This window comes from Cyprinodon tularosa, unplaced genomic scaffold (genome assembly GCF_016077235.1).
Source record: "Cyprinodon tularosa strain WSP-4 unplaced genomic scaffold, ASM1607723v1 ctg1285, whole genome shotgun sequence".
NCBI lineage: Eukaryota > Metazoa > Chordata > Actinopteri > Cyprinodontiformes > Cyprinodontidae > Cyprinodon > Cyprinodon tularosa.
Window position 1 is genome coordinate 1 of NW_024038098.1, and position 116,183 is coordinate 116,183.

The 116,183-nt window shown below is 41.1% G+C and overlaps 1 protein-coding gene and 1 long non-coding RNA gene across 2 annotated transcripts; one reads left to right on the plus strand and one right to left on the minus strand.

Annotated features, from left to right (window-relative positions):
- Positions 1–39,290: 39,290 nt before the first annotated feature.
- nags (N-acetylglutamate synthase) lies at positions 39,291–70,647 on the plus strand. Its single transcript, XM_038276874.1, has 8 exons — positions 39,291–39,737; positions 53,976–54,256; positions 62,351–62,564; positions 62,649–62,829; positions 63,135–63,174; positions 64,057–64,188; positions 66,059–66,241; positions 70,399–70,647. Exons 1-8 carry the CDS (start codon positions 39,369–39,371, stop codon positions 70,583–70,585), a joined length of 1,587 nt encoding a protein of 528 aa, XP_038132802.1. The 5' UTR covers positions 39,291–39,368; the 3' UTR covers positions 70,586–70,647.
- LOC119777869 lies at positions 41,164–61,589 on the minus strand. Its single transcript, XR_005279985.1, has 4 exons — positions 61,199–61,589; positions 60,122–60,228; positions 41,342–41,598; positions 41,164–41,271 (listed from the first exon to the last, which is right to left on the minus strand). It is a non-coding gene; the product is annotated as an uncharacterized LOC119777869 (long non-coding RNA).
- Positions 70,648–116,183: the final 45,536 nt, after the last annotated feature.

Genomic DNA, 116,183 nt, shown 5'->3' on the forward strand with positions numbered 1-116,183 from the left:
GAACGCAGCATTATAGTCATGTCAACTTTATGTTATGCTCTCTGGTGAGCCTTTACAGAGATGTTACATTTCGTTTTGGCACCAGACAAAATCTGATATTTCCTCAATAAAATCAAAAGTGTTAAAAGTAAAGTTAAAAATGTGATACTGGTGTAAATCCTGCTTAATACGAAGCAGTGTTGTTGTTTCTTTTTTTGTATATATAGTATGAAACTATCCAGAAATTTCCTCTGTATAAACCTACTCACAAAATGCAAGCAAATTTTATTTTATTTTTTTTTTTGCTTCTTTTCAGATTTGTGGAGATTTTGATGTAACATGCAGTACCTGCTTTTTGTTGATTTTTTTGATACAGCAGCTCTATCTACAGCATATTTACATGCATGAAATGTCCCTTTCATGTTGCCTTAACTGCTGTATGTCAAGTTACTGAGGAACAAATGGGGTAAATGTGTGTTCAGAGTAAACAATACATGAATGTCTGGTACCTTGTTTGGTTGCCTTGACCCTTTTATTTCTACTGTGTAGTAATGCTCACTTAAGTACAGCTCAGTCCATAGATCTCTGATCAGTAACTTTTTCTTTCTATAGTTTCTTGTTGTGCAAATGCTGCAAAGCTGCCTCTCTGACAGTCAATCTTACACATCTGCGACTCAGCACCTGTGTCTTACCTTAATACCTTTCCTGTGATAATGCCCCTCTAGAAGTAGTGTTATCATTCTTCTATCTCCTATTAGGTGAGATCACATTGTACAATGTTTTACTAATATGAACTGTTTCACATGAAACACTTACTGTCCATACTATTCTCACCAAACTGTGATAACTGTGATTAAATTCAGTGTAAGCAAATGCCATATGCTGCCAAACCTCAAAAATTCCTGCCCCGCTCTTGCCACCCCATCAATATTTTTCTAGGTCCGCCCCTGCTTAAAGCAAACAGAAGTTGGAGGTGAGAAAGCTTGGACCTGATTGGCCGATTATCAAAATTAATCGACTGTTGAAAGACAGAGGGAAACGGTACACTCAGGCTTATTACAGGATGATAATGACCTGTTATCTTGTATTGCTTAGCTAATTTTATTAAATTTGACATTATTCTCACAGGTGTGTCAAAAAGACTTTGCTTCTGCTGTCCTATTCTTTTCATTTATGTATTCACATAAATTTATGATCACCACCAAATGGACCTAAACATAATTCATTAAATCATCACATGCTCCTTTCCTTAAAGTCAGAATGTTACAAAACGAGATTAACATCATACATTGTACGAGATGGACAGAGCATAATACCACATAGCTATAATAAAGTAATAAAGCTTACTTCGCTTTGACCTAACCTAATTAACACAGGTGAAATGAACGTGGAGCAACTTCCTGTAGAACAGTTGCTTTAATTTTCTATCCCTCTTCATCCTGAATCCTTACTGGGTCCTTGTATAAAAATGGGGATAGATGCTTAAATGATCTGTCATAACTTTTGTTTTACTCTACTTTTGTAACATATACTCCAACTTTGACGATTTTTTTGCACCTTGTTCATTACCTTCAAAACTTGGCAGAGTTGTATGAATCTTCCAATTCATGAAAAGTTCAGCAGGTGATAATCCACACTGCGATGGTGATGATCTGTAGCTTAATAAAGCTAAATACAGGGCTTCCAGTTTGAACGTCACCACGATGGGCATGCTGTGAGAGGGCTCCCAAGAGAAATCAAAGAAATTGAAAACACAACCCCACTAAAATGACGAAAACATATCCATAAAGTTAAAAAGAACCGGGGTGAGCGAAATACGTCAAAACCAATGCTTTGTGGTGCAAAAAGCAGATATTTTAAGCCGAGAAAATATTGCTAATATTTTGGCTAATACTAACCGCTATTTATCTCGAACCTCTACTGTCAAGAAGTATGGCTTCTCCATTTGATTTGAGCTAAGCAAGCAACAATTGTAACATGGCTGAATAGGAGACGGTGTTGAATGAATAAAGAAGCTTTCCACACGAAAATAGTGCGTATCTGGGGGAAATTAAAGAAGAAATACCAAAGATGTTTGATTTAAACGTGCTTATTTACTCCTACAACATAGAAAGGATGAGTCAAAACGATGTTTTTTGAAGCAACTTACCCCAGCTTGTTGCGCCATAGCGGGCAGACGTCCGAAGTGGCTTCGCTCACTCCACTCTTCACTCTGATTGGTTGACCTATGATGCCCCAGCAGGTTCACTGTGATTGGTTGGCCTATAGATCCCCACCCCCCCATTTGCTCTCACATCTTCAAACACAAGTTCGTTTTGGCACAAATATCTCGAAAGGAATGTGACAAAAGTCAGAGCGCGGTGTTAACGCGCTGTGTCTCGCGAGAGCGCGTTTGTGTTCTTGCAGCAGCAGATTCAAGAAGCTGTAATGGCTAAATTGAGGTTGTAATGCAAGATTAACTTATGCAAAAAAATAATAAGAATTACAAATAAACTATCAATAATCATTTGTCAGCTGTAATTTTATTTGTGTAAAACTATATGAACACACCAGTAAATAGTTTTTTGTGCATTCACATTTAAATCAGATTTAAGTTAAAATCCTCTTCAGGTGAAGATTGGACTTACAAGTGTAATTTTTTTCTACATGGTCTTGCCTGATATGTCTTTTAGTGCAACTTCAAATTCAGTTTTCCTTTACAGCAGAACATTTTGGCATACAATTTCAGATTTTTGTGGTACAAATTCTCACATTAAATTCACAAGTTCGTTCATTTTGGCACATATTTACCTTCATAGGATCCAGCCACCTTTGAGCACGCTGTGATCACTCTCTGAGTAAGGAACTCATCTTCACCACGACCTTTTCAAGTACCACAGGAAATCTGAGTTGCAACCAGCAGCTGCATCATTCCACTCCGTCCGAGTTCAAGGTAAACCCTGTTCCGCCCTCCACTAAATCAAACAAACTCTGGAAGACCAACACACAGACTGGAGTCTACGTGTCTCTTCTTCTCTGGAAACGTGAGTGGCAACAAATCCTCTCCTTCAAGATTAACAACTCCAATTCCCCACTGATCCTGAATCTAACAGTCTGTCTTCCCCTCGTCTTCCAGTTACCCGGCCGAGCAGAGTTCAGAGGAACTTTGCACCAAACTCAAAATACTCTTCAATAAAACCCGTTTAAACTTTTACTCTGTGTCTCTTTGTTTGGCTTCACTGCATGTGGGTCTGAGCATTAGATAAAACCATGACACATTACTTATAAGCCTTTCCCCCCCTGCCACCAACTGGGGTGGCAGGGGGGTGGCAAGCTGTCATTTAGGGTGGCATTTGCCACCCTATGCCACCCCAGTAGATCCGCCTATGCTTTAAGGGAGCTCATTTAATTAATGTTTTACCCGATTTCTCACTCTCGCTCTCTCTCTTTCTCTCTCTCTCTTGCACTGATGTTGCTTAGGTCCCTCTTTTTTTTTGCACCCCTGGGCAGAAATACGTCATCAATCCGACAATGGACCAAACAGCTTTACTCATCATTAAAGATTAAATATTTATCTTGCACATTTAAAAATATATGAATGTATTTAGAACATTTTTATTTGATATTTTAATTTTCATTTGTTTTTTTTATGTCTTAAACAAGGTCATTGGGTCGGTGGGGCACCCACTGAACAGAAGATCTCATAAAGCAGGACATCAACTGGGAATTATTTATTTAATTCAATTCAATTCAGTTTATTTATATAGCGCCAAATTCACAACACATGTCATCTCAAGGCACTTTACAGTTCAACCAGATCATACAGTCAAATTGATACAAAGTTTTCTATCTAAGGAAAACCAGTTGATTGCATTGACTCATTGACTCAAATACAATCCCTCACACTAAGCATGCTTGTAGCGACAGTGGAGAGGAAAAACTCCCTTTTAACAGGAAGAAACCTCCAACAGAACCAGGCTCAGTGTGAGCGGCCATCTGCCGAGGCCGACTGGGGTTCAAGGAGACAGAAACAGAGACACAAAAAGCAGCTGTAAAAGACGGCCCCGTCCAGGAAACACACAGCCAGGCAGACGAGCTCCGAGCCAGCTCCCATGTCAGAGGACGAAGAGAGCACATCCACTCAGTCACGGTCAGAGAAACAGGACCACACTGGAAAACAGGCCGATCTCCAACATCTATAAACAAGGGTGTTGATGGCAGCAGCACAGCTGATGTTTCTTTCCAGGATGACGTCACAGCCAAACAGGAGCAGACGAGGCAAAGCTACTCTGAGGAAAAGCAGAGAGAGCAGAACGTTAGAGATTGAACAGATTCTGCAGAATAGGAGAACAGAGAGAATGAAGCAGAATGATGAAATGGGGGTCCATATGTCCTCCAGAAGTCTTAGCCTATAGCAGCATAACTATAGAGATAGCTCAGGACAACCTGAGCCACCCTAACTATAAGCTTTATCAAAAAGGAAAGTTTTAAGCCTAGCCTTAAAAGTAGACAGGGTGTCTGCCTCACGGACTAAAACTGGTAGTTGGTTCCACAGGAGAGGAGCCTGATATCTAAAAGATCTGCCTCCCATTCTATTTTTAGAAATTCTAGGAACCACTAGTAAACCTGCAGATTGAGAGCGAAGTGCTCTGTTAGGAACATAATTTATTGTTTGTTCTTTAACACTAGAACTACTACGGAGGGGTCAATTGTCCTTTTTACCTAAAAGACTCTCACTTGATCAAGTAGCGGTATGCAAGCCTTATCTACTAAAGTAAGCAAAAAACTCTGTTTATTTCAGAATAACATTAAATTTACATAAAGTTAAAAGTTAGTTTTGTCATGTTGGTCTTAAGGGATCTAATCCACATGCAGAACACTCAGAGGCTGGGAAAAAGTTCACAATGTTAATTGAACAACACAAGTAAATAAATACTGATTCTGGGATTTATCGGGTCCGGGTGTGGTCACGACTGGTTTCACTGTAGAGAGGGACAGCTTGTTTAGCAGACTTCCAGGTAATCTTGCGGGTTGATAGAGTGCAGGTCTATACCTGATCAGAGGTTGGGTAGAGCGGCAGAAGGGGGGAACCAGGAGGGTCCAGAGGCTGTTGGCTGGCAGAGGGCTAGGCAGAGGCAGGGCTTGGTTTGTGATCTTGCTGATCTGGATCTGAGCTTCTCTCTCAGTTTCTTCTGAGAGCGGGCAGGCAGGTATCAGTAGGGATGGGAATCGAAAACCGGTTCCTGTTAAAAACCGGTTCCGTATTTTCCGATTCCATGGCATCGTTTGGTAGCTCGCTGAACGATTCTTTTTTTCGATTCCCGCAGCACCAGAGCCTAGAGCGCCGGCTCTGGGGAGCACGACTTACGTCACGTTTTTTACGTAAGTTACGCAAGTTGGAAGAACTATTCGAGGAGGAAGACAACGAGCTGCGGTCACTTTGTTAATCAAAGCCCCGTCTTTCCTTAGCCCAGAGGGTAGATCAGGAAATACAGCGCTGTAAAAGCTTGCCCTCCATCCCCTGCAGGGATAGCGCCACACTGTGGTGGTGGAACAAGCAAGATACGCTGCCCTTGCTATCTGGACTGGCTGAAAACTACCTCTGTGTGCAGGCTTCCTCCACTCCATCTGAGAGGGTATTTTCCACGGCTGGAGACACCATAAGCGCTGAAAGATCCCGTATCCTTCCAGAAAAAGCAGATATTCTCATCTTTCTGCAAAAGAACTGTTAATTTTCCCTACTACTGTTTTATAATTAGTATTTTTTGTTATTTAAAATAGGTTATTATCCCATCATTTGTTATTAGACATTGTTGGTTATTAAGTTTGTTCTTGTATTCATTTTTCATTTAAACACAGATGTTACTCCAGTTTCACATTTCCTGTGGACATCTTGATCTTGTTGAGTTTGTAAGATTGTGCGATAGTTAAGTAAACAAAGTTGATTCTGATAATCAAACTGTTTGTTCTCCTTTTTCCCACAAATTGGAATCGAAAAAAGAATCGATAAAGAATCGAATCGTTTCATAGAATCGAAAAGGGAATCGGAATCGTGAAAATCTTTTCAATTCCCAACCCTAGGTATCAGACAGGTTTGGTTTTCCAGGGTTCTTCAGAGAACAGACAGATTGGTTTCAGACTGAGAAACCCTTCCAGGTTTCAGGCTGGTTCTTCCTGAGAAGCAGAGAGGACAAAACAGATTAGTTTCAAGTCAGGTTTTCAGGGAGTCAGAGATTCAGACAGGCAGGTTGGCTCAGGCTTGCTAACCATAACTGGCAAAACACTCTGGCACTGGAGTGTTGCTCTGCCTCTCCTTAAATGCTGGTCTCCTGATGAGCGAACGAGCCACAGGTGTGGTAGTCAGCTTCAGCTCCAGGAGACCTAGAACGCCCTCTGCTGGAGAAAGGTGGACAGACCTCCAGATCCCAACAAGTTTACTGTCTTGCTGTCTCATACCAAAATTTGCACACTGTAGAAGACTTTATGTTTGGACTTATTATTGATCACCTTTTTCTAATGCTTCAATTTTTCAGAAATACATTTTGTATAGGAGTAATAAATAGTATTACTGACTTCTTTAAGAAGTCCAAATGTAAAATATATCAGGTCTATGAAGATGTTTGGAGCCAATCAGAAAATACATACATTTTTAATTTTAACCTAACCCAAAAACAATTCTACTTTTGTTTTGTGGGTTTACAGCGTCAAACCATGTTTGTAGTCACACACAATAATGCGCAGCTTCTGGTGACTACTGCCCTCTACTGTTCAAAACTGTTGCTAAATGAGATAAAAAGCAAAGCAGGTTGTGATTTTCAATGTTTTTAAATCATTTTACAAACAACTCATTTAGCTTTTTCATTTTAAGAATGTGGCTGCATTGTTTTTGCTCATAAATTAAATTAGTAATCAATCATCATATTTGCATTTTAATTTTCTTCTTCAAGACTGCACATCCTTTTACTTAATCAAAATGACAAAGAAAAAGACATTTGAGATTTATTTTTCAAAATGTACCCCAGCAAATACATACCAAAATTCATTTGCATTCACTGCATGAATCCATGTCTCTTAAACAGAACTGATATTTTATCTGCCACAAATTATGATTTTTTAATGTCTTTATTTAAAATCTAACAGCTTCTGTTAGATGTTTAAATAAAAACTTCCATAATGAAAGGAGAATAACAATTTTAAAGATCTTTCAAAAAGACTGCATGCCACAAACCAGTTTTGATGTGACTTCATTTGAATGTACTTTTTTAAGAGTGTAAACCTATAATGCTGGATTTTTTAGCTTGTTCTCATTGTTTTCTGATCTGCATATTTAGGAAACCTCTGTTGAAGCCAGGCAGGAATGCATCCTTAAAGGTCCGTGTGCGTACTTGAATGAAGATCCAGAGAACTGGTGAAAGTGTACACGGTACGTCAATTTATCTTTGTGTGTCCCCTAGAAGTGAATAGGGTTTTACTTATTTCCTGTGTATAACTAATAGATTTAAAATAAGAGAAGATTATCAAAATTCTTCTTCTTTCAGTTGGATACTTAAATTTCCATGTATCCAAACTGCCACCTACTTACTGTAGATGTCACTCCAGATTGAGTTATTTGCCATTGTTGAGTCACTTTAAGAAGGGGGAAGGTATAAACACTGACTTTTGGGATGTTGTTAGATTTCTCCAAGAGAAAAGGAGAATTGGTAAGAATGATAGAATAAAAGTTATGGTTAAGTGGGTTTAAAATAAGGATTTTTAGGTGAGTTTAACTCCACAAAAAGACCTTCCACCTTTTTTATTGAGCCTTTTTTTTTCTAATGGCACTGTTTCATACACAGACAAAAATATTAAGTAACTTTACCTCAGACGGTTAGAATGGAACTTTTCAGGCATAACTGCACAACACACTGTCTTGACTTTTGTACATGCCCATAAGTATAACTGGTTTTGAATGAAAGTCTATGTGGTGGATCCTCAGACTTTCAATTTCAATTGACGGGAACAGACCACGGAATATGGGGCCTGTCTGGGATTCATTCCTTCTCTTGCTTTTTCATATAGTTAGACAATATACCGTATTTTCGGCACCATAAAGTGCACAAGATTATCAGACCGACTTCTGTAAAAATGTAAGGCTTTTAGGTGTACCTTATGGGGAAGAAATTATGGTACTTTTCTAAATTTCAAAATCTTAACACTGGACTCACAATTAACACAGACAGGCCCTTGGTGGGCCTTAATTGTTGGATGCATTTTACCATGAGTCAGCAAAACTATTTTAAAGTCATTTTTTTATTTAATGAGATTTGAAATCTTAGACACAAATCTTCTTGTGCTGTGTAAAAATAAAATAAATAACAATTTTTTGAGTGTTATTTCGGCCCTTTCACCCAGTGCTTACTTAAAACAATTTAATAGCACCTAAAAATGTCTTTGAATTAATGTGAATCAATTACGGAAAGGATTTCCATAAGATGAAAGCTTTGTTTCAGCATGAAGCATGTTTGTTGAATGAACTAAATTTTCATGAGTTGGATAAATTTAATTAAGTAGTGTGAAGGTAACACTGTAAAATACGTTGGTTTCAACAAAATTTGCATTCATCTTTATCAAGTAAAGTCAATTATTAGGTCCAAAATATTGATAATTAGTTGGGCTGATTCGATTAAACTACACTGGGACCAATGTAATAGTAAATTAGTTGAATCAGCCCTTTAAATTGGAATAACCATAATAAATTAAGTTGAGCAACACATTTAAATTAAGTTGAACTAACGCATTTGCTTTAAATTGGAGTAACAGATTTACATGGTGCTGAAACAAAGCAAAGTAATCAGGTGGAAATCCTTTCCATTGTTATGTTTGTCTAAAGAGTTATTTCTTTGAGTGTATATTCATTGATCATTGATATTCTATGTGGAAAAGATGCAGGAAGGGGGGGGGGGGCGGAGAGAAGAAGGGTTCACTTTTAGAGTGGACAGCTTTAAACTGACAGAAAAAAAAACCTAAAATCTATTGCCAAAAATAACTTTTAACCCCCAAATGTTTTTTTCAAACAGCAAAAACACTCATAGATTGTCAGTACTGTGAAATTAGTATTTTATTTGCATATATATATATATATTTCTTCCCCCATGTCATTTCCTGGGCTCTGACGATGTTGTGACATTGTATCCTGGCAAAAGCAGCATTCTTGTCCACACAAGCTGGAGGCTTGTGTAGATTGCCTCGGTTATTTCGCAGTGAACAAAAGGCATGAGAACTGTATATTTTCTCCCCATGACAATGTTTCAATAGCTCCTGTACCTTGGAGCAACAACGAGATGATCATCAAAACAGGAATGGTGTTACAGGTGGAGGCCACTGACATTTTTCCCCCTCATCTTTTGTGACTCTTTTTCACCAGTTTTGCATTTGACTATGGTCACTGTCACTACTGTTAGCATGAGGTGCTACCTGGACCCTACAGAGGTTGCACAGGTTGTCCAACTCCTCCAGGATGGCACGTCAATACATGCCATTGCCAGAAGGTTTGCTGTCTCCCAGCACAATCTCAAGAGCATGGAGGAGATTCCAGGAGCCAGACAGGTACTCCAGGAGAGCTGGACAGGGCCGTAGAAGGTCTACAACCCATCAGCAGGACAGGTATCTGCTGCTTTGTGCAAGGAGGAGCAGGAGGAGCACTGCCAGAGCCCTACAAAATGACCTCCAGCAGGATGCTGGTGTGAATGTCTCTGACCAAACAATTAGAAACAGACTTCACGAGGGTGGCCTAAGGGCCCAATGTCCTCTAGTGGACCCTGTGGTCACTGCCCGGCACTGTGGAGCTCCGTTGGCATTTGCCACAGAACACTGGAATTGGCAGCTCTGCCACTGGCACCCTGTGCTTTTCACAGATGAGAGAAGGTTCACCCTGAGCACATGTGACAGACGTGAAAGGGTCTGGAGAAGCCGTGGAGAACGTTATACTGCCATTAACATCGTTCAGCATGACTGGTTTGGTGGTGGGTCAGTGATGGTCTGGTGAGGCATATCCATGGAGGGACGCACAGACCCTATACAGGCTAGACAATGGCACTCTGACTGCCATTAGGTATCTGGATAAAATCCTTGCACCCATTGTCAGATCCTATGCTGGTGCAGTGGGTCCTGGGTTCCTCCTGGTGCACGACAATGTCTGGCCTCATGTGGTGAGAGTATGCAGGCAGTTCCTGGAGTATGAAGGAATTGATACCATTGATTGGCCCCCACAACATATATATACATATATGTTACCATGGCGGCGCTCCAAGGCAGCGACCAAGAACAGCTCCTCTTGACAATTTCACAGAATATGCCGCTTAAAACAATGAAAAATAAACCCTGATCTCGCCAACGCCTGCTGGAGCTACAGTCACAAAATGTTTTAAAACCAGACATTTTTGAGTGTTTAAAAAGCTACAGAGGGCTATGGACGGATATCAAACCACAACAGCGGAATATAACTGCCGAAGAAAGAGATGCGCAAGACGGAGAAAGCGAGGCTGCAGAGGGGGGCTTACTTTGAAGTTAAAGAGAAATCCTTACAGATCGCCGCTTCCATAAATCCTGCTCTCCAACGTCCACTTGCTGTAAAACAAAATGGATCATCTTCGACTGGAACTCTCATCAAAGAAGGAGTTTAGTAACTGCTGCGCCATCATTCTGACGGAGTCATGGCTGCATCCAGCAATACCGGACATTGCTATTAACCTGGAGGGGCTAACGCTATACCGCGCCGATAGGAAAAAAGAACTAAGAGTAAGACTCGGGGTGGTGTAAATAACAGCTGGTGTAAAAATGCTAGACCGGTTGCCAGCTTCTGCTCTCCAGACATCGAGTTTCCGACTGTTAACTGCAGACCTTTCTATCTGCCCAGAGAGTTCAGTGGGGTTAGTATTACAGCTGTTTACGTGTCCCAGCGCTAATACAAAAGAAGCCATGAGGACTCTATACCAGGCTTTCTCTGAGCTCCAATCTGACATACAGAGGGTGTTTTTCATCATTGCTGGGCATTTTAACCAGGCTAACTTGAAGACTGTTCTCCCTTATTTTTACCAACATGTGGACTTGGGAAGAAAACACTTTAGACCTGGTTTACTCTAACATCAAAGATGCATTCAGAGCAGCCCCGCGCCCCCACCTCGGGTCATCAGATCATCTCTTGGTCATGCTTATCCTTGCATATAAGGCCCAGCTCATCAGGGCTTAACCGACAGTTAAAGAGGTCCAATCATGGCCTGAGGGTGCTATGGAGAGAACTGAGAACAAGGCGTGCCAACTTAAACAGTGCCATCAGATCAGCGAAGCAGAACCACAGCCAGAAAATCGAGGATCGTCGACAGCAACACCAGGAGGATGTGGAGAGGCATTCGGATGATCACGGGCTAAAACACACCCTCCGCCCAGTAGATGCAGCAAACACTGATTTCCTTAATTAACTTAACTTCTTTTGAAGGTTTGAGGCACTAAACAGCACTCCAGCAGTGAAGGCCGTTCAACACCAGGGGGGAGGAGACACTAAACCTGGATGTAGCTGAAGTGAGGAAAACTCTGAGGAGAGTAAATCCAGGGAAGGCCCCAGGACCTGATAACATACCTGGGTGGGTATATAAGGAGTGTGCAGATCAGCTGGCTGGTGTCCTCACAGAAATCTTTAACACATTGCTGGACCAATCCATAATAACAATATGCTTCAAGTCTGCCACCATTATTCCCGTCCCAAAGAAGCCTCAGGACACTTCACTAAATGATTACCGGCCTGTCGCACTGACTCCAACCATTATGAAGTGCTTTGAAAGGCTGGTTAAAGAACACAACACTAGAGAAGAACACCCACGTGGATGCTGTTTCTGGACTTAATTTCAGCTTTCAACACGATCATCCCACAGCATCTGATGGGAAACTGGAACAGCTGGGCTTCAATACAACCCTTCGAAATTTGCTGCTAGACTTCCTCACCAACAGACCTCAGTCAGTCTGGGTAGGACAGAACACCTCTGATGTTGTCCTAAGCACAGGCTCTCCTCTGGGCTGCGTCCTGAGCCCCCTGCTGTTCACCCTGTTGACATATGACCGCGTTCCCAGGTTTACCACTAATTACATTGTGAAGTTTGCAGACGACACCACGGTGGTGGGCCTCATCAGTGATGACAACGACCAGAACTACAGAAAGGAGGTGGAGCAGCTGGTGGACTTGTGCAAAGATAACAGCCTGATTTTTAACATGGAGAAGACAAAGGAGATCATTGTGGACTTCAAGAAGAACTATCCATGCTCCACTGGTCATCAACAATTCAGCTGTAGAGGTGGTCAACAGCACCAAATTCCCAGGGGTGCACATCACAGACACCCTCACCTGGAATGTAAACACCACCTCACTGATCAAAAGGGCACAAAAGCGCATGTACTTCTTGTGGAGGATGAGGAGAGCCCACCTGCCCCCACTCACCCTTACGAAACAAAAATATATTGCAATATACCGCTAAATATCATGCAATACATATATTCCCATATATGATATTTAGTATTTATATTTTCTAATATATTGCAATATAAGCATAGACCATATATGTGTATATATTGATAAATATAAGAATAATGTATTGCAATAAAGAGAAAAAAATGACAATATATTTTTACATTTAACAGTCTGCCCTTATAAGCTACAACATGTTTCAATATATATTGTTCCATTCAACATTCATACAGACACACAGTGTCAGATAGCTTTCCTAAAAAAAATTATCCCTAAAGAAAATACAGTGAAGACAAAAATCTGCATTGCAAAAATTTATTGATCATCTTCACCATTAAAATATTGCATTACATCTTCAGTCCTTCACACTCGATCTTGGAGGTATGCATGCATAGATGCTTGCATATTTTGGCAAATCAATTAGCATAGATTTTCTTTTGAACAGTGTCACATCAAATATCTGTTTCCTGCCCTGGAATTCCCTTTTCAAACCAACTACATTTTCAACATAAATCAGTATAGTATGTGATCTGTCATACTTTTTCCCAAAAGCAAAACATTTTATGATACCATGGCCACTCTTAAAGCCCTCGGTTGACAACTTCCCACACTCTGAAATGAAAGGCTTTAAAAAGTATTGACATTGGGCTTTTCAGAATTGCATGTGCCATCTGTTGACGAGAGAAACTTTTTAATATCTTCCCTTTTAAGTAGATGTTCCAACTGTGTTTGGATTGGTAAGTATATAAAGAAATTTCCATTCTTCAGAGAGTTGTTTTTAACCCATGCTGTGTTACATATATCATATCCTCTTTCACTATTGTGTTCACCGATATAGTAATCACAGTTTGGACAATATATGTGACATTGCAGGTCACTTTCTACTGGCTTAAGCTCTTTTAAGAACATGTGCTTTGAGGTTAACTGTGTGTTTTCTGGACAGTGAATATTGATCAAATGAAGGAGATCTAAAAAAGCAATGGCTGTGAATCCATGTCTCAAACCAAATGAAAGTATAAGTAAAAAAGTCTGAGCTTGAGTTAGTCGGGAACCTGTGTAAAGTTTCTCTACACTTTCCAATTCATGACCAACTTTTTCAAAGTGTGATTCATTATTCACCGACTTATTAGGACTATCTTCAAATAAAAGGGAAGATTGTTCTTAACTTCCAATAATGGATCCAAGACTGTTATCTGAGTCATTTTGAATATAATTACTGGTATTTGGTGACACAGGATTGCAATTAAGTTCATCATTGCAGGGAGGTACACTTTCTGTGGAACATTCATCCTCAAACAAGAGTGAGGAAGTAGGATATCTGGGAACAGAGTTGCAGCAGTCATCATGGAGGCCCTATTTATCGAAAAACAAGAAACACATTTAGGTTAAGAAATATTATTTGATCACTTACTGAATATCATTTCAGGTCTTCAATACTTCAGTGAATTAGTCAAAAATAAAACTACACACTATCCAGTAACACCAGTAACAGTAACCTGGAATGCAATTTTATTTTCCTGTCCTGGTTTGGTGTTCTACACTTTGCTAATCTGGAGAGAGCATAAACGCTAAAAAATGCTCTCTCTTACACTAACCACTACTAATTAAATTGACATGAGGTAGCTTCACCAGCTTGCTCGTCTTGACTAACAGAGCAGTGACTTGGACCAATAATTAATCCGAGCTTCCAACCCATCGACAGATACTTTGTGTTACACACAGTTAAAACTTACACAGGCTTTTGATTAACTTTGTTTGTCCACTAAGAGGAGACCACAGTTCAGAATCAGAAAAAAAACAGATTAGAAACTAAAAACCCATCTCTTACAAACCAACCTTCATGTTACAACATGCACAACACACACAGACTACACTATAGTTTACCTTTTGTTAAGTTTAAAATATAAACCTCAAAACAAACACGTTTTATTTCCATTGTTTGTAATGACTTTACATTGATTTCTAATAATGTGTATGGCCTAATCTAGACCTTAACCCTCACTTAAACTGAATTCCCAACTTAGACCTAAACCTAACCTGGGCAGCTGACAGGGATGTGCAGCTGAGATCTCGCGAGAGCTGTGTGCGTAAGTAAAATGGCGACATACAGGTAATAAAAAAAAAACAATTCAACTCAGGTAAGTAAGCCAATAAATGTAAATAAAACAAAGCAGGTTTAAACTTTGACAATTGTACCGTATTTCAGAGGGAACAAACTGGAAGACGAGACCTTGACGAGCCTGGAGAGCTACCTGGACGAGTGTTTTGACAACATCGTAATGGGGAAGCCGAGGAATCCCACATCCACAAACACACCCTCTACCAAACGATGTCGGTCTAGTTCAACCAGTGCTGCTTCTACCTCTACTTTGTCTCCAGACAAGAGCTACAGCGACGTCCTGGAATCCATCGACAAAAAGCTAACCAGCTTTGACGCCCGCCTCGCCCTGGTAGAAGTGCTGCATAAGGAGTTTCAAGCTCTGAGAGAGTCGCTGGAATTCAGTCAAGCTCAGCTGGCCTCCATCACAGCCGAGAACGAAGCGCTGAAAGGGGAAGTCACCAAACTCACCGAGGGGATGATCCAGCTGTCCGGTGAAAATAAAAAGATTAAGGAATCCATTCTGGACATTCAGTCGCGGAGCATGAGAGACAATCTTGTCTTCGCATGAATCACTGAACAGCAAGAAGAGGACCCTGAGGCGACAGTCCATGAGTTCCTCCAGAAGAAGCTGAAAATCCCAGCAGACCAGGTAAAAAACACCACCTTCCATCGCGTTCACCGGCTCGGAGGTAAGAAGCCTGATAAATCCCGTCGTGGACCAATTGTAGCTAAGTTTTGAGCATTACAAGCAAAAAGAGCAGGTCAGGAGTCAGGGCAGAGAGCTGAGAGGAACAGATTTCAGCGTTAATGACCAATATTCATAGGAAATATTAGATCGCAGGCGAGTTATTGCCAATCAGGAGGAAATATATTAGTGAAGGCATCAGAGCTACAGTAGCAGTTGACAAACTTTATATTAACGGTCATGTGACACCTGATTAAAGTGTATAGAACATTTCACTGTGATAAATGAAATATATGCACAGCTCTAGAGCATGTTGGCACGTTATGACTGTTAATTACAGCTGGGTACAGGAAGCATGGGCTGGGGTTCTTCTTTCACCTTTTCTTACTCATTGCACTCTCTTAATTTTCGGTCTTCCTTTTTCTTATTCGTCTGCTTCTTTCATGTGGTCCACACAATTACAAGCACACGGTTTGATGCTACCTGGGTCCAGGTACAACTATTTATTCAGAGGCATGTACTTTTCATCTTCTCACTCACACTTATGGTGAATGTAAGGTTTGTGATATTGGAATGTGCATGGAGCTGCCACCAGAGAGAAACAGTTTAAGATTTTTAACCAGCTTAAAAGATTAAATGCAGATGTTGTCTTATTTCAAAAAACCCATAAATCAGCGGCAACTGTAAGTGATCTGCCTGAGTTCCCTGATGTGTTTGCAGCCTGCTATAACTCTAGACAGAGGGGAGAAGCCAATTCAATCCACAAAAACCTCAGTTTTACTTTATTAGACAAAATATTGATTCTGAACGCAAATTCATCATAATTAAAATATTTATTCATAACCAAAAGTTATGTATTGTCAACATATATGGTCCAAATGTTGATGACCCCTCATTCTTCCAGAAAGTTTTTCATGCACTTTCAAAGCACTGGGACTGTTCTCTAATTATTGGGGGTGACCTCAACTTTGGTCTAAATGGAGAAATAGACAGGTTGAATACAACAGGGACTCAGCGCAGTTGGCAATCATTAAATGTAGTCAAACAATACATGTGTGATTTTCGTCTTTGCGATGCATGGAAATCTCTTCATCCTAAACAGTAAGGAATACACTTTCTTTTCTAATGTCCATCATTGCTACTCTCGTTTGGACTATTTCCTAAACAGCAGCTCACTGCTGTCTGATGTCTCAGATGCTGTAATCCATCCTATTGCTGTCAGTGATCATGCTCCTGTTACTTTAACCCTAATAAGTTAAAAAAAAAATAGCCCCACAAAACAAGAGCTGGAGATTAAATACATCACTGCTTAAAGATGAGGAGTTTCTCAAAATTTTCAAGGAAGAGTGGGCATCATACTTGGTGTGCAACATGGGCGTAGGTTTGCATAGGGACCATAGGGACATGTCCCTACCAAAATTTTGAACCGACCTAATTGTCCCGACCAATAATTGGATGTGAGCAACAATAATTTACAGCAGTTGTTGCAGCAGTGGCTTCTTTTCCTCTCGCAGCTCCTCTGCCTGGTCTCTCCTGTCCCTTTCATGTAGCAGCGCATGGAACTGTGCTGCGCTGTTTAACTCAACTCTCATTGGTTGTTATGCCTTAAGTTCCGCCTTCTCTCTCTCTGATTGGCTGTTTTCTAGTCCGTCCGTGCTTTGAGCACAACATTGAAAATTTATTCACACTAGAATGCAGCGGTTACTACAATTAATATTAGGCTACAAAACTAGTCCCAATAAAAAAAAATTAATATCATGTGCACTAAAAAACAAAAACATTTTTTTTTCTTTTATAAAACGAAATATTCTGAGTCAGACAGGAGTTCTGAAGACTGCTGGAAAAATGGGCAAATAAAGGCTGTAAGCCATCAACATTTCTGATTCTTAGCCACAGCCAACTAAAAAAGAAAATGTGAGGGTTTGCTTTTTACCGATATTAAGTTGATATTACTGTTTTCATTTTTTTGTTTTTATTTTTACAATTTTGATATAATAACTGATCTAAGTGGGTTGCTCTGTGGGGAAAGGCATATTTTACATTTATATTACTGTGTGTTTTAAAGTCTCTATACTCCAGTTAATGATGAATCACTTACTAAATTAGTTGACGATTATTGAAATAATCAATTAATATGATTCATTTTTTTCAGCCCCAGATGAAATACATGAAATGGGCGACACAGAGTAACTACAGCCCAGATGTTCAACTTTTATAGTGAAGTTAATATTTTAATGAATGTATTATTTTGCTTGATACAGAGAGAGAATAGTAGGTACAAATATTAGAGTGGGGTTTAACTCTGCACAATTCTATATCTTCAAAAGAAAATACTGTATTTACCTTCTCTCTTAGTCGTTCAAAGGAAACCGTTTTCAAAGTGGAAAACAGTCCTAATTCCACATTCATCAGAGCCGGTGATACTTCAAACATTGATAAACAGCATCTAATGAGTGTAGAGCTTATAACATTTTTATTAATGGAGCAAAATGTTGCTTTTCTCTTTTAACAATGAATTCCTCTTATCAGTACGGATGCTCACATCGAGCATAAAAAAGGGCATATTGCAGCACCAATGACACCAGACCAATAGTGTCCCTACCAAAGTTCAAATCAAAGCTACGCCCTTGGTGTGCAATGATTTACCAGGAACATCAGCATCTTTACTGTGGGAAGCAGGGAAAGCAGTGATGAGAGGTAAAATTATTTCATTCTCATCTCATAAAAAAAAAAAGTTAGAACAAAAAAAGATCCAGGAATTAGAGGAAAAAATTTATTTACGAGAAAGCTCGTTAGATGAGGAAAAATTAGGTGAAATCCATAAAATAAAACTAGAACTGAACAAATATATTGAAAAACAAAATTAATTTTTAATTCAAAGACTCTGAATTGATAACTTTGAAAATAGCAATAAGTCAGGAAGTTTCTTAGCTAATCAGCTAAAAATAAACAAAGAAAAAACTACTATATTTGAGGTTACCGACTCAATTGGTAATATCTTACAGGATCCGGAGGATATTAACAATGCCTTTCTATAAATCTTTATACACATCACAGTTAAATCCATCAGATAATGATATCAAGCGATGTCTGGATAAAATAACTTCCTAAATAATCAGAGAGTCAAAGAGTGACCCTGGACTCACCGCTGTCTACAGCTGAAATTCAGGAAGCATTAAAAAGCATGTCAAATAATAAAGCTCCAGGTCCAGATGGGTTCCCTACTGAATTCTATAAAGAGTTCTGGACATTCTGGCCCCAACACTCCACAGAATGCTGCAAGAAACTCAAGATAATGGCAAATTTCCAGTTCATATGAATTCTGCCACCATCAGTCTCCTGCTTAAGCCAGGCAAAGATCCTATGTTTCCAACCAGCTATCGTCCCATATCCTTAAATAATGTCGATATTAAAATAATCAGTAAACCTTTAGCAAAGGGAGTAGATAAAGGTACTCCTCTCATAATCCACCAGATCAAACTGGTTTCATCAAAGGAAGGCAGTCAGCTGCTAACACACGAAGACTGCTGAATTTAATAGATTTTTCCTACAGTAAAAAAATTAAATCCTATATAGTGGCTTTAGATGCAGAAAAAGCATTTGATAGAGTAAACTGGAAATTTTTATTTGCTGCTCTACATAAATTTGGTTTAGTCAATTCCTTTATAAATTGGTTAAAAATATTATACAGCTTCCGTACAGCCTGTGTCAGGACAAATAATGAAACATCTTCCAGCTTTTGTCTCCGGAGGGGCACCAGACAGGGATGCCCGCTCTCCCCCTCACTTTTTGCTATTTTCATTGAGCCTCTAGCTGCTACAATCAGACAAACTAATGTGGTTAAAGGTATAAAAGGCATGAAAATAGAGCATAAAATTTGTCTTTACGAAGATGATGTATTACTTTATCTCCAGCACTCAAACACTTGCCTCCCTCAAGTGATTAGTTTACTAGAATCTTTCTCAAAAGTCTCAGAATACCCGGTCTAAATCTATAGTACTACCAATTAATTACTCTCTACAGAATCCCTCAGGTCTACAATTGCAATCAGGAAATATCAAATATTTGGGAATTATTGTGTCATATAAATTAGCTGAGTTGCTAAAACTCTACCACATCCCTCTTTGTTTTTTTTTTTTTATAATTTTTATTTTTAAACGTTTTCAAAGTATCAAACATACATAAACACAAACGTAAACATATATGGGAAGCATGCCATTATTCACAAGACAAGGTTTTGTAGTAGCAGTTTTATTGTCTTATATCAGAAATCAGAATCAGAATATATCCTACTACGTGGCCCTATACTTACTTAGCAACAAAACAGTACATCTTGAAGTTCAAGTATGAGTCTTAGCAATAATAAAGTCTCTAATGCTGGCTGGCTTGCCAAACAAGGAAGCAGTTGTACTGCATTATGTAGTCCTGTTTCTGACCTTATGCCCACTTAGCAACACAGAGCAAGCAGGTTGGAAGTCATGCACCAAACATGTTTACGAACTAGAAGTCACAAGTCTTTGCAAAACAGGGTCTTTAAGGCCCACGCGCATGCAATCGGGTCACAGGACAAGAACTTCCAGAAGGTTCTTCAGAGCGTCCAGTCGTGCGCGTGCATCCACACAGTGCGTTATGGAGCCTATAAAAGGCCGCCCTCAACGGATTGAAGGTGGGGGAAAACTACAGATGTGAGGACATAGCGCTGAATGTATGAAGTGTTTAAGACAGCTGTATGAATTCGGTTTTGTAAATAAATGTTTCCCCCCTCCGGAGACAATCGAGTGAATCGTCAGCCTTCTTTCTGTCATAAGAGAATTCTACCAATGAGCTTCCACAGTTTTAAGAACAGAAACATATCGCTCATACAAAATCTGACCGTAAGGGTTTTATGTACTCAGTCCATTTAGTCCAGATTTTATAAAACATGTCCTTTTGCATCCTGAGGGAAAAAGACAACTTTTCCATGACATATATTTCGTGTATTATAGTGATCCAATCCTCAATAGTTGGAGGTTCCACTCTCAGCCACCTTCTTGTGATGGCCTTTTTACTTGCAATAAGTAAAATACCAAATAATCTTTTATCAGTGTTATTCCAATTTGTCACAGGAACATTACCCAAATACAGTGTTTCACATTTAAGGGGAATTTTAGTACCAAATACATTATTAACATGTTCTCCTATCTGTGTCCAATAATTAGTTATAACGTGACATACCCAAAAGATATGGAAGTGGTTGGCACCAGTGACCCCACATAGTCTCCAGCATGCATCCCCACCACCTTGATGACGTTTCTGAATAGGCGTAAGAAAGTACCTGATCATGTTCTTGCGCACTTTCATCTGGTTTGGACTGCCGCAGTTTCCGTAGGCTCGGGAACTCGCAGGCGCGCGCTTTTAGGAAATCCTATACACTACTGCTTATGCTCTAAAAACATTCTAAATGACTTTGTTTCGAGTAAATTATGGACGCTACCAACTCAGGACACTTGGAATACATTGGACGAGCAGTATGGAGGAATATTGACACGTTTTTTGTGGACTTTTATGGACCTTTCTGCCTCTGGCACCATAGACCTCCATTATTTGAATGTCAGCAGACAGCAAGAAGCCTCCCAGATCTCCAGATGCATTTGAGATATCAAAAAAGTACTACAGAGTGTTGTTCAGCATGGGGGTGAGTAGAAAATGAAGGCTAATCCTGTTTTGGGTGTACTATTCCTTTAAATGCACAGTAAATGTGTTGTTTTGTTGACAACTGTTGTTTGCTACCGCCAGTGAATGCATCATTTTTGCTTGTCGCTACCTTACTGGTCAGTCAAGGGCAGAATCAAGCTTGAGCAATTTGATGGGTGTAATGGACTTGGAGGAGGACGGGACTGGGAGTGCACGCGCCCACAGCTCCGTACAGTCAGTTTCGTCGGCCGTTCAGTAACGAAGTTGGATCTCATGAAGGGCGCCTTCTAAAAGTGCTCGATCGTCTGAGAGAACAAGGTTTACAACTGTCCATTGACACGTGCCAATTTTGCCAGCCCCAAGTCAAATATCTTGGTCATATAGTGTCTGCTGCTGGTGTCGCAACAGACCCTGACAAGATAAAAGCAGTGGCAAGGTGGGAACCCCCAGTGAACCTAAAATCACTGCAGTCCTTTTTAGGGTTCTGTGGTTATTACCGCAAGTTCATCGCCAACTGTTCTGCTATAGTATGGCCCCTCACGGATCTTACAAAAGGGTACCCACCAACACAAAAGAAACAAAAGAAAAATGCGAGCTTCGTCAGACCATACTATCCCCCCTTCCAGCAATTTGGTGAGAGATGGACACCTGAATGCACTGAGGCGTTTCAAAAATTATCCAGTGCCTTACTCACGCCCCCATCTTGGCTTTTGCTGAGACTACAAAGCCATACATCATTTATGTTGATGCCAGCCTTGACGGGCTTGGAGCAGTCCTTAACCAGGAACACTCTGATGGCGTGCGCCCTGTTGCATTTGCTAGTCGCAAGTTGAGCCAGTCAGAGAGAAACTACCCTGTTCACCAACTAGAATTCTTGGCGTTGAAGTGGGCAGTCATGGATAAGTTCCATGACTATCTTTATGGGGCCTGCTTTACTTTGATGACAGACAATAACCCCCTCACTTACATACTTACAAACACCAAGTTGAAAGCAACGGGTCATAGGTGGTTAGCCGCTCTTACCACTTACGACTTCGATATCCTATACAAACCTGGCCGAGATGATGTAGATGCTCATTGGTTGTCCAGAAATGCAATTGATGATGAAAGCGGTTGGAGAATCATACCCCCATCTGGAGTTAAAGCTCTTTTTCACCCCGTGGACAGACTGCAGTCCTCAGAGCACCCACACAGGTTTATTGACCAATTGGGTGCCAACCTGAGTGCTGTTCCTGAGGCATATGCTTGCTTTACTCACCTGCAGTTAAGTGCTCTTGAGAGACTAAGCAAGGTAGACCTGGCCAAAGCACAAGACTTAGATCCTACAATAGGTCTTGCCAAGAAAGCAGTTCAGGTTGGGGTCTGGCCCTCCAACAAACATCCTGACTTATTGCTTTTACAAAGGGAAAGTTCAAAACTCCTGATGAAAGAAGGACTGTTGCACCGAAAAGTTTCCAGACCTGCAGGCCTTCAGAACTTACAACTTGTCCTTCCAACTCAGTTTAGTACTCAGGGCTCTTCATGATGAGTCAGGCCACCTTGGAGTTGATCACACGGTTGAGTTACTAAGACACAGATTTTTCTGGCCCAAGATGGTCTACAGATTACATCAAGAATTGTGGCAGGTGTGTTGCTCACAAGACCTTACCTCGGCGGGCTGCACCACTAAACCAAATCACAAGCAGTGGCCCTCTCGACTTGTTCTGCATAGATTTTCTATCTATCGAGCCCGATTTGAAGGGAGTGGCCAATGTTCTTGTGGTTACAGACCATTTCACCTGATACGCCCAGGCCTACATCAGTAAAGATCAAAAAGCCTCAACCGTTGCCAAGATTTTGGTTGAAAAGTTCTTTGTTCATTATGGGCTTCCTGCGAGTGTTCACTCTGATCAGGGGCGTGATTTTGAGAGTTGATTAATCAAAGAACTTCTACAAATGTTGGGCATAAAGAGGTCTAGGACAACTCCTTATCACCCTCAGGGTGACCCCCAACCGGAGCGTTTAACCGCACACTCCTATCTATGCTGGGCATGCTCAATCCCTCTCAAAAGCAAAAGTGGAGTCAACATATCAGTTTACTGGTTCACGCCTACAATTGTACGCAAAATGACGCTACCAGTTACTCACCATACTATCTCATGTTTGGTCGTGAGGCTCGTCTGCCCATTGACCTATGCTTTGGAACATCTCCAGATGGCAAAGACAACCAAATTTACTTTCAGTATGTTGAAGAGCTAAAAGCAGAGTTGTAAAAGGCTTACAAACTGGCACAAGACGTTGCAGATAAGAACCACCAGCAAAACAAAAGGTACTATGACAAAAGGGTGATAAATCACATTATAGAACCCGGAGACAGAGTACTTATTCGAGTTACAGGTGTACCTGGCAAGAATAAACTTGGAGACAAGTAGAACTCAAGCCCCTATATAGTGGCTGAAAAACTGTCAAGCCTTCCGGTTTATAAGGTAAAGCCAGAAAAGGGCAGAGTCATCGTCAAAACCTTGCATCGTGACCATCTCTTACCTATTGGACACCTGGTTCCGTTTCCTGTTGATCAAGAAGGGAAACCAGAGTACCACCGACCAGAAACAAGGTCCTCAGACAAAGACAAAAAGGCATGACGACAGTGCAATGCAAAGAACTGACAAAGAGATTATGTCTGAGGCACAGGAAGATGATCTGTGGTACCTATCCGCTGCTCAAAGAGAGTCTGTTTCCGAAACATTAGATCTCCTTGCCAATCACGTCAACCGACGGGGGGCTGCCGTCACTACAGACCCCATACTACCTTCAAACAGTGCTGGTTCACCAGGGCCTATGAGTGTTATTACCATTACAGAGCCTGAAGAAGATCCAGAGGTTAGGCAGCTGTCGGACGACCCTGCGGAGGACACAGGTCTAGCTGGGGAAAAGCTGCCTTTGGCTAGTCAATCTGAAAGCAGTGCAGAGCCCTTCGGTGATCATCAGTCACGTCGAGTGATTAAACCAGTCATTCGGCTCAGTTATGACAAGCCTGGTCATGCTGTCGACAAGCCAATACTGATAGTACACCGAGGAGTGAGGATCACCATTGGAAGGAACATCCATGTCCCTGTTTTCCAGTATGTGCCTCCTTGAGAATATTGGGGTTTTGTTAAAAATAATTTAGCCCCTAAGGGTGAATTGATTTGTTCTGCAGGGATAGTCCAATGAGGGCATCTGGACTTTTAGAAGGAGGAGGATGTAACCCCTCAGGTTACATGTAAAACCTTTTTCTCCTACACCCCTTGAACATTTTTTGGGAACATTGCATTGTAGACATTTTCACTTTAGATAGTGTTCATCACCTTTTGCTTAATTTGGTAGGCGTTTTGCACTCACAAATTGGAGGTCTTATACATTGCAAAAGTCAACACTAAGTGTATACACGTATTTTCTGTTGGTCTTAAATGCACAGTTAATGTGTTGTTTTGTTGACAACTGTTGTTTGCTACCGCCAGTGAATGCATCATTTTTGCTTGTCGCTACCTTACTGGTCAGTCAAGGGCAGAATCAAGCTTGAGCAATTTGATTGGGTGTGATGGACTTGGAGGAGGACGGGACTGGGAGTGCGCGTGCCCACAGCTCTGTAAAGTCAATTGGCTAGCGGCGAGGTTGGATCTGTGCCGATGTGGAATATTATTTTTTTCCAGCTAACCAGTTGGAGCTACAAACGTTTTTCTGCACGTTTTCCTCGGTTTTGAAGCTGCAGAAACGGACCATCACTGCATGAAAAGTGAGATTTTCGTCCCCGTAAACCCCCGTAAACTCCCGCAGATCTGCCTGATTTTCGTCAGTTTCCGACAATTTGCAACCCGTGCTTGTCCGCGTTTGTCGTGCCACAAATTGTCGAAAACGTACCATGACGTATGTGGAGAGCGATCAGCTGTACTAATGGCCCTAATTAGCATATGAATACAGCAAACCCGCGCGGCTGGCCAAGTCTGGCTTGAATAACCTACTCAGTATTGGCTGAAACGACTATTCTCAAACAAGCAAAATCGCTCGTGATTGGCAGCAAAACCACACGTGGCCACGCCAGTCCATATAAATTTACATATATATATTTATTCATATATATATATATATATATATATATATATTTATTCATTCATATATTTATTCATTCATATATTTATTTATTCATATATTTATTCATTCATATGGTGTGTATTTATGTTATCCTACTCTACTACACAATTATTATGCTACCATCAAGGACATGAATGAATTTATACAGGAAATGAAGATTTGCCGGGAAGCTGTTTATGCAAAGAAAGAGCTTTATTAAAACACACACAACTATATACAACGCATATCCAAACACATGCGTTTCTAAAAATTAAAAGTCCGTGAACGGTCCGTTTGCTTCCTCGGGGTTGGAGGTAACTGGCAGCATTCCCTCCGAGGCAGGTCCGATGTGCAGACGCCTAGTGTGCGTGGCCCTGTACTTCGGCATCGCTTCTAACCGGGACTGCAGCTTAACACAGAGTTCAGAGGGATCCGGCCTACGAAATGGCGGCGACCGTACAATCCATCCAGAGACACCGCCGAGGAAGGCGGACTTCCAGAGTTCCACTTCCTCATCTTCTAGCACACTCTGCCTCGCTTTCAGCAGCTGAAAAAAAAAAACAATGAATCAGCGCACTGCGTATGGACACAACCCATCTATTAATGCACCTGAAAAATAGTCACCAAATAAAGTCTTACCCTCTTTCTTCTGGCCCGACTCCGAGCAGATTGCCTCCGCACGCAGCGTGTTGGCTGGCAGCGTATATCTGAAGCTCCTGCGTACCGTCTGAAAATACGTCTTACAGGCAGCTGGAAAACAATTAAATGAGAGTGGTATGAATAAAAAATCAAACGCAAGTCACAGTAACAAGGAAGGAGAAAACATTAAAACAAGTCACTTACACACAATGTCGTCTTTATCAACATCGTGCAAATCTGGACTTGCCGAGATGGGAGGTCTGTGAAAACAAAATGTAAAGCTATGATCGGTATCTATCCGTATCCATTGCCTTTTACCGCAGAATGAAAGCATATTCTTTAAATCTTACCCTTGCTCCGGTTCATAGCGCCTGCAATTAATCTCCGAGTTGTGAAGACGGCATACTGCTTCCTGTGAATCACAAAAAATACACTTTAATAAAGCTTGTTCTTGCAAGGCTACTATTAGCCGCTATTAGCCGTAGCTCAGGCTAGGCCGCTTTTAGCTTAGCAGGCAGTAATCGAACATATATTTACCGCTAGCATCTCTTCTTTGAGTTCGTCTTGTTCGATGCAGAGTCGCCATCGCGTCCAAGAGGAGTTTTACCCCGAAATCCCCCATTCTCCGCTCCAGACCGCCTGCACAAAGCAAAGCATACATCCTCCACTGTGGATCCAGCCGCGCCGCTCTGAGTTTCTTGGAGATCGTACAGAGCATGCGCGAGATGAACAAGGGTGTCCGCGGATCAATAACAATAATTAAAAAATCATTCTTTTTTTTTTTTTAATCAAGGCCTTAATTGGCACTCAAATTATTTAAATATGTTTATCGAAGTATTTATAATTCTTTAATAAAAAATGCTTATAAAAACAATTTCGTCAGATATATTATATCGCTCCAGGCAGAGAAAAAGCTAGAGGATATATATATACGTATATATGTGTGTGTGTGTGTATGTGTGTGTGTTTACATACATACAGGAGTCATGGAACTCTGCTTGCAGCTCCTTCATATTTCATGTACACTAATAACTTGTGTACATGGTTCTTGTTGATGGCATTAAAATCATTTCAAATAGCATTAAAATAGCATTAAATTAGAGTCACTCATTCCTGTATGAACCCTGTGAGCGCTTAATTTAATATGACATACTGTATTAAGAAAATCCCACCATCATCCAGCACATGTTCAGTTTCTGCCCAAATATATATATATATATTTGTAGATTTTTGTAACGGGGATAAGGATAATTCAAAACTGCTTTTTTTTGAATGAACTTGTTCACTACTTCCAAACTCAGCATCTCTTTTCATTCCTGTAATAAGAAGTTTCTTTTGAATGGATTTGATTAAAGTTTAAGTCCCTCGGTATAAAATAAATATTTTGATGGAGATGAGCAATCTGCTTCCTCGTTGGTGAATAACCAATAGTTTGGATCCAATCATTTAAATCTATCTCTGTTACAGGGATATGTACCTAAAGCTTTTAAGGTTGCTGTAATTAAACCTCTGCTTAAGAAACCGTCTCTTGACCCAGATGACTTGGTCAATTATAGACCTATATCCAATCTTCCTTTCTTATCCAAAATTCTTGAGAAAGTAGTTGCCAAACAAGTTTGCGATCACTTCCACCATAATGAACTTTTTGAAGAGTTTCAGTCTGGCTTTAGAGCTCATCATAGCACTGAAACAGCTCTGGTGAAAGTCACTAATGATATTCTCATGGCCTCAGATAATGGACTTGTATCTGTGCTCGTCCTGTTGGATCTAAGTGCTGCATTTGATACAGTTGACCATAATATTCTTTTAGAAAGACTTGAATATTTTGTTGGAATTAAAGGAACAGCACTAGACTGGTTTAAATCTTATCTATCTGATCGACTTCAGTTTGTTCATGTTAATGATAGATCTTCAACACGCTCAAAGGTTACCTGTGGAGTACCACAGGGATCAGTGCTAGGACCAATTCTCTTTACTTTATACATGCTCCCAATTGGTAGAATTATTAGACAGCATGGGATTAATTTCCACTGTTATGCTGATGATACCCAGCTATATCTGTCTATAAATCCAGATGAAGCTAACCCATTACATAGATTACAGGCATGTCTTGCAGACATAAAAACCTGGATGACTCTTAACTTTCTGCTTCTGAATGCAGACAAAACAGAAGTTATAGTCTTTGGACCAGAGTCTCTGAAAAAGAAACTGATTAGCCAGTCACTTCATTTGGATGGGATTAAACTGATTTCAGATAATAAAGTAAAAAATCTTGGTGTTATTTTTGATCAGGACCTGTCATTTAAATCCCATATCAAAGAGGTTTCTAGAATTTCCTTCTTTCATCTGAGGAACATTGCAAAAATTAGAAATATCCTGTCCAGGGGTGATGCTGAGAAACTAGTCCATGCATTTGTTACTTCAAGGCTGGACTATTGTAATTCTTTACTATCAGGAAGTCCACAAACTGTAGTTTAAAGCCTTCAGCTGATCCAAAATGCTGCAGCCAGAGTTCTAATGAAAATTAAAAAGAGAGATCATATCTCGCCTATCCTGGCTTCTCTTCATTGGCTTCCTGTTAAATCAAGAATAGAATTTAAAATCCTCCTTCTCACATATAAAACCTTAAATGGCCAAGCTCCATCTTATATCAGAGATCTGATTGTTCCTTATGTTCCTAACAGAGCACTTCGCTCTCAATCTGCAGGTTTACTAGTGGTTCCTAGAATTTCTAAAAGTAGAATGGAAGGCAGATCTTTTAGTTATCAGGCTCCTCTCCTGTGGAACCAACTACCAGTTTTAGTCCATGACGCAGACACCCTGTCTACTTTTAAGGCTAGGCTTAAAACTTTCCTTTTTGATAAAGCTTATAGTTAGGGTGGCTCAGGTTATCCTGAGCTATCTCTATAGTTATGCTGCTATAGGCTTAGACTTTTGGAGGACATAGGGACCCCCATTTCATCATTCTGCTTCATTCTCTCTCTGTTCTCCTATTCTGCAGAATCTGTTAGTTCAATCTCTAACCTTCTGCTCTCTCTGCTTTTCCTCAGAGTAGCTTTGCCTCGTCTGTTCCTGTTTGGCTGTGACGTCATCCTGGAAAGAAACATCAGCTGTGCTGCTTCTATCAACACCCTTGTTTATAGATGTTGGAGATCGGCCTGTTTTCCAGTGTGGTCCTGTTTCTCTGACCGTGACTGAGTGGATGTGCTCTCTTCGTCCTCTGGCATGGGAGCTGCCTTGGAGCTCGTCTGCCTGGCTGTGTGTTTCCTGGACGGGGCTGCCTTTTACAGTTGCTTTTTGTATCTCTGCTTCTGTCTCCTTGAACCCCAGTCGGCCTTGGCAGATGGCCGCTCACACTGAGCCTGGTTCTGCTGGAGGTTTCTTCCTGTTAAAAGGGAGTTTTTCCTCTCCACTGTCGCTACAAGCATGCTTAGTGTGAGGGATTGTATTTGAGTCAATGAGTCAATGCAATCAACTGGTTTTCCTTAGATAGAAAACTTTGTATCAATTTGACTGTATGATCTGGTTGAACTGTAAAGTGCCTTGAGATGACATGTGTTGTGAATTTGGCGCTATATAAATAAACTGAATTGAAATTGAATTGAATTAAATAAACGGTGTTAGTTTTTTTTTTTTAATATATATATATAAGAATTGTGCTATAATTTCTAGTCACCGATCTGTTGCTGCTATATTTTAATTTGACGAACCGGAATTTGTCGATGTTCTTTTTCCTGTTTGGTGCGATTGCAATTGCGGATCTTGACCTGGCCGGACCTTATGACCACAGTGTACCAATCTTCTCATGGCTACTTCCAACAGGATAATGCGCCATGTTATAAAGTAAATCATCTCAGACTCATTTCTTGAAACTTTTCCACTTAAGTAATTGAGAATTGAGCATATTGACAGACAACATTTTATTTTTTATCTTAAATGCAATTTTTTTTTTTTGTAATTACTGCTCTAAATGTATTGCTCTGTCAGCTAAAGATCTGTTTTGGTCTCTATACTTTAATTAAATAAATCAATTCAAGCTAAAATGTAAGAGGCTATACTAAGCCTGATCTCTTTGTATCAGAGATTTTCTTACCCAGAAAGATGTCACTTGGGGTAAAACCCCCCCTGCAACCCTGGTTTGCATTTGTATAGCTCACAGCATGTTCATTTACCTGTTAAAGCCTCCCCTAGAATTCCATGGGGGGGAGGCATGGGAAAAACACTGCCTAAGAGAGTCCACGTCAATTTCTGACAATTTACGGGAGTTTTCGGCGAAGCCTGCAAATTGTCGTCAACTGCCGCTAACCTGAAGTTCCACGACAATCTACAGTGCCGCATATTGACGAAAATCCCACTTTTCATGCAGTGCATGTTCAATGTTTTTCCCGGGGTTTTGGTGGGGCAGATCCTAACCACCCTTGTGAGCTGAGACGGACTGTTGCACCGCAGCTGGAGCAGTTTTGGGATTCTTGTACAATGGGTAATCCATGGTGGAGTGATTAACCCGTTCCCTGCGGGTATTTTGGGCGCCGCCATAAGTGGAACTGGTATTCAGCGGACAAATGCTCATTATTCCTTCAGGCCTGCAACGTGGGAAAAGTTAACAAACTGTTTTAGTAACTCAGCAGAAAAGACTGAATGTTCCGGGGGATACAACTTGTTTGATATATTAAGTTTTGTTTCGGGACTTTATGAGCACAACCTATTTAAAGGGTTGAGCTGAGTTATTCTACCCCAGCACCATTGCATAACATGTGCTTTAAATCTTACCACTAAACTGCTTAGTTTGCAATATTTATCGGTAACCATTTCAGGGTTCAATATCTAAGTTCTGTGTGCTGAGTTGAGTGCCATTGTTATATTAAACTGAAAGTTAACGTGTTCTGTTAACGTACACTGCCCTTGTTGTATTACTGACCAGTACGGTTTATTAAACTGGTATATTTCAAATTTACCAATTCTTCTTCCTTATTTTAGCACATTCCAAGTTACACCTCATTTGCATTTTAGTGGTAGTTCGTTGGCCTTGTGCTTGTGTTCGGTTACGCTCTCTATTTACCTCGTACACTGTTGCCGGTTAAGAAACTATTTTCTTGGTGTAGTTATTGATAGAGTGCAGGTCATAGAATCTGAGCACTGTTCTTAGGGGAAATCAGAGCAGTGTTACAACTGCTATATATATTACGAACTGTACTATTTAATATAGCTTAGATATTTAAATTATGTGTGCACTCAAGACCTATACTGGTCCTGTTTATGTAGGCCAGGTCAGATGGCAAGCTAAGGAACCTTACCTGTGCACGAAGGGCAAGAAAAGCCTAAAGTTGCTGAACACAAGCCCAGACTGAAACCTGGAGGACTACTCCCTCTTGCTCTGGTTGGGCCGGTAGGAGGCTCTGTAGGCATCCCTCTTCTATTCCCCTTTCAAACTCTTGCGTCCCTCCGCGGTCCGCTTTGGTCGGCCCCTTCCACCTGCCATCGTCCTCTGCGCCCTTTGGACATTTTGGCTTTCGGGCCGTGACTTATTGCTTTTTGCGTCACTCATGTGAGCGTTTGGGACTTGTCTTTTCTTTTGGATAATGTACTAGTACTGATAAGTTTTTCATGTTGGTGAGATAACACTGTATATATATCTTTGAATGGCCATTTCTTTATGTAAATATTATATGTTCTTTGACTTTTCCACTTTCTAATATATGGTACCAAGCAAAATCAATTTGTGTGTCGAGTCTCACTCCACTCCTAGAGCCAAACTGAGAAATCTTCTGATCTAGCCCAATACTTAACCTTTATACATAATTAGCTGTGTAATACATGCTACATAAATGGCGAGCAAGAAAGGAGCGGAGAACAGAGCTTATTAGTTTGGTATTCATATATTTGTTGTGTCAAAATGGAAATATTCGAGAAACGTCGCATTAAAATTCCTAATGAAGTTTTTATACAGGATGTGACTAAAAGTGAAACCAATGATGAGGTACTTGAATTCCTAAAGCAGTATGGATCTATTTTGAAATTTGAACTCGATGAACCCGATTCAGTTTTTCACCATTCGATTGTTGTTGAATATAATTCTGTCGCTGCGTTGCTTACTCTGCGACCACTTTTGCCTTATACTTACGTGTGTAATGATGTGTGTGCTACTTATGAGATTTTGGACCTTTCGTCAGTTTGTGCGGATGAGGTATGCAAACTGCAGACTGAAAATTATATTTCTGAACTCAAAAAGGTTGCGAAATCAATTGGACAAGATGTTACAGTTTTTCTCAATGTGGTGATGTCTCTGCTTGGTCAGTCACCAAGCTCCAGCCCACCGCCACTAAAGTCGAGTCTTCAGAGAACAAAGGAAACGAGCCGCCGACCGCTGCTAATGTTAGCCAGCCGAATCCCACAGCTCAACACGCCTCAAGCCAATCTCTGCCAGCCATGTCACATGCAAACCTGAACCCACTGGAAGTTCAACGAGATGTTGTTGAGCATATTGTCAAGAATTATGACAGCACTCTACACACCTGGAGGAATGCCCAGACCCCAGACAGAGTCTGACTACAATGCTTGGTGTTCCGGAGTAGAACTTGGACTAAAAGATCCAGCAGTGTCTGATCTACAGCGTTCACATAAGATCTTCGACAGCTTGCTACCACCTTCTGCTGACATGGTGAAACACCTGAGACCTAACACACCTCCCATCATGTACCTGCAGACTCTTGACTCAGCGTACGGCAAAGTCCAGGATGGCGATGAGCTTTTTGCCAAATTTATGGATACGTTCCAAAACGCCGGAGAGATGCCGTCCAGCTACTTACAACATCTGCAGGTGGCACTAAATCTGGCTGTGAAGCGAGGCGGAGCTACAAATAAAGACTTTGAACAACATCTGTTGGCCCAGTTTTGCCGGGGTTGTTGGGACATTCCCTCATAATCGAACTGTAATTGAAACTGCGGAAACATAACCCTCCATCCTTTGCTGAATTTCTTCTCCTTCTTCCACCAAAGCTGTCCGCATGAAGCAACATCTTGGCACAGCATGACCTAAAGCTGTGACCCACACTCACTATGCCTATATCGACAGTGCAGAGACAGAAGAGATTGCTGCCCTCACAAACATCATGCAGAAACTCGCGAAGCAGCTGGCTGATATTCAGAAACAGCTCACAACCCTCACTGCAGCCCAGTCAAGCTTCCGTAAGTCTGCTGTTTCCAAGCACACACTAGGCGGTAAGTTGGGGGAGGGGTGGGGGTTGGGCAAGCCACTAAAGAACCCAAACCTGGCTACTGCTATTGGTGTGGTGAAGATGGCCACATTAACACTCACTGTGAAACCCCCCGGAACTCTGCACTTGTTGCTGTTAAGAAGAAGCAGTTTAAAGAAACGCAACAAAGATGGCAGAAATCGAATGGATCATCCAGATCATCGTTAAACTAGATTCAGTTTCAGTTGAGGGACGAATCGGAACTGTTCTGGATCTTGCTGTACCGCCAATATCAAAATTGCTCGGGAAGATTTTAGCTGTCTGTTGGACACAGGATTGCAAGTTACTACGATCCCAGTTTCATTCTATTACCAGCATTTTGCAGACAAGCCTGTAAAGCCCTTATGTGAGTTACTGCAAGTTGAAGGAGCAGCAGGACAGGCTGTCCCCTATCTTTGATATGTGGAGATGGTGGTCACTTTCCCAAGTGAGTTGTTGGGAGCTAACTTTGATGTTGCAACACTAGCACTGGTCGTTCCTGACATTGGAGTCGATCAAATCCCAGTGTGGATTGGCATGAACACCCTCGCGCCGTTATACAGCCAGTACAGGGTGAGTGAATTGTCCAATAGCCAACCAACTGCCCACGACTATAAAGCAGTGCTCAAATTACTGCAGATTTGCCACCACCAGCGACATGCGGGCAGCGGTGAAGTTGTGAGGTTAGCCAGCAAAATTCCCGTCCTCATCTCTGCTGGGTACACCATCATCGTTGATGGCTCCCTCCGCAGCAGCATGTCATCTCCTGGCCAGTGGCTGCTTGTGGAGCATCCAGTCACACCACTGCCAGGTGGGCTGTGTATCAAAAAGCTTTTTGATAACGCTCCCAAGCCAATCCCACAAGAAGATTCCTGTCATCCTCAGTAATGAGGATGACGTGACCATCCCACCTCTCTCCACCATTGCACAGTTTGCAATTTCACCCCAGAGTGGAAGATCAGAATCACTGAGAGGCTCAATCAGATTTCAGAAGTCTTTTCGCTCAGTGACATGGATTTTGGACGCACTGACAAGGTGAAACATCACATAAAGCTGCACGACGAAACTCCATTTAAACATAGATCGAGACCTATCCACACTCACAACATCGAGGAAGTCCGACAATAGGTCTCTCTAAATAGGTCCACCCTAAATGACAGCCTTGCCACCCCAGCTGCCACCCCAGTTGGCGGTAGGGGTGGCGAGGCTTATAAATTATGGATCATTTGAGAATTACGACCGCTAATTTCCAATGTCGGACTGCAGTGAATGCAGCACGAGATGACGCGAGAGCGACTGAGACTGATTAGTTTTGAAAACCGAATGGGGCAAAGCGAGGGAGCCAGGGGTGATGGGGAGAGGAGAAACGGGATGAAACAGGTAAAAATTGATTAACTATCTATTGAGAAATGAAATCATAATGAAAGCGCAATGTTGCTAGCATAGCTGCAATGTTGATTTTGAGATGATAAAAATCAGGTTGCAGAACGTTATTTCTCTATCTATGATGTTAGTTAGGCCTGACGTTTCAGGCTCATAAAGACATATTTGCAGTCAACTATGACAGAAAAGAGACGATCAAGTTTGGTTGTACTCAAATCAAAATGCACAAAGGCATTGGATCTAAATACATTAGTGAAGCGTTTTGCTGAGCAACATGGAAATCACCACATTCAGCTGTTATAGTCATGTTAACTTTATGTTCTGCTCTCTGCTGAACCTTTACAGAGCTGCTATGTTTTGTTTTGGCACCTGAGAAAATATGATATTTCCTTTAATAAAACCAAAAGTGTTAAAAGTTAAAAATGTGATACTGGTGTGGATCCTGCTTAATATGAAGCAGTGTTGTTGTTTCTTTTTTGTATATATAATATGAAACTATCCAGAAATGACCCGTATGAACCTACTCACAAGCAAAATGTATTTTTATGTTGCTTCTTTTCAGATTTGTGGAGATTTTGATGTAACATACAGAACCCGCCTTTTTGTTGATTTGTTGATACAGCAGTTTGGAGGACCAACTCTGCCATATTTACAAATAAATACAGAAATAAATAAATGCTTAATAAATAGATAAGCATACAATTAGTTGCCACCAAAAATACAAACAACAAATAAATGTAAGTAGAAATTAAATTATACAGCTAGTCATAAAGGTTTATAACTCTTTTAATTGGCTTCTTTATTTCTTTGCCTTTTTAATATTTACCTTATTTATTTTTTTGTCATTTATTATCTTCAACTTCATTTTTTAATTACTTATATTTTTAAGTATTTATTTATGTGCATGTTATCATATTTTTGTCTGTTTTATTCTTCCTTTGTATTTTTTTACCCTAGTTATTTCTTCGCCGCTATTTCTTTCTGCCTGCCCTTTTAACATTTCTGCCTGCCATTATAATATAATTTCTAATTACATTTATTTGTTGATTGTATTTTTGGTGGCACTTAATTGTATGCTTATTTATTTATTGAGCATTTATTTATTTCTGTATTTATTTTTAAATATGGCGGAGTTGGTCCTCCATATGCAGCTCTATCTACAGCATATTTACATGCATGAAATGTCCCTTTCATGTTGCCTTAACTGCTGTATGTCAAGTTACTGAGGAACAAATGGGGTAAATGTGTGTTCAGAGTAAACATTACATAGATGTCCAGTACCTTGTTCGGGTGCCTTGACCCATTTATTTCTACTGTGTAGTTATGCTCACTTTAGTACAGATCTCTGATGGGTAACTTTTTCTTTTTTATAGTTTCTTCTCTGACAGTCAATCTCACACATCTGAGACTCAGCACCTGTGTCTTACCTTAATACCTTTACTGTCATAAGGCCCCTCTAGAAGTAGTGTTATCATTCTTCTATCTCCTATTAAGTGAGATCACATTGTACGATGTATTTCTAATATGAACTGTTTCACATGAAACACTTACTCTACATACTATTCTCACCAAACTGTGATAACTGGGATTAAATTCAGTGTAAACAAGTGCCATATGTTGCCACCCCTGAAAAATTCCTGCCCCCCTCTCGCCACCCCATAAATATTTTTCTAGATCCGCCCCTGCCTCCATATAAATTAGAATTTCTTGCGCTGAAGGGGAGTGTGTGCGAGAAGTTTAATGACTATCCATACGGGGCCCACTTTGTGGTGGTGACTGACAATAATCCGCTCACTTACCTGTTAGCATCTGCAAAGTTGGATGCCACCAGCCACAGATGGCTTGCTGCTCTGTCCACCTACACCTTCAAGCTGCAATATAGAGCTGGAAAGCAGAACTTCGACGCTGACGCTCTTTCTCGCCGCCCTCACAGCGGCTCTGAAGATCTGTCAGTTCAGAAAGATTGGGACTTGATCAACAAATTCACTGAAGACCATGTAATTGAACCTGGGGAAGTGGAGGAACTCGATCCTGATACAGTGTCTGCCATCCGCCAGCACTGTCTTGTCACCTGTCAGCCCAGCAGTTTGGCAGAGCATCCTATCATTTTTCTTGAGTCTCTAAGCCTGTCAGCCAACTCAATTCCTGAGTGCTATGCCAGCGAAGACCACCATGGATGGCTTCCATTCATTTTATATGGAGCCGTTCGCGTGAACTTTTCTGCCCAGTTTCTTTGAATATGATAAACGGAACAACATGTTGATATTATGAATAATTTTTTGCATTATGCATTTGAACTTTGGTACCTTTGAAGTATGCTTAATGGTATTTTAAAGCCTATGGTTAGTGGTAAAAAACTACTCCATCGAATGAATGCACTGTTATTTATTGAATATTTTGATATAGTGAGTAATTTAAACAAATCATTTATTATGATGTTTACATTTTAATATATATTGTACAATAAGGAAACATTGCTATATACACTCACCGGCCACTTTATTAGGTACACTTGTCAAACTGCTCTTTAACACTTAATTTCTAAGCAGCCAATCACATGGCGGCAACTCAGTGCATTTAGGCATGTAGACATGGTCAAGACAATCTCCTGCAGTTCAAACCGAGCATCAGTATGGGGAAGAAAGGTGATTTGAGTGACTTTGAACGTGGCTTGATTGTTGGTGCCAGAAGGGCTGGTCTGAGTATTTCAGGAACTGCTGATCTACTGGGATTTTCACGCACAACCATCTCTAGGTTTTACAGAGAATGGTTCGAAAAAGAAAAAACATCCAGTGAGCGGCAGTTCTGTGGGCAGAAATGCCTTGTTGATGCCAGAGGTCAGAGGAGAATGGCCAGACTGGTTCGAGCTGATAGAAGGGCAACAGTGACTCAAATAACCAAACGTTACAACCAAGGTGGGCAGAAGAGCATCTCTGAATGCACAGTACGTCGAACTTTGAGGCAGATGGGCTACAGCAGCAGAAGACCACATCGGGTGCCACTCCTCTCAGCTAAGAACAGGAAACTGAGGCTACAATTTGCACAAGCTCATCGAAATTGGACAATAGAAGATTGGAAAAACGTTGCCTGGTCTGATGAGTCTTAATTTCTGCCGTGACATTCGGATGGTAGGGTCAGAATTTGGCGTCTACAACATGAAAGCATGGATCCATCCTGCCTTGTATCAACGGGTCAGGCTGGTGGTGGTGGTGTCATGGTGTGGGGAATATTTTCTTGGCACTCTTTGGGCCCCTTGGTACCAATTGAGCATTGTTGCAACGCCACAGCCTACCCGAGTATTGTTGCTGACCATGTCCATCCCTTTATGACCACAATGTACCCAACTTCTGATGGCTACTTTCAGCAGGATAATGCACCATTTCATAAAGCTGGAATCATCTGAGACTGGTTTCTTGAACATGACAATGAGTTCACTGTACTCAAATGGCCTCCACAGTAACCAGACCTCAATCCAATAGAGCATCTTTGGGATGTGGTGGAACGGGAGATTCGCATCATGGATGAGCAGCCGACAAATCTGCGGCAACTGTGTGATGCCATCATGTCAATATGGACCAAACTCCCTGAGGAGAGCTTCCAGCACCTTGTTGAATCTATGCCATGAAGAATTGAGGCAGTTCTGAAGGCAAAAGGGGGTCCAACCCGTTACTAGCATGGGGTACCTAATAAAGTGGCCGGTGAGTGTATATTACGGACTGTACTATTTAATATAGCTTAGATATTTAAATTATGTGTGCACTCAAGACTTATACTGGTCCTGTTTATATAGGTCAGGTCAGATGGCGAGCTAAGGAACCTTACCTGTGCGCGAAGGGCAGGAAAAGCCTAAAGTTGCTGAACACAAGCCCGGACTGAAACCTGGAGGACTACTCCCGCCTGCTCTTGCGTCCCTCCGTGGTCCGCTTTGGCCGGTCCCTTCCACCTTCTGTCGTCCGCTTTGGGCCCTTTGGACATTTTGCCTTTCGGGCCGTGACTTATTGCTTTTTGCGTCACTCATGCAAGTGTTTGGGACTCTTCTTTTCTTTTGAATAATGTACTACTACTGATGAGTTTTTCATGTCTGTGAGATTACACTGTATATATATCTTTGAATGGCCATTCCTATATGTAAATATTATATGTTCTTTGACTTTTCCACTTTCTAATATATGGTACCAAGCAAAATCAAATCATGTGTCAAGTCTCACGCCACTCCTAGAGCCGAACTGAGAAATCTTCTGATCTAGCCCAGTACATAATTAGCTGTGACATACAGTTTGAAGACGTTTTGCTTCCCATCCAGGAAGCTTTTTCAATTCAAAATGATTAGAAACATGCAAATTGAACCTGACGAGCAGGTCCGCCCCTTTGGAAGGGGGGTATTTTTGTTTCTTTGTTAGCCTGTAATACGCAACAAAACAACCCCAATTCCAAAGGAACGACCCACTCGTCGGGTCAATTTGCATGTTTCTAAGCCAAAACAAGGATTTGCTTTGGTCCACTCAGCCTTGACCTCAGCACTATTTTTAACATTTTGAATTGAAAAAGATTCCTGGATTAGAAGTGAAACTTGACCTAGGTGACTGAGAATCTTCACCAGCAAGATGAGTGATAATTGGTAACGGGAAGAGTTAGACAGGTTACTAAAATGAGTAATCAGGCCAGCTCCTGGAGCCATGACAAAATCTGGTCTTTACAGTAATCTGAGTGTTGAAAGAAGCACTAAAATATGTTGTTTTATTTTGCTGCTTGCCAGGATTTCTTTTTAAAATTAACTCTAAAGATTTTCATTCATTCACAGTCATGTAGACTAGGTCTAGATATTTTTATATCTAACTTTGTAATACACTAAACTGCGTTTTTCCAAAGTACTGTATTTAAACTAAACATATTTGCAAATCTGGGGCCCTTATTTCCATCCCATATTTGATGTTTAGTCCTCCTTGAAAAGGCCCCCTAGCCCCCACCTCATGCGGTGCACAGTTGAAATATGAGAACTGCCGACACAGCAGCAGTGTGCTGAATGAAACAGCTGTCAGTGTCCATGCAGGCAGCACGCGCTGCACCCCATACTGCTGCACATCCTCAGCCTTCTGGAGTGCCTCATTTCTCCATATGTCTACTGTGAATAGCAGTTCCACAGGCTGTCGGGCCGCAAAGATGGCTGGAAAGTTTCTGTCTGGCTCCGGCCGGTGTTCCGCAGTGACCACCGGTCAGCAGCAGGGGCGGATGCGTTCTCATTGCCAGGCTGTCAGCTCCACTACTGCCCACATGGGAGGACCACCGGCAGCAGTGAGACAGCAGGATAACCCAGGGTATTTCTCTGCAACTGACAGAAATGCGCAGACAAACCGAAACCTAATTTACCGGGATGTTAGGGCTTTCCTAAACGAAGTTGGTGGGGATCCTCGGGAGGCCCGGTATTGGTTGACCCAGTTCCAGAGATCAACATTGGTACAGTCTCCTGCTTTTGCTGTGCTGGAGGTAAATATCTGTTAAGGTTTTGTTTACAAAAAATAAATAAGGTTTGAAATTAAGGTAAATTTAGATGGTAACCCTTTAATGCAGGGCTCACCAACGGAGTGCCTACTGGTACCAAGGGGTCTTTAAGGACATCAACATCGTTTTAAAACAGAACAACTCACCAGTGTGCTAAATTTTTAATTATATTTTATTCTATTGCTCTTCTTTATCTATTTATGGCGCATTTCATCCTATTTAGGTGAACACAGACTCCCCCATTTGTTGGTCATTAATATTACATCCCTTATGGCTCAGTACCCATGAAATAGCCTTTAAAATGTTGGTTACCCTTTCTTTAATGCCAGGGCCGGATTTAGGATGTTTCTAAAACAGGACCATCACATTTTGGTGCCCTTGTGTTTGTTTTGAACCTATGGCTCTGTTTGAAATCCTGGGCTGCATCCTCCAAGGTCAACATAGACTGGATCCTTCGAAGTCAGTGAAAATAAGGAGACCGGAAGTGTTTTGGCTGTGAATTTGAACAGGTCTACCCTTCGGCGGTTTGTATGCTCTGTTGCTTAGCAACCGTGAAAGTTGATACATCAAGCAGGAAAAGAATGAAAACCGAAGTTTTCAAAACTGTTTGTTTATTTATTTATTATTATAAAGTGAAGAAAGACTACACTCGCAAGAATCCAGAGTGGAATAAAGGTTCCAACCACCGGGAGCAGGAAGAACTAAATTCACATTTAATGATATAACCCTTAGTCAGTTAAATAACATGCTGTTGTCATTTTGTACATCTCTGATGTTGCTGCTATTTTCAAACATCCATTAATGTAAAAATGTCCATAGCTGCATATTAGTGATTTATTCTCCAGTTTTATATTGTTAAAACACTTGTTGTTCATATATCAACTCTTCCTTATTATGTTATTCTTATACATTTTTCTTAGGTCCACATTTGTGTGACCATTTTCAATAATCTTTCTGCTGCTGTAAATTTGCCAATTTTGGGATGATAAAGGGATTTTCTATTCTATAAAAGGGGTAGAAATTTATAAGTAAATCTAAACAATGTATGTATAAAAAATATATCTGCAAAATATCAGATAATATTCAACAACAAAAAATACTAAGTTAAGCATATTGTGCAAAACAGCAATAAAAAGGATTTAACTCCTATCAGACTTATAGTCCCCACACTGCAGATATGTTAGAATTACACTATTTCACCTCACAAATATTACTCTATGTTTAAAACAAAGATGAACCAAATTAAATGTAACCACAACCTTCTTTTTTTGGCCACACCCTTTGCAAATAAATCACCCAAGGAGGTGACACTGAGCTGCACAAGGCTCCACCTGTCATGTTTGGCTTCAGGTGCCTAACCCACATGCAGAACACTCCGAGACAGGATAAAAGTTCAAAGGTTTATTTAGCAGATGAATACAATAAATAAACAGATCCCAAGGGGAACTCGTCTGGTCACGAATGGATTCTGAAATGCACACAGAGTTTACAGCTCCAGGACTGGTCACTAGTGGGTTCACTGCAGAGGGGGACAGAGGAGTTAGTGGAGGTCCAGGTAATTTGCAGGATGAGAGTGTGCAGGGCTGTACCTGTACTGGAGTTGAGCTGAGCGGCTGAGGGGGGAACCTTGAGGGTCCATAGGTTGTCGGCAGGCTGAGGGCTAGGCGGAGGCAGAGCTGGGTTTGAGTGTTTGCAGATTACCGATTAGAGTTTCCCTTCCGGTTTCTTTAGAGAGCGGGCAGGCAGGTCTTTGACAGAAATAGTTCTCCAGGGTTCTTTAAAGAACAGACAGGCAGATTACTGGCAGAGAAACTCTTCTGGGTTTCAGGTTCCAGACAGGTTCAATCTAGGAAGCAGAGAGGAGAAAACAGATCAGGTTCAGGTTCTGGTGTTCAGGGAGTCAGAGATTCAGACAGGCAGGTTGGCTCAGCCTTGCTAACCGTAACTGGCAAACACACTGGCACTGGAGAGACGTCCTCTGCCTCCTTAAATACAGATCTCTTGATGAGCAGATGAGTGTCAGGTGGTTGCAATCAGCTCCGGCTCCAGGAGATCTAGTACGACCTCTGGTGGAGAAACTGGACAGACCTCCAGATCCCAACACCACCTCTTTAAATACTTAACTTTTATGCATGGCTTAACTTCAATACTTTGAATTATTAAGTGTTTACAACATTTATTTTGGATCAACAAGCAGATAAGAATTGAGTCTTTGAATAAATTAAGTATTTTAATTTGAAGTGTATGTTGTAATATAATATATTTACAACTGATCTGTCTGGTATCAAGAGCTGAGTCAATATAATGTGGTTTGCCTTTTGGCTACATACACAGGTAATAAAAAATGCATAAGAGATCATAACAGTTAATATAGTCTCACCAGAAAAAAAATCAATAAGAGCTAAACAATAAATGCATACACTACCGTTCAAAAGTTGCGGGTCACCCAAACAATTTTATGTTTTCCTGAAAATTCACACTTATTCACCACCATACGTTGTGAAATGAATAGAAAATAGAGTCAAGACATTGACAAGGTTAGAAATAATGATTTGTATTTGAAATAAGATTTTTTATACATCAAACATTGCTTTCGTCAAAGAATCCTCCATTTGCAGCAATTCCAGCATTCTAGCTGTTAATTTGTTGAGGTAATCTGGAGAAATTGCACCCCACGCTTCCAGAAGCAGCTCCCACAAGTTGGATTGGTTGGATGTGCACTTGTTGGGTACCATACGGTCAAGCTGCTCCCACAACAGGTCAATGGCGTTCAGATCTGATGACTGCACTGGCCACTCCATTACAGATAGAATACCAGCTGCCTGCTTCTGCTCTAAATAGTTCTTGCACAATTTGGAGGTGTGTTTAGGGTCATTGTCCTGTTGTAGGATGAAATTAGCTCCAATCAAGCACTGTCCACTGGGTATGGCATGGCGTTGCAAAATGGAGTGATAGCCTTCCTTATCCAGAATCCCTTTTACCCTGTACAAATCTGCCACCTTACCAGCACCAAAGCAACCCCAGACCATCACATTACCACCACCATGCTTAACAGATGGTGTCAGGCATTCTTCCAGCATCTTTTCATTTGTTCTGCATCTCACAAATGTTCTTCTATGTGATCCAAACACCACAAACTTGGATTCATCTGTCCACACCACTTTTTTCCAGTCTTCCTCTGTCCAATGTCTGTGTTATTTTGCCCATCTTAATCCTTTTCTTTTATTGGCCAGTCTCAGATATGGCTTTTTCTTTGCCACTCTGCCCTCAAGCCCAGAATCCTGCAGCCGCCTCTTCACTGTAGATGTTTACACTGGTGTTTTGCAGGTACTATTTAATGAAGATGCAGTTGGGGATCTATGAGGCGTCTGTTTCTCAAACTAGAGACTCTAATGTACTTATCTTCTTGCTCAGTTGTACAACGCGGCCTCCCACTTCTTTTTCTACTCTGGTTACAGCCTGTTTGTGCTGTCCTCTGAAGGGTGTAGTACACACCGTTGTAGGAAATCTTTAATTTCTTAGCAATTTCTCGCATAGAATAGCCTTCATTTCTAAGAAAAAGAATAGACTGTCGAGTTTCAGATGGAAGCTCTCTTTTTCTGGCCATTTGGAGCTTTTAATTGACCCCACAAATGTGATGCTCCAGAAACTCAATCTGCTCAAAGGAAGGTCAGTTTTGTAGCTTCTGTAACGAGCTAAACTGTTTTCAGATGTGTGAACCTGATTGCACAAGGGTTTTCTAATCATCATTTAGCCTTCTGAGCCAATGAGCGAACATATTGTACCATTAGAACACTGGAGTGATAGTTGCTGGAAATAGGCCTCTATACACCTATGTAGATATTGCACCAAAAACCAGACATTTGCAGCTAGAATAGTCATTTACCACATTAGCAATGTATAGAGTGTATTTCTTTAAAGTTAAGAATAGTTTAAAGTTATTTTCATTAAAAAGATTGGTGCTTTTCCTTCAAAAATAAGGACATTTCAATGTGACCTGAAACTTTTGAATGGTAGTGTATGTTGAAATGTTCTTTGACTTAAAGAAATCATATGATATTGTCAAAGATGAGCTACAAATGAAATGTTGTCAAACAAGTTATAGAGATAAGAAATTAGAGGATGGTGTTAAATTATTTAAGAAGTTCCTCTAAAAATATTGTGCAAATAGGAGATCATAAGTCCTCATTGTAAGATAACATTATTATCAGATTCTTGACTAGGGTGGCCATTTCTATAGCACCAAAAAGGAGGACATTGTGTGGCATATCAATAAATTACTAAGGTATACATAAGAATCGGGTAAAGTCACACTTATAGTACAATTCTTAGTATGGATGCTTGTGTAGCTGAATAGAACAAAATATTACAGAAATGTAAAAAAGAATCGGTTCCCAGCATTTGTATTTATTTAATACATTGTGGTGTTTAAAAAGTGACCACCGAGATGAATCTTTAAAGTGCAGAATACCACAAAAGTATAGCTTTATTTTTAAGAGCCTTGGTCTTTTGGGAGCTTATCTTAAAGGAATAGTACACCCAAAACATGATTAGCCTTCATTTTCTACTCACCCCCATGCTGAACAAAACTCTGGAGTACTTTTTTGATATCTCAAATGCATCTGGAGATCTGGGAGGCTTCTTGCTGTCTGCTGACATTCAAATAAGGGAGGTCTATGGCGCCCGAGACAGAAAGGTCCACAAAAGTCCACAAAAACTTGTCAATATTCCTCCATACTGCTCGTCCAATGTAATCCAAGTGTCCTGAGTGGGTAGCATCCAGAATTTACTCGAAATGAAGTCATTTAGAACGTTTTAGAGCCTAAACAGTAGTGTATAGGATTTCCTAATAGCGCCCCCATGCGCGCTCACGATTCTACGGAAGCCGGCAGACCAAACCAGCGCATTCAGCTCGGCAAAGAACTCATGCTCTTCCTCAACACTGAAGTCCTCAGACATTTTTCTTTCGTTGTTTCTTTCTTTGCACAGGTAAACAGCACATTTCTTCTTCTACGCTTGCATTATCGGCAGACCAGACGCTGAATGCGCACTTTCTTCCGGTTTGGTCAGCCGGCTTCCGTAGAATCGTGAGCGCGCATGGGGGCGCTATTAGGAAATCCTATACACTACTGTTTATGCTCTAAAAACATTCTAAATGACTTCGTTTCGAGTAAATTCTGGATGCTACCCACTCAGGACACTTGGATTACATTGGACGAGCAGTATGGAGGAATATTGACACGTTTTTGTGGACTTTTATGGACCTTTCTGTCTCGGGCGCCATGGACCTCCATTATTTGAATGTCAGCAGACAGCAAGAAGCCTCCCAGATCTCCAGATGCATTTGAGATATCAAAAAAGTAATCCAGAGTGTTGTTCAGCATGGAGGTGAGTAGAAAATGAAGGCTAATCATGTTTTGGGTGTACTATTCCTTTAAGTGTCTGTGTGTGCAGCAGACCTGTCTTTATTGTCATCCCTTTAGCTATGGGCGAATCACTGAAATCCAATTTCACGTCACAGTCTACACTTCCGTAGGACTAGTGATGTTTTATAGTATAGTCCACCTTGTAACTCTGCACAAGTTATTTTAGCATCCAGGGGCGACAAAACTTAATGTAAAAAGAGTTTGCTGCTGCACATTTATTACTTTTATGTTATCCGTACTCGCACGCCGTTTAATTACAGCTTTTCCTTGACTGCTTATGTCCACATCGCATCGACAAAGTGGCAGAAACCATGGAATGAATCTACACCACCTTTGGTCATAAATTCACGCTCTTTCGTCCATTCTGGGTTAAACGACGTCCTGGTTTTGACAGGAAGCTAACTTTAATACTTAGCATCAGTAATTCTGATCCTTGTTTACTTTTGTAACCAATGACAAGCAGATCTTTATCTGACACGCCGACACTCTTAGAAAATCATCTTTTAGATCAGATAGTGATGCATTTTTGATGATTGATATTGTGCTGCAGCCCAGCAAAAAAAAAAGTAAAATAAAAATCTGCTCTACAAGTCTAGTGCCTCATAAAGGAGGACAAATACACGTCTGGCTGGATGCTGCGCTGGACGCCGGATAGTGCAATGAAAATCCGGACTGTCCGCCCTTAAGCCGGACATCTGGCCACACTATCTTGACGGATCAAAATGCACGTTCTTGACGCGTGTTCTTACAGAGACAACGCACATCAAATACGTGCGTTTTTCTAATATGAATATATATCTTCCTTTTCGGACAGCCAATGCATTTGAGCTGGTTGCATCCAATTGCTGATCAAGGCAGCCAGACCAAAAAAAGTTGAGCACAGATCTGCTTTGTGGGAAACTCTGCACAGAGTTCTGTGTGGCATATTTGCAAGTTCACTGCATTGTCATTTCAAAAAGCCTTAATTTTAGGAATATATCCACTACATGCACTTTGCTGTTATTTTGAATCCATTTCCATGCATATTTTCATGTAAAAATGTTTTTCACCAACATGCATCGCAAATTAATGTGTTGTGCTTTACAGGAATAACATAGAACCGTTCACCAGGTTTTGCAGCTGAGAAGTGGTGCAGTTGTTTACGTGACTGCAAACAATGCAAACTTTTTGCTTCTATACAGGTTCGAATCCGGCTGAGGCAGTTCAACTTTTCCCTTTATATTCTCTGTTGTCTCTAACTATGCCTGTTTTGTAGTTGTTGTTTTTTTTTGAGAATATAATCCATAAATCTAGGCTACTTCACTGTTTTTTTTTACCCATCGCCATGCATTCTTTCATGTAAAAACATTTTACATTGCGTTAATAGAATGACAATAAAGGGGCCACTTGTGTTCCAGTAAATGTGTCTGTCTGACTTGTTTTCTGTATGTTTCCTGCATATGACTAACCTTTTCCCAAGCTCATGATGCTTTCTACAACCATGGAGCAACTGCTGTTACAATTAAATGTAACAGGAATTTTTCTGATTAAAAGTGTTAGTAGTGCAATGATAAAACACTTGCTTAGTTAAATCATTGCAGGTTCGAACATAGCTTATGTTCTCTCTCTACTAAATATATATTATTTTTTTTATGTTTACCATGTTGCTGTCTTTTTGTAGTTTTGAGGAATGATATATATATATATATATATATATATTAACCACATCACAGGAATGTTCTTTCAATCTACTTTACTTTCAGTCTGCAGATGGCACCATTAACGAGTAGGCTTCTGGCAGAGCAGCAACCAGGTCCTCTCTGAGATACTATATAGGCAAGGTGTGTCTCTTTTTCAAGAGAGAACTGGATTCTGGATTCTTTCATCTCTTTTATTTATTATGAAACATTATTTATCTATTTCACACTACCTTTGATCACTAGTCATTACCTTAACTTATGTGTACTACAACAAGATCCAAATGTGTGAGATTCTTATTACATTTTCACTGTGGAGTAGGTGATCAGGTATGGGTGCAGCGCCTTCCATCGGGGGTATATCCAGAAAACAGGTACTATGTGACTGTCACATTTAATTGTAACAGCAGTTGCTCCATGGCTGTAGAAACTATTATGAGCTTGGGAAAAGGTTAGTTATATGCAGGAAACATAAGTAGTGTCAAAAGTACATGTTTAGCCGCATGTCGTCATGTAACTGCTGGTTGTCTAGGTGGTGTCCTGAAAACAATGTGGGCTACATTAATAATTGTCAATCCTTTTGGGGAAAGCCTGGTCTGATTCGGAGAGATGGCATCCATCCCACTTGGGATGGTGCAGCTCTTCTTTCTAGGAACCTGGCCACATTTATTAGTCCTCCAAAACCCTGACCACCCAGGGTGCAGACCAGGAAGCAGAGTTGTAGTTTAACACACATCTCTGCAGCTTCTCTACTGTTACCCACTCTTTACTCCATCCAGACAGTGTCTTGCCCATGACCAAAATCTAATAAATTAGCAAATATTCCCAAAGGAGTAAATCATGATAATCTAATTAAAATTAAAATAACTCCAATTGGGGAAAAAGTTAAAACGATTAAATGTGGTCTGTTTAACATAAGATCTATTTCCTCTAAAAGTCTGCTATTTAATGACTTGATTTGTGATAATCCCATTGACTTATGTTGCCTTACAGAAACCTGGCTGCAGCAGAGGATTATGTGAGCATAAATGAGGCAACTCCTTAAAGCTATTTAAATTTTTTACATACCCAGATGTTCTGGGTGAGGAGGATAGGGTTAGTAGCAACAATCTTTCAGTCTGACTTACTGATTACTCCCAAAACAGTTAATACCTACAACTATTTTGAACATTTAACCCTTAATTTCCCTGATCCAAATTTCAAAGCAAGAAAACCTCTTCTTTTTGTAACTTTGTATCATCCACCAGGTCCTTACTCTGAATTTTTAGATGAGTTTTCAGAGTTCCTTTCTGATTTGGTTTTAAATACTGACGGGGTCATCATACTGGGAGATTTTAACATCCATGCTGACATTGAAGGCGATAGCTTAAGAGCAGCCTTTAATGCTATCTTAGACACTATTGGCTTTATTCAAAATGTGAATAGTCCCACAGATTTTCATCTTCATACTTTGGATCTTGTGCTGACATACGGCATAGAATGTGAGGAAATAACAGTATTTCCTCACAATCCTGTCCTCTCTGACCACTTTCTAATAACCTTCAGGATTATTTTAACAGATTTTTCCTCCCCCAAAAGAAGGTTCAATTTTAGTAGATCTTTATCAGATAGAGCAGTTATACATTTTAAACAATCTGCTTCACATTCTCCTCTGTGTTGCTGAGCAGTGCTGCAGAGTGCAAAAGCTTAGCTTGTTCCCCTTCATAGGTTGATGATTTTGTTGATGGGGTTGCTAGTTGTCTGTGTATTGCCTGAGACAACGCAGCTCCTTTGAAAATGAAAACCGTTAAAATAGAAAGCTTGCTCCTTGGTTTAAAGCAGAGCTGCGCACTTTGAAGCAAAATGCTAGGAAACTGGAGAGAAAATATCGCTCCACAGGCCTGCGGGAGTCCTACCTAGTCTGGAAAAATAGTTTACTGCTGTATAAGAGGACCCTTTGTAAAGCAAGAGCAGCATACTTCTCCTCATTAATAGAGGAGAATAAGAATAATCCTAGATTTCTTTTTAATACAGTTGCCAAACTCACTCAGAGCCATAGCTTAGTTGAACCATCCATTCCACCTAATATTCCACCTTAAAAATAAGATCATAAGCACTCCTCTATCCACGATTGTATCTGAGGTAGACATGATATCTGAACTGGGTTTAGACAGCTTTGATCCAGTTGAACTTTTTGAGGTAGCAAAATTATTGTCTTCATCTAAGCCTTCAACTTGTATGTTCAATACAAGATCAATTTCCAACCAGGTTATTTTAGGAGGTATTTCCTTTGATCTCCACCTCCATTTTAGATGTGATTAATCTATCTCTGTTACAGGGATATGTACCTAAGGCTTTTAAGGTTGCTGTAATTAAACCTCTGCTTAAGAAACCATCTCTTGACCCAGATGACTTGGTCAATTATAGACCTATATCCAATATTTCTTTCTTATCTAAAATTCTTGAGAAAGTAGTTGCCAAACAAGTTTGTGATCACTTACACCATAATGAACTTTTGTCCTGTTGGATCTCAGTGCTGCATTTGATACAGTTGACCATAATATTCTTTTAGAAAGACTTGAATATTTCTTTGGAATTAAAGGTACAGCACTAGTCTGGTTTAAATCCTATCTATCTAATGGAATTCAGTTTGTTCATGTTAATGACAGATCTTCCACATGCTCAAAGGTTACCTGTGGAGTACCACAGGGATTAGTGCTAGGACCAATTTTCTTTACTTTATACATGCTCCCAATCGGTAGAATTATTAGACAGCATGGGATTAATTTTCACTGTTATGCTGATGATACCCAGCTATATCTGTCTATAAATCCAGATGAAGCTAACCCATTACATAAATTACAGGCATGTCTTGAAGACATAAAAACCTGAATGACTCTTAACTTTCTGCTTCTGAATGCAGACAAAACAGAAGTTATAGTCTTTGGACCAGAGTCTTTGAAAAATAAGCTGATTAGTGAGTCACTTCATTTGGATGGGATTAAACTGATTTCAGATAATAAAGTAAAAAATCTTGGTGTTGTTTTTGATCAGGACCTTACTTTTAAATCCCATATAGAACCCTGTCCAGGGTTGATGCTGAGAAACTAGTCCATGCATTTGTTACTTCAGGGCTGGACTATTGTAATTCTTTACTATCAGTAAGTCCACAAACTCTAGTTAACAGCCTTTAATTGATCCAAAATGCTGCAGCCAGAGTTCTGATGAAAATTAAAAAGAGAGATCATATCTCTCCTATCCTGGCTTCACTTCATTGGCTTCCTGTTAAATCCAGAATAGAATTTAAAATCTTCCTTCTCACTTATGTTCCTAACAGAGCACTTCGCTCTCAATCTGCAGGTTTACTAGTGGTTCCTAGAATTTCTAAAAGTAGAATGGGAGGCAGATCTTTTAGTTATCAGGCTCCTCTCCAGTGGATCCAACTACCAGTTTTAGTCCGTGAGGCAGACACCCTGTCTACTTTTAAGGCTAGGCTTAAAACTTTCCTTTTTGATAAAGCTTATAGAGTGGCTTAGGTTATCCTGAGCTATCTCTATAGTTATGCTGCTATAGGTTTAGACTTTAGGAGGACATAGGGACCCCCATTTCATCATTCTGCTTCCTTCTCTCTGTTCTCCTATTCTGCAGAATCTGTTCAATCTCTAACGTTCTGCTCTCTCTGCTTTTCCTCAGAGTAGCTTTGCCTCGTCTGTTCCTGTTTGGCTGTAACTCCACCTTGGAGAAAAGCGTCAGCTGTGCTGCTTCCATCAACACCCTTGTTTATAGATGCTGGAGATCAGCCTGTTTTCCAGTGTAGTCCTGTTTCTCTGACTGTGACTGGCTGGATGTGCTCTCTTCATATTCTGGCATGGGAGCTGGCTCGGAGCTCATCTGCCTGGCCGTCTGTTTCCTGGACGGGGAAGCCTTTTGCAACTGCTTTTTGTGTCTCGACTTCTGTCTCCTTGAACCCCAGTCGGCCTCGGCAGATGGCCGCTCACACTGAGCCTGGTTCTGCTGGAGGTTTCTTCCTGTTAAAAGGGAGTTTTTCCTCTCCACTGTCGATTCAAGCATGCTTAGTGTGAGGGATTGTATTTGAGTCAATGAGTCAATGCAATCAGCTGGTTTTCCTTAGATAGAACACTTTGAATCAATTTGATTGTATGATCTGGTTGAACTTTAAAGTGCCTTGAGATGACTTGTGTTGTGAATTTGGCGCTATATAAATAAAGTGAATTGAATTGAAAAGTACACACATTTGTTACTTAAATAGAAGTATATATACTGCAGTTTAAAAACACTGGTAAAAATTGAAGTATCAACTTGACCTCTTTACTCAAATAAAAGTGAAATAGCATGTGCTCCAAAAAATACTTATAGTATAAAATTATAAAGTAACCTTTCAAAAAAAACAGCCACATGCCACTATATGAATTGAAAGCTAAATTTTTTGAATATTTTAAAAAATTCTTTGAGATAGGGCCAAGGATAAGGGAGGTCTTGTTAGTCTGTGTCTCCATCCCCCGATACTCTCTCGCCTGTTTCCCACCTTTCAGACATTTCAACATCTTTTTCCAAATCTGATATTGTAGCATGGCATAGACAATACGTGTGTACAGTTTGAAAAACACCTGCTTGCTTGATAATTGCCTAATAATTTTCTTTGGCGTCAGCACAAATTTGACGAATAGCTAACCAATGAGTGTTTGTGTTATATGACTCATCCAATTACACTAGTTTTCACTAAATGTGGATTGCGCCAATGATCTGCATTGGATGGTGTACATGATGTGAAATAAATATTTATAAACATTAAACCAGGGGTAACCAATTAAAAATGAGTGGGGTCCGAATAAAGAAAATCATCAACCAGTGAAGATACGGAGACATTCTGTTTTATGATCAGAATTTTAACACTGAAATAAAAAGAGGTATTTATGCATTCATGTTATACACTGAATTAACAAAAAAAAGAAGAAATTTACAAAAATTGCATCCTGTGCTAGATCAGATGAGTTGACACTGTATTCCTGTATATCCATCAAATCCAAAAATTGCATCCCGTGCAAGATCAGAGGAGTTGACACTATATTCCTGTATATCCATCACTAGTTGAAGGACAAGGGTCAGCAAATGCAAATTCTGCCCTGTAAAACAATGACAGCGCAATTGTCGCTGTAGCGGCACCCCAGCTCCTTTAGTTTCTTCTGTACCGCATGGAAAAACAGTCTAGCAACTAGTATTGAAACGTGAGCTATTCCAGATAATGTTCTTCAACTTGTGATGTTTATTAAAAGAAAACAAAAATAAGAGAACCTCCACATTCGTATAATATAAACTCGGTCAAAAACTGTGTTGCTTCCAGCATATCTATTTTCCCTCAGTCCTTACGTACAGTAGGTAAAACCAACAAAAAAAAAAAAAAAAAAAAAAAAAAAATAAAAAACACATATACAATTACAGCATGCAGGAAGCCCAAAAATCTGCATTTCAAATTGCATTTCTATATTCTATGCTTTTAATATTAGAGTTTTTTAAACTTAAATTATAATCTTAACAACAAAAAAAATATCAATCTTGTATTTTAACCCTTTTTAAAACTATAAATGAATTTGTCTCAAATTGGCTTTTACAGTCGCTATATTATCTGAAGCCTCATTTGGAACTTTTAAACAGGCTTTTGAAAAACTTTGATAATTTGCTGCTGTAATATAGATTTTTTGGAATAAAAAGCTAGCAGATGTGCATAGTCAAAAAATAACAGAAATACAATTATAGAGCATTCAGTATTATAAGAAAGCCCAAACTGTTTCTGAGTAAATACATTATTGTATGAGTGAAGTTCTGTTCCGTTTATGTCTCTTTCATTGTAAGTGTGAAATGTCCCATGCTCCTGAATGCACCATAGCAATCTGACGCTCGTGAACGCATCACACTGGTCTGTGTAGATGCGCGTTTGATTTTCCGCTTAAGACAAAGCTTTGCAGTTTCCAAACTCACGTGAATAACAAGAGACTACAACAAATAAATCAGCCGTACCTCAGTCAAAATCTTTGGATTTAATGTTGTTCATAACACCTGTACTTTTGTAAATGAATCTGCCAAATATCCACTATTTTTTTCCACGAGAGGTATATTTAAACGTTTTTATATCATTAATATAACAACAAGTAGCTCCATTTGTCATATTTTAATCAGTTTTCCTGGTTGATATGCAGTTGTACAGATCGAGGCGCGCTCCCGCCCGCGACTGGGGATACATATCTCGGCAGGCATGCACTCTTCTGCATAACATCGGAACGCGGTCCCCTAATCCGTGACCTCTGCATTAAACCGAAGCCAAGAGTAACGAGTAAAGGTTGTTTTAAAAATGTAAGGCATAGAAAGTACAGATACTTGTGTGAAAATGTAATGAATAGATGTAGGAAGTAGGAGGAAAAATAAGTAATAGAGTAAAGTATAGATACATAAAAAGTGTACTTAAGTACAGTAACAAAGTATTTGTACTTCGTTACTTGACACCTCTGGTCAAAACAGTGTTTCTTTAAGTCATATGTCACTAAATCCTTTTAAAAGTTTGACTTTCGTGACTGATTTAAGCGCCTCAAGTTTGCTAGTTTTTAACCTATTGTTGTCATCATTTAGAAGGTTATTGTTGTTGTTTGCTGCACTGCAAAAAATATAAATCTCAATAAGTTATTTTTTCTTAAAATAAGTGTGTTTTTCCTTGATTTGAGGAGATAAGTAAGACACTTTGCCAATGGAACAAGACAATTTCCTTTTAAAATAAGAAAAAAACTATTTTATCGTCTTATTTCAAGTAAATATTATCTAACTATCTTATTTTAAGAGTGAAAATACTCATTCCATTGGCAAATCATCTTATTTACCTGCTCAAATTAAGGCTAAATATACTTAATTTAAGCCATTTTTTACTTATTTCTGGATTGTTTTTGCAGTGTGTAAAATGCAGATGTAAATAAAAAGTAGGTTAAAATAATTCAGTGTCAGTACCATGAGAGAAAAAGAAACTGAACTACAAATATAAACTGATAGATGTGTTGTAAATCCTTCAAATAAAAAAAAAAAACTACAAATACTAGAGTTTCTCTTAAAACTCTTTAAATCTTTCGTTTCTCTTCAAGGTGGACAGCTCAGCATTCCAAAGCAAGGGGATGGTTGATAGCCTGGCCTTTGGGCTGTCTTTCCTGCAGAGGATGGACATGAAGCCTGTGGTGGTGATGGGCTGCCATGACAACGAGGAGTCAGGACCTATGGAAGCAGTTAGTGGGTGTTGGTACACCAGAGGTTTGGTGGAGCGATGCCAGCAGCTGACAGAAGCCCTACAGCAACACTCAGCATCCGTTCTGCCATTCTTTTCTGCAGAATCTTTCCTACAGCTGCAAGAAGCACCACCAGGAAGCAGGTTCACATAAAGCTTTTAATTTAAAAGAAAAGAAAACTTAAAGGAATAGTACACCCAAAACATGATTAGCCTTCATTTTCTACTCACCCCCATGCTGAACAACACTCTGCAGTACTTTTTTGATATCTCAAATGCATCTGGAGATCTGGGAGGCTTCTTGCTGTCTGCTGACATTCAAATAATGGAGGTCTATGGTGTCCGAGACAGAAAGGTCCATAAAAGTCCACAAAAAACGTGTCAATATTCCTCCATACTGCTCGTCCAATGTATTCCAAGTGTCCTGAGTGGGTAGAATCCAGAATTTACTCGAAACGAAGTCATTTAGAATGTTTTTAGAGCATAAACAGTAGTGTATAGGATTTCCTAAAAGCGCGTTCACGAGTCTACGGAAACCGCGGCAGACGAAACCAGATGAAAGTGCGCATTCAGCTCGGCAAAGAACTCATGCTCTTCCTCAACACGGAAGTCCTCAGACATTTTTCTTTCGTTGTTTTTTTCTTTGCACAGGTAAACAGCACATTTCTTCTTTTACGCTTGCATTATCGGCAGAGCAGACGCTGAATGCGCACTTTCATCTGGTTTGGTCTGCCGGCTTCCGTAGCGTCGTGAACGTGCAGGCGCGCGCTTTCAGGAAATCCTATACACTACTGTTTATGCTCTAAAAACATTCTAAATGACTTCGTTTCGAGTAAATTCTGGATGCTACCCACTTAGGACACTTGGAATACATTGGACAAGCAGTATGGAGGAATATTAACACGTTTTTTGTGGACTTTTATGGCCCTTTCTGCCTCGGGCACCATAGACCTCCATTATTTGAATTTCAGCAGACAGCAAGAAGCCCCCCAGATCTCCAGATGCATTTGAGATATCAAAAAAGTACTCCAGAGTGTTGTTCAGCATGGGGGTGAGTAGAAAATGAAGGCTAATCATGTTTTGGGTGTACTATTCCTTTAATGGAATTGTTAACAGCATAGACAAGTGTGCATTGTCCAACAGAAATACTGGCAGTTTTCTGTCAAGGCTCCCTCTAAGGACAATTGTATTTTTGTATTTTAATGTATTATTTCAATTTAAAGCTTTTGCTTAATTTCCTTTAGTTTTTTTTGTTTTATTTTGGAGAGTTTTGGGATTGGAGGTCATGTTTTGGTTTTACACACCTGGACCATCTACCATTCTGTTTTCTAGCCGAAATAGATTTCTCTTGTATCTTGTTGATCAATAACCAAGAAAATGGGATAGACACATAGACACTATTGTTTACATATATGTAGTGTTAAGAGTAACAGCATTGAGTAATACCAGCATCAGTAATTGTTTTTCATTAAAAAAATAATGCAGCTGCAGCTGAGTAAAAGGCCTATTGGCTACAGGGTACAGACTGACACGGGAGTGGATTTTCACTCCTGTCCCGTCCCACTCCCACAGAAAAAAAATGGTGTCCCGTCCCGATCTCGGGCCAAAGTAGAAATCTAAATCCTGTCCTGTCCCACTCCTGGTGAAATTACTCCCACTCCCATCCCGCTCCCATTCAGAATGACTCCCGCTCCCACACCACTCCCATTCCTGTTGTTTTTGAGCGCGGGTGAAAAACTCAGAGCGGAAGCACTGTTGGTTTTTGGGTCGTGTAGTTTTTTTTGATTCGCATATAGTGTAGGCTTCAAGGAAAAAAACTACAAAATGGCGGTGCCGCGCCAGTACTGGATTTTTTTTTTTCTATTTTATTTTATTTTTTGGCATCGATCCTAGTTTTTTTTTTTTTTAGTTATTATTGGTTTGCTCCCGCTCCCGTCTGCTCCCGTTAATGTTTAATCCTGTACCGTCCCAATCACGTGATCGTTACTAATACTGACTCCCATCCCACGGGAATCCCCTGACCCGTGAGAATCCCGAAAAAATGTCAGTCTCTACTACAGGGGGCGAGGTGTCTTGAACACAAACTGAGAGGAGATAGCCTGACAAACCAGCATAAATGGGAGATGAAAGGTGTTATTTAGTCTGGTGCAACAGGAAGCTGGTGGGGGAGTGTAAACAAACAGCCTGTTGGAATATGTCCTTCTCAAAAATGAATGAGATTAGAGCTGCTTCCTGCTCGCGTTTCAACGAAAACCCCAAGTCTAATCCTTCCAAAACTGATTTCAAAGCTGAGTCAAAAAACACTATCAGAGCCAGCGGTCCTTCACACAAGACTATGCCGAGAGAGGGCCGCTGCAGCGAGGCTGCGGTTAGCCTTGGCTGCCATTAGCCTCGGAGCTCTGCTGCTTACCACGGTCCTCATAACTTCGGAAATTGTTTTTTTAATTACCCATTAAATCAGTAAATGGACCATATAGTGACGCTTTACAGTATAATATTCTCGACTGAAATTATCTTAAAACATACTTTTACTGAACCACAGCAACAGAAAGAGAACTTTCAATGGATTGCAGCTGCTGCTGCTGCTGTGCATGCTACTGTTGTGCTTTCTCCAGCATCGTGCAGCTTTGTCATCATGCCCTCAAAACCCCGCCCACTTTGAATCCAGACATTCAGAACATATCTCTGTGTTGTTATTGGCCTGCCAGATTTAGGGCCTGGAGCATAGATCGAGGCTAGACCGACTCACAGGCAAAAAAGATTTTGGCTGCTGGCGGGTGGGGCTAGTTTACTTGGCTAAAGAGAAGACACAATGAAGCTGAGCCATTAATTCAGTTACGTCCCTAAAAAAAGATCTGCCCTGAGCCGAAGGCTAAAAGTTTGTTTGATTTCCTTGTTAGCTATAGGAACAAAGACTTTAAAGATGTCCAATTAGAGCAGCGATTCTTAACCAGTGTGCCACGGCATACTAGTGTGCCGTGAGAGATATTCAGATCGTAGGAAGATAGCCTTATCAACACTGGCTGACAAGCTGGCTTTCCTTGGCAACACATGTTGCTTCCTACTTGCTCAATATTATGAATTCACTTGCTTGTTTACTGTTTCTTTTTCACTGAAAGAAAAACAGATTATACAATTCAGCACTTTTTTTTCTTCTGGAATAGCATGACTCCTATTTAGTTCCCCACACAGTAAGTACAATTTGTTTTTGTTAATTTGCTTGAAAGCATTGCTTTAAGCTATTTAGTCAGTTTGAAGACTGTGATGTTAAAAAATATTAAGTTATAAAACATTTCACTTGGTATATTGTTCTTTCATTATAAACAAAAAAATATGGCATACATAAATATAGTGCAACTCACACAATATTTCAGATGTGTGGTAAATTAAATTAACTTTTTAATTTAACCAATATCAAACAATTTATTTTTCATAATTATACTCCCAGTTGCATATAAATTCTCATAAGGTTTATTTTATACCACAAGGGTCCTAGCAGCATGCGCTGCTACTGAAATTAGTCTTCACACATTTGGCCATTGTGTAAATTAAATAAATCTATTGTTAATATGACAAACTGCAGGTTGGGAGAAAGAAAGAGAGAAAAAAAGTTGCTCTGACCACCACTGACATTTTAAAACTTATCCCTGGAACATGACACATTTCAGATATATTTGATCTATCTTGTAATAAAAAGTGTCTTTTGATTTAAGATGAAAAAAGACAAACGCAGAGTATAGGTCAATGACGCCATATACTAGACAGTGCCGTTGATGTCGAAGAGTATTTCAGATTTTATAGAAACTTGTTCTCACTGGAGCAATAGAATTGAAACCAACAAATTGGGAGATAATTTCACCATACACTATAAAGAAGTCAGTAAAATACACAGCAAAACACCGTCAAATAGCAACACTAACAGACTGTGAAAACAAAAGCGGTCCTCTACTTAATAGTTAATCAAGCAACTGGAAAAAAAACACTGAATATAAGTCTAAAGCAGGGGTTTTAAACGTCTTCCAGGCTAAGGACCAACAACCTGATGGCGAGATGGAGCGGGGACCCCCTAATTATATATATTGTGTGAAATTGTATTATATATATTATATTATATCCAACTAATCCTATAGTCACTCTTTAACAGTTGGAGTCATGTAATGAAAGTAATTTTGCCTTTGGATTATTAAAGTATACCTGATTTTGATTCTTTGTTGAGGGTCAGGTGTTGTGAATGAAACGGTGCCCTGCTTGAAAGAGCTCCTGTGTGTCACTGAATGCGTGCATTGATGACTGAAAGACATCTTCTGCCTCCATTTATCTGTTTACTACAGTGTGTTGAATTCATTTTGATGTGCATTTAAAGACATTTCAATTAGTGGAAAAAATTGCAGGGGGGAATAATAAAAAAAAAAAAAAACGTCTAATCAACCAAAACTTTCGCTACCCCCATGCAGTACCTCCTTCGACTCCCTAGGTTTTGCGCACCCCCTGTTTAAGAATTCCACTCTAAAGAAAAATAAAAATCACAGTGATTTACTCTAAAGAATAATAAATATGCATAAATTTTAAAAGAAATTGCTGTATGGATAACATTACCTAAAACCTTAATTTTTCCGGCATTATTTGGATTAAACTACAGGTTACTGAGTTCTGCACATTAACCTCTTAAAACCTACCGGGTCGCCGGCGACATGGTGGAACTTAAGTTGGGTTAATAGCTCAGAATGCATAAAATTCAGTGCAATATTGTAAAAAAGCTGAAATATCCTCAGCAAAAGACAAAAAGAAATTATAAACTTTATTATGAAAAATATTTAAGCCCCACTAATTTCAAGATATTAAGATCAACAAATTGTACCATTTCTTTTTAATGCTACTTAATTTTCTGTTTCATTTTAATAGACAAAGGAAAAAATAGACTATCATTGAAGAAACAAGTAAATTCACAGTTGAAAATTAGTTCTTAAAAACTGTAAATTTAGATAATTATATGCAAAAGCTGCATTTAAAATGTTTGTGACACTGTTTTGTCTACTTAGCTTTTATTTGTGCTATATAAGTTTTGATATGCATTGCAGGCTCATATGCAGATTAACCTATCTACTAGAGGGCCCCAAAGACCAATTAGTTTTTTTTTTGCATGATGGGTTATAATTTCTAAATTATCAGAGATATTGTAAAAATATGCAATTTTGCAAAACCTGATTTTTATTGTCTACCTTTGCCACTTAGTAACATCTTTCAATTCAATTAAATATCCATTCTCATTGTTATGCGGATGACACCCAGCTACCCTATTTATCTGGTAAGCCTAACAGCAAACTACTTCATTTATCTCTCATCTTCTGTCTTGCTGAAAGTAACGCATGATTCAATACTAACATCCTGAAGCTGAATTGCGACAAAACAGAGATCTTTGTGGTACGAACCAAAACAGTTTTATCCAAGACTGACAGGTCCTCTCTTACATTTGACAGTTCCATCTTCTCAGGTCAAGAGTCTGGGTGATATCGTTGATAGCACACTTTCATTCACCTCCCACATCAATAACGTTACCCATTCTGCTTATCTTCACCTACAAAACATTAATTGTCTTTCTCCCTCTCTTTGCACACACTCTGCTTCTGTTCTGATCCAATACGTTTTCACCTTCTGTATCGATCACTGCAACTCTCTTCTTTTTGGCCTTCCCCTTAAATATCTTTTTAAGCTTTAGTTGGTCCAGATCTCAGCTGCTCTTTTAATTAAATAAAACCCCCATTCCCTTCCCAACACCCCAGTCTTACAGGGTCTTTACTGGCTCTCTGTCAGCTCCAGAATCTAAGGGTGCTCCGATTGATCGGTCACTGATCGGTATCGGCCGATAAAGGCTTTCAATAGTTTGATTGGCGGTCTCCATAAAGGCCGATCAGATAGGCCGATGAAACGCTTGGATTCAAAGTCAAAGTAGCTCAAAGTCACATGTAACCATGCCCCATCCATACTCTTAGATTGTCCTTTTCCACTCACCTTGTTAAGCCTCCTGCCTGCCTTGTCATCCTGTGGAAAAGAGCTTTCTCCTGGTCTGGTCCTTAACTCTGGAATTCACTCCCACCTGTGTTGTGCAAAATAATGTCCTGCAGATAATGAATAGATGGTTAACTAGAACTGGAGTTATAGTTAATTATTTATTCTATTCAAAATCGAAGGCAAAATCAATTTAGTGTTCTTAGGTGGATAATTGTAAATCTAGTGGCCCAGGTTAAGTTATCATCAAAGCTATTAAATTATCAAGAACCTTCTATCTCTGTTTATTCACACTATTACCAAAAGGGGGTGGATTCACCCTGAGTGATAAACCCTCCGTCATATGAACGACCAAAACCACTACAGACTAACCAATGATGTCTTTATTCAAATAATTTAGGATTACAGAAAATCTAACATCTATGCAAACACTACACACTACTAGAAAAATAAACACGAGGTAGATTAAATGACTAGTTAAAAAAAAAATCAAAAATAAAGAATAAAATGAGATAGAAAACAAAGAAATAAAACCATAAGAGTCCATTTACTGGCGTCTGAGATTGTCCAAAATATGCCAGATATTAATACATTCACTGATGTCCGTTAGCAGCGGGTATAATGATAACAGTGCAATTGATCATGTAACATAAACACATCCAGCTTAATATTGGTAAAATGATTAAAAATGTATTAACAATAGCAGCAGAAATCGTTTAGCAAAACACATTGCCAGACAATGTAGCTGTCTGTGTGAATGGGTGTAGCTCATTCTCCACGTGGTGAGAAGAACAAAGACAAATGGGGGGAGGAACAATCGGTAATCAAGATGATGGCAACCACGGGACCACACGTGGCTGAATGTGATAACTTTATAACTATCTCAAAGCAGAAACAACAAGAGGACAGGAAAGCACAGAAACGAGAATAAAGAACAGAAAATTATTTCAACCAAATGAACAAACTCTTAATCAGCACAGATTAAAAATTCAGCATTAATTCAAATCCCTGAATCTACCTGTCTCTCGCCCAAGCGCAGCACCTCATTAATGCATCAAAAGGAAAGGAAATTGATTTTACTTTGAGTTGCCCGGTCCGTGAAGGAGCATGGGTCCGAGGGAGCATGTGGTCTGGCTCCGGTCGCGCGGATCTCCTTCAGCCCCGGGTCCGGTCTCGGAAACTTCAGTCAGTTCGATGCTACAGCAGAGGGCCTGATATGCTCACGAGTTGAAGAGGATGGATTTTGGAGAAGTAATCGGCGGGAAGCATCCTTCCGGCCGGTCTTCACAAAAAGGGGAAAAACACACACAGCTCACAGGCTTCTGTCTCCTCAGTTGGCGCAGCCGCTATGCAGGATGGAACACTACGATCCGTGACTTTTGACGCAGGAAAACGAAAGCTACTTCCAGTCAGCTTTCTTCTGGTATTTCACGTGAAATGGAGCCTCTCCTATCGGGTTAAAAACCCACCGGAAAAGTAAGAGAAAAAATGTCTGCTGCTGGGTTTTAAACCATGAGTGACGTGCGGGCACTTCCTGTCTGCGTATCGGCTGATTGGTCCGTGCCATGAGTGACACGAGGCACTTCCTGTTGGAGTATTCGGTTGATTGGTCCGTTTGAGGTGGCCGCCTCCCACAGAGGGCCGGTACGTTCTTGTTCTTGTTTCGGCGGGAATCCTTTGTTCTCCTTTTTGGCGGGAATCCTTTGTTCTCCTTTGTGGAGAAGAGAAGGGGGATGGTTTCAGGTGGTTTCTCCAACTGATTTTAGCTCCATTTCGGCAATATATCCTAATGTATGTACTTTCTGATATTGTGTATTGTGTGAAGTGTCCATGGGTGACCTGAAAGTTTTTTTAAATAAAATCTAATTTTTTTTATCGTTATTTTTACAACATCTGTACAGCTTGCAGATACAGTCTCCATATACAGTTAAATGCTGACAGCGATCAGATCCGATTCATGCTATTTTCAAAAGGTGATCCTTGTTATCAATGTTTCAGAGTCACATTTGCTTACATTCAAAACGTGTGGTCTGCAAGTTTTGTAGAAAAATTCCTGGAAATCCAACTTTCTGAGACGTTTCTAAAGTAATTCTACCTACCAACATGGTTGTTAGAAACAGAGTGAATCTGGATATTTGACGTTGACTATGTATAGCACTATTTATTTTCTCTGCAACTCTTCTTTCTATCATGTTTGCCAACATCTATTTAATTTTGATTTCTTCTCTGCAGTGCTTCACACTCTATTGCTGTGGACATCAGTCTCCTGCAGTGGTGTTTGAACTGTGGGAGCATCCCGTTGGTTTGTCCAGTGGGGAGAGACGGACGAGGATGCTCGTTGGTGCTCAACCCCACTGAGGTCACAGCAGCCATTTCACGAGCCCTTCAGCCCCTCAAAGTCATGTTTTTGAACAACTCAGGAGGCCTGCGGAGCGAAAAACAACAGGCACATAAGTCATAATTTCTTAAGAAATTAGATTTGCAGGTCTTGTGCAAAACTCATATGTACCACTTCCTGTTTGAGTTACAGGTATTGGACACTGTGTCGTTGCCCGCTGACCTGCCTGGTCTGTCCAGAGCAGAATGGCTGAGTCCACCTGTTCGTCGCAGGCTTGACACCATCGCCAGGCTCCTAAATCAGTTACCAACAGAGTCCTCTGCTGTGATCACCTCAGCGGACACATTACTGACTGAACTGTTCAGCCACAAGGGTAAGGCCTTTGACAAACTCTCCAAGACCAATTATATGCTATATGTTCACAGAAACGGTTATACTGCTATGAAAAATATTTAATGAAATATATAATTAAAAAAGATAGGAATATTAAAAATCGATGTGAAAGCTACAGTCATCACAAAAACACAAAACCACAGAAAATCTGTTGGGTAGTTTCAGCGATTTCTATGTACAGAAGAACAGTGTAGTTGAGTTTATGGGGCAGATATTTTCAAATATTTTTAGAGGTAACCAAACAAATAATTTGCTACTTCTGTTTTTGTCTTGCTCTTGTGTCAGGTTCTGGAACACTGTTTAAAAATGGTGACCCCATACAAAGGTCAGGAAATTTCAAATAATCTGATATGTAAGGCATAATTCAAAAATTGACCTCTCTCATAAGGATTGAATGACTTAAGCCGGGCGTACACTGTGCGATTTTTTCAGTCGTTGCATCCAGCTACTTCTTACACTGAATGACTAAACCGCAGAGTTAAGTCGCGCATTGTGATTTCACAGCTCACGCTGTATGTGTGACCCAACGCTCTGATGCGATCTTGCTTTTCACATTGTGCGACTAAAAATCAGGTCAACCTCAGCTCCGCAGTGAGATGGAGCTGCTCTATTAAATAATTTAAAATACGGGATTTGAAAGCAGTGGCTCGACTGTAATGCACATCGTTGACAAAAACGGAATGGGTAAAAACCACACTAAAAAGGCTAAAAGCGCTGATTAAATTTTTTTTTCTTAAATCTGTCAGTCCTACACAATCCATAAAAACGTAAAACACACTCTCAGGCAATCTGGAAAAAGGAAACTAATTTAAACCCCAAGACTGATAAATGATAAGAGAGAGTAAGAGAGAGAGAATACCTCAATTTTTTATATTTTTCAAAATAAAACATTACTCAGACTCTGATCGTCGATAATATATATATATATATATATATATATATATATATATATATATATATATATATATATATATATATATATACACACACATATACATATACATATATATATATATATATATATATATATATATATATATATATATAATTTATTTTATTTTTTTCTGTGCGGCCCGGTACCAAATGACCCACGGACCGGTACGAAAGATTTTCGCACGACTGGAAAATCGCCCCAAAAATCGCACAGTGTACATCCGGCTTTAAACACACAAACTTACCCTATGTTTTCATTTCTCTGAATGTGCAGGTACAGCTCTCTGGATGAGATCGATACGGAGCGTCTGCTGACTCTCATCAACAAGTCATTTGATAAAACTCTGAGGAAAGATTACATCGATTCTCTGAAGGGACGGATGCACTGCATTTACCTCTCCGAAGGGTTTGTTCACATAGTCCATAACAAGGTTTCTAAAGTAAAGATTGTAAATACGATACATTGCAGTGCAGTTTTGATAGCACTCAACCATTTTTATGATGTATGTTAACTACAGACTTCAATTTGGTGTTTACATTTATTGGAACAGTGCATTATTTTGTGATCTTAAAAGTAAATATCCTTCATGTCTTTGTAGGTTTTCAATATTATATACAGTTTCAGGTGATATATTGAACAGTTCCTGCAAGGCTTTGGGTATTGTTTTATAAGCTAATCCTCCTATCTTTATTGTCCAACAATGGGAAAATTGTGCTGCTTACAGAAACAAGGGTTAGAGTAGAAGTGGTCACACAAATTTGTACCTTAGAAAAATGTATAAAAATAACACAAAGAAAAATAAAACAAGTAGGCGTTTGTACTGTACAATATAACACTCTAAACAAGAAATCAATAACAGCTGTAGACTATTTTACAGTAATGCATATGTGGAAAATAGCAGCAACACCAGCGGCTGGCTAGCTAGAATAAAACATGATCCGTAAACAAATAAAATGAAATAAACTGCAAAACAACCTAAAAATGAAACAATTCAATTCAGGTTGTTTAAATTACGCCAGTTCACAAGATAACTCATCTTAAGACAAAACAACTGGATTGGCCAAATGTTTCTGTCAGGGAAACCTACTCGATTTTCACTTCCATTTTGTCATCTACTCTTCAGCAATCCCTCTCATCAAGCATGCTTGTCATAACATTGGAGAGGAAAATTCCCCCCTTTTACAGGAAGAAACTCGCAGCAGATGTGAACGACCTTCTGCAGATGCCAACCTGGGTTCAAGGAGATGGAAACAGACTAGGGTGGCCAGATGTCCGGCTTTAGGACGGACAGTCTGGATTTTCATTGCTCTGTCCGGCGTCCAGCCGGACGTTTATTTGTCCTCCTTTATGAGGCACTAGACTTGCAGAGCAGATTTTTTATTTTTTTTTTTTTTTTGCTGGGCTGCGACACAATATCCAATCATCAAAAATGCATCACTATCTGATCTAACAGATGATTAGATAAGAGTGGTGCCGTGTCAGATAAAGAGCTGCTTGTCATTGGTTACAAAAGTAAACAAGAATCAGAATCACTGATGCTAAGTATTAAAGTTAGTGTCCTGTCAAAACCAGGACATCGTTTAACCCAGAATGGACAAAAGAGCGTGAATTTATGACCAAAGGTAGTGAGATTCATTCCATAGTTTCTGCCACTTTGTTGATGCGATGTGGGCATAAGCAGTCGTGGAAAAGCTGCAATTGAATGGCGTGCAAGTACGGATTAACATAAAAGTAATAAACGTGCAGCAGTTTTTTAACATTTTAAGTCCACACATCTTATGCTTTGTGGTTCATCACCAAGATTCATCTTGGTGGTCACTTTTTAAACACCACAATGTATCAAATAAATACAAATGCTTGGAACCAATTCTTTTTTACATTTATTTAATATTTTGTTCTATTTAGCTACACAACGGCCTCTTTAAACTACTAAGAATTGTACTATAAATGTGACTTCACCCGCTTCTTATGTACACCTTAGTAATTTATTGATATGCCGCACAATGTCTTCCTTTTTGGTGCTTTAAAAATGGCCACCCTAAAACAGACATACAAAAAATTTGCAGATATACGAAAGATAACTCAAGTAGTTCAAAACGTGGCCCAATCCAGGAAAGACACTGAATATAATTTACATAACATTTTTTGCAATTTAACTTAAAAATATGATTCTGTATCCTAACAATACCAGTTTAGGCTTTTGTACATAAGACAATACCAGACATTTGAATTTGAATATGAATCTGAATATGTTTTGCATGAATATATTTCCCAGCTACAGTGCAGCAGCCATCATAACGATTGAGCCAGTGAATGGTGGGACCCCCTACCTGGACAAGTTTGTGGTGAGAAGCAGTAAGCAGGGACAAGGCACCAGTCACATACTCTGGGAATGTATCCGACAGGACCTGGGCAAATTGTTCTGGAGGTCCAAAGCTACAAACAGGATCAATCCATGGTTTGTCACTTACACAGAGTGTGAAAAAATATATTTATACACATATATATGTGTGTGTGTGTGTGTGTGTGTGTGTGTGTGTGTGTGTGTGTGTGTGTGTGTGTGTGTATATGCAGATACAGCTGCAAATATGTACTTCAAAACCTGTCTATCAGCTATAATTCTGACCCTCAAGAACCTCTTAGTTTTTCTGCTAAATGTCCACCTCCATCCTACAGTAGTCAAATTTGTACTCCTCCGCAAGGCTGGAAAGGGCTACGGAGAAATTCCAAAGCAGCTTCATGGAAAAAGGTCCACTATTGCAGCAATCATTAGAAAATGGAGGAAGCTAAACATGACTGTCAAGAATATCATTCCAAGAACAGCATCCCTAGTGTAAAGAATGGAGTGGTAGCAACGTTGCCTCATTTAGAACATTGAAGATGGGTCGAGACCGACAATGACCCGCAACACACAGCCAGGATAACCAAGAACTAGGTCTGTAAGATGCATATCAAGGTTATGGCATGGCATATCCAGTCTCCAGACCTAAACCCAACAGAGAATCTTTGGAAGGAACTCAAACTCTCAGTGACAAAAAAGAGATCTGACTGATCTAGAGAAGATCTGCGTTGAGAAGTAGGTCAAAATACCTCCTTCAGTTTGTGCAAACCCGGTGAAACACTACAAGAAACGTTGACCTCTGTAATTACAAACTACTTTAGGCTACTGTACCTAAAATAAATATTGACATTGATTTTCTCAGGTGTTCAAATGCTTATTTGCAGCAGTATCATAAAAATAAATAATTAAAAAAATCATAAATTGTGATTTCTGAACAGTGGATATCCACCAACAATAACAATTTCAAAACTTTCCATGATAAGTGGAAGAGATTGCAAAATAGTAGGGTGCTCAATTACTTATTTCAGACAGAAAGACAGTTATCGGCGTTAACGTCCTGTGCTAACACCAGACTGTTATTGGGTGATAAAAAAAAAATCTCTATTGATCTATTCTTAAAGTTGGGTTGGGAGCTGGGTCTACACTAATGATGACTTTCACCTTGATATTGTTGTGTGTTTGCGAGCAGGTACGTAACTCATGCTGAAACCAAGGTCCAGTTGCAAAGCTCTTTATTTATACAACACATAAATGATGAAATGCTTGTTCCGTTATTTTCAACTGGTGAAGCATTCATGCTAACACATACAACTGCAACCTCCAGAACATAATATTAGCTTTGCCTGAAAAGGGGCAGGCAACATTGCCCCCCCCCTTATTTCGATCCAAGGGTTGGTTCCAAGGGGCCTTTCTCATCCTACTATCCTCTCAGAGTGACTCCCGGTCGTGTACGAAATCTGGCTTTTCCCCCTGGCTCATCTGGAGGCTGTGAGGTAGCTAGAATTTTTTTTAAGTATTGTGACGTCGCTTGGATAGGCTCCAGGAGTAGTAGCCCTAGCTACTCGAGCCCCTGAATGCACAGAACAAACCTAAAAAATCATTAAACATCCTGGAACATGTTAATATTTCAGACTTAGTTTATTAGTGTTTATTATAGTTTAAGTGTGAACTCGATACCAGGGTCCCTAAGTGTGAAATCGATACCAGTGTCTCATATTTTCAGGCTTTAGCTAATTAACCTGTCAACTGTTATTGGCTCTTCATCTGGTCAAATATGAAGTCCCTACAAAAAATTATTTCTAATCTTAAATTCCCATCCCAATAAAGATGCAACCCTAAGTTTTATATACTTATAAAACGGAAAGATTGGGGCATCTAAGATAACAGGAATGTTGAAGTATAATGGTCTGCAGAAAACAAGCACCTGTTAACAAAATGTCAAAAAGTAAAGACATCTACAATAATCAGAAACAGTTGTTCGTCTCATTAAAAGCAGGAAGGATTAAAGGCCATTCTCAAACAAAATATGTTATGGAGAGAGATCATTCATATGCAAAACCATTTTTCTTTTTACCAAGCTATCCTGCACTTTTATTTGTTTTTAAAACTAAAAGCTTAATCTCAGAAGGCTTGCCAAAAGATAAAGAATGTTTTTGTTCTCTTAGCTACTCACCAGATCGAGTAAACATTAATTTCTCATCAGACTTGGCAAAGTTTTAACACCAGTTGCCACAACTTGAATTTGAACCCAGGCCTCCCAGGGAGACTTGCACCACTGCTCCATAGTGTGTTTGCTTCTGGGCATGGTGAAGGAATAATATTGGATTATTTTGCTGATATATGGCATCTTATTATTGAGTCAACCACAATTTCCTGCAAATACAGGTGCTGGTCATAAAATTAGAATATCATGAAAAAGTAGATTGATTTCAGTAATTCCATTTAAAAAGTGAAACTTGTATATTATATTCATACATTACATACAAACTCATATATTTCAGATGTTTATTTTGTTTAATTTTGATGATTACAAATGACAACAAATGAAAATCTCAAATTCATCATATCAGAAAATTAGAATATTGTGAAAAGGTTCAAAATTGATGGCCCCTGGTGCCACACTCTAATCAGCTAATTAACTCAAACCACCTGCAAAAGCCTTTAAATGGTCTTTCTGTCTAGTTCTATAGGCTACACAATCATGGGGAAGACTGCTGACTTGACAGTTGTCCAAAAGACGACCATCGACACCTTGCACAAGGAGGGCAAGACACAAAAGGTCATCGCTAAAGAGGCTGGCTGTTCACAGAGCTCAGTGTCCAAGCACATTAATAGAGAGGCGAAGGGAAGGAAAAGATGTGGTCGAAAAAAGTGTACAAGCAAGAGAGATAACCGCACCCTGGAGAGGATTGTGAAACAAAACCCCTTCAAAAATGTGGGGGAGATTCACAAAGAGTGGACTGCAGCTGGAGTGAGTGCTTCAAGAACCACCACACACAGACGTATGAAAGACATGGGTTTCTGCTGTCGCATTCCTTGTGTCAAGCCACTCTTGAACCACAGACAGCGTCAGAAGCGTCTTGCCTGGGCTAAAGAGAAACAGGACTGGACTGCTGGTGAGTGGTCCAAAGTCATGTTCTCTGATGAAAGTAAATTTTGCATTTCCTTTGGAAATCAAGGTCCCAGAGTCTGGAGGAAAAGAAGAGAGGCACTTCATCCACGTTGCTTGAAGTCCAGTGTAAAGTTTCCACAGTCAGTGATGGTTTGGGGTGCCATGTCATCTGCTGGTGTTGGTCCATTGTGTTTTCTGAGGTCCAGGGTCAACGCAGCCACATACCAGGAAGTTTTAGAGCACTTCATGCTTCCTGCAGCTGACCAACTTTTTGGAGATGCAGATTTCATTTTCCAACAGGACTTGGCACCTGCACACAGTGCCAAAGCTACCAGTACCTGGTTGAAGGACCATGGTATCCCTGTTCTTAATTGGCCAGCAAACTCTCCTGACCTTAACCCCATAGAAAATCTATGGGGTATTGTGAAGAATAAGATGCAATACACCAGACCCAACAATTCAGAAGAGCTAAAAGCCACTATTAGAGCAACCTGGGCTATCATAACACCTGAGCAGTGCCACAGACTGATCGATTCCATGCCACGCCGCATTGCTGCAGTAATACAGGCCAAAGGAGGCCCAACTAAATACTGAGTGCTGTACATGCTCATACTTTTCATGTTCATACTTTTCAGTTGGCCAACATTTCTATAAATCCTTTGTTTTTATTGGTCTTCAGTAATATTCTAATTTTCTGATATGATGAATTTGAGATTTTCATTTGTTGTCATTTGTAATCATCAAAATTAAACAAAATAAACATCTGAAATATATGAGTTTGTATGTAATGTATGAATATAATATACAAGTTTCACTTTTTAAATGGAATTACTGAAATCAATCTACTTTTTCATGATATTCTAATTTTATGACCAGCACCTGTATATTTCAGAGTCAAGTGAAGCAAGGAAGAATTATCTCAAGCAGAGTACTTCAGTATTAAATCAATCTAAAGTAAATAACAAGAAATAATGCTTCAAAAATTTTTCGATATTTTGAAAAGATCTTGCAAAAAAAAAAAGAGAAAAAAAGGCTTGCAGTCTTGCTTCAACAACTTGTTTAGTCCTTGGACATTATGTTAACATTTTTGTGTTTTGATATAACATTTGCTTTTGCTATAAGGGTAATACCCTCCGATTGATTTTATATTTTATCTGTCCAGGTACTTTAGGCACTGTGATGGCAGCTTTGTAAATGGAGTATGGACCGTCTTCTGGTTTGGCCTTACAGACATCAGAGATTCCTATGCACTGGTGGAACATGCCAGGAGCCTGCCTGATTCATTCCAAAGTTCTAGTCTCACCATGACAGAGCAGGCTCCTTCTCCTGAACGATTTCTTCCAGTTTGATAGCTGTTTTAGTGACCTGTTCCATCTTTTGATCAGCAAATAAAAAAAAATGTGTTCAGTTTTTTGGAGTTGACTTTTCTGACACAAGATTGCATTTTGTTAACCTTGAAGTTGTGCACTTAATGGCAAGCTGATAAAAATGTTCTACTCCTGGTTTAACCTAAAATAAACTTTGGAAAACGCAAAACAGGAAAACACAAAAGATTTTTCTTTAGAACCTTCCCTGAATGCTTTGCAATTCTCCCTCTTGAGTTAAATAAACATTTCACAATATCTTAAGTACTTTCATTGGTATCATAAAAGAGTTTCTTTGCACAAGGCGATCTGTTCTTGAGTGTCCCACACAAGGCTACAAAACAAGGACACAACTCACTTAGGCGCAGCTGTATAGCCCCTCGGAGTTAAGTGCCTGTTTGCACACAAGGAACAGAATAAATAGCAGCAGTATGCAAATCACTCTAATGGTTTTATTGAATTGGCAATGCTTGGGTTCTAGGGACTGGTTAAAGAGCTCTAGCTCTAGTTTTTTTTTTTTTTTTTTTGTTCATAGAAATTGGTTCTTCTGTGTGAAAGTAGTACCTGATTAGTCATCAGTGGCTTGTAATACAAAATAGATGAGTGGAGTAAGGATCACTCACAAAGATGGGTGGGCAATTTCATTCTCTAAGGACTGGTATCCTGCAACTTTTAGATGTACCTTTGGGTCATCCCACCTCAATCAAGTAATTACATAATTGAGAGGATTCTGGAAGAACTGACTGCATTACTCAGCCATTTGATTCAGGTGTGTTAAAACCAGGGATGGATCTAAAAGTTTTGAGATACTGGCCCCCAGGAACTGGAATTGCCCACCCCTGCTATAGAGGCATTTTAGAATTGGAAATAATTGGGGTTCAGAGTCTGGTAACAGACCTCTAGCAGAGTTTGTTCTTTTATGATAGACAGGTGTTTGCTTGGTTGGTTTGACACTAGTGTGGGATTACAAGCCGCTAGATTTTAATCCCAAGTAAATAACTGGTGTAAAGAAAATTTGGAATTGAAAATAACTGGGTTATAGAGTCTGGTTACACACTTCTAGCAAAGTATGCTCTTGTAATTAAAACAAGTGGTCAGTACTGTGTGAAACCATATTCAGTTCAATACAGTTTATATATAGCGCCAATTTATGAGGAATTGAGCAATGAACAGGGATAGCATAGAACATTTTGTATCCACTGGTCCAAAGGGTTATGCTTATCAATTCAATTCAGTTTATTTATATAGCGCCAATTCAGAACACACATAATCTCAAGGCGCTTTACAGTTCACCAGATCATACAGTCAAATTAATTCAAAGTTATTTTTATTTTAGGAAAACCAGTTGTTTGCATAGACTCATTAACTTTAAGGCAATTCCTCACACTAAGCATGCTTGTAGTGACAGTGGAGAGGGAAAACTCCATTTTAACAGGAAGAAACCTCCAGCAGAACCAGGCTCAGCATTAGCAGCCATCTGCCGAGGCTGACTGGGGTACAAGGAAACAGAAGCAGAGACACAAAAAGCAGCTGTAAAAGGTGGCCCCATCCAGGAAACACACAGCCAGGCAGACGAGCTCCGAGCCAACTCCGATATCAAAGGATGAAGAGAGCACATCCAGCCAGTCACAGTCAGAGAAACAGGACTACACTGGAAAACAGGCCAATCTCCAACATCTATAAACAAAGGTGTTGATGGCAGCAGCACAGCTGATATTTCTCTCCAGGATGGTGTCACAGTCAAACAGGAAAGCTACTATGAGAAAAGCAGAGAGACCATAACGTTACAGATTGAACTAACAGATTCTGCAGAGTGGGACAAGAGATATAAAATGAAGCAGAATGATGGAATAGGGATCCCTATGTCCTCCAGAAGCCTACGCCTATAGCAGCATAACTATAGAGATAAGTTAGGAGAACTTTAGCCATTCTAACCATAAGCTTTATCAAAAAGGAAAGTTTTAAGACTACCCTTAAAAGTAGACAGGTTTTCTGCCTCACGGACTAAAACTGGTAGTTGGTTCCACAGTAGGGGAGCCTGATAACTAAAAGATCTGCCTCCCATTATACTTTTAGAAATTCTAGGAACCACTAGTAAACCTGCAGATTGAGAGTGTAGTGCTCTTTTGGGACACAAGGAACAGTCAGATGTCTGATATAAGATGGAGCTTGGATATTTAAGACTTTATATGTGAGGAGGATTTTAAGTTCTATTGTTGATTTAACAGGAAGCCAATAAAGAGAAGTTAGGATAGATGAGATATGATCTCTCTTTTTAATTTTCATCGGAATTCTGGCTTCAGCACTTTGGATCAGCTGAAGGCTTTTAACTACAGTTTGTGGACTTCCTGACAGTGGCGATTGGCCCCCCCAGATGATTGACATGTCACGACACTCGGTCATTCCTGCAAAGTAGGTGGCAGTATTTATCACAGTGGGTTGTGACACTTGTGACAGCTACACGCTCAAAACCAGCAGGGGGCGATATGCCATTTGGACACAGCAGAGTTGATCCAACAGTCTTCCAACAGAAAAGGAGACCCGTGAAGAGGTGATAAAGAAATATTGTACAGCCAAGTGGAATTCAGTCGATTTGACTTCAAGACTCATAATCTGACTTCAAAGGTAAGTTTTAGAGTGGTTAACTGATAAAAAACAAAACAAAAAAAAAGTTGACAGCAGCAAGCTAGCAAGGTTACAGTTGTAGCCGCCTTAGTGAGCGAGTCAGGCCAGTCAGACTCATAATGTACTCAGAAGCAAAAAGTATTGTGAAGATACTGACGTGTTTCAGTGTGTTTATCACTCACGTCTGACTGAACTATGTCAGTGAGGATAAAAACGGATTGTAAATAATTAAAAAAATAAAAAAAGTATACATCGTGGTGAACCGTTTTATCAGACAGAATGGATCATGAGTAACATTTCCCGATTGTCTGACCTGCCAAAATCCTCTGGTCTGTAATGCACTTTCTAAAAGCGATTTCTGATTGGCTCTCTCATTAGAAAAACTACACAGAATGAAAAATACTAGCCAAGATAAGACAATAACAATCAGACTAGCTACTTCTGGCCAATATTATTACAGGGGAAATATTTTTATCTTCTGGCCACAAAGTCAAGAAATTCTGCTCATAAAGTCGTGTTCTGCTCTGTCTTTCTGTCCTGTGAAAGATAATCCTAATGGAGCCAGCTTGTAAGGTAAAATGAGTACAAGCAGGCTCCATTTAGGTTCCCCACTGATAACATTTGCTATTTTCACTGATTATTACTAATAATATTCTATGAAAGTAGCACATATGGAATAATAAACGAGAACACTTTGTCAAAGGCTCAGATTCCCCAGGAAAGGGCAGGAACTTTGGGACAATTTAATCTTTTTACTCCTTTTGTTTTATGTTTTACATAAAATTTTAAATTTCTTTCAATTCTTGTGTTTTTGGTTTTGTCATTTTATTAGATTTTTCTTTTATCTTTTTCTTTTTTCTTTTCTTTTATAACACAGAGAGCTCTGCATCTGACCAGGATGATGAGGAGCCAGAAGGGCCAGTTGCAGGAGATCCCACTGACCTCATCTCAGCTGCGTCCAGCACTCCTTTTACGGCTCAAAAAGAACCCGGTGGTAATTTTACTTAGACAAACACCTGCTTAGTAGTTGCTCAATTTACATGACATAATGGTCAAGTCAATTGTGTTTATATGACCATTATGTTTCTATTCCAGATATTTCAAGGTTCAAAGAACAGGCCCCTGTTCAGCCAAGTTCGAAAAACCTTCCCAGAACCCAGATTGCAATGAGAAAGAGGTATTTTCACAGCTCCTGGTACAAGGACTATTCTTTGTTAGAATATTCTGTTATTAAAGACCATTCCTACTGCTTTGCCTGTAGGCATTTTTCCTTGCCTAATGCACCAGACAGTTTCTTTGCCTCGCATTCTGGCTTCTGTAATTGGAAAAATGCATTGTACAAGGACACTGGATTTAAACTTCACTGAAAGTCAGAGCTCCATGTAAATGCAATGTATGCATGGAGTCAATATAAAAAGGCTAATGAGGGAATTACAACCATGCTAAGTTCTATAATGGCAAACCGGAAAAAAGTGGTAGAAGAAAACCGGTATTATATTAAAACAATAGCCAATGTTCTTCTGTTGACTGCAACACAAAATATAGCTCAAAGGGGTCCTCGAGAGTCTGAGGACTCTAAAAATAAGGGAAACTTTTTGGCTATATTGAAAGAAATAGCAAAACATGATCAGTTAATAAAAAAAAAAAATAGAGGATTTGGCAATGCAAAATACACAAGTCATCGCATCCAAAATGAAATTCTTCAGTGCTTAGACTTTGTAACATATTTTGCTTCATCTCACAACAACAGCAGGATTCTACTTTTATGACTGCATGAAGGAGTTTTGTGTTTCTGGTCATGATTTAGCTCTTACATGATTGTACCAATGAGAGTTTAGTAGTCAGTACATTTGGTCATAGCTACACTAAGTTTATGTCAACATGGTTTCTCATTATTATTTGTACTTTCAAACATGGCTGATCATTGTCCATTTGAAAGACACATTCATGCCCATGCTTAACTTCAGGTCTGCTGTTTGACTTGTTGCTTCAATATTTTCACACAATTGCTCATTACCCCTTTTTCCTAATGATAATACTAAAATGCAGAGGCGTGCATACATAGACACTAGGTGGTGCTAAAGCACTGGGAAGATTGCCCTTTATCAAAGAAAATGCCCTTTTGAAACTCGTTTTTTTTTTATTTTTATTTTTTTTATTATTGATATTATAAAGATTTTACTAAGGTCAGTTTTGAAATGATCTTTTGAAAGCCTGAGTCATTAAAAACGACTGAAACAATGCCCCAAATGAGCCACTGCCTTACGCACACCGGACCAGCCTATCTCTCTTCCTTTGTCACGTGAACTCGCACGGTCGCCCGCAGGGCATGCTAGATGCGCAGCATCAGAATTTTCTGCAGCGCCGGAGTGTCTCGGTAACCGCAGCCGGACAGCTCAGCAGCCGGTGAGAGAGGTTTACGTCTTTTTAATGACTTGGAATCACTGCGGCGCTGCACCCACCGCTCCGCAACGGTAAGACCGGAGTCCGTGTAGAGCGGGGGTCATAGCAGTTCAGTAAGCGTCTTCAGATAGCAGGAACGGTCGCTGACAGGCTGCTTCTTCCGTGCCCCATTAGCCAGTTAATATACAGATCAATCAAAATCATTTTGTTGTGCATTAAAATGTCTCATTCAGCAGCACCAAACAAGCATTTTTGCTGACTGGTCACCTGATAAACTAGTTGTCTCCTTGTAAGATGCTATTTTACTTTTTATATTTTATATCCATATTTTTATCTTAAGTGTATATATTAGTCTATTTTATTGCATGACGTATACCCACAGTTTTTAGATATTTTTATAATTTTATTTACCTATTCCATATTATATGTTTCATGTTGCACAATTGTACCACAAAAAATTCCTAGTTTGTGATCTCCTTCACTAACAATGGCAATAAACCTGATTCTGAAAGTTTTATTCTGACTTTAATCTCAGAATTCTAACTGAATTCTGACAATAAAAATTAAATTAGATTATAGAGATTAAAGTCAGAATTCTGAGAAAAAAAGTCAGAATTCTGACTTTTTCCCATGTTAAACTGAAATAAAATTAAAAAATCAGTTAACTTTTTTTTTTCCAGTGGCCCTAATCCGCTTCTGTACAAATCTATGTGTTAAGACAAATGTTTTCTGTTGTATAGGTTTTGTTAGGCAACATAAATTAACACATTTTTGTCTCTTTATTGTCTTAATTGTATATTGATTTAGTAATTGCAGCACAATGCCAAGAAAGTTCTGTTTGCAGCAGTCAGGTTCTGAAGAGTTCTGACTCATCCTTGATGGTTCTGGGGATCTGGTTCCCCTGGGGTCCGCATCTCCACTGTGGGCCACAGTGGGCCCCAGCTTTGAGCGCAGGAGCAGAAGGAGCAAAAGAGACAAAAGCCCCATTTACACTACCCTTGAAAAACCGATCCAGGCCCAGACCGGTCCGAGCTTGGATCGGTAACCAGGCCAAGCTCAGTTTTGACGACCGTTCACACGTCACACTTATCTCGGTTATCTCGACTCCTCGCCTCCTAGTGACGATGTGCGGTATTACTGCTAGGATTGAAGGAGGGACTCAAGCAGCTGGTGGCGGTAATGCACCAAACGCTGTTTGTCAACCGCCGTAAAACCCAAGAAGAAGAAGACGAAGGAGGAGGGAATCAAGCAAATCAAAATGGCGGCGCCCGTCACATTCAGAAAGTTATGCTTGATTATTATTGCTGTACTTCCGTGTTTGCGGTGGGTCAGGCGAAGACGGCAACCTTGCGCGGATGTACTTGAATGGAGTGTGAATCGGCATGTTCAGCCAGTCGGCGATGACGCGTTTTGCTCATGCGCTCTTGTTATCAGAGAACCGAGCCAGGAAAAAACCGAGCCGAACCCACCTCGGGAACTGGTCTGCAGTTAGCGCGGTCCGGTTATGTCTATAGCCCCATTTACACTACCCTTGAAAAACCGATCCAGGCCGAGACCGGTCCGAGCTTGGATCGGTAACCAGGCCAAGCTCAGTTTTGACGACCGTTCACACGTCACACTTATCTCGGTTATCTCGACTCCTCGACCCCTCGCCTCCTAGTGACGATGTGCGGTATTACTGCTAGGATTGAAGGAGGGACTCAAGCAGCTGGTGGCGGTAATGCACCAAACGCTGTTTGTCAACCGCCGTAAAACCCAAGAAGAAGAAGACGAAGGAGGAGGGAATCAAGCAAATCAAAATGGCGGCGCCCGTCACATTCAGAAAGTTATGCTTGATTATTATTGCTGTACTTCCGTGTTTGCGGTGGGTCAGGCGAAGACGGCAACCTTGCGCGGATGTACTTGAATGGAGTGTGAATCGGCATGTTCAGCCAGTCGGCGATGACGCGTTCTGCTCATGCGCTCTTGTTATCAGAGAACCGAGCCAGGAAAAAACCGAGCCGAACCCACCTCGGGAACTGGTCTGCAGTTAGCGCGGTCCGGTTATGTCTATCTCGGTTCAGTTCAGGTTGTTTCCGTTCACACACGACAAGTTATCTCAGTTACTGAGCTCGGACCGGTCTCGGCTCAGTTTTTTAAGGGTAGTGTAAACGGGGTATATCTCGGTTCAGTTCAGGTTGTTTCCGTTCACACACGACAAGTTATCTCAGTTACTGAGCTCGGACCGGTCTCGGCTCAGTTTTTTAAGGGTAGTGTAAACGGGGTAAAAGAGAGCAAAAGAGGCAGAATCCTGTGTGCTCTATGGTTTTCTCTGGCTTCACAGGGAGGGGGGTAGGTTTTCACACCTCTGGTGGCTCCCATGTGACTTGCTGGTGGCTGCTTTTGCTGAAAAAGGGGGGGCTGCTGAAGTCCCCCAGCTGTTATTCACCAAAGCTGCGTTTTCTTCTCTGGTCATCCTATCAGGATAAAATATGGACACTGGTTCCCACTGTCCAAAAAGTATGATCATGGCATATGGCACAACCCTTCGTTTTAACGTCCTTTTTTTAATAGAATCAAAACGTAAAAATTAAATATGGTTAATTTTACCTCGATCTCCCACAGCTGTCACTTTGACGGCACTATTAGTTTCATTGTAAATTCTTTGCGCGATTGATTGATGAAGTTATTAAGTGAAGTTAAATTTATGCTAACTTAGATATGTTATACTGGCCGGGTAACTATAGTTTTAGTTAAATTGCAAGTGTGATTAAAGCAGACAGACGCTTAAGGTAATCTCTGCAAGTGAACTATAGTTCAATCTGAAAAACTTACACAGAGAAAAAGATAATTAGAAGAGTTTTATTGATGAGAAAGTGTAGTCTTTGGCGCTCAGACCTCGGCAGGAATATAAACGCTGAATTATGCTTAACATGCATGAGTAGATGAATGAGAATAGGGATGTTCCCCCGGCCTGAAACTGGTGGTGGTTCAATATGGGCTGGTTGACAAGGTGATCTGCTGAGCAGAATTGGGACTGGAAGACTGAGGGAGCTGACGCCGGGGCTTCACTCAGAGACTCGGGATATGAGGTCCTGCTTGGTGGTGCAGGTACCATGAACAGTCCATGATGAGCAAGCATGAAGCGACAGTGGAGAGGAAAACCTCCCCCTTGGGAAGAAACCTCTGGCAGAACCGGGCTCAACATGGTGGTCTTCTGCCGGACCAATGCAGTGAGACGAGGGATGGTGCCAACTGGGATTAATACTCTCTGTTGAGGTTAAGGTGAAGACGTGTCGAGGAGGACGAACCAGCTGCGATGGCGGAGAAGGGGATGGAGGTGGGAGAATTGTCATCTGAATAGAAATCCGACATAGTGCTTGCAGGATAGTGGGACTGGGATGAGGATTTGGAGAGTTTATAAAGTGGAGGCAGGACGCTGATTGGCTTCGTGGTGGAATAGTTCGGAGCCGATTGGCTCGCTTCGGAGACGGATCACCTTCTGGTTGGATGGAGGTAAGCCAGAGTTTCTTCAATTGAACTTCCGCTAGAGCTTCATTTCAATCTGAAAAACTCACACAGAGAAAAAGATAATTAGAAGAGTTTTATTGATGAGAAAGTATAGTCTTTGGCGCTCAGACCTCGGCAGGAACATACATGCTGAATTATGCTTAACATGCATGAGTAGATGAATGAGAATAGGGATGTTCCCCCAAAAAGCCGAGGTCGAGGCCAGAGAGCTCGTAGGGCAGTTACGGTAACAGAATGAATGCGTAATGAAAAGCTGAGAAGGTTTGCAAACAGCTTACCGAGCCAGGTTGAAGTTGACGACGGCGACCACGGTTGGCGCCGAAAACTTACGATGATGATGATGATGATGGTGATGATGATGATGATGATGATGATGATGATGAATCTTGCGGATGAGGCTGATAATGAATCTTGCGGATGAGCTGATAATGAATCTTGCGGATGAGCTGATAATGAATCTTGCGGATGAGCTGATAATGATCTTGTGCATGAGGCTGATAATGATCTTGCGGATGATTCTTGCGGATGACATAAAACATATATCTTGCGGATGATTCTTGCAGATGACATAAAACATATATCTTGCGGATGATGACATATATGAACAAAGACATGACGAAATACTGACGCATGACGAGACACAGACATGGTGCATATTGATGCATTAGGGAATGCAGCAAAATGGCGTAAAGAGCATGACGAGACGCAGACCAGACACGACGAGACACACATGAGAAGGCATGAGCTGCCTGATATGAAGGTAAGATTGCATGAATATGAGCCTAGAATAAAGACAGCATGAGTATAGCGAAATGACCACATGAGACTGCAGAAAGCAAGGCATAATGTAGTCACCTGATGAGAGTAGGAGAAGGGGAAGATGAGTTAGCGGATATCGTGGTTAAGTCAGGTAATGTGAGAAAGAGTTCGAACCACCACCAGTATTTGAGTAGAGTTACTTAGAGCTGAGAGAGCACTGCGCCGCGAGAATTGATGAGAGTTCTGGGCGGATGTATGAGGTGTAGGCTGATGATGACCAACGGCCTAGTTGCTGAAGGGAAGCCTCAGAAACCCCGCGTGTAGCTGCTGTTGTAGCAGCTCCGATCCGGAATGAATGCCCGGAATAGCCACTAGAGGGTAGGCCACATGATTCTAAAAGTGTCCTGAGATGATGAAGGAACCAACGAGTGGTCATAGGGTGACCCTCGGGCGTGGTGAAGAGCGCTTTAGAATGAGATGGCATAGAGTGCCGTCTTTGAACGAAGTCGATCATGGCGAGAAAGGGGCAGAGAGGGCCATCTGTTCGTGCGATGAAGATGGAACAAGCGCCTTTACCTTAAGAATGTTTTAAGGATCATTTGAAATGGTCAGTGTAAAAACGAATATCTGAGAGGGACAGATCGTGGAAATGATTAAAGTGGCTATTGGAGGAAGTGAATTCTCCCGGTCTCAGAAAGCCGTAGAAGGCCAATAGGAAGGAACTAGATAACAGAGATTTAACATAAGACGAGTAGGAGCTAGTAGAAAGAGTGGACACTAATCTCCTAAGAATCGGAAATATAATAGGCTTGCGAGTGTCGGAAGTACCAGAAGTATGTTTAGCTAGACCTTTAAGGAGAAGCTTGATGGAGTAGTCAGCGAAAAGGCTAGAAGAATTAGGGTTGTAGCATTTGGAGAAGAAGTTGATGCCGGCTAACAAACTGCGAATGTAAGATAATTTGAAGCGGCGTTTATCGAAGCAGTAGGAAATGAAAGCTATGATAGAAGTAATGAGTAAAGGATACACGGGAATAATGAGACTTGAACAGAATTTTGCAAATAATTGCCATGCGAAGTTATAGGTTCTGAGAGTAGAAGGAGCTAAACCGGATTTCATGTAGAAGCTGGAGGAAAGAAGATATGCATGAAGAGAGTGAGTTAATTGAGGGTGAATTCCTCGAGGGGAGGAACGGGGGTCGGATGGAGATCGGAGGTAGGTCGAAGATGACGAAAGGTCTGAAATTTGAAACGAGAGAGAGAGTCAGCAGTAGTGTTAGAATGGCCTGGAACGTGACGCGCTGAGATAATGAAATTGTTGGTGACTGCTTGCCAGGTAATGCTTCTGATGAAGGGCATGAGAGACTGGGAGGAGGAGCGACCTTTATTTAAGGCTTCGACTACCGCGATGTTATCGCAATAGGCAGATATGCGTTTTTCTTTCCCAGAGAGGGCCCCACAGACGGCAAGCTATGGCTATGGGGTAGACCTCGCACAGCGCGGATGATTGGGTGTTGAATGAAGGAGGCCATGAACCCGCGAACCACCTGTCCTGAAAGAACCCCCCAAAACCTACGGATGGGGCAGCATCCGTGAAAAACTGCAGCATGTCGGGAGAATGAATGATGTAATCATAGAAAAAAGATTTTTTTCCAATTTGAAAAAAATTTCCGTTCCAATTTGAAAGGAGACTGGACCAGAAGGAAAGACCCGAACGGCAGCCTTCGTTCAGTGTAACCTGATCAAGAAGGGAGGGAACGGAATTAGCCAGATCGAGTAAACGGGAAATGAAAGAGCGACCTTGGGGAATAATGCGCATGGCGAAATTTAGATGACCTAGCAGGGAGAGCAGTTGGCGTTTGGACACGACTGATGCAGAACAAAAGGACTGAGTTATTTCACGGATTCGAGATAGTTTATCTGCGGGCAGGGATGCCATCATGGCTACGGAATCGAGCTCGATGCCAAGAAACTCGATTTTAGTAGTGGGGCCAATAGTTTTCTCTTTGGACAGGGGAACACCGAGGCGGGAAACGAGCTCCTTTAGCTTGGAAAGAGAAAGACTGGGAAACTTAGAGGGAGGATCGATAAGAAGAAAGTCGTCCAGGAGATGAAGAACGCATGGAAGATGGGTGACGTTGAGGAGAATCCAGCATAGAGCTTCTGAGATTTTGTCAAAGAGACATGGACTACTCCTGCACCCGAAAGTCAGACGGACAGCAAAATAGAAAAGAGATTTCCATTTAGCGCCGAACAGGTGCCACTGGGAGGGATGAATAGGGACGATTTTGAATGCATCGGTGATGTCGGCTTTAGCTAGCCAGGCTCCTTTGCTGGTGCGTTTGATCAGAAGAATGGCGGGATCTACGGAAGCGTAATGAAGGGAAAATGGGGCTGGCGGGATGAGGCTATTGATCGAGGAGTGATGACCGGTGTGGGGGGCGGATAAATCCAGAATGAGCCTCTTTTTTCCAGAATATTTTCTGGTGGCTACTCCTAGAGGGCTAACTCGGAAGGGAACGAAGGGAGAGGTTTTGAAGGGACCGATCATGAACCCTTTAGAAGTTTCTTTGTTAAGAAGAAGATCTACGGTATCTGGTTCTTTAAGAGCAGATTGAAGATTGGGGGATACGTGGGTGAGAGAGGGGGGGGTGAAAACTCCTACATGAAAACCTTGAGAGAGACCGGAAAGAATGAAGTTAACGAAGGTACGGTCAGGGTGGTGAAGGAGACAGGACGATAACTCGGAAATGACGATGGTGGTGGAAAGGTGACGGGCTGCTAAGGTTTGAAGGTAGGATTTTTTGTGAAGCGAGTACGCCGAGGACAGACTGATTTTGGATGAGCTTCCTTGCAGAAACTGCAAATGTGGAGAAACGAGCACTTGGGAAAGGAACAGAAACTTTCATTGAAGTTGTTGCAAATGGGTTTGGAGTTAAATACCTGGATTCTTCTACCTCTGATGTCTGTGCACAAGCTGGAAGTAGAGGGGAGCAAAGAAGGGAGGGAAGGAGTGCTAGACTTAAACGGAATAGATGGACAGAGGGCGCTGGGGTGGCCGGTAGAACCGCAGGAAGGACAGGGATTGGACTGCGTCAGCATGATTAGAATGTTAGTGTCCAAGACAGACCAATCTAAACGGACGCTGGATTGAACCAGTGTAGAAGCTGCTTTGGACGAGAAAGATCTATGGTATAGGTAGAAAAGGTTGTCGCCAAATTTTAGGTGGAGGTCTGCTATAAGAGATAAATAGGTATCAAGCTCCACTCTGCGATCGGGATAAACTGAGCATAGAACATCACGGTAGATACTAAATGCGGCAAGAAATTGGCCAATAGAGAGATCTCTGGTCAGACGGGGATCGGATGATTTAAAGAAGGCTGTGACGTCACCTGCTGAAGTGACCTGGTGGTCGACTTCGGGGGAGGGGAGAATGAGGGAGACTAAATTAACATATTTTCCTTGAATAATTTTAGAACGGAGGCTAGAGGGAATATTAGCGTGCAATGGAGTATACGGTAAGCCTGAATAGAAGCAGACAAAGCATAATGAGCGAACTAAAAAAAATAAAATAAATAAATAGAAAATTATGAATGAAAACATGAATGGATACGTCTTACCCAAGGATGGTCCGGGGCGGGCGTTTGCTAATGTGAATGAGGGGATGGGAGGGGGGATGTCCGTCTGAGCAGGCAGCTGCAGGGATGACGTGGCAGTGTGGGGATTTTCCAAGTTATGGCGTGCAGACAGCGTCGAGACTGAATGAGTGAGTGACACCAGAGTGGAGCGGAGGGAGGCTGAGAGCTGTTCAACGGCAGAACGATTTGTCGAAGGAGCTGCTATGGAATGAGGAGCTGAAGAGGGTCCGAGGTTTGCATCGTCGTGGTGAGAAGGAGCGGGCGTAACGGTGGCTGCTGCTGGGATGGATGTGGGACGGCCTCTGTTGCGCTTGGCAGGGGGAGCGGAGGACTTGGATGATCTTTTGCGGCCAGGAATCGGAGCGGACTGAAGGGCAGAAGGCGAGGGAGATGGAGATGAGTCACGAGGAGGTGGAAGGGAGGCTAGTTGAGACAACTGAGTGGAATCAAGGTCGGAGCCTGGCAGTATTCCTCTGGAGAGTAAGGCGGAAGGAGATGGGAGAGCGGCCAGACGGGAGCTTCTCCGAGCAGGGAGAATAGGAGAAAGGTTGCGTTCCTCTGGGTTGAGGAGCAGGGACCCGGCAGGGTCATCTAAATCGAAATCCGACATAGTGCTTGCAGGATAGAGGGACTGGGATGAGGATTTGGAGAGTTTATAAAGTGGAGGCAGGACGCTGATTGGCTTCGTGGTGGAATAGTTTGAGCCGATTGGCTCGCTTCGGAGAAGGATCAGCTTCTGGTTGGATGGAGGTAAGCCAGAGTTTCTTCAATTGAACTTCCGCTAGAGCTTCATTAAACATAAAACACCTCAGCAGCTACACATGTATGCTAAATGCTAAAACGAACTGAAACTATTTATTAGGATAAGACAAAATAAAAATAATACGCCACACATAATTCAGAACAACTTTAACCTAGATTTTCATACACAAAATAGCCATTGCTCGGGGAACCACTGAAGGGATTGGGATGCAAACATCAATATTAATCAATATTAATACAACCAAAATGCATGCACACATAAAAATGTCTGTAATATATTCCTGCATAAAATGATAGTTAGGTTGTTTGTATGAGTTTGAAATGGATGGTCAAATGTAGTTTTTACAGAGACTTAGTTTTTGTTAAGGAAAAAAATAGACCTATATGCTACTTATACACTTGGAATTCCTGTTGTGCTGTGCATCTATCCTGACATTGTATTAATTTATGTTCCAGATTGAAGATACACCACCCACAAACAACCAGCCAGAAACAATGACAGGCCAGCTATACAACTTCCTTAAATGCCCACACCAAATACAAATCTGACTCTCAGGACCAGCAAGCTATGCCTTGTTTCACCTTAAATACTGTACCTTTATATACCATGTGAACTAGCTGGCAGGAAAGAACTTTTGTTGTATCAGTTGGAGGTTTTTTTTTCACAACATTGATCTCAAATCTATTTATTTTATTATTCTATGCGAACTAGCTTTAAACAGCCAGCACTTGTGTTAAGTTCATAAGACACTTCATTTTATTTATTTGTTTCCTTTGTCAGGTGTATTTTATTTGTTTTAATGCAAGCATTTGTGTTTGTGTCTTTGAACCTTAACAATGTTCAAAATATATATGCAAATATTGTCAGAACATCTTCCATGTCGGCATGTGTCCCTTAAAATTGTGTATTTTTTATCAAAAAGATGAGAGAAAATGTTAAAATGTGAAATAATTTCAGGAAATGTTAAATGTAATCTGCTGACAAAAAAGTAAAAGGTTAAAATTATGTCCGGACTAAAACTAGACTAAAATGTTGACGGTTTTTGTTGACTATATATATATATATATATATATATATATATATATATATATATATATATATATATATATATATATATATATATATATATATATAAACTTTGGCAACCTGTATTCCCTAAGGTGGTAAAATGCACGTACCAAATGGCTCACAAGAAGTGACTGTCGATGAGATTACTGTGCGTATGCATCCCTGCAGCATTGGCATGTTGCTCCACAGGCGCAGGGGGGAGGTCGGGGTTCTCCGGTAGGGCGTCAGGGCGACATGGCATTTAGAACGTCGGACAGCACTTCTGAAAAACGAGATTGGGAGATCCCAGCTCTCACTGCAACCGTATGCTGGAATGACGCAGATGCAAAAAAGTGCAATGTTGCAAGGAGTTTTGTGATATCTGGTATTGCGTGGGTCCTCCTTGTGGCTGGCTCCAAATCCATTCGGCGTTCCCCCAACAGCTCCAAAATGGCAATGCTCTAAAAACGATATGTTTTGATGATCGCGTCCTGGTTCATTCCAAAAATATTCATACGGAGTGAAAAAATGCGTTCTCTGTGTCTCCTTGCTTCATTTCGATGTCTCCTTCAATAACCGCTGCCATGTGTGCGCAATTATGCATACAGACCATTTACACCTTCTTTGGAAAACATGTTAAATATAGAGCCAGATACCATTAGCACAATTGCTTTCGGGTTTGATAAATCACTTTGCGAGTGCTAAATTAATGTATTTACATGTTCTCCTCCCACAAGACGCACTTTTGCTAGTAAATGCCCCATATTGCATATTCATTGCAGAAAAAGTACTAAATGGATAAGAGGCGCTATTTAGCACGTTTTAAAGACCTAATCCTTTTAGCACGCTGTTGATAGATTAGTTTGTACATTTTTTTGCGTGCGCAGTGAAATAGCTCACGTTTTTATACACGCAAACCTTTGATAGATCCGGCCCTCTGTGTGTCTGAGGATCCCGGAGGAATGGATTGCTGAACTGTGTTGTGAACACTCCATGAGAACTACCATGTAGATTCAGCATCTACATTGCCATCAGACAGCTTGGAGACCAAAGGGGCTGTGGAGGAGGCCATACGGGACTCTGATTGATTAATTAGATTGATGAGTGATGGAGACACTGGAAGAATTCATCATTGTACGTGATGTTCATCATTTGCCTTTAATTTAAATCTTTTGATTTATTTTGATTTTGTGTTGATGAAAAACATGGAAAAATTTAGCTCCAGACCCACCAAGATTAAGTTTTATGTCACTTTTTCTTTAATGTAGAAAGATTCAGAACCTGATTGGCTGAAAGGTTCTTTAATTAGTTGGTAATGATAATTGTCAGATTCAAAACAGGGTTTTTCTTGCTAGGATTGGCTGAGAGTGGGATTTCCCTGGGGTCACCCCAGTTTTGACTAACTTTTAGAGAAGCTCGGGTTTTCCGTTGGACAACGGCCCGGCCTGTCCTGTGATGTCCCCTACTGTGACTAAATGATTGGTAAATTTGGATGGATGGTTTATCCATGATGAGTGGTCACATTTAGGCCCCGTCCACACGAAGTCAAAACGAACACGAAACGCTAATATTTTCCAGAACGTTTGTCGTAAAGACGGAGACATAAAATAAATGTGATCAGGGGTGGATACAGGATTTTTCAAAGGGTGGTGCGCACCTAAGGGCCATGGGGTCACGTGGTCACGGGGGTCACGGGGTCAAGACAATGTGAGGCTAAAAGACCAAAGAATACCTTCAGTCTTTCACACTACCCTAATTATTCATCCAAGGGTTTTTAATTGATAATTTTAATGGATGAACATAAGTGGAATTATTATTGTAATAATTAATAATTATTAATTACATTATTGTAATAAAAAAAAAAGGATCTCTCGGTTCTTAAAGCATGCACAAGGTTGAAAGGTAGTTTTAAGAAAAAAATGATCAACAATTAATCAAACAAGGAGCTTTTTTATTTACAGAAATTATATTTACAGAGAACATGAAATAAAAAAAAACCGCAAGGACTTGGGTTCAAGTATGACAAAGGGGTTTTGAATATATTTTAACAAAATAAACAGTTGAAAAAAAAAAAAAAAAAAAACTAAGTTAAACCAGACAAATATTGTTCTCTACTACAAGCTTTATGCTGATGATAATGGGTTTACAAATGTCAACCTTCTGGGATGCTTCTGGGCAAATATGTCTATGATTTTGTTCATGTCTAACCGAATGTCCTTGTGCACATACAGGACACTGCAGGAAAAGTGGGATTTCCGTCAATATGCGGCACTGTAGATTGTCGTGGAACTTCAGGTTAGCGGCAGTTTACGGCAATTTGCAGGCTTCGCCGAAAACTCCCGTATATTGTCAGAAATTGACGTGGACTTTCTTAGGCAGTGTTCCCCCATGCCTCCCCCCCATGGAATTCTAGGGGAGGCTTTAACATGTAAATGAAAATGCTGTGAGCTATACAAATGCAAATCAGGGTTGCAGGGGGGGTTTACTCTAAGTGACATTTTTCTAAAAGGTAAGAAAATCTCTGATACAAAGAGATCAGGCTCAGTATAGCCTCTTACATTTTAGCTTGAATTGATTTATTTAATTAAAGTATAGAGACCAAAACAGATCTTTAGCTGACAGAGCAATACATTTAGAGCAGTAATTATTTAAAAAAAAACTGCATTTAAGATAAAAAATAAAATGTTGTCTGTCAATATGCTCAATTCACAATTACTTAAGTGAAAAAGTTTCAAGAAATTAGTCTGAGATGATTCACTTTATAACATGGCGCATTATCCTGTTGGAAGTAGCCATCAGAAGATTGGTACACTGTGGTCATAAGGTCCAGCCAGGTCAAGATCCGCAATTGCAATCGCACCAAACAGGAAAAAGAACATCGATAAATTCCGGTTCTTCAAATTAAAATATAGCAGCAACAGATTGGTGACTAGAAATTATAGCACAATTCTTAAAAAAAAAACTAACACCGTTTATTTAAATCATTGGATCCAAACTATTGATTATTCACCAACGAGGAAGCAGATTTCTCATCTCCATCAAAATATTTATTTTATACCGAGGGACTTAAACTTTAATCAAATCCATTCAAAAGAAACTTCTTATTACAGGAATGAAAAGAGATGCTGAGTTTGGGAGTAGAGAACAAATTCATTCAAAAAAAGCAGTTTTGAATTATCCTTATCCCCGTTACAAAAATCTACAAAAATATATATATATATTTGGGCAGAAACTGAACATATGCTGGATGATGGTGGGATTTTTTTAATATGTCATATTAAATTAAGCGCTCACAGGGTTCATACAGGAATGAGTGACTCTAATTTAATGCTATTTAAATGCTATTTGAAATGATTTTAATGCCATCAACAAGAACCATGTACACAAGTTATTAGTGTACATGATATATGAAGGAGCTGTAAGCACAGTTCCATGACTCCTGTATGTATGTAAACACACACACACACACACACACACATATATAAGTATATATATATATATCCTCTAGCTTTTTCTCCGCCTGGAGCTTCCTTTCCGCACATACAGCTTTATGATCAGTTACACGCAAATTAATAGCGATATAATATATCTGACGAAATTATTTTTATAAGCATTTTTTATTAAAGAATTATAAATACTTCGATAAACATATTTAAATAATTTAAGTGCCAGTTAAGGCCTTGATAAAAAAAAAATGAATGAATTATGATGTCCCGCTAAGTAGAACAGAAATAAAAGTAATTGTTAAAGATAAAATAAATAAGGTATGGCAGAAGAGATGGAATTTAGAAGAAAAAGGAAGACATTTATATAAAATACATAAAGATATTAGCATAAGATATAACAGTATAATGAGTAGAAGAGAGGAAATATGGATAAACAGGTTAAGGATTGGGCATACCAGTTTAAATGCAGGACTAAAAATAATAGGGAAACATCCAACGGGTAATTGTTGTTATTATGGAGAAATCGAAGGAGTAGAACATGTGTTGATCTATTGTAGCAAATATATAAAAGAGAGGAAAGAACTGGAAAGGGTAATGGGGAGTTCAGTAAAGATGGCTGATTTATTAGGGAAGCATCAATCAGATAAGATAATTAAAGCACTTATTAAATAATTAAAAGATACAGAATTAGCTGGGAGAATTTAGTGTGTGTATGTGCGTGTGTGTACGTCTAGACAGAATTTAGTTTCATGAAGATATAAAGATATATAGGCATTATATTTCTAAATTACATCTCCATGCAGTTGATGGCGGTAATGCACACAGGATTCAAACTGCCAGAAAACTCAATAGAAGAAGAAGAAGAGCCCTGGTTCATCTCGCGCATGCTCTCTACGATCTCCAAGAAACTCAGAGCGTAGCGGTCTGGAGCCACAGCGGCGGATGGATGCTTTGCTTTGTGCAGGCGGTCTGGAGCGGAGTATGTGGGATTTCGGGGTAAAACGCCTCCGATGGCGACTCTGCAGTCGAACAAGACGAACTCAAAGAAGAGATGCTAGCGGTAAATATATGTTCGATTACTGCCTGCTAAGCTAAAAGCAGCCTAGCCTAAGCTACGGCTAATAGCAGCCTAGCCTAAAGCTACGGCTAATAACAGCTTAGCCTAAAGCTACGGCTAATAGTAGCCTTGCAAGAACAAGCTTTATTAAAGTGTACTTTTTGTGATTCACAGGAAGCAGTACGCCGTATTCACAACTCGGAGAATAATTGCAGGCGCTATGAACAGGAGCAAGGGTAAGATTTAAAGAATATGCTTTCATTCTGCGGTAAAAGGAAATGGATACGGATAGATACCGATCATAGCTGGACATTTTGTTTTCACAGACAACTGTCGCCTCACAATGAGGCGGTGACCTCCTATTTGCTCGGAGCCATATCAGCAAATCCAGATTTGCACGATGTTGATAAAGACGACATTGTGTGTAAGTGTTTTGTTTTAATGTTTTCTCCTTCCTTGTTACTGTGACTTGCATTTCATTTTTTATTCATACCACTCTCATTTAATTGTTTTCCAGCTGCCTGTAAGACATATTTTGAGACGGTACGCAGGAGCTTCAGATATACGCAGCCAGCCAACACGTCGCGTGCGGAGGCTGCCAAGCAATCTGCTCGGAGTCTGGCTAGAAGAAAGAGGGTAAGACTTTATTTGGTGACTATTTTTCAGGTGCATTGATAGATGTGTTGTGTCCATACGCAGTGCGCTGATTCATTGTTTTTTTTTCAGCTGCTGAAAGCGAGGCAAAGTGTGCTAGCAGATGAGGAAGTGGAACTCTGGAAGTCCGCCACCGTCGACCTCATGTCTGACGAAGAAGATGGCATCGTTGGCGGTGTCTCTGGATGGATTGTACGGTCGCCGCCATTTCGTAGGCCCGATCTCACTGAACTCTGTGTTAAGCTGCAGTCCCGGTTAGAAGCAATGCCGAAGTACAGGGCCACGCACAGTAGGCGTCTGCACATCGGACCTGCCTCGGAGGGAATGCTGCCAGTTACCGCCAACCCCGAGGAAGCAAACGGACTTGTAATTTTTAGATACGCATGTGTTTGGTTACCCGTTATATATAGTTGTGTGTGTTTTAATAAAGCTCTTTCTTTGCATAAACAGCTTCCTGGCAAATGTTCATTTCCTGCATAAATTCATTCATGTCCTTGATGGTAGCCTAATAATTGTGTAGTAGTGTAGGATAACATAAATACACAGCATATGAATGAATAAATATATATTCATAAATATATATATATGTAAATTTATATGTAAATATATATAAATGCCAACCAATCACGAGCAACTTTACTTGTTTAAAAAGAAGTGGTTCCGTCCAATACTCAGTAAGAAAATTAAAGCCTGGCGTGGCCACGTGTGGTTTTGCTGCCAATCACGAGCGATTTCACTTGTTTGAGAATAGTGGTTTCAGCCAATACTGAGTAGGTTATTCAAGCCAGACCTGGCCAGCCACGCGGGTTTGCTGCATTCATATGCTAATTAGGGCCATTAGTACAGCTGATCGCTCCCCACATACGTCAGAGTCCGTTTCCGACAATTTGTGGCACGACAAATGCGGACAAGCGCGGGTTGCAAATTGTCGGAAATTGACGAAAATCAGGGAGATCTGCGGGAGTTTACGGGGACGAAAATCTGACTTTTCATGCAGTGAGAGTAGCAAAGCCACAAACCTTTCCTGTCCCATTGTTGACCTCAGCAAAGTTTTCAATGCTTTAAGACCCGAGTTAGCACGTTCCACAGAAGCACTGGTAACAGGTATGACCGACAGAAGGTGAAGAATCCTATAAATGTTTGGGTAAGCACTTCATATTTGTTATGTTTAGAATTTCAGGGAGAGAGCTGGGTTTCTCCACTGATGATGACCACTTTGCGTGCCACAACTTCACTTCCTGCCTGAATGTTGATCCCGACGGTAGATCATCTTTATATGATGTAAAGATGTCTTTCTCACTCTCTGTGTTCATCAAATGCAGGTTGCTTGGCAACACTTTTAAGCCTGGTATGGCAGCTGCGGACATACCACTGAAGCACGAGTCAAGTTCTGAAATAAGACTGTCCAGAAATGGAACAAAGACTGTACATCTCCAGTACTGCATAGGGCTATTTGAAGGATTGCTGTTTCTCATTGTCTGCCGTCCACAACGTCTAGGTATTGGGAGGTCACCATCAAAACCAGCCAGTTTCCCCATTTCTAACATTGATTCATAAACCTCTTTGAATTCAGCTTCAGCCTCACATCTTATGTCCCTTAGAGTGTCTTTTACAAGTTTGACCTCTTCATATGCAGTGAGGATATCCTGTGATGACCCTTGTAATAGAATACTTAACGACTTGATGAATCCAAAGAAGTACCTGTTGCACTGTAAAGCGGCAACAAAGTTTGCTGAAGTTACTGCTTTGAGGAGGCCAGTGTCAGGATCCAGAGATCTGCCACCTGATCTCCAGCAGAGAGCGTTGTGTTCTGCATGTGGGCTAAGTCCTTAAACCCAATCATGACAGAACACTCCGGCCATCAACAAGACCCAGCGGAACACCTCCGAAGGAGGCTTGCGGCTCAAGAAGCCCGGATCGAAGGGCAAGCCCAGACCCTCCGTGAGTTAAATGCTTTTGTTGAACATCAGAATCAAGTTATACAAAGATACGCTGGCTATGAGAGAACTGCTAACACCGCTCCAGTTGTACTTCCTGTTCCTGAACCACTTCCGCCTCAAGGGTCAGAAGTAATGACATCACTTCATGAACTCCGTCATAGTTTACCTGAACGATTTTCCGGAAATCAGTCAAGATGTAAGGATTTTTGTTTCAATGTCGTTTACTCTTTGAAGGGTCTCCTTCCAGTTTTTCTACCGATAGAAGGAAGATCTCTTTCATTCTTTCTCAACTCTCAGGCCGAGCTCTTGAATGGGCGGAAGCCAGATTTTCTGATGAAACCAGTTTTTCATGCACATATTCTGAATTTTTGAATGAATTTTCTCAGGTTTTCAACCAGGATTCAGATCAAACAATTGATTCCCGGGCCTTGCTTAATTTAAAGCAAGGAAATTTGTAGGTGGCAGAATTCTCCATTGACTTCCGGGTCAAGGCTGCAGCTTCAGGATGGAACGAATGTGCACTAAAGAGTGCTTTTTTCAAGGCTCTTAATGAAAACATTAAAGATGAACTCGCCACAATTGACGAGACTTCTAGCTTGGAGGATTTATTCCGATTATCATTAAGATTGGATAACAGACTTCGGATTAGAGATAAAGCTAGACAAAAGAACCATGGAATGTCCACCCCTGCATCCAACCGCTCTTCTGTTTCTGTCAGATCACCAGGGTCCAGTACCAGACCAGGGATTAAGAATCAATCGCCTCCAGCTTCAGCTCAAGTCTCTCATTTCTTCTCCCCATCCACAGAATGAGCGGAATGTGAACCCATGCAGATTGGTCATACAAGACTTTCTCCTGAGGAAAGGCAACGGAGATTCAAGGGGAACTTGTGTCTCTACTGTGGTGAGCCTGGACACTTTATTGCCTCCTGCCCGGCAAGATCAAAAGCCGGGGTCCATCAGAGCATGTGAGGAGTCTGATGGACCATCTAAAAACTGATAAATCTCCTCACCTACTATTACCAGCAACTCTGTTTGTCTCCAACCGGTCTCTGACCTTGTCGGCCTTTATTGATTCAGGATGCGAAAGGAATCTCATTGATTAAAATCTGGTTCAGCAATTGGGGATTGAGACTGTTCCTTTGCAGAAGCCCCTCAGGGTTGCGGCTATCAATGGGAAACGGCTGCAACAAGTCACTCTTCAGACTCAACCTTTGGAGCTCCTCATTTCTGCTAATCATCGTGAGACTCTGACTTTTTTTGTTTTTCCCTCTGCTTGTTCTCCCCTGGTGCTTGGATTCGAGTGGTTAATACGTCACAAACCCCACATTAACTGGGTTGACCGCCACATTGAGTCATGGTCTACTTCCTGTCATGAGTCATGTCTTTGTTCTGCTGCTCCCACTAGACAGCCCCCTAGAGGTGGGGGGAAGTTGGACTCTCCTGACCTTTCCACTGTTCCTGTTCATGACCTGGCTCCAGTCTTCAGTAAGGTCAGTGCTACGTCTTTACCTCCTCATAGACCTTATGATTGTGCCATAGACTTATTACCTGGAGCTCCTCTTCCCAGCAGCAGGCTATTTAACATCTCCAAAACAGAACTTGAAACGATGGAGAATTATATTAATGAGTCCTTAGCTGCTGGAATTATCAGACCACCTTCATCCCCTCTCGGCGCTGTTTTTTTTTTTTTGTGGGTAAAAAGGATGGTTCCCTTCGACCCTGTATTGATTACAGGGGATTGAATCCGATAACCATTAAAAATAAATACCCACTTCCTCTACTGGCATCAGCTCTAGACCCAGTGCAAGGAGCTACTGTGTTCACCAAGCTTGATTTAAGAAACGCCTATCATCTTCTTAGAATAAGGGAAGAAGATGAATGGAAAACTGCCTTTAAGACACCAATCGGCCAGTTTGAAATATTTGGTCATGCCTTTTGACCTAACGCCCCTGCCTTTTTTCAAGCTCTAGTCAATGACGTCCTCAGAGATTTTCTAAACGTTTTTGTGTTCGTATACATCGATGACATTCTGATCTATTCTAGGAACCTCTCTGACCACAAGAAACACGTTCGTCTGGTCCTTCAGAGGTTGCTTGAGAACAAGCTCTTCGTCAAGGCGGAGAAATGTGAATTCCATCAACCATCTGTTACATTCCTTGGGTTTGTGCTTGAAGGCGGGTGAAGCCATCTGAGGAGAAAATAAAGGCAGTACTGGATTGGCCAACCCCCGAAAACCTTGGTTTTGCTAATTTCTACAGGCGTTTCATCAGAAATTACAGCCAAACTGCTCTACCACTTACCGCTCTGACTTCTGTTAAGAAAACCTTCCAATGGACACCTGAGGCTGATTCTGCCTTTAATAAACTCAAGAAACTCTTTTCCAGTGCCCCCATCTTGGTCCAGCCTGATCCTACGAAGCAGTTCATCCTTGAGGTGGATGCATCTGATTCCGTTGTAGGAGCTGTTTTGTCCCAGCAGTCCGATTCTGACCACAAAACTCACCCCTGTGCATTTCTTTCTCGCAGGCTCTCACCCGCTGAACAGAATTATGACGTCGGGGACAGAGAACTGCTTGCCATAAAAATGGCATTCTTGAGGAATGGAGACATTGGCTCGAGGGAGCCGAGCACCCAATATTGGTCTGGACAGATCATAATAACCTGATATACCTCCAATCAGCTAAAAGATCCAATCCTCGTCACTCCAGATGGTCTTTGTTTTTCTCTAGATTCAATCTCATCATCTCTTACAGACCCGGTTCCAAGAATATCAAGCCTGACTCTCTCTCTCGTCTGTACTCCCCTGATCGACCTGAAACACCCGAGCCCGTTCTCCCATCCTCGTGTACGGTTGGAGCCATTACCACGGAGATCTCTGATCTCATCAACTCAGCCCTGGCCTCTGAACCCGACCCAGGTAACGGCCCACCTAACAAGACATATGTTCCTTCTGCAGTCAGATCCCGTCTCATCCAGTGGTTACACACGTCCAAGTTTTCAGCCCATCCTGGTGTCAGTTGTACCATTGCTCTCGTCACACGTTGGTTTTGGTGGCCGTCCCTTCATAAAGATGTGAAGGAGTATGTGCTGGCCTGTCCCGTCTGTGCAAGAAACAAGACCTCCCATCAACCACCCTCTGGTCTGTTACACCCTCTACCAGTTCCGACCCGTCCATGGTCCCACATTGCTGTGGATTTCGTTACCGGTCTCCCAGTTTCTAAAGGTATGTCCACCATTCTCACCATCGTTGACCGTTTTTTCCAAAACCTGCCATTTGATTCCCCTCAGAAAGTTACCCACAGCATTCCAGACAGCCCAACTCTTGGTTAAACACGTCTTCCGTCTCCATGGTATACCCCAGGAAATCCTCTCAGATCGTGGCCCACAATTCATCTCTCAAGTCTGGAAAGCCTTCTGGCCAAGAGGTATGGCTCTCGACTAGAGACATACCGTTAAAATCCATGTCCCGTAAACTGTCTCCACGTTTCATCGGACCATTCAAGATAACCCGGATCCTCAACCCCTTCGCTGTTCGTCTTCAGTTACCTCCCACGCTTCGAATACATCCCACCTTCCATGTGTCTCAAATTAAACCTGTCATCACCAGCCCACTCTGCCCACCTTCCGACTCCCCTCCACCCGCCCTGGACATCGACGGCCATCCGGCCAAAATGCATGTATTTTGCATTTTGACCACATGAGTCCAAGTAATTTTTAAGTGGGCCATCGCCTGCTTCTTGTCTGAACTTGAGAAGTGCAAGAAAGTTGCCTTTGTTTAGACTTTCTGATGTAGGATCATCTCGGTGGCCTCTTAGGGCGAAGCCCTGACGCCCACACAGCTCTATACATTTCACAACTGATGAGAGGAACAGTCTATTTTCAGCAACACGTTTATCCATCTCAGAATTCAACATGTGGTTAATCCTTGTTGGTTGACCATTCATTACATCCACAAATGCATGAAACTTTGCATCAGAACTCTGGTGGTATTGCAGTTGCATGTGTGTATTAATTTGTTCAGTGAACTTTCTCCAGTTGGTAAATGGCAGGTCTATCAAAATACTAGCCCTCCTACTCTGAATCTCAACGGGAAACAAAATGCATGGCAAACAGTACACACCATCTTCCTGGGCAGAGTATGATAAAAGGTCATACTTGTCCAGCCAGTCCCTCTGGCATGTCCTTTTGGTCACCCCACTGGCTCTTCGGTTGTCTTTAAAGTGTCTGGCAGGGAAAGTAAAAGATTTGGGTGGTCTTCTGGTCTGAAGAAGTTGGAATTTTCCAGAGTCATCCATTTCAGCAATCCGGTCCTTGGCCTTTGATATATCTGTAATAAGATTGATATTTACATTATCAATTTTGCAAGGGTGCTGGTGGAGTTGTAAATCTGCCTACATGAAGCTTTTGTATAGTCTTGCTTTGTTATGAAATAATTATTATGAAATGTAAGATTTCAAAATTAAGCAAAAAAGTCGAACGTGTAAAACAAACACAAAATTAGTGGTTTTGACATTGAAAAAAATACAACTATTACTAACCTATGTCGTAAGTTCTTTGGGGCAAATCCGCGTGGTTGAGCGCCGGCTCTTCAGTTGTCTTTACATCCCAACACTGTCCTTGTTGTTCATCTGGAAAAGAGAATAGTTTTTGTGAGCAGGTGAACCTTGTAATCTCAGGAGGAGCCACAAAACAAGTTAATGTTGTGTTTTTATCGTAAATTATTAAATTCACTGAACACATATCACCAGGTGCACAAAACTGAATATACTTAAAAGTAAATTGTATTTTTATTGTAAAATATTAAATGTTAACAAGACTCCCTTAGACTCCAAGCATGTGCTTAGAGCATTCATTGATTTGGATCCTTACCAATTGATCAAAATTAAAAATGTTTTCATAAAGGATACCATTCTTATTTTTAACAGTACAACACATGTGGTACAGGTTTAGACCGAAACACACACACTAAAAAATATCTTTTATATGCATGTCAATGGCAACTAATGTTGCTTATTTTTTTTATTTTTTATTTTTCTTTTTATTACTTATCAAACAAGGCAATTTTCATAACTTTCCCGTTACTGGTTAAAGTATTCCTACAATTGCATTACTTTGCAACTTTAAACAATTTTTTTATCAACAATGTTGATATTGTTTTCTCATCATCAACATTTTCTAGCAATCATCATACCTTTCATCTGTGTGTCGTCTATATCTGCACATTCGAACAGGTCAACGTTGTGGTCCTTTTCTGTTGTTGTGCCAGGTCCACTGAAGAATAGAAAACAAGATATAAACATTTCAATCTGTGCCATTTAGATTACAGACATAAGCCACTTTGGATTTAATACTACAACACGACAAAACTTCTGAACTCGCTTGTTTGTGCTCTAAACTGCCGCACTACAGACAATGACGGAAATATTCCTCCGCCTCATAACGTCACGGTGAAAACCATAATGTGTTTTTTTCACTTTTTCCCTATGTACCGGAACATCCAACGGCCACGCACGTGGTCACTGTTGCTTAAACAATAGCTCTAAAAAATTACAATGGTGAATTCCTTCTGAAATCCAAAATAATTGTTGATCGGGGCTGTGCAAAACGGTTCCTTGAATTAGGAACCGCTTTACAAAGCACAACAGCACGACATTGGGAAACTTGTTAAAGGAAAAGCCTGGTCAAAATCAGAATTCTAACTGCTGAAAGTACTTTAAACATAAAACTATTACATACTGGTCAATAAATGAACTCGGTGTTTCTTTTTCTTTGAAGTCTGCGCTGTAAACTGCCGCACTACAGACAATTGCGGAAATATTCCTTCGCCTGATAATGTAACGGCGAAAACTAATGTTTTGTTTTGTTTTTTTTTCACTTTTACCCGATGTATTGGAACATCCAACTGCCATGCACGTGGTCGCTGTTGCTTCAACAATAGCTCTCGCGAATTTCAATGACGAAGTCCTCCCGAAATCCAAAATAATTGTTGGAGCTGTGCACAACGGTTGTAGAGTGAGACTCTACAAGCTACAAACTTTTTTTTCATCCTGTGACGTCTCTGTGCGTTGCTACGCTGCGTAGCAACGCACAGTGACGTCGATCAGTAGCGTGCAACATGGCTGCTCTTTACACAGTGATCGAGACGATAATTTATACTTTTATTTCCTTATCAATTAAGGCAAAGTTCATGAAATCACCACAAACATTTTCGTTTAAGATATAGCTAATGATCCTTATTGGCCGGACTTCTTTTTTAATTTGCCTGTCGTCGGCCGCCGAGTTTCGGTCGGCTTTTCTTCTGGCTACATATGTTCACTGTTTACGAATCAAAGAAATCATATAGATTTGCTGTATTTTAGAAAATAAAGTGATAAAGCTGGTTTCTACTTACCCTTTTGTTGGATTGGACCAGAATCGTAAAAGAGATGGTTGTCTGGTTTTCTTGTTTGGCTTCAAGTCTTCCAGGTCTCCTCGTGCCTGCTTCGACGCCATTGCGGTATCACCTGAATCACGTCGCGTTGCAACGCCGCTTTATTACGTCGCCCAGGTCTCGCCACCTGGGGCATTGAAATTCAAGTTCATGCCGGATCCGGTGTCTCAACCGTCACATGACGTCTCCCAAAGGGGGGTGCGCGCGCCCCCCGCGCCCCCGCCTGAATCTGCGCCTGGTGATCGTCCACACGAATGCATGAAAACATGTGCAAAATGTATGCCAGGCCTGTAAGTGGCGATGTCGTGCCAAAGCAAAAATAGGCGACGAAATGTTTGGCATGCGCACTAATATTTATACATGTTTGCCCTGCGGGTCCATTATCGTGGTTCAGTCAAATTCAGGTGATGAACTATGTCGTCTATATTGCTCTGTTCTTCCTGGAGATATTCCAGAAGAAGAGGATTCTGATGTAAGGGTGAGTAGCATGAGCAGCAACCATTCAACACAGTACGGCACCATTGTTGTTGTGATACTGTGTCGCGCATGCGTGTTTAGAGGCGACGCTATGACGCATGCGTGTAAAAAAAAAAATGCGGTTCGAGCTTAAAGATGGAAATGCGAAAACAGCGTTTCAAAATCTTCCCACTCTGAAGGCTGAATATAAAAAAGATTGTTTACAGACCCCCGAAACGCCGGCTTCGTATGGATGAGAGGCTGGTTTGGTGAAAAATTTGTCGGTTTAGCCAGGGTTCGGCTTCGTGTGGACGGGGCCTTAGGAGGCCTCCAGATGGGAGTTGAACATCCAGGAGTTAAAGTAGGCCCCCCATGTAGCTGTCCTTCAAAAGTGTCTGAGCAGCCAGGCGATGATCTCTGCCCACTGGTCACCACCATCCCGTTCACGTTTCTAAGTGGTTTTCCCCACTCAGTGACAAACCCACTGAGAAGCCCACTCTGGTGATTGGCAGCTCCATAGTCAGAAACGTGGCATTAGAGACACCAGGGACCATAGTCAAATGTTTGCTGGGGGCCAGAACGGGCGACATCAAATCCTACCTGAAACTGCTGGCTAAGGATAAGGTTAAATACAGTAAGACTGTTATCCACGCTGGTGGTAATGACACCCAGTTACGCCGATCGGAGATCACTAAAATTAGTGTTGCTTTGGTGTGTAAGTTTGCCAATCAATGTCGGACTCCGTAATTTTCTCTGGTCCCCTCCCTGATCTGACCTGTCATGACATGTTTAGCCACAAGTCGTCATTCAACCTCTAATAGTCTGCTAGTTTATGACTTGATTTGTGATAATCACATTGACTTATGTTGCCTTACAGAAACCTGGCTGCAGCAAGAGGATTATGTGAGCATAAATGAGGCAACTCCTTCAAGCCATTTAAATTTTCACATACCCCGAAGTTCTGGGCGAGGAGGAGGAGCAGCATCAATCTTTCAATCTGACATACTGATTACTCCCAAGACAGTTAATACCTACAACTCTTTTGAACATTTAACCCTTAATTTACCTGATCAAAATTTCAAAGCAAGAAAACCTCTTCTTTTTTAACTTTGTATCGTCCACCAGGTCCTTACTCTGAATTTTTAGATGAGTTTTCAGAGTTCCTTTCTGATTTGGTATTAAATACTGACAGGGTCATCATAGTGGGAGATTTTAATATCCATGCTGACACTGAAGGCGATAGCTTAAGAGCAGCCTTTAAGGCTATCTTAGACACTATTGGCTTTGTTTAAAATGTGAATAGTTCCACTCATTCTCATCTTGATACTTTGGATCTTGTGCTGACATATGGCATAAAATGTTAAGAAATAACAGTATTTCCTCACAACTGTTGGGATCCTCAGGCTTGCCATCCAGAGGGCGCCGAGGATCCTCTTCTGTTTTATTTTGTTTTTTGTTAGGACTGGGGTTACTGTTGGGTTTGGAGAGTTACTATCTGTCTCCAGCAGAGTGCGCTGTGGGTCTCCTGGGCTGGAGCCCTCCAGCACACCTGAAGCTCATCAGCCCATCAGGAGACCTTTCCTACTTAAGCAGCGACCAGACCTGTCTTCAACGCCGCAGTGTTGACTAAGTTTGGTCTGAAGCTCTGGATGAGCTTTGTCTGGAAACCTGCCTGCCTGCCCAAGGAAGCCAAACCTGAAGGTCTTAGTCTTCCTCCTTCAGCTCTGAGGGGAGAGCTAGGAAGTTGAACCTGTAGATCTCAGTCTGGATTCCTCCCTCAGCTCTCAGGGGAGAGCTAGGAACCAAACCCACATTTGAGGCCCACTAGCCAGAAGCTAGACGCTGCTGCTGCTGAGCACTCTGCTGAATCAACAGTCTCTGGACCCAACCGGTTCCCTCTCTCAGAGAAGAAAGCTTGAACCCTGTCAAGACGCCTGAGAATCCTGCCCAGACCTATTTCCAAGATCCAGTTCATGTTTTCTTGTTCAAACCTATAATAAACATTTGAACTTTTTCCCTGCCTCCTGGTAGTGTTTCTGCATATGGGCTCGAATCCTAAACCCATCATGACAACAACCCTGTCCTTTCTGACTACTTTCTAATAACCTTCAGGATTACTTTAACAAAGTTCTCCTACACCAGAAGAAGATTCAATTTTAGTAGATCATTATCAGATAGTGCAGTTATAAATGTTAAAGAATCTGCTTCACTTTCTCTCTCCTCTGTGTTGCTGAGCAGTGCTGCAGAGTGCAAAAGGTTAGTTTATTCCCCTTCACAGGTTGATGATTTTATTGATGGGGTTGCTAGTTCTCTGCGTACTGCCTTAGAGAATGCAGCTCCTTTGAAAATGAAAAGCGTTAAAAATAGAAAGCTTGCTCCTTGGTTTAATACAGAGCTGCACACTTTGAAGGAATGTGCTAGGAAACTGGAGAGAAAACATTGCTCCACAGGCCTACGGGAATCCTACCTAGTCTGGAAAAAATAGTTTACTGCTGTATAAGAGGACCCTTTGTAAAGCAAGAGCAGCGTATTTCTCCTCATTAATAGAGGTGAATAAGAATAATCCTAGATTTATTTTTAATACAGCTGCCAAACTCACCCAGAGCCATAGCTTATTTGAACTGCCCATTCCACCTGCTCTTAGAAGTAATGATTTTATGGGATTCTTTATAAATAAGATTGGTCTTATTCAATCATTCAGGAGTACTCCTCTATCCGCGATCGGTTTGTCTCTGGAGGGTTGGGCAGTATCTGAGGACCAAAAAACAAAAACGTTCAAAAAATCCCTCATAACATCATTCACCAGAGCCTGGAAACAAGCTGGGGCGTTAGTCAGACCGAAGGGCATTACAAGATACTCGAAATGTCCCAGAGGTGTTTTAAAGGCGGTTTTCCATTCATCCCCTTCACGGATTCTGAGAAGGTGATAAGCGTTTCTCAGGTCTAACTTGGTGAAAATAGTGGCTCCCTGAACAGGTTCAAACACTGAAGCTAACAGGGGTAATGGGTATTTGTTCTTGATGGTTATTTGGTTTAACCATCAGTAATCAATACAGGGTCGCAGAGATCCGTCTTTTTTACTGACAAAAAAGAAACCGGCTCTGAGAGGAGATGAGGACGGTCGAATTATTCCAGCGGCTAGTGACTCATTGATATATTTCTCCATAGTTTCCCTCTCGGGTTTGGAGATGTTATAGAGCCGACTGTTAGGGAGAGGGGCCCCAGGGAGAAGATCAATGGCGCAGTCATAGGGTCGATGCGGAGGGAGAGAAAGAGCTCTACCCTTACTGAATACAGGAGCTAAATCATGATAGTCAGGGGGTATGGCGGAAAGATCAGGCGGGTCAGCCTCCTGACGGCTGGCCGGCGACTGGGTCGGAGGAGCGGCGGAGCGGAGACAGGAACAGTGACAGGAAATAGACCAGGACTCCACATGTCTCTTAGACCAGTTAATATGTGGGTTGTGGAGTTGAAGCCAATCAAATCCCAGAACTACAGACGAGCTAGAAGATGGAAAAACAAAAAAAGAAAGGGTCTCTCTATGGTTTCCGGAGATCAAAAGCTCTAGTGGTTTGGTTTGGTGCGTAATCTGTGGTAGTTGTTTGCAGTCTAACGCTGATACTCTCAGGGGCTTAGTTAGAGGAATAGTTTCGATGTTTAATTGTTTGACCAAGCTGGAATCAATAAGATTCGTTTCACAACCAGAGTCAATCATGGCCGACAAAGTGAGGGATTGATCCTTGAAAAACAGAGTTGCTAGTAACAGAAGTCGAGGAGATTTCTCAGTTTGAAGATGGTCCGCCAGACTCCTCATTTCCTCTGGCGGACCCCGGCTTTTACCTTAGCGGGACAGGTCGAGACAAAGTGTCCAGGTTCTCCACACTACATACACAGGCTTTGTTTGATCCTCCTTTGTCTCTCTTCAGGCGAGAGTCTAGTGTGACCGATCTGCATGGGCTCCGCATCAGAGGGTACTGTGGAAGGAGAGATGTCATTAGCTCTTTCAGGAAGGAAAGAAACTGGGAAAAAACGGCTCTTGGATCTGGTTTTGGACCTGGCTCGCAGCCTGTTATCTAGGCAGATAGTTATCTTTATCAGCTCCTCCAAAGTCTTAGGCTCATCAAGAGTAGCCAACTCATCTTTAATTGACTCATTTAGGGAGTGAAAATAAGCGCTCTTAAGCGCCGGTTCTCCCCAACTGGAAGCGGCCGCTTTAACCCGGAAGTCAATTGAGAATTCTGCCACTGTTCTGTTTCCCTGCTTTAATTCAACCAATCCACAGGATTCAGTGGTCTTATCTGTTTCCTGGTTGAATGCTTGCTTGAATTCCTTAATGAATTCCTCAAAAGTACAAGCATAATTTATCTCTGAAGAAACTACAAAATAAAGGAATTTTTTCTTCCATCTTCAGAAAAACTCAGAGGTGAATGGTTAAAAATAATCGAGCACTGGAACAAAAATCCTTTGCACTTACTTGGGTCACCAGCGAATCTTTCAGGAAGAGATGGGCGGAATTCAGGAAATGATGGGTGGTTTTCTGACCTGAGAGGTGGATTGGGATCCTGAACCGGAATTTGAACGGTCTCAGCCGCAGGTGTAGCGGCCTGAGAACTGGGTCCTTGTAGAAAATGGGTTTTTTCATGCAGGGTGCGGTTGGTTTCAGCTTGGCGGTCATTAAACTCATGGAGGGCGGAGTCATGGCTCTGAATGAGGACTTGTTGTTGTTCCCATATCCTCTTGAGTGCTTTCGCAGGGCTAGTTTGTTGGCCAGAGTGTTCTGTCATGTTGGGTTAAAGGCGTCTAACCCACATGCAGAAAACACTCAGGAGGCAGAGAAAAAGTTCAAAAGTTTATTTACAAATAGTACAATGAAATGTAAACTGGTTCTTGGTTTGGCAGACTGGTCACAAGGGGATCACCACTGAGAAGGACAAAGAGGTTAACCTGCAGGTTTACTGCAGGTTATCTGATGTAGGAGTATATATGGAACAGAGCTGCAGAGGGGGGGAACCTTGAGGGTCCAGAGGCTAGTCGGCAGGCAGAGGGCTGAGGGCAGAGGCTTAACTGAGTGCAGGCAGGCAGATTCCAGACAGAGAAACTCTCCAGCATATCACTGAGTGCAGGCAGGCAGATTTCAGACAGAGATCACTCTTCAGGATTTCAGATCTTCAGGCTAGACTCAATCTGTGAGGCAGGGAGAAACAGGGTCAGGCAGGTTCAAAAAGTCAGAAATTCAGATCAGGTTTGTTTGGCTCAGGTCTAGCTCTACTATTACTGGCTGGCAAACACTCTGGCAGGGAAGTGTTAGCTCCTCCTCCTTAAATGGAGCCACCTAATGAGCAGATGGAAGACAGGTGTTGCAGTCAGCTCATGCCCCCAGGAGATCTCGTGCGCCCTCTGGTGGAGAAAGTGGACAAAGCCTCCAGATCCCAACACTTTGATCCAGTTGAACTTTCAGAGTTAGCAAAATAATTGTCTTCATCTAAGCCTTCAACTTGTATATTAGATCCATTTCCAATCAGGTTATTTAAGGAGGTATTTCCTTTGATCTCCTCCACCATTTTAGATGTGTTTAATCTATCTCTATTACAGGGATATGTACCAAAGGCTTTTAAGGTTGCTGTAATTAAAACTCTGCTTAAGAAACCGTCTCTTGACCCAGATGACTTGGTCAATTATAGACCTATATCCAATCTTCTTTTCTTATCTAAAATTCTTGAGAAAATAGTTGCCGAACAAGTGTGTGATCACTTACACCATAATGAACTTTTTGAAGAGTTTCAGTCTGGCTTTAGAGCTCATCATAGCACTGAAACAGCTCTGGTGAAAGTCACTAATGATATCCTCATGGCCTCAGATAATGGACTTGTATCTGTGCTCGTCGTGTTGGATCTCAGTGCTGCATTTGATACAGTTGACCACAATATTTTTTTAGAAAGACTTTAATATTTTGTTGGAATTAAAGGAACAGCACTAGACTGGTTTAAATTTAATCTATCTGATCAAATTCAGTTAGTTCACGTTAATGACAAATCTTCCACATACTCAAAGGTTACCTGTGGAGTACCACAGGGATCAGTGCTAGGGCCAATTTTCTTTACTTTATATATGCTCCTAATCGGTAGAATTATTAGACAGCATGGGATTAATTTTCACTGTTATGCTGATGATACCCAGCTATATCTGTCTATAAATCAGGCATGTCTTGTTATAGTATTTTGACCAGAGGCTTTGAAAAATAAGCTGATTAGCCAGTCACTTCATTTGGATAGGATTAAACTGATTTCACTTAATAAAGTATAAAATCTTGGTGTTGTTTTTGATCAGGACCTGTCATTTAAATCCCATATCAAAGATGTTTCTAGAATTTCCTTCTTTCATCTGAGGAATATTGCAAAAATTAGAAATATCCTGTCCAGGATTGATGCTGAGAAACTAATCCATGCATTTGTTACTTCAAGGCTGGACTATTGTAATTGTTAACTATCAGGAAGTCCAAATACTTCAGTTAAAAGCCTTCAGCTGATCCAAAATGCCACAGCCAGAGTTCTGATGAAAATTAAAAAGAGAGATCATATCTCTCCTATCCTGGATTCTCTTCATTGGCTTCCTGTTAAATCCAGAATGGAATTTAAAATCCTCCTTCTCACATATAAAGCCTTAAATGGCCAAGCTCCATCTTATATCAGAGATATGATTGCTCCTTATGTTCCTAAAAGAGCACTTCACTCTCAATCTGCAGGATTACTAGTGGTTCCTAAAATTTCAAATCTTAGTTATCAGGCTCCTCTCTTGTGGAACCAACTACCACTTTTAGTCGGTGAGGCAGACACCCTTTCTACTTTTAAGACTAGGCTTAAAATTAAATTAAATTCAGTTTATTTATATAGCGCCAATTCACAACACAAGTAATCTCAAGGCACTTTACAGTTCAACCAGATCATACAGTAAAATTGATTCAAAGTTTTCTATCTAAGGAAAGCCAGTGTATTGCATTGACTCATTAACCCGAATACAATCCCTCACACTAAGCATGCTTGTAGCGACAGTGGAGAGGAAAAACTCCATTTTAACAGGAAGAAACCTCCAGCAGAACCAGGCTCTGTGTGAGCGGCCATCTGCTGAGGCCGACTGGGGTTCAAGGAGACAGAAGCAGAGATACAAAAAGCAGCTGTAAAAGGCGGTCCCATCCAGAAAACACACTGCAAGGCCGACAAGCACCGAGCCAACTCCCGTGTCAGAGGATGAAGAGATCACATCCAGCCAGTCACTGTCAGAGAAACAAGATTACACTGGAAAACAGGCCGATATCCAGCATTTATAAACAAGGGTGTTGATGGCAGCAGCACAGCTGATATTTCTCTCCAGGGTGGCGTCACAGCCAAACAGGAACAGACGAGGCAAAGCTACTCTGAGAAAAAGCAGAGAGAGCATAACGTTAGAGATTGAACTATCAGATTTTGCAGAGTAGGAGAATAGAGATAGAATGGTCCCTATGTCCTCCAGAAGTCTAAACCTTTAGCAGCATAACTAGAGATAGCTCAGTCATCACACATGAGGGAAGGATAAAAAAAAAACAAAATATGCCGCTTACTTATTTTGCCATATCATAACCATACGCCATCCTGATACCGACCAATGAAAACAAAAGCACCTTGTTTGTTCCAAAACACCATTATCTATTACATGTACAATAGAACAAGTCTCAAACTTTTTTTTGGTTTTCTGGTGCATAATCTCAATCAGTTGAGAAACAGGCTTAAGTAACCTTCCCACCCTCGATCTTGTGCAAGTCCCCACCACCCTCTTAACAACAGTATGGTCTCCAGTGGGCACAACATTTCCAGGTGTAGCAGGAACTGTAAGGGAGGAAGGGCAAACAGTTTGGATCATGCTCAGCATTGGCTGCTTCCTTAAAAGCAGATGAGCATATAGCTGGATCCAGTGACATGGCAAAGTCAGATGGTTGCTCATCACCGGTCAAATTTTCATGTACCGTATTTTTGCTGCGCTTGCTGTTATTCCGGGAGGTCTGGTAAAGGAACTTCAACCGCTCGACATCGGTGTGAACCGGCCGTTCAAATTAAGGCTGCGAGCGGCGTGGGAGCGGTGGATGACCGACGGAAACCACAGTTTCACGAAAAGTGGAAGGTACAGTTTGCGGATGGATTGTAGATGCTTGGGCTAACGTGTCTGCTGGCACTGTTGTTCGAGCTTTGCAAAAGCCGGCATCATTTCAGAGCAGCCGCACAGCACCGAAAGTGACTCTGACAGTGAAGAAGGGGAAATTGGCATGTCTGATTTAGTGCAGCTGTTTAATTCAGAAACAGAGGATGATGACTTCGATGGGTTTGATTAATACTTTTTAATAAATACATGAATAAAGCACAAACCTACTCAGTTTTGCTCCCGCTCTATTTTTGATTATGCAGTAGATTACGGTATATAAAACCTGCGCCCTATAATCTGGTGCGCCTTATGTGTGTGTTAAATACAGTAATTACACTCATAACTGAGACTGCGCCTTTTAGTACGGTGCACCTTATGGTCGTGAAAATACGGTACATCTATGTCAATAGTGGGGACATAGCCAAAGGCCAGTTGATGCTCCACAACAGCAACTTCTGGTCCAATATCCTTGGTTATCAGTAACTCACTGGACACCTCAGATTGCAAGTCAGAAACCCTGTACTCAGCAGATGCCACAGACACATCACACACAGCCTCTCCATCGCCATCCACCATCAGTGAGCCAGATTTTGAAGACACATCCACTTCATCCTGCAACAAAGCATCCTCTACAGGCAGAAAGGTAACTGGCATTAACAGGTTACGGTGTACAACCTTCACCTGACCGGTGGAGGCATTCTGCGTTTAAAGGTGTGACTTGTGTCATTCTTGTCCCCAACTGTATAGACAACATTCTCCCAGCAATCAGCCAGTTTTCTCTTGCCACATCTCTTTTGTTGGCCAAAAGAACATGGTCTCCAATCTCCACTGGGGATCCCCACACCTTCCGGTTATAGAGATCTGTGTGGCGCTGCAATTGTTTGCTTGCCGTCCTTTGTGCAATGTCCATTGCCTCCTTGAGGTCTTTCTTTAGCGTCTGGACATATTGATCATAATCCGTAATGTCATGGTGGTAAATGTCAGAGCCGAAGATTATATCAATTGAGAGATTTGGCACCCTGCCAAACATCAACAGAAATGGAGCAAAGCAAGTTGTCTCGTGGACAGTGCAGTTGTTTGCAGTCTTCAGCTCACCAAAAGTCTATGCAGGCTATTTTCAAGGGGCTGTGATGTCATTGATGTTCTCTAAAGGTGCCCTAGCCTCTGGTTCCGGTGACTTGCTAACAATGCACCACACCCCAGCACCTCACATACTCTGGCCACATCTGAAAGCCATGCCAGGCCAATGAAATCTTTGCCTGGCCAAAATAAAGGGTTTCCCGTTTTTCCCGCTCTCTGGTGGGCTGCTTCATCATGAAACTCCTTTCATTTACAGCAGGATGCAGGGAAGGTGGGACAACATACAGGTAGGTTTTTGTCTTTGTTACAGGATTTTGGAGATTCGATATAACACACCATTTTTCACAGTCAGCTTGTTTCATGCCTTCAGAAGTCTCTCTCCTTGGATGGTCTTTGCCCCCTTTTTTTCATAGAAGATTGCCTTACCCAATGTATCATCACCTCACTGCTGTCTCACAAAGCTCGTCATGTGACAAGATTTCAGAATCATTTGGTTTGGTTGGATCACAGTCTGAGAAAAACTGAGGAAGAAGGAGAGCATGTTGCCACACCTTGGGAACTCCTGTTCTTTATGAACCAGGAAAACAGGCTCCCACCTCAGGAGTTTGCCAACCCCCTTGACTGCACAACAGCTGTGCACTGAGAAACAATAGGCTGGTCATCACCTGGGGGGTCTCCTCAGGTTTGAATGAACCATCCATCTGAAAAGCCTCTTGCACCCCACCTGTGACAACTGCCTCTGCTCAGCCAGCAGCTCAATATATGGCATTCTTATTAGACAATGAGAGGCAGTTGGCTAGAACAAAGGTTCCTGCTCAGTGCATCAGCAAACACATTTTTAGGACCAGGGATGTATTTTATATCAAACTAAAAAGGGTTTGCCAGCTTTCCACCTCTGCTCACATGCATCTTAATCTTGGCTTAGACAGAAATGTATTCAGAGGGTTTTTATCAGTCCACACCGTAAATGATGACCCCTAAAGCCAGTGTTGCCCATGTATTGCACACTGCCCAATTTCAAGGCAAAAGAACTCCAGCCTATGTGCGGATACTTGGACGGGTGCATAATTAAGTGTTTTAAACTGGCAAAGGCGATTGGCCTTGATGTTGAAAGTAGGACTCTGCTGGAGGCATCAACTGATAAAAGGAGGGGCTCCTCGAAGTTTTGGATGAGCCAGGAGTACTCGAGTCCAGCAAAGTCTGCTTCAACTTGAAGAATGCTGCCCTGCAGTCATCTGTCCAATCCTCATCGCCACAGATTTGCACATGCCTGCTGACACCTTCTCCCGGACCAAGGGGGACCTTTTCCGTAAGATGTCAGCCAGAACAGAGGTTTGCAAGGATGACAGTTTCAATAAACTGTTGGTTATATATGACCATTCCCAGGAACGAGGGGATTCTCTGGGATAGGTCTACCCCCGAAAAGGGATGTACCGTATTTTCACGACTATAAGGCACACTTAAACGTCTTTTTTTTCCCTCAAAATGTCGGTGCGCCCTTTGGTGCGGTGCGCCCAATGTGTGTTGTAACTGCGACTTTTGAGACCACCCCATTGAGGAGATGATGAAAGAGTGGCTGAATGTAAGGGAGACCAGGTGTTTTTTTTTTTCCACTCATCACCATCGCTGTTAATATGTGACTCCATGCGTGCCCATCTCACAGCTGATGTGAAAAACATGGGAAACAAATTAACGCCGTGCTCGTTGTTCAAACCACTTCGACATCGGGTGTGACCGGACCCAGCAGGTGCCAGCAAAAGCAGCGAGTTTAACATGCAAAGTCAAGGGTTTGACGCGCGTATAGGTGCAGCAAAAGGTCCCGGCAGCCTTTAAGCATCTGACGGGACCGCCAACGTTGCTGCTGCTGCTCGAGAAAGGGAAAAATTGAAGTTTTGCTGCTGGACGTGCCGCATCAACCAATCAGGAGAAGCTGATCTGGGAGCTGACAACGAGACAGACACATCGCCCCTGAGACAATATGATATTAACGCAAATGAAAAGGGCAGGACTGGGATGAGGGATGATGAAAGCGGTGGCTGCGGGAGGTGTATGTGAGGGAGAACGGTGTTTTTTTTCCACGCATCACCATCGCAGTTATCTGTGACTCCATGCGTGCCCATCTCACAGCTGATGAGAAAAACATGGTGAATCAAATGAACGCTGTGCTCGCCGTTATCACTGGGGGTCTGACAAGGAACTTAACCGTCGACATCGGTGTGAAGCGGCCGTTCAAAAATAAGGCTGCGAGCGGCGTGGGAGCGATTGGATTGACCGACAGAGACCACAGTTCAGGATAAGTGGGAAGGCAGCGCCGGGCAAGTTACGCCACCGTTTGCGGATGGATTGTAGATGGACTAAAGTGTATGTGGCTCTGTTGTTTCAAGCTTTCGCAAAAGCAGGGCATTATTTCTGAGGAGCCGCCCGGGCACAGAAAGTGACTGACAGCGAAGAAGGGGAAAATTTGGGATGTCTGATTTAGAGCAGCTGTTTTATTTAGAAAAAGAGGATTTACTTTGAGGGTTTGATTACTACTCTGTAATAAATACATTAATAAAGCACAATATACTCGTTTTGCTCCCGCTCTATTTTCTACCTGAAAACTTAATTCAACAGCAGCCTCTGGGCCGCGGGCGCCTCTGGTTTAACCGCGGCGGCTGGCAGGTGTTTTTTCATCTAAATAAACTAAATCTTGCAGCTATATTTGCTGTGATCAGTGGGAATAAAGTAGTTTTAATATGTTTTTAAAGTGAGAAAGTCCACTAAGACTTATACTTGCAGTCAGTTCATCCAATTACCTATTTCTGTCGGAGGGCGCTCAGACCCCCACATACCAGCGGTGCACCGACAGCAGAAATCCCTTCAACAGCAGCCTCTAAGCAGGGTAGCCTCCAGGTTCACCGCGGCTGCTGGCAGGTTGTTTTTCAAACCCAAATAATTTTAGCTGCAGGCTTTACCGGTAATAAAAGCGGAACAACTCCCTCGGCAGGTTTTAGGATTTTAAGTTAATTTAGGAGTGATTCACAGCGCTAGGGGTAAACTGCGATGTGTTTGTCTCACGGCAGCACCCAGGTTTGAAATTTGTGTTGTAATAAATACATGAATAAAGGACGTCTTTCTCATTTGCCCCCCGCAGTTATTTTAATACCAGTTAGTAGGGGTATTTCAAGGTAGTAGAGGACATTTACCTGTATATAAAAAGCGCCCTATAGTCCGGTGCGCCTTATGTGTGTGTTAAATACAGAAAAAGGGGACACATAACTGGGGAGTGCACCTTTTTGTACGGTGCGCCTTATGGTCGTGAAAATACGGTAATGGATGCTATTTTGTCAGGATCTGACCTTTTTTGCATCAGTATTAACAATGTGCCCTGGAATTTCACAGACTGCCTCAAGAAGTGGCCACTTCTTTGGGGCCAACTTAAGATTGTGAGGCCTGCAGTCCCTTTGGAACACCAATGCAAACACTGCAGAGCTTCTTCTTCTGTGGGGGCAAACACCAGGATGTCGTCAAGATAAAAACAGCACACTGAGGAAATTCTGATCCCAAAAATGCTCAACATCTTCCTCAGAAAGGTTGCTGGACTGTTGCACAGTCCCTGTAGCATACGATTGTATTCGTATAGCCTGAATGGTGATGTAAATGCTGTGTACTTGCGGTCCCCTTCGTGCACCTCCACATTATAGTAACCTGAAGTCAGGTCCATTGTTAAGCAAAAATGCATTTCCTCTTAATGCAGCCAGTGCATCTGCTGGATGCGGAAGAGGATGGGCATCTCTGACAGTTCTAGCATTAAGCCAGCGAAAGTCATTGCATATTCGTAAATCACCAGATTTCTTCCAAACTAAGACCAAAGGTGATGCAAAGTCACTGCAAGACTTTCGGATTATTTCCGGTTCCTCCATCTCATTCAGAGCTTGTCTTAATTTGTCATAATGAGTTGGTGCACACGTCGGCATGGCAACTGGAATGGCTTGTCATATACTACTGGAATCCTATGAAGATAGCCTGTAGCATTTCCACAATCTAGCTTGTCCCTCGAGAAAACTGACTCAAATGAGCTATGAGGTCAACTAGTTTCTCTTTGCTAAGTTGTGACACTTCACATGAGTTAATATCCATATCAGACAGCCCCAGATTTTGCAGTACTGCATGTAAAAAGCTTCTGTCACCCATTGCACGCTCTATTGATGGATGATCAAGCAAGGTAGAGACATCAGTGACTAGACTCTTGCTCATCATTGCGCTGTGCTGAGTCAGTAGATGGCTGTTGTATATTCTGTTGTAAGCAGGAGCCAGTGGAACTGAAGCTCTCCACTGCCGCACAGCCAACTTCATGTTTCATTTTAAAAACATTGGCTTGTCAAAGGGGTTAAAAACCCTTTACTGGGAGCCACCCATCACTCTAAGATATGCCACAGTTCTTCCAACCATAACTGACCTTGGCCTTGACCTTGCTGCTGTGGGTTCTATCACTACAGCACAGCCGACATCCTTATTGTCTCTTGGCTGCAGCCTACCCCAGACTAGTTGGTCTGTCAAAGGCAGCATTCTCTGGAACCAAAACTTCTGACATTAAACTTAGCACATTGTGGTTAGGCACATATTCTGTATTTAAGGTCTTGCTGCATTTCACCCTTTTATTATCTTTTGTCTTCATGTGATCAACCAAATGCCGCATCAGGTTGCTACCTATGATAACACTGTATGAAAAGTGAGATTTTCGTCCCCGTAAACTCCCGCAGATTTCCCTGATTTTCGTCAGTTTCCGACAATTTGCAACCCGCGCTTGTCCGCGTTTGTCATGCCACAATTTGTCGGAAACGGACTCTGACGTATGTGGAGAGCGATCAGCTGTATTAATGGCCCTAATTAGCATATGAATGCAGCAAACCCGCGCGGCTGGCCAGGTCTGGCTTGAATAACCTACTCAGTATTGGCTGAAACCACTATTCTCAAACAAGTGAAATCGCTCGTGATTGCAGCAAACCACACGTGGCCACGCCAGGCTTTAATTTTCTTACTGAGTATTGGACGGAACCACTTCTTTTTAAACAAGTAAAGTTGCTCGTGATTGGTTGGCATTTATATATATTTACATATATATATATATATATATATATTATATATTATATATATATATATATATATATATATTTATGAATTATATATTTATTCGTTCATATATTTATTCATATATTTATTCATTCATATATTTATTCATTCATATGCTGTGTATTTATGTTATCCTACACTACTACACAATTATTAGGCTACCATCAAGGACATGAATGAATTTATACAGGAAATGAACATTTGCCAGGAAGCTGTTTATGCAAAGAAAGAGCTTTATTAAAACACACACAACTATATACAAAGCGTATCCAAACACATGCGTATCTAAAAATTACAAGTCCGTGAACGGTCCGTTTGCTTCCTCGGGGTTGGAGGTAACTGGCAGCATTCCCTTCGAGGCAGGTCCGATGTGCAGACGCCTACTGTGCGTGGCCCTGTACTTCGGCATCGCTTCTAACCAGGACTGCAGCTTAACACAGAGTTCAGTGAGATCCGGCCTACGAAATGGCGGCGACCGTACAATCCATCCAGAGACACCGCCAACGACGCCATTTTCTTCGTCGGACATGAGGTCGATGGTGGCGGACTTCCAGAGTTCCACTTCCTCATCTGCTAGCACACTCTGCCTCGCTTTCAGCAGCTGAAAAAAAACAATGAATCAGCGCACTGCGCATGGACACAACACATCTATCAATGCACCTGAAAAATAATCAACAAATTAAGTCTTACCATCTTTCTTCTAGCCCGACTCCGAGCAGATTGCTTGGCAGCATCCGCACGCAACGTGTTGGCTGGCTGCGTATATCTGAAGCTCCTGCGTACCGTCTCAAAATACGTCTTACAGGCAGATGGAAAACAATTAAATGAGAGTGGTATGAATAAAAAATCAAACGCAAGTCACAGTAACAAGGAAGGAGAAAACATTAAAACAAAACACTTACACACAATGTCGTCTTTATCAACATCGTGCAAATCTGGACTTGCTGATATGGCTCCGAGAAAATAGGAGGTCTGTGAAAACAAAATGTACAGCTATGATCGGTATCTATCCTTATCCATTTCCTTTTACCGCAGAATGAAAGCATATTCTTTAAATCTTACCCTTGCTCCGGTTCATAGCGCCTGAAGTTAGTCTCCGAGTTGTGAAGACGGCGTACTGCTTCCTGTGAATCACAAAAAATACACTTTAATAACGCTTGTTCTTGCAAGGCTACTATTAGCCGTAGCTTTAGGCTAGGCTGCTATTAGCCGTAGCTTAGGCTAGGCTGCTTTTAGCTTAGCAGGCAGTAATCGAACATATATTTACCGCTAGCATCTCTTCTTTGAGCTCGTCTTGTTCGACTGCAGAGTTTCCATCGCGTCCAAGAGGAGTTTTACCCCGAAATCCCACATACTCCACTCCAGACCGCCTGCACAAAGCAAAGCATACATCCTCCGCTGTGGCTCCAGACTGCTCCGCTCTGAGTTTCTTGGAGATCGTAGAGAGCATGCGCGAGATGAACCAGGGTTTCCGTGGATCATTAAAAATAATTACAATTCATTCATTTTTTTTTTTTTAATCAAGGCCTTAATTGGCACTAAAATTATTTAAATATGTTTATCGAAGTATTTATAATTCTTTAATAAAAAATGCTTATAAAAACAATTTCGTCAGATATCGCTATTAATTTGCGTGGAACTGATCATAAAGCCGTATGTTCGGAAAGGAAGCTCCAGGCGGAGAAAAAGCTAGAGGATATATATATACGTATATATGTGTGTGTGTGTGTGTTTACTGTTAAGGAAGAAAAATATTCTAACATAGTTAACTTTGGAAAAAGGTTGGCTTTTCATTTTCTTCCCTTCCCCAGGTCCACCCGGCGAGCTGCGTGTGGTCACTATGAAAATCAACAAGGCGTGTTGACATCACAGAATTACAGAGTTTAATCCAATATAAGACAATGCATACATTTAGAAATAAGACAATGCACAAACCTACACTAGAAACTGCAGAACAACAGAGACATACATTCCATTACCTGACATGAATGGAGAGAAGGAAATAAAGCAAAGACGTACAAGACATCTTTGGAGAGTTTGCAAGAGCAAAATCTGATCTGAAACTTCTATTTAGAAAGCTTTATCCTCTTGTATCTAATCCATTCAAAAAGGGCTGGCCCTCGGTCGTCCAACCAAAAGCTATCTCTGACACTGCCTAGAGCTTTACCTAATTTACTGCAAACATCTGGGTCATTTACTTCTTTGTTTTAAAAAAGAAAAGGCGGAAAAGCTTGTCCTGGCATATAGAAATTCTCAGGGGCATAAAACACAAGATAAGCTCTCACAGACTCGGTGTGGAATGCGGGGGGCCTCACCATAAATTTCAGTTTTCACAGCATCCCTGGTTGTTTATTCTGGAAGACTTTTGCCTTCTGTAAACCAAGCAGAAATCTCTCCTGCAGGCTTAAATAATGTTCGCCCCCAGGAAGATACTCATTTTATGGATGGTGCTCTAAATTTTTACCCATTAAAGTTTTTAAAACATTTAACAGCCTT

Bases quoted from the DNA above. Each gene is read 5' to 3' on its own strand.
- nags (XM_038276874.1), top strand. From the start codon at position 39,369: ATGTCTACTGTGAATAGCAGTTCCACAGGCTGTCGGGCCGCAAAGATG. The intron at 63,175-64,056 runs GTCAGGAAATTT...CTGAATGTGCAG, and splicing joins AATGGTGACCCCATACAAAG to GTACAGCTCTCTGGATGAGA. The intron at 66,242-70,398 runs GTTTGTCACTTA...TTATCTGTCCAG, and splicing joins ACAAACAGGATCAATCCATG to GTACTTTAGGCACTGTGATG.